Source organism: Orbicella faveolata, unplaced genomic scaffold (genome assembly GCF_042242905.1).
Source record: "Orbicella faveolata isolate gen_17 unplaced genomic scaffold, um_ofav_v1 contig_15, whole genome shotgun sequence".
NCBI lineage: Eukaryota > Metazoa > Cnidaria > Anthozoa > Scleractinia > Merulinidae > Orbicella > Orbicella faveolata.
Window position 1 is genome coordinate 2999995 of NW_028301542.1, and position 143679 is coordinate 3143673.

A 143679-nucleotide genomic window follows, 5' to 3' on the forward strand; every position below is an offset into this window, starting at 1 on the left:
CCACAAGGAGGGGGGGGGGGGGGGGAGGGGGTGAATAGGGGTACATAAATCCTCCGATCCGCCAACATTTTCGTTCAAACCCGAGATCGCATTTTTTGAAAACTTTCTGTGGCGTAACTTCACTGCAACAGTAGTATGTAAGACTATTTTTCCCTCCCGCTTTTGGGGTATGTGCGTCTCTTGTTCTGAACTAGACCGGAGGACATTGCAATATTTTGGAAATTATGGGACGATAACTCAAGTCCTAATCTTAAGACAATGGACAACTGATCTAACAGATTTGTCACTTGGTTTTGTGTGAGAAAGAAACAGGAGTGTAACAGTTCATCGGTACATAAACTGTTAAATGTGAATGCCATTGTCAAGTTCGCAAAAATTGTAAAGAATTCCACATACTGGATAAGGATCACACAATTCCAATAACAACGTCAAATCCGAGTTTAAATAATGAGTTTCGTTCGAAAAAAGAAATAAAGTCAATGAAACTTGAACGTACCGACCAAAGATCTATGATCAAAACTTCGTCGAGGATCCATGATCTGAACTTCAAGAGATGTATAGTCCGGAATCCGCGCTGAAATTCACAGCTGATCCACGATCCGCCGTATTTTAGAAATCCGCGAATCCGCTCAATTTATCGTGTAAGTGCGCAATCCGTGCGCTTTTAAAGGCCAAATCTGTCGATCGGCCAACCTATTCACCCCCTCCACAAGATAGTCATACGTTACAAAATTTCAATTGGTAGTTTGCGAAATGTTGTTAGTCACTTTAACACATGGTACTAAAGAAAGTTTGCGAAATGTTAATTTGCACGTTGAGAAATATAGCTTGGTACTTTTCCAAATGGCCCTCTGAGGTGCTTCGCGAAATGGTACTTCATGTTACTTTGCGACGTGTCACTTTATACTCCATGAAATATTCCTTGATAAAGTGGCGGATCTTCGTGTGGTGTTCATTGTTTCCGCTATGGGCTGACTTTGGTCGGCATATTTCCTAAAAAACAAGACTTGTTTTGTCTGGAAAAGACACCGCAAGCCTTGTTTTGGAAACAACAACGGCTGAGAAACGTACAGAATGCCAACTTGTCATCATATCCAAAACACTTACATGCAAATCAGCATGTAAGTTACAAAGTAGTACTTTCCATTTGCGTTTCTTTGTCACTGTCAGCGTCATAAAGGGGTGTGTAACTATAGAGTGCGTCAGCCATATCCAAATAAGGACAATGCTGTAACATCATCCGTTCAAGTTGTTCCTGGACGACAGTAAATGAAGGCCTTTCAGCGGGATTTTCTTTCCAACACTGTTGCATCAGGTCATACCTGAGAAAAATAGTGGCAGGTGTCAGTTATCATTTCATGAGAAGAACGGTGCGAGATAAAAAGAACGCTTACATTTCATCCGAGCACATTTGTGGTTTTTCCATTCTGTATCCAGATTTCAGAGCCTCAAAAAGTGCATAATTACTAATGGTAGGATATGGCGTCCCACCTAGATACAAAGAAAGAAAAGATCAGTTTATGGGGCAGCGAGATATCGATAGCATGTTGTTGAGGGCGTTGATAGCGTTGTAATTCGGAGATTCCGAACTCAAGTCCGCTCCCCTTCCACTAGCTACATTTGTGATTGGTAGCCCCGATTTCAATTCTCGGTCATGTTTGTAGATATCCAGTGAGTGGCAGTCCTGGAAACTAGCTTGCTTATTGTAGATCAAAGGTAAGTTCATTGATCATTATAATCACACATTAATATGTCTAATGGCTGGTTTTCACATGACGTCACTAAAATTCGAACTACAAAACTGTTGATCTTCCTGAGATTTTACTTTAATGATGTATAAGAGCAGCTGAAAACTAATATTCATACAAATTTTCGCTCCGAATGGGTTCTTGGTTTTGTGATACACTACGTTTGAATTTCCAGGCTTTTGCGTGACGCGGCATTTACATGACGGCCTAGAGAGCTGTCATGATGGTTAAAAAGGTGACTCATTTCGGGGAACTTGGCTATCTGAACAGTTCATGTCTTAGAAAAAGTATTATTTTAATGTTTTAGAGTTCCTCGAGGGATAAATTCACGCTTTTGTAGCAAAATTCAGTGAAGATGTTTCTCTTGGTTTCCGGCCGCCATCTTGGTGCCCACACGGATGGGCACCAGCATGGCGTCTCCATACAAATCTCTATAAATTTGGGAAAAAAATTTCTCCGCATATCTCGCATAAGAAAAATTGCTGTGACCAGAATTTTGCTGAGAGTCTTTGCATATTTACCTTCTTTCATTTCCCAGATTCTGGACTTTATCTATTAACTGGTTTTGATTTTTATTTTGATCTATTTTGAATTGCAGCAATATGTTATTTTAAAGCAGTTCTACATCCATAGCGATACATGTATAGCGGGTCTTGGAGGAGGGGTGAGTAATATGCCCGACAAGTGATGCAGAAGTGAGATCATTCATAGCCTCTCTAAACTACAGCCAGGTGGAACATGAAGTGATGAACTGATCCAAGCAGTTGTGTTTATTTAAGAAATAGAAAACATGTACCGCGTTTCTATCGAGTTATAGAAATACTCGTGGAAGTTTGGGAGAACAAGAAAAGCTTTGGGAACACAAGCTAATTGGCGAGTGTTTCCACAGATTTTTGAGTTCTCCCAAACTTCCACGAGTGTTCTATTAAACAATTACATTATGAGATCGAGATTTCTATCGCGTGATTGTTGCGGGGGCCGCCCGAGCCAACTACAAAGTAAACAAATTGTGTTTCTTTTTACGTCGAGGAATTTTCTAAAAGAAATAAAAAAAACATACTCTTTGTGTTTCCATCAAGTTTGAGTATAAATCCACTAGCGTTCTATGACGAATGCTGTTCTCTGATTGGCTACGCTACTCAGAATCTATTCTGTTGTAGATAGTGAGTAGCGTAGCAGTTTGCGCTGGTTAACAAAATGACGGCCACTTACTTGCGTTTTGGAAGTGTTTGTGAGGAGGATTTAGATAAAGTTTTGAATGACTAGTAGATTTATACTAAAACAAGTAGATTACTTGCTCTCGATTTCTATCACGTGCTAGAAATCTCGATCTCATAATCTTATTGTTAAATAGAAACACGATTTTAAACCAATCAGCGCGCCTATTTTCTTTGGGCTATTTTCTAAAAGTAGTATAGTTTTGCATGCGCAAGTGCAAAGAAACCTAAACAACTTGTGAATTCTGAAACTCATGATTTTAGGCCAACTTAACAAGGAATTCAATGTATGTCTGTATGTCTGTATGTATGTCAAAAGTACATAGATTCTAAAAAGACGATTCGAAAGAAAGAGATGCTACGCACCAATTGTTAAAATCTCCCAAAGTAGAATACCATACGCCCACCTGTTGAGATAAATGAGATAAACCTTATCAGATGCCCAGTTATTGGTTATTCCCTGAAGGGAATTTTCCATCCCGAGCCAAATATTCATTGTCACGTGATGCAATAGAAAAGAACGGAAGCTCAGACTTTATATGACGCTATATCAGTGACAAATTAACTATTTAATTGACATGTTGGTCAACACTTTGCAACGTCACTTTTGAACTGCGAGCGAATTTTTTTACGTTCCCACTACGTTTGTCGCCAAAAAATTTCAAAACAGTGATAGTAGCGGCTAAAAACGCTAGAATATCTTTGATTAGGGCTGCTCCAAATCAGCAAACTCCGAATGTAGCGACTCAGACTTGGATTTGAGTAAAACCGTTGATAAGAAACCTCACCGACTCCCCTCACCTGATACTTTTAAACTTACACGTCACTCTCTGCCGTGAACACTTGATCATGAATGGCCTCTGGTGACATCCATTTGATTGGCAGTTTTCTGGTCTTTGTAGCATGGTACACTTTCTCGGCGTACACGTTACGCGACAATCCAAAGTCGGCTATCTTGACTAGCTTGCCTTCACAAACGAGAACATTTCTCGCCGCCAGGTCACGATGAACGAATCCTTTACGTGACAAAAACTCCTATGTAAAATAGGAAAGGGAAGTTTTGATCACTGCAACAGAAGTTGTTAATGAAAAGGAAAGCAATAATCTGTGAAAAATGCCATCAAAGCATTAATCTTAATATTACAAATTGCAAACATATTGGCCAGTCTCACAGTATGCACGTAACACAGCTCGTACCATTCCCTTCGCTATCTGCCATGCGAACGTCATTAGGTCAGCGGGTGTGAGAGTATCATCGTCATGTAAGTCGTCAGTATCATTGTTGTTACTCTGATGAGAAATATCTGTACATCTGTTATTGTCGCTGGTGCACTGAAAAGTAAATAGGACTTATTTAAAATGATATGACAGGAAGTAATTTTATTTGCTTCATGAAATCTTCACGAAATCCTAATTTAGAAATCGAAAAATAAAATTGGATATCGTTGCTTTTTCACAGCATTTTAGCCGTCTGAAAACGGAAAATTTCACTTCCTGTTGGTCAGGAACCGCGTTAGATGGAGGCTTACGGCTGTCAAAAAGGGTAAAGTTTGACTAGCGGTTACTATGGTAAAGTCAAATGACGTGAAGGTAGTTGAAAGTTCGGCGAGGGTGAGAAAAAAAAAAAAAAAAAAGCTTTTCAAAATTCTGAAAGAATCTCTGGGCGGCTTATATTTTCGGGGGTTAAACTGCAGCCTACCAGCGAATTTTGAGCGTCAACCTGAAAGTTCTGAAAGGAGACAAATTCAAACCACCTCCTTCTAATCAAATGCATGAGATCAAAACTAATCTACCAGCAGAATGGTACTCTTATTAAGAGTAAGTTCTGAGAATCTAGTGCTATTCACAAAGCGAGAAGGAGTTGAATTCGGCACTATCGAACACGAATCCAAGTAGTAGGAGGGACTGAAGGATTTGCACTCCAGTCCACTACTGGTTACCTCAGTCTCTCTTCTTACATGGAACAAAGAGTGCAACTAATAATTACTTCATGTAAGGTCCCTTCGTTTATGACTCCTTCGGTTTGATGTCGAGGCGCTGCATCTTCCGTCTCTTCAAAAGCTTGTTTGATCTAAAATGTAAAACAAAGCAGCAGAGAGACTTTTATGTTTTTCAGGCGCTCTGTTCTGCACGAGTCTTTAGTCTCACAATGCCTCTCTCCATTTAAAAGTATTGTGGCTACTGACAAGTTATATGGGCTTGGGCAACGTTATACAAAGAGCTATGACCGGAATGTAGGGGTACCTTGCTGCTGGCGCAAATCTGGGCGGGGGGCTGGTAATGCTTCTACTTAGCTTGCTTATGCTGCCGAAGATTAGGTAAGCAGGAGAAGCTTCAGTATGGTGGAGTAAGGTCCTTAACTTTTGTTTTACAGTCAACGTTATTTCATGGTTTTCTACGTTATACGGTCGAGGCGTTTTCTTGAAATTCACAGCTATAATACTTTGGCTTATAACGAGCGCAGAAAAACGAATTGTTTATGACATCTTGACACTTTTTTCGTAAAAAACTGTAAGTAAATAACTAGCTGGGAACGACAGCACAAAGCAATTCGAAGAAGCAAAAAATAGTCTGAGGGACCGGAATTATTTTTCTGCACCCGTTCAACTGCGCCTGAACATTCGAATTTGCTCGTGTTTCCAAATTTTATAGAGAATAAAGTCAAACCTCTCTTGGACACAGAACAAAGTGGCTGTTGTAGAGAGATGGCCTTTAGTGGAGGTTGGACTGTATTGAATTAAATCAATAAACAGTACAGTTTGTGTAAGTAGACCGGTTTTCTAAAACTTACTGACCAAGCTAAAAGGGAGGTAAGATTTTTAATTATCTCACATCACCTGCTCTCTTCTTCTTCGGAGGTAGTGAAGTAAGTCCCCATTCTTTGCAAACTCCACTACAAGGAACATGGGACTTGTCATAGTACAGCAGGCCAATAAGTTCAATATGTTCAGGTGATACCCGATTTGTTTCATGAGCTGTATTTCCTCTAGGAATTCTTGCATTTGTTCTTCTGTGGCACCATCTAGTACGGCAAAAATAAAAAAGAATTTTTCACTTCAAGTTTTAAACATAATAGTCACAAATACATGGGCGAGCATCAGTTAAAACTGAAACATTAAACAGGATCCCAATTTTGCGCCTATTTCCTGAGATTGCCAAAATGGTTAACTCAAAATATATCACTCATTGCCACTTTATATTTTGCCTATGCCAAGACTTTGAAAGGTCGTTTTGAGAACCTTATCTATATTTATAGGTTATAGAACGCTGGCGTAACCAAATCATACTTTGTAACATTTTCACAGCAACGGTCAGGCCCATCTTCATTTGCTGCTGCTCCTTATCCGTCTTGCTCTGCGAAGGTTTCCTTCCAACCTCCATAGTTTCTTTTAAAAGCCTGCCACTGTATACTTTCCCAAAAGCTCCTTCTCCGATAATCTTATCCAGGGAAATGTCATCAAAAAGCACTTCAAACGGATCAGAGAGTTCTGAATTGGATCTGAAAACATGTATATAAGAATCAAGAGCTCGAGCTTTCAACATAGGAAGTACTTAAGATGGCTACTTAGAGTAATCATTCATCGGCTAACGCACCCTAGTTTGTATGGTTTTATTCATTCTGCGAAATTTCTCCGAAATTTCCTGCTGTGGAAATACCGGTCTGACAGATTTCCCTGAAAAACGAGCTCCAACTAAGGCAAAATATCTATTACCAGTTTGCTAATTTTTTAACAAAATTCCACGGAATAAAACGCCCGAAAATTCACGATAAGCGTTTTTAATTTTGTTGTCACGTTGACGTCATCGATATCGACTTCCCTTGAGCGTGCGCAAAATCATAAAGCAGTTCTATTTAAGATAGTATTAATTTTTCTGTACAGTACTTTCTTGATGTTTCTTTGGTTATTTGGCACGAGAATAGGGAACGTAAAATATTTATTTTGCAATTTTTTGTTAATTAATATCTATTGGTATTACTTTTTGTGGTCTAGACCGCAGCATTAAACTTTTTATTGTGTTGCAACAAGTTTATACGTCACACAAGTGACCTAAACGTTGCTTACCCTCCTAGTTTTTTCTTGAATGAAACACACGTATTATTAGCTAGAGCCGACCGAGAGTATTCTTTCTAAGTTATACTCACCGACTCTTTCTACAATATCTAAAAGCAAACCATAGTACTGCACTTAAAGATAGCAGAACCAAAAGCGAGCTGCCCGCAATCTTCGCTACCAGTGGCAAAGATGATTCCCCAGCCTTCTGACCATAATAAGTCTGATTGTTGTGAGGAAGATTACTTCCTGAAGAGTCTGAATTCAATAAAGAGCGAAATATGACAATACCATGCATTACTGGAAAAGTTATAAATTTACAAAGTATGTAAATAACATGTAATTAACATGTAAATTATCAAAAAGAGACTGTGAAGAATAATTTACATGATTTTTTCCCTTTTACATGTTTTGGAGTTTCCATGTAAAAAAACATGTAAATATTTCAGGTGAAACATGAAAATGATGGAGAAAACACTGTAAATTTTTCAAAGCAAAGGGCTAAGATCATGTAAATCACATGTAAACTGTCCCTGCAAATACTGTTAATGGCCTGTATATTTCTTGTGATTTAACCTGGAAAGCCGTAAATAACATGTAAATTTAATAGAGAGAGGTTGCCAAATTACTGTAAATAACATATAAATAAAAAAGGGAGGTTGTAAACAACGTGTAAATAAAAAAGGGAGGCTGTAAATAACATGAAAATTGAAAAAAGGAGCCTGTAAATAACGTGTAAATCGAAAAAGGGAGCCTGTAAATTACATTTAAATCGAAAAGGGAGATAACTAATTTATTTATTTGACAAAGATATTTTATGCCATTTTTTTTTCTTTTAAACTTGAATCAATCTATTTCAAACTTGCTGTTATCATTATTGTTATTATTATTTCAGCGCCGCTTGTGAATTACATTAGAAGCAGTTAACTCATAGCAATATTTCATAAATTATGAATATTCCTTAATGGTAAAGAACACTAATGGTACAAAGTCTGATATAACGATTTCGATGATTAACAGAAACAATTTCGACAAACGCTATAGCTTATATCAATTCTTGATAGTCTACAGAAAAGGCTACATAGAAGGCTACAGAAAAGGATACAGAAAAGGGCATTTAGATTGGGATACATTCAACAAGTAACGCCGATCTAACAGATCGTTAAAGAAAGGGATTTGAGGCTGTGGAATAGTCTGGTGGGTACTCCCTCGTATCCCTTGCAGGTTGTTCTCCGACCACGTAAGAACAGCACCCTACGCGGTAGGTCCCATCCTTACCAAGTCGACCCATGCACTGTAAATAGATGTCTCTTTGATTTCAAATAGATTGTATTGTTAGTTTTTAGTATATTGGGACAGTTCTTTACTCTATATGTACTTTGTAAGTTTTAATGTCTGTCTAAAACTATGTTACATTTATATATTGATCTCTTGCCTTTACATCTTAACAACATTCTGACAACCACTTTAAATAACACTTTACGGTGGAACCTCTTCCCTCACGGACACATTTATAGTAAAGGCATTCAGTTCTGCCTCTTTGTTGCCCATATAAAAGAGGTTTGAGTGTATTCTTAAGGCACAAAGCCACCTTAGAAATCGAAAACTAACTCACTTCCATAATGAAAAGCAAGGAACATACTAGAGCATCAAGATAAGCCGGAATCATTTTAAGGAAAACTATTTAAAAAAAAAGGCGTATACCTTTACATTTGTGAAAATTACAGCTCTCTGTAGAGATATTTGTCCCAGGACAATACTTTCCGTTCCATTTAGGCGCTGGATTAGAGCATGTGCGAGCACGTGTTCTGTGTCCCCCTCCACACGTCACGCTGCATGGTTGCCATGACGACCACTGGCTCCAACTGCCATTCACTGATGATTAGACAAAATAATCCATAACATGAAACCCTTAGAAAGTGTATAAACTGTTGACTTTGTTAATTGGTTAAATATGCTCGGCCTATGCTCTGTAAACGGCGTTTTAAGACGTCGTTTCTGTATAAAAGAAAAGCTTTATAGTTTTTATTTAGTATTCCAATCCAATGAACTGGAGAAAACAAGAGCCCCATCAAGGCTGGTGCTTAATACCAGTTCACAGATTTTTAGAACTGACTGAAAGAAATATATTTAGATCAGTTAGTTTGGGACCCAAATGCTAATCATTTTACATAATTTAACAATAGTTAGTGTGAAGTGTGAAGTGATCAACTGGTAACTAACCCTCAACAAAGCGGTAAACAAATATGGTCCATCTATCTCCCACGCTATAATTCCATAAACAGTCGTCGGATTTTCCGTGTCTGTGGTAAGTCATGTCGCCATTCGCCCCACTCCAGCACTGGTGGCGATGTTCCACGCCAAAATACCAGAATCCAATCTCAAAGACTTCAGTAGCACACGCGTGAATTATGCTGGCGAATGAATTGGCCAAATCTGTCTCGTTGACAGAGTACTCTTGGACTAATATTGGTAGAGCGCGTGGATGATTATCTTTGAAACAACCGACTGGTTCATACGGATGAAGCCCCGACGTATCTGTGTAAAAAGACCAGAACATCAATAATTAGAGAAGTCAGGCTAACCTGCATGGCTGGTGGTTCTTGCTGCGCATTTCACGAGAGGTTCGCAAGTCTCGACCGTTAAAAACAAGGTCTATTTCCCTTGGACTAACAAGAATATTTAACAAGGTTGTGTATTAATAGAGTCCCATTTATATTGCGAAGTTAAATGCCGCTCGTATACCTCCTTGCCGCTGTATTTCATTTTGCCATCTTGCAGGAATGGGGGCCTAGGGTTCATGGTCACATCGGTACAAACAATAAAACATCCTAAAAATCAAAAACTAACTCAGTTCTGAAATAAAAAGATTAAGCAAGGAACACACCGAGCTCCAAAACAAGCTGGAATCATTTTTGGAAAAATCTTTCAAAAAAGGCATCTACCTATACATTTAAGCAAACTGCATCTCTCTGTGGAGACATTTTTTTTCCCAGGGCAATCATTTCCGTTCCATTTTCGCGCTGGATTAGAGCATGTGCGAGTACGTGTCCACTGTCCTCCTCCACACGTCACGCTGCATGGTCCCCATGACGACCACTGGCTCCAACTGCCATTCACTGATGATCAGATCGAGGGAACATTATTCATGGCATGAAAGAGTTGGAAAAACTTTTGAAGTTTTGAGTTTCTGTGACCTACCTTTACATTTGTGCAAATTGCAGCCCTCTGTGGAGATATTTGTCCCTGGGCAATCATTTCCGTTCCATTTTGGCGCTGGATTAGAGCATGTGCGAGTACGTGCCCTGTGTCCCCCTCCACACGTCACACTGCATGATTGCCATGACGACCACTGGCTCCAACTGCCATTCACTGATTATTAGGAGAAAGAATCCATGACATGAAATTAAGATTGAAAGGTCAATAAACTTTTGACGTTTAAAGTTTTTGTGATCTACCTTTACATTTGTGAAAATTGCAGCTCTCTGTGGAGATATTTGTCCCTGGGCAATCATTTCCGTTCCATTTTGGCGCTGGATTGGAGCATGTGCGAAAGCGTGTCCTGTTTCCCGCTCCACACGTCACGCTGCATGATTGCCATGACGACCAGTGGCTCCAACTGCCGTTCACTGCTGATTAGAAAAAAACATGACATGAAAGCTTTAGAAAAAGTATGAACTGCTGAAGTTTTGAATTGTTTAAATTGATTGGCTTATGCTCTAATAGTTCGTTTTAAGATGGCCATGGATGGCGTTTCTGTACAAAAAGACTTCACAGTTCACGACAAAAAGATTTATGGTTTCTATTCAGTATTTCAACCCAGTGGACTGGAGCAGCCGGAGACTAATCTAGGCAGGTACTTAATACCAGTTTACGTACAAATTTTTAGAACTTGAAACTCTTTACCTGAAATAGGTTAAACACAGAAAGTTTAATTTTTGGCCATACCGGTAAAAGAAATGGAGAACCTAATCTCAGGTGCCAAGGAAAGAAAATATCTTGTCAAAATTCAGCAATAATTTGAAAGCATGAAAATTCTATATCATTTAACAAACCAGCAACATTTCTTCGCCTATGATGTTAACTAGTGTTTTAAACCTTGATGTACAGAAGCATGAGAACCATTATAAAGCATTTTCTTACGTTCTCGACTCTCAGACTTGTCAGGAAACTAAATTTCCAGCGAAGTGATGAACTGGTAACTAACCTTTAACAAAGCGGTAAACAAATATGGTCCATACAGATCCCACGCCATGATCCCATAAACAACTGTTTGATCGCCCATGTATGTTGTAAGTTAAGCTACCGTTCACTCCACTCCAGCATTCGTGGCGAAATTCCACGCCAAAATACCAGAAGCCTTTCTCATACACCTTAGTAGCACACTTCTGAGTTATGGCTGCGAGGGAATTGGCCAAATCTGTCTCGTTGACACGGTACCATTCGAGTAATTCTGGTAGAGCGCGTGGATCTCTTTCATCCTTGAAACAACCGACTGGTTCATACGAATGCAGCACCGTCGGGTCTGTGTAGAAAAGACCAAATAATCATCTACAACAGAAGAGAAGCTGTAAGTAAGCAACCTGCATGGCTTGCGGTTCTTGCTGCACATTGCATGAGAATTTCTTAAGTCTTCAGCTCTCCATTTATCATTCAATTGCAGCATTCATTAGCGCTCGTTTACCGCTTGGCAGCTATGTTGTATTTTGAAAACACGCGAGAAAGAACCCGGGCAAACAGGATATCATGGCCAAAAACTGTACAAACAGTAGCGGAGTGCCGGAAGCCGGATCTTGGTTTAGATCAGGATCAGCAGTGTAAAATAAAGCATAAAACCAATTGAAAGCCTGACTGGCCGGACGGCTGAAAAGGTTAAATATAAATTTAATGCCCAATATTTCGGTTAGACAGGAGTAACCTTCAGGGGCTATACTGAAGCTAAGTAGATATGTATAGAACGGTTGCAAAATCTGAAACGATACTTAAGCAAATATGTGACAAGATTGGTTGACAAAAATAGAGAGAAAAAGATAGAATAAATTTCGTCACGCCTGTTTAACCCAGAGGGTTCAGGGCTCTTGCCCTTGGGGATCAAAAATGCTTCTCTTGCTTTTCGAATAGCGTCCCTATTTGAGTTGATTAGTTCGAGAGGAACGAGCTCTATGTTGACCAAAGAATGGGAAGGAAGGGTAAATTGACCCGAAGTGCGGTGGGTTGATCAATGTGACGTTGTGTGATGGCTTTTTTGTTCCTCTCGATCTCCAAGGGTAAGACCCCTGAACCTTCTGGGTTAAACAGGAGTGACGAAATTTAATCCATTTATTTTTTTATGTATCCGCTTTAGTACACGTTTCCTTTTTCTCTACTTTTGTCAACCAATCATGTCACATATTTCCTTTAGTATCATTTCAAATTTGTAACCGTTTTATCCATATCTACTTAGCTTCAGGGTAGCCCCTGAATAAGGTTAGTCCTGTGTAACCGAAATATTGGGCATTAAATTTAAGAGTGATTTTCTGAGAGTGTCGAGAATCGGAAGACAGTCACGAAAAATCGATTTTCTTTTATTTCGCCAAAACATACCTTTGGGTGAACTTATTCATGGAAAAATAGTTTAAAGTTCCAACGATTTATTTTACGGCCAAAATTTAAGAAAGTTCGAAATTTGCATATAATGGCGGTTTTCGCGGCTTAAAAAGTTCAGAATTTCACGCTTCTTTACGAAAACAGCGGGAGCGTAAAAACAATCCTATGAAAACAAAACTTGGCACAAATATTATTTCATTCTTATACTTTAAAATCGTGTAACAAGTTTCTTGAAGTTTTGTTTGTAGCTTTGTAACGAAGGGTATTTTTTACAGCCGCCATTTGTGTCTCTTGGCAAGGAACAAATAAAGCCTTACTTTGACTAGTATAAATGGCCTCTGGTATATATCATTTGGTCAAAATATCTACATTTTAGGAAACCTTGGTTATTGTTTTTTTCACCCGAAAAGCTATAGCTCTGGGAATTAAAATGTTCTCCGTCAGTAAAATAAAATGTTACGGCATGTAAGCGAGTTCAATTTTATGCAAATCACAAGGTTATTCTTTGGAAGTCAACGGTTTAAAACAGAAACAACGACTCTCCGTTACTTACGTTCCTTCTGCTGCTATAGAAAAGATTTCAACTTCCCAGTGTCTGTGTGAGCTGTTCTGTAAAATATTTCCAGTAAAACAGCGAGCATAAACGGCCGGCCATAAAATTCGACAAGGTCGACAATGTTTATATTTGAGATGAGACACTGAGTGGCACACACAGTCCTTGGCTGTTTTCATCGTCTTGCTTAGTCGAGAGTCCTTTAAAAATATGATAGAATATACGCTTCAAACCGTAGCAAATTAATTTCTCACATATCCATATACCTGATGTCGACTCACGAGTAAATAAATCAGTCCCCGTACATTGAATTAACAACTCGACTGACCTCTGAAGTCAGGAGGTCACCTGATATGTCATTATGTTACTTTTCCCCGATTTCACATTACACGCATAACGCCGTATTTAAGGACGCTAGAAAAATCGATGTGTCAGAAATGCGACAAAAAAAATGGGGGTCACCGACTTCGTTTCAGAGATAAAGCGTGAAGAAAACTACCTGATTTTGAAAATTCAGCATGGTCTACAGGGGTTTATAGTTAAAAATATCGAATGTGAGTCAAAGGAGGCAAACGATCTTACTGGATAGCACCACCGCCTGTGGTTTTTAAAGCAGCGACTAACCGGGTCAGATCTCCAGACATCGTCAGTTACACGGACTAACAAGTGGTGATAAATAATGCCCTTGGCAGTGAATGCGTTATTTAGAGGCACGAAAGGAACGAGCTGAGTACGCGGATCTCACGCGAAAAAAAAAAAAGCTTTGCTCTTGCTGCTCGTATATCACCAGCCTTTGCTAACGGCACAGCCTGTGTTTCTGTGTTTTAGTCATTTCAGTCACTTATGACGCTCAATTTTGCTGTTATAATTAGGTTTTAGAAGTAGCGCTAATCCACCCCCACCTCACCCACAGGAAAAGTAATTTCAAAAGTCGATCGTGACGGCTAATACTCCCGAAAGAAGAATGCAATCTGAATTTGTATTGAGAAGCACTAGCCTGCGAGCGGGCATATATTGCAGAAGAGAAAGTAGGAACGCTAAAAGGGAATTTGAAGTGCCACCCAAGTCTGTTCGCCTTAAAAGAAATAAGAATCTACCTGGACATACTTAAAAAAGCCATATTACCATTAAAACGGTTAACTCTGTGCTGCTGTAACTGAGGATCATTTAATTTTTCACACAAAATGTCATGCTGCTCCTGACAGACTTCGTAATAACTTTATAAGGAAGTGAACATGTTTGATTTGTATTAACAAGCGCAACTTAAAACCATTAAGAGTACAACTTCAACAAGTAAATAATAAATGTCTTACACTTTTTTGACGCCTTCAACGACACAGGCAAATATTGAACCTCCTCAAGATATGTTTTACAAGTTTTACAGTGATCAAATGAGAAGGAATGTCTTCAAATATGGCCGGGATAGGAAATTGAACGGTAAATTTGGAAAGAAAATGTTAAACCTATATAACAGAAATTTCAGATTAGAAAAATAAAAGAATGAAACAAATGTAAATAAGCCTTTATTTTCATGGAGTAAGTTTGTCACTTTTGCTAAGCGACACGAAGCGTTACTGAAAGCAGGTAGCCTGCGGCTCGAATAAATAATATGCAGAATTTAAAACATTATTATCTGCGGCGGTCCAGCTTTTCCTGCAGATAAACGGTTTCTTATTTTTGAGTATTTATCTTTGCGCACATTTAGATGTGTGCCAAATGTTATTAAGTGCAAAACTATAAATCACGTCGACATCAAAGAGATCAATCTAGTGTTGAAATTATGTCAGGGTATCATGCATCTAGGAACGATATCTGAGAAGCTAACAATTATGTCAAAAAGCTGCTTTTTCAATTTTCTTTTTAAATCGAAATGTCTTTAAAGAGATTTTGAATAACGTAATTCAACTAAATACCGTGATGTTCAATACGGCGTTACGCGTGTAATGTGAAACCGGGGAAAAGTAACATAATGACATATCAGGTGACCTCCTGACCTCAGAGGTCAGTCGAGTTGTTAATTCAATGTACGGGGACTGAGGTATTTACTCGTGAGTCGACATGAGGCATATGGATGTGAAAAACTAATTTGCTACGGTTTGAAGCGAATATTCCATCATATATTTAAAGGACTTTCGACTAAGCAAGACGATGAAAACAGCCAACACTGTGTGTGCCACTCAGTGTCTCATCTTAAATATAAACATTGTCGACCTTGTCGAATTTTATGGCCGGCCGTTTATGCTCGCTGTTTTACTGGAAATATTTTACAGAACAGCTCACAAGGACACTGGGAAGTTGAAATCTTTTCTATAGCAGCAGAAGGAACGTAAGTAACGGTGAGTCGTTGTTTCTGTTTTAAACCGTTGACTTCCAAAGAATAACCTTGTGATTTGCATAAAATTGAACTCGCTTACATGCCGTAACATTTTATTTTACTGACGGAGAACATTTTAATTCCCAGAACTTTAACTTTTCGGGTGAAAAAAACAATAACCAAGGTTTCCTAAAATGTAGATATTTTGACCAAATGATATATACCAGAGGCCATTTATACTAGTCAAAGTTGGCCTTTATTTGTTCCTTGCCAAGAGACACAAATGGCGGCTATACAAATACTGTTCGTTACAAAGCTAAAAACAAAACTTCAAGAAACTTGTTGCACAGTTTTAAAGTATAAGAATGAAATAATATTTGTGCCAAGTTTTGTTTTCATAGGATTGTTTTTACGCTCCCGCTGTTTTCGTAAAGAAGCGTGAAATTCTGAACATTTTAAGCCGCGAAAACCGCCATTATATGCAAATTTCAAACTTTCTTAAATTTTGGCCGTAACATAAATCGTTGGAACTTTAAACTATTTTTCCATGAATAAGTTCACCCAAAGGTATGTTTTGGCGCGATAAAAGAAAATCGATTTTTCTTGACTCTCTTCCGATTCTCGACACTCTCAGAAAATCACTCTTAAAGTACCTATGAAGTAAAAAATAATTGCTGCTTATTTGAAAGGCTTTTCAAACTAAAGAAAAATGGAGTTTTCCTTTTTGAAATATCTTTTTTCGTTTTAGAGATATTTACGTTTTTGTAAGGGAAGTGATGACGTCATAGGTGGTTCCACTAAAACAGCACAACACTCAATCGAGAATAATTCTAGAAATATTAAAGCAGTGTTCTTTAAACTTGGCACAAGAAATGTACATCACAAAAGAAACATAATGACACCCGTCGCGCCATTGCCATGACAACAGTTATGCTGCTGGTTCTGTTTTAATTAAGACTTAAATTCCCAGATTTTATCTTAAACAAGGATCATCCACTCCCACCAATCTAATGGGAAGAGTCAAGACAATATGGGAACCATGTGTGTTCCGAGCAAGACCCTCTGTCCCACTTTAAAAGGTTGCAAATGGATATATTTGATTTTTCACAGAAAGAGACTGGAGCTAAGAGTGTTGCCATGGCAACAACATAGTAGGTGTCATTCTGTTTCTTTTGTGGTGCACATTGCTGCTGCCAAGTTTGAAGAACACTACTTTAATATTTCTAGAGTTATTCTCGATTGAGTGTTGTGCTGTTTTAGAGGAACCACCTATGACGTCATCACTTTCCTCATTTGCATAAAACAAAAACGTGAATATCTCTAAAACGAACAAGATATTCCAAAGAGGAAAACGCCATTCTTCTTTACTTTGAAAAGCCTTTCACATAAGCAGGAATTATTTTTTACTTCATGGGCACTTTAATTACCCTTTTCAGCCGTCCGGTCAGCCTATCAATTGCTTTTTATGTCATGGTCATATCGGTACACTCATAAAACACAACTCATGCAGCCAATTCTTGGAGATACATCCAACTGCATTCAAGAAGCTGTTTCTTGACATTATAAAAGGTCCATAGTCCTGGCCTGTGCAAAATTAATTTCAGGAATAGCTGTCAAACTAAGCCGAGAAGGGTTGCCAAATCACTGATTTATGAACTCTGTGAGAGATCCTCTAGAACAATAAACACGACAACTGACGGTAAGTAGCTTAGGACTATAGAATTTTTAATATTTTGGCCCTGGCATTGTTGAATTTATTAGTATAAACATATACGAAAGGCCGTAAAATATTGGCTCTAAATTTTGAAGATAGTACTTGAAACCATGGTCTTTGAAACCATGGTAACGCTGCAGTATATTAACAGCATTAGCTTTGCTTTGCAACCAACATTACCTCGTAAAAAATTTGTCAATTTAATTTCGGTTGGGTACTTCTTGATATTAAGCCTGTAAAAAAGGGCGAGTTTCCGTTGTAAAAAAGAAACATATCCTAATCAGGGATGTATTTTTCGATGCTTAAATTTAAAACATGCACAAATATTATCATCTTTAATGTTAAAGGTTTCCTGAAAAGGGTGTACCTGGAATATGTTTCTGAGTGAGCGATTGAGAAAAGATACAGAACTGACCAAAAAAAAGTGTTTGATATAAACTTTCGTTATATTTAGTTGTATTTTGAGTGGTAGCAGATCAATAAAACCGACATCTTACATGTTAGGATATTATTTTTATCCACACGCGTGATCTCATTTTTTTCCCTTAGCACTTAAATGTGCTGGTGTATGATCGAAACATCTTCGGATGTTCTTCGGAAGTACTTGGCGATCCATCCCCGGCAATCTTCGGAACTTTTGGTAAAATTTCCGGAAACGTGCGTCTTGCCTTCGGACTACTTTTGGAGAATCTTCGGAAATTTTCGCAAAGTGGTGGGAAATCTTCGGAAAATTGCTAAAAACGCCATTATGTATTATGATAGTTTTATATTATAAAAAGAAAATTACATGGACGCTTGGAGATAGGAAATTTCTCTTCCCATGTTGAAAACACTCGAAAAGAACTTTTGTATATCTCCGAGCGGCTATATAATATCCTTTAATTATAAGGCCAAAATTTCAATAGCGTTGTTGCTTTCAAAACGATACTTTTGAAAATACGTACTTGACTGTGAGGTTTTGCTCTGCGAGATGCCTTCGTTCGGCCAAGCTTGTAGTATTACGATTCCGATGAACATCAATTCGCAATGAAAGATTGCGTTGGAAACGATTCCTTGCTTGGAAAGTTCTCGGGAAAGAATCCTCATTGCGATGACTCTGAGGAGAAAAACAGTCGTTGCAGTAATTGTTACAGCAAACCTGAACAAACTTTCTCCAATTCTCTGTTAAACAGCTGATGTTGGGATAACATTTCATTCAATCAACAATAATGAAATATGCTAGTCAGTTGTTTATTTAACCGACTACAAGATGTTGTATCGAGGACTTTAAGAAGACTAAGTCAGTCATTTTTCAAGAGCGGAAACATAAGATAAGAAAATGCAATAATCTAATCGGATGAAATTTTTAATGTGGCGTCCTGCAGACTCTTACAAAGTTGAAACAGTTTGAAGAACCAGACAAATTCAGCTGTGCTACCCACGGATACCTAGTTTCTCATATCTTTGAGGGGAAATTGCAATGTGATTTTTCAGTTGGTCTTTTGCTCAGATCCTATGAGACTTGGTCCCAAGTGGAAAATAATGCAGTTTTGGCCTTGGTTGTGGACGAAAAAGATCTAATTAATCTTCATGCGATCACGATTTATTTTGGTTGGAGATCAATATTTAGGTATGTCACTGGACAACCACTCTATCACTAAGAGAAACAATCAGAAAGATAGTAGATGCTTTAATTTTAAAGAGGGTCGTACAGGAGGTTTCTAGCACGGTCCACGAGCGGAAAAAAAGCAAGCAATAGCGAATCACGGATCACGGATACCAAAATTTAATTTCCCGAATCACGAAAAGAAGCAAGAAAGGTACCTTTTTTAATAACCTGCTCTTACGCTAGAAAGATCGTTTGAAGACAGCAAAATGGTGAAAGGCAATGTAAAGACTCCTTACTGCAAATTGCATACCTAAATAACTTTCTAACCATTCGGAGGACTTTCGTCTTAAAATCACGAAGAATAGAGTGGTTAAATCACGAATATAGGTCAGTAATTCAAGTTCTTCACGGGTCTCGCAAAAACCTACAGGTCACGGATCGCGAAAAATGATATAATTTCTTAATTTCACGTTTCACGGAAAATAAAATTAGCTTACCACTCTTCATAGGAATACCCCTGTAAGACCCTTTTTGAACGAATTACATGTGTAATCTTCTATAATATTCAACGTTACGTGAGAAAATTTTCATTTTCAATGTTCTTGAGTGAGCGACAGTGGAATAAGAAAACAGAACTAACACACACAAAAAACCAAAAGGTTTGATATGAACTTTGCTATGGCCAAAATTTCAGCATCATTGTTGCTTTCAAAATGGTATCTTATGATTATTCGTACTTAACTGTGAGATGCCTTCATTCGGCCAAGCTTGTAGTATTACAATTCCAATGAACTGACATTATAATACACAATGAAAACTTGCATTGAAAATGATTCCTCGCTTGAAATGCCCTCGGGAAAGAATCCTCATCGGATGACTCTATGTATAGCAAAAATAAAACATGTAGTCGCAATAATAATTACAGCGAACCTAAAACAAAGTTTCTGCAATTCGCTGTTTAATCAATAAGTGATATTGGGTTATTTTTCTGTTGACGCCATCCAACAAGATCGGAAATACAAGAAACCGAATTCAATAATCCGTCAATAAGGCTATTTAATGTTGTTAATTAAGGGCAGACTCAAACAAAGTTGAAACTGGTTGCAAGCGGTAACCCGGTTCACATATCTTTAATGGGAATTGAAATGTGATTTTTGTAGTGAAATTTTCGCTCCGGTCTTGTGAGACGTGGTCTCAAGTGGAAAGTAAAACTGTATATCGGCCTTGGTTATGGAGGAAAATAGCTAATTACTGTTCATGTGGTCACGGTTTATAATGGCAAAAACTACTTAACTAAAATACATCTAGCACATACACTTATTATCGCCCACGTATTATATTGTGCCCACAGTTATCATCGGACTGCTCAGTTATTAACGAATTCAACACATGAACACAACCAAAATGTATACTAAGTAGGCATCAATTCCCAACGACGATGACTATAAATACAGCTTATTACATGTCAGAGAGCCTGATATCGTTTTTATTCACGAGTTTTAAATGCCATATCGGACATATCGCGTATGAACAAGTCTTCGAGCTAGTGTGCCACATGGCATTGAACTGAACGAGTGAATAAAACGATGCAAATCTCTTAACATGTTATAATTTGTTTATCACATATCCGAAAAAGTAGGACAGCAGAACTTAGTTTGATGAATCCGTTCCTCGTGTGCAAACTTCCTCTGGAAAGAGCAAAAGTATACGCAACTTTATTATAAGTGTCAACAAAGAGGAAACTTGGATAAAAAGCTAACTGGATAAATAAGGGAGAAAAAAGCACATAATGGTTGACGATGCTAAAACTGAAAACTCAAAACTGAAGGACAAACAAGATAAACAGTAAACCTCACCGCTAATTCTGGGTTAGCTTTAATCAAGTCCACTTAACCCTTACCCTAAACCCTAAGTATTTTAAGCAAAATGCCACTAATCAAGTCACTAACAGCATCTAAATTCATTCATCTAATAACCCCACTTCCTACTCCAAATGACTTTTTGATCAAATTAAAGAATTGGAAACACTCCTCTGCTCCTTTATTTGGGTGGAAAAGTTGATAAAATAGCAAAGAAACATTTATTAATGATATAGAAGATGGGGAAACAAGGATTACCGATATTGGATCGTTCGCTAAGGCTCTAAAAGTTTCCTAGATTAAAAAAAGTATTGGACGTAAATTATCAGTGAGACAGGAAAACGCTCTTGTTTTCCGATGGCCTGACTGGAAAGAAGTTTATCAGTCTTGGCTAGCTATTTTGTGGAAAATACTTTCTGCAGGAATGTTTTTGATTCATTGGCAGAGTATGTTCGTGAACTTGTAGAAGCCAGCGACTTCTTGTCACAGCGATGGTGGAATAAATCTGTGTTTTATGGGTCGTGGTAGATAAGATAATCTGTTCTACGTCAATGACTTCTTAGATGAATCGAGGTTTTTCATGTTACCAACCAAATTGATTAATAAGTTTAATTTAAAGTGTACCTCCTTACAAGCCTATTGTATTACGTGAACCCAAAGTCATGGAAATCAGAGACGAGAGAGTTTGGTAAACTACCACCTGTGGTCAAATATCAAAACGTAGAGGGACCATTTAAAACAAAAATGGTGCGCAGATTAACTTTTCATACCTTGTGAAAATCGGTTGCCGTACAGCCAACTAAGGTGGAGCCTAAATGGAATAAACATCTTCCGGTCCGCCCCCGGTCGGAGATTGTACTACCTATTTCAGTATCGCTTTCTTATGCCTAAGTGCAAGTAAGCTAAGGAGCTTTCAATATAAGATATTCCATAGACTATTGGCTGAAATCTGTTGTTAATGAAAATGGGCATTAAGGATCACGATAAGCGCTTTTTTTTTGTGATAACAAACCTGAAACCATAGAGCACCTGTTTTGGTATTTTGACCAGATATTCGCTTTCTGGAGCGCCTCACTAATTGGATTTGGAAGGTGACAGTAATTGAAATAGAGTTTTCTCTCGGGCTATTCAAACTGTGTGCCTTGTAAAAATGCGATTTATTCTATTATTTTCTTAGTTACGTTTTTCATATGAAAATGTAAAATGCTTTTGGGGTTTGGGTTAGGTTAGATTACGCAATATTGCTGGCGTGCCTTAAGTTTCCCTATAATATTGAAAAAATTGCATGTAACTTTTCTTATCAGGATAAAATCATAAGCAAGTTGAAACTGACGCATAAATTAATTTGTCAATGGATGGTGTAATGTACGTAATGTGGAGATGCAAGTTTAGTACTATTATGTCTAAATGTACACTGTAAGTATTATTTTTGTAAAGTTGCTTTTAAAGCAATACCGTAGGCAAAACATAAATAAACACGATCGCTCCGCGACCGTATTAGGAAAAACTATTTATAAGTGAAGACAGTCGAACACACTGACATAATTTATGATCCTTTTTTGCATTTCTTATAATTGATTGCAATACAATTCTTGTAATCTTTGATTTGAGAAGTTATTGGTGCATATCGGGACGTGACTAGCTATATGTTGATACCTTAAGAAAAATTTATATAATGGATTTCGTTTAGCAGTAACATTTTAGTCGGTGGCAGTTTTAGGAAGGGGAATGAGGTCCGCTAGGTCTACCAGGAAGTTTTTAAAATAATGTTTTAGCGTGTCACCCTTGGCTTGAAATCGCCAGTCCCATAAACATTTTATGGAAATAGTTTTGTCCAAATTTCGCGAACCTTGTTTGGAGGGAAGATTTGAATACGACGGGAGTTCACATACTTAACAAACTTTATTTCTTCACAATTTACATTTAAAAATAAAATTTCAGCTTTTTAAGAGTGAATGCCTATAAAAATGGACCTAAATCGCCTATCAATGGCACAGGTCGAAAGATGGATTTCGCTTGTATTTTGCCCATAGCTAGGTCCTAGTAAGAATAGAAATGGACCATAGTTAGTTTCTGCTAATACAGCTTTCTTTGATAGAAATATGCCAAAAACGATTTCCACCCGATTGGGCTCAAAATCTACTTCCGGTTTTGCTGAATTTTACGAATATTTGATTGCTTCGGGCTCCGCAGAACAGCTACTTGAGAATTTTTCAATGGATTTTATATTCAGTTCAGGTCTTCGTGGTATGACTGAGGGAAAAATACAATAAATCAAAGTTAGTTTTGAGCCCAAAAAGAGATGAAACTGACACGCAAAATTTTACAATGTGTCGCAAGGGAATTATTGCATAAAAACATCGCCATATTTTTCTATGGGCTATAACTTTAAATATCATAAAGACACTTTCTACGGGTTAAATATACAGTCACCTGTTAGGATATCAAAAAATATCTCTGGGCAAATGGTTTCAAGTCGCCCGCCTTGGCCTGTGTTTCTCATAGATTTTGCCCAAAATCCGCCGTTGGAATGTAAACAATTGCGTGACGCGGATAGCCACTCTCGAGTAAATATTCATTTCCAGCAATCCGATGAAAGCAATTTTTGAAACGTGTGAATAAAATAATGGAATTTTTTGTTGTTGTTGTTTAAGTTAGCATAAATATATATTTTTTTTCATTTGCATTGCAACACCCACGATATCCCCGATAAAGAACGTTACTACAGTACTCCGTGAAATGATTTTAACACTTGTTTATTTTATTGATTTCACTGATAACTTACAATACAGTGGCAGTTTTAAAGATACACTTAACCAATCCTCTATGGTTTATGGCAATTTAATCATTGACTGACAAATAAAGTCAAGTGGAAATACCATAAATTCTATAAACTACTAACTGCGTGACGGCATCTCAGCTCTTCTAGCTGTGTAGAAAATTTGTACCTACACAATATGCTCAAACTCAGCTAGAAAACCCGGAATTTCTTGAATTTAATTAGCCGAGGAAGAAATTGCGTTCAAGTTTCAATCATACTGGGAAAAAATCCATCTTTTCTACTTTGGTTGTTTGATCAATTAACTGAAATTTGCAGATCATAACACCGGTAGACAAATAAACATTACAGTGGTCGATCCAGGACAAGGTTTACACTAAAGGAGGTTTTTAGATTCGTAAATGTTCCCGGATTCATCAATTTTAGAGTATTCGGATTAGTAGGGGTTTACAGTGAAAGGATATTCAGATTCTTAGCCTCCGAAAATAAGGCTAGGGGTAGGTTGAGACAGTCTGAAGTTTTCTTTCAACTCGCTGACCACGGTACTGTTGCCCATTATCTCAGGTCCCTCCAGGTATTTATTCTGGTTTTTACTTAATATCTAGAACCGTCGAGGTTTTCGATCGTGCCATCGTCGTCATCTGCGCAGTAAAGTATAAATTGGGTTTCTGAGGAATATGGCATTACCCATTATAAAAGTGATTACCTACACCTGAAACAGCACGAGGTAATCACCCAGCGACCGTCATCAAATGGCCATCAATGTGCCTACGACTCGACTACGACTGGATCATGTAATCCGCCATTTTCGTTCCACCGCAAACTCAACAGATCACAGGCGGAAAAATATCCGGATTCGAGAGAAAATCTTTTACACGACAAAACTCTCCGGACTCAAAAGTTTTCGGATTCAAAGTTCCCACATTAAATTCCGAATTCAAAATCTCCGGAGACACGACCAAACCGGGGAGTTTTTATTTCGGATTCGTCCACTTTTGTGTAAACTGCAAAATCAATCCGGCACTAAAACGTTCCGGATTCATCACGAATCCAGAACAATTTCCTCTAGTGTAAACCTACAATCCTGGCCATAAATTGTTGGAACACCTGCCCTTTTTGCGCGCTAAAATCCACGATTTCAACTACGTCCTTAACGTTTTAGAACAAAAGATAAATAGAAATGAATAGAAGCAAGTTCAATTGACCTCCCTCCCCCTAGCAATGTTGCAAGAAAATGAAGCTATTCTGAAGACTAGATCGGATGTGGGAAAAAAGGAAAAAGGGACAATAGAAAGTGGTTAGACAGTTGTGTTAGAACCGAACGCGATTGCTGAAAAATCGTTATTATTGGAATAAGACGCGAATATCTATCTTATCGTCTCTTTAGTTCGAGAATACTGTTCTAGGAGGCGAACAATTCTTGAAACGTGGCTATTCTGAAGCTATTGTCAAGGATTTTTTTTCTTCAAGATTTTTATCAACGTTGACAGGGGGAGGGGGGTAGGCGGGCTTGCGCGGTTTTGGTCTTAAGAGAGGCTGCCTGTGAAGTCATCTGCCGTAACTGTCCCAACACTTTTGACCAGGATTGTGATCTTAAATGAACAGCGAACATCCATCTTGTTTTGTTCGCGGAAGTCGGTCACGGAAGAGCGAATTTCAATGAAATATATATATAATTTGATTAAGCAATTAGCCAAAAATAGGTTGGCCGCCTAAACAGTTTAGGGTTTAGCCTAACTCTAACCTTAAGTTTTAAGACTGAAGGAAAAAAGAAAAAAAAAGCATTGAGCATTTCAGTTGTTTGAAACAGAAGCATTCGCGCACAATGAACTATATGTATAGTACGTGCGTAACCTGGAAAGCAATCCGTCCAGCACAGTAATTGTTCAAATTAACAGCTTACCGAGACACTCGCACTGTTGATGCCTCTTATCTATGATTTAAACTTTTAGGATTTGTTTACTTTACTTTTTCCGACTTTTTAGCAGGAGAAAAGGCACTAAATGTGCTGGTACAAATAACAATGTTTAACCGAAAATCGATCCGTCGAAATCAACAAATACAAATTTAATCACTGTAGCGTTCCTTCAGATCACGTAAGGCTACAAACCAACAATATCAACTTGTCATTACGCTTAACAAATGAACTTAGAACGATTTTCTTTCAAGAACTCATTCTTGTAATTAAAATGATCAAAGAAAGAACGACAGCTTAAAACGACATAGCAGTAACACCCGAACTCCAAGTAAATTGCTTTCAATTGGCGTTTTTAATTAACGAAATTTCCAAAGCGATGACTTTCAAAATACTTAAGTTAAAAGCGGTCCATTATGTTTTTCTTTTTTCACCCAAATGTTCTAAGATAGCCATCTGCGGTTTGTTGGAAACGAATTATGTATTCAGGGTGACCGCCCGCGTCACGCAATTGTTCACCTTCTCACGGCGGTTCAGGGAAAAATTTATGAGAAACACAGGCCAAGGCGGGCGACTTAAAACCATTTGCCCAGAGATGTTTTTTGATTTTCAAACAGGTGGATGTACAGTTAACCCGTAGAAAGTGTTTTTATGGTATTTAAAGTTATAGCCCATAGAAAAATATGGCGATATTTTAGTGCTATAATTCGTTTGCAACACATCGTAACATTTTGCGTTTCTGTTCGATCTCGTTTCGGGCTCAAACGAAACCTCGATTTATTTTACTTTTCACTCAGTCATACCATGAAGACCTGAGCTGAATGTAAAGACCATTGAAAGATTCTCAAGTAGCTGCTGTGCGACGCGCAAAGCAATCAAATTTTCAGAAAATTTAGCATAACAGGAAGTAGATTTTGAGCTCAATCGGGGCCAAATCGTTTTTCGGAAATTTCTCCCTAAAAACGCTACATTAGCAGAAAATAACTTTGGTGCGTTTGTTTACTAGCTAGGGCCAATCTATGGGCAAAAAATGAGCAAAATCGAGTTTTCGACTTGTGCCGTTGTTTGGTCCATAGTTATGGGCACTGGCTCTTAATGTTTACAATGTACCTTTTCGGTTGAAAAATATTAAAGTCAGAGTATCGCGGCCAAGTAAACCATACAGCTTTCGAGTTGGCCCCAATATTTACAAAATTGGTTAACTTTGGGAATAGGCGAGGAACCACAAAAGAGCGGGGAAAATAATAAATTAATAGACATAGTAAATCCCTCCACAGAGAACCAATCTGACAGGTTTTCATCTACAGTGACACTGGACTGAAACTGTTGGTAATACAACCCCATGAGTGTGACTATCGTTGGGGAATCTTCCACAGGATGTCGCTATGCACGCGGTTAAAAACTTTCAGGAAGTCGATGAAATTGGATGTACAAATGGGTGTTCCACTTGATGCATTGCTCGATGATGTTCCTAAGAGCGAATATACTAATCTATCTACATGGCTAAGAAGTTTTGTTTCAGATTCTATAAATTCTCATTCTACCCACGAGGGTACAATATTAGCTTGGTAAACTTGATAGCGATATTTTGATGAATCATGTGAAAACCAATCTGATTCTCAGTTTGTTCAAGTAGTAGTGTGATTAGTTAAAAAGTCCAGATGATCTAATGAGGAGGCACGCTCTCCAAGGGTGATCTCGTGAGCTAGTAAGTTCACGGTGGATTACACAGAGATTCATATCAGCTACCTCAACATCCATAAAGATAAGAAGATCATTTCTTATACTAGTCCATCTAGATTAAGAAAGCTCATACTAAGCTGCGTTTATTGAGACTTGAGGCAACTAATTTTCGCCTTGGCTTCATCTAGCTCTTTTGAGCCACTTGAGCTCCATTCCGTAGAAGGCCAGTGATCGAGCTCGAGCAATGACCATTGATGACTTATATTAATGGTGCGATTCTTTTGGAGGAATCGCTCGTCAAGTAATCAGCCTAATTTCAACAAACATCGATCGCTCAAGCTTATGTCGATTTGCATGTCGATTTTGTATTTTGTAGATCGGATGTGTTTGTTAGCGGACTCAAATTTATCGGACAAAGTACAAAACAAAGATGGCGTCTAGTTCCCAGTGCTCCTCGGTTTGAAGGGATACATCTTGCTTGCTTGCCACTTCAGTCAGGTATGATAGAGTGATAGGTGATATCGATGATAATTTATCATAAGGGATATCATTTCACTGCATCAAAATGATATCGTTACTCTTCACGGTTTGCATTTTCCAATCAAATATATCTTTATAAATGGCTTACAACAATCGGGTTGTACTGCACGGTTATATTTAAGATTTTATACTAATTTTAAGGCAAACGAAAATTCACAGGAGTTTGAAGGAAAAAGGGGGCACAAGAGCCGGAAGCGTGTTTAAAGAAGTTTATTCTGTTTTTGCGAAATAAGGTTGAACTTGTTGTGAACGATCATCTCCATTTGGCGGTCATCAAAAAAAATCTGAAGAAAACTACACATATTCTACTACCAGGTCAGTCGGTAATATTTTGCTTACAATTTTGCTCGTTATTTTTTTATTTACTGATTTATCTTTTTTGCCTTTAGTGGCAACTTTATTGCTAAAACCTAGGTAACATCAGATACACAGTATACTGAGAACAAAAAGTAAGTTACAATAATAACACTTACAGTGTACATTTAAAACATAATTCTATTATACTTACATCTCTGAATTACTTACATTACATCATCTATTGACAATTTTTTTTTTTTCATCAGTTTCCACTTGGTTATGATGCTATTCTGATGAAAAAAGTTACATGCAAATTTTTCGATATTATAGTGAAACTTAAGGTAGCTCTGTACGCCAGCAAAATCGGTTTAACCAAATTAAACCTAACCCTAAACCCTAACCCTAATACCATTTTACATTTATATCTGAAAAACTTGACTAATAAAAGAATAGAATCAATCGCATTCTTACAAGGGCGTACAGTTTGTAAAGCCCAAGAGAAGGGGTTCAAGGGAAAACTCTGCTTCAATTACTGTCACCTCCCAAATCCAATTTGTAGAGCGCTCCGGGAGGGGAATATCCGGTCACAATGCCAAAACAGGTGCTCTGTGGTTTCAGGTTTGTTATCACAAAAAGCACTCATTACGATCCTTAATATCCATTTTCATTAACAATAGATTTGTTCCAATAGTCTATGGAATATCCTATATTGAAAGCTTTTTAGCATACTGATTTCTATGAACTTTGAATTGCGCACATAATACCATAAGCTTGTAAGAAGGCACACTATAAATTAAACTTATTAATTAATTTGGTTAGTGACATGAAAAAACCGGATTCATCTACGAGGCCATTGCATTTTGTTTTTCTTACATTTCCGCCCTCGAGTTAGATGCAAAGCGCATCAACAGAAAATAACCCAATATCACCTATTAATTAAATAGCGTATTGCAGGAACTTTGTCTTTGGTTTGCTGTAACTATTTTTGTGACGACTTCATGTTTTATTGTTCTCCATAGTGCCATCGCGATGAAAATCCTTTCCCGAGAACATTTCAAGGGGGGAACCGTTTCAAACTCAATTTTTCATTGTGGATTAATGTTCATCGGAATCATAATACTACAAGCTTGGCCGAATGAAGGCATCTCACAGTCAGGTACGTATAATCATAAGATACTATTTTGCAAGCAACAATAATGTTGAAATTGTGGCCGTTGAAAGGTTCATTTCAAACGTTTTTGTTTCAGTTCTGTCTCTTTCAGTTCAGGCGCTGCTTACTTAGAAACTTTGTCCGTGAAAGCATTTTCACGAAAACTCTAACTTTAAAGATGAGAAATTCGTTTAAAATTAAATCGTCAAAAAACATATCCCGTTCTGTGATCTGTATTTTTTCTACGGCAGAAAGTCGCCTTTTTCACAGGCTTCGAAAGCATCAAAAGAAATTTAATCGATAAATCTTTCACGAAGCGATGTTGGCCTGAACGCAAAGCTAGTGCTGTCAACATTACCATAGTTTTAAAGAGAGCACAGATCGGTTTCAAGTACTGTCTCTTATTGTTCTGAAGGATCTTTCATAGAGTTCATAAATCAGTGATGCGGCAACCCTTCTTGCATTAGTGTGACAAATATTCGTCGAATTAAGCGCATTGCGGAGGGCTCTGGACTGTTTGGTAAGTCAATAAACAGCTTGTTGCATGTAGGTGGGTGTATCTCTCCAAGAATTGGCTGCAAAAACTGTGGTGATTGTACGAATATGGCCATAACAGTTGATTTGCCAGGGCGCCCCTTTTTGCGCCTTGGCAAAATACGAAATAACGGCCAAGCGGTAAACGAGCGATAATTAATGCCGCAAGATAAATGGCGATCTGGAAACTTAAGAACTTCTCATGCAATATAAAGCAAGAACCACAAGCCATGCAGGTTGCCTTTTTACAGCTTCTCTTCTCTACTAAATTATTATCTGGTCTTTTCTACACAGATACAATGGTGTATGAACCAGTCGGCTGTTTCAATGATAAAAAGGATCCACGCGCTCTACCAAGATTTGTCAAACGGTACTCTGTCAACGAGACAGATTTGGCCAATTCACTCGCATCCATAATTCAGAAGTGTGCTACTGAAGCCCATAAGAAAGGCTTCTGGTACTTTGGCGTGGAATATCGCCACGAGTGCTGGAGTGGAGTGAACGGTAACATGACCTACAACATACATGGGCCAACCGGCAAATGTTTGCTGAATTATGGCGTGGGAGGTGCCTGGACCATATTTGTTTACCGCTTTGTTGAAGGTTAGTTACCAGTTGATCACTTTACAGGCAATTTAGCTCTCTGAAAAGAAGTCTGAGAGTTTCGGAACTTGTGTCATGGATGCGTAAGAGCATACCGTATTTATGATGGTTCCCGTGCTTCTGCACATGAATATTTAAAACATTAGTTCATAAGTAAAGAAATGTTGCTGTTTTGTCAAACTATCAAAGATATTTCGCGCACATCGCCAAAATGGAACGGAGAGAATTGCCCTGGGTCAAATATCTCCACAGAGAGCCGTAATTTGCACAAATGTAAAGGTAGATCACAAAACCCCAAAAGTCAACAGTTTATACACTTCATAAAGCTGTCATGTCATGGATTGTTTCTTTTAATCATCAGTGAATGGCTGTTGGAGCCAGTGGTCCTCATGGAATCCATGCAGTGTGACATGTGGAAGGGGACACAGGATACGTACTCGCACATGCTCTAATCCAGCGCCAAAATGGAACGGAAAGGACTGCCCCGGGACAAACATCTACACAGAGAGCTGCAATTTGCACCAATGTAAAGGTAGCTAGATGTCCTTATTTGAAAGGTTTCTCCTCAAAATGATTCCACCTTTTTTTGATGCTCCCCTTGCTTTTCATTCTGGAGCTGAGTTACTCTTTGATTTTTAGGATGTTTTATAATTGCATTAATATGGCCATGGCCGCATCTTATTTGCCTGGGCGCCCCTCCGCTTCTAGCGTGATGACAAAATAAAACACAGCAGCGAAGAGGTACACGAACAACAATTTATGCCGCAAGATAAATGGGATGATGGAGAACTTCTCGTGGAATACTCAGCAAGAACGGCCAGCTATGTAGGTTGTTAATTTATAGCTTGACTAATTCTCTACTAAATGATTAACTGGTCTTTGCTATACAGATACAAAAGTACTGCCTCCGTATGAACCAGTCGGTTGTTTCAAAGATAAAAGTTATCCGCGCGCTCTTCCAAGATTAATCAAAATCTACCATGTTAACCAGACAGGCTTGGCCAAGTCACTCGCAGCCATAATTCAGAAGTGTGCTACTAAAGTCTACAAGAAAGGCTTGCGGTATTTTGGCGTGGAATATCGCGACGAGTGTTGGAGTGGACTGAACGGTAGTATGACTTACAACAGACATGGGCGATCCGACAATTGTTTATGGAATTATTACGTGGGAGATGTATGGACCATATTTGTTTACCGCTTTGTTGAAGGTAAGTTACCAGTTGATCACTTCACAGGGAATTTGGCTCTCTGGCAAGAAGTCTGAGAGTCTGGGAACTTGTCATGGATGCGTAAGAGCATACCGTATAATGGTTCCCATGCTTCTGCACATGAAGATTAAAACGCTGTTTCATAGGTTAAGTTAGCTTGTATTGTTGATCGATCAGAAAAATTCTAATAAGAATTTTCTTGAGATCTGATTTAAAACAAATTTAAACCCTTACATTTAGCTAACTAATAATTATGTAGGATGATTAGCGTTTGGTTCCTCATCCAACTGTTCTAAATGTTAGTTTCCATTAGGTCTGAACATTTGTTATCTGGTATTGAGCACCTGCCTCGACAAAGCCCTTGGCTTCTCCAGTCCATTGGATTTTATTACCATACACCTTTTTTGTCGTGAACCGTGAAGTTTTTTTTTTGTAGAAAGACACCGTTTTCCAACGCCGTTTCAGAGCATAAGCCGCTCAAGTTTTATCAGTTCAAAACTTCAGTAGTTTATACACTTTTTAAAGCTTTCACATCATGGACGGTTTCTCCTAATCATCAGTGAATGGTAGCTGGAACCAGTGGTCGTCATGGCAACCATGCAGTGTGACGTGTGTGTTAAAATAAACCAACCGAGCCACAACTATCTAGGACTTTTTAATCTAAACTGAACACACTACTCGTGTACATCGTCATATAGGATCAAAAACCTAGTCGAACAACAACAACATGGCGGGAACTTGAAGCGTGCATTAAAGAGAATCAACCAATCAGCTTCTGTTGTAACGCATACATTATCATAAATATTTCAACACTCCCACTTGATAATATGCTGTTACAATAACAAAATAAAAATAAAAAACTTGATGTCACATTCACAAGTCACGCACGCCTAACAAGTTTCTGAGTTTTTCGAAGGTACATTTCGGGAGTCCCTTCGTCATGATGTCCGCTGTCATGTCCTCTGAAGGACAATAAATCACTCTGATCTCATTAGAAAGAACTCTTTCACGAACAAAATGATGACAAATGTCAATGTGCTTTGTTCTGTTATGGAATTTGGCATTCTTTGCCAGTTCAATGGCACCCTGATTGTCTTCATAGATAGTAGTTGGAGCATCCATCTGTCTCCCAAGATCTTTCATTAGACAGCGTAGCCATACAGCTTCTTGTGTAGCTGAACTTAAAGCAACATATTCAGCTTCAGTTGAGGACTTGGCAACTGTCTGTTGTTTCCTGCTTGACCAGCTGACAGTTCCACTTCCTATTTGAAACACATAGCCTGATGCTGACCTGCGAGTGTCAACATCTCCTGCCCAGTCTGCATCACTGTAACCAAATAATTCTGGTTTCTCTTCTTGAGCAGTAAATTTTAGACCATACTTCAAAGTTCCTTTGAGGTATCTTAGAACACGTTTCACACCCATCCAGTGATCCTTACTTGGCTTTGACATATACTGGGATAGGACACTAACTGCAGCAGCAATATCTGGTCTTGTCGCTGTTGATATGTAAGTCAGACATCCAATTGCCTGTTGGTAGGTCTGAACATCAAAAGGCTCATCACTTGGTGATAACTGCTGAAACTTTCTACCAGGCTCAAGTGGAGTAGAAACAGGTTTGCAGTTTTCCATTCCAAATTTCTTGAGGACTTTGTCCAGGTAGTTGGGTTGACTTACTGTCAATGTTCTGGACTCTCTGTCACGGTTGATTGACATACCAAGGAGATAGTGGATCTCACCCAGATCAGTCATCTCAAACCTTTCACACAGTGCAGCTTTCTCCGCTTTCAGCAATGCAGGGTTATTTGAGATTGGAATGATGTCATCAACATACACACCCATGATCACAAAACTGATGTGACCATCAGCCTCTTTCACTGATTTCACATAAATGCATCCATCAGCATTGCTCTTGCGATAGCCAACAGATTTCATATACTCATCAAGAGTAGTGTTCCAACAACGAGCTGACTGTTTAAGTCCATAAATGCTCTTTTTCAGCTTGCAAACATGGTTTGGTCTGTCAGGATCAACAAATCCTTCCGGTTGAGACATGTAAATGTCACAGTCCAATGAGCCATTCAGAAAGGCAGTTTTTACATCCATTTGATGTATTTCCAAATCATGTGCATTAGCTAACGCAAGCAACGATCTCACTGAAGTGTATCTGGCCACTGGTGAGAACACTTCGTCATAGTCGACGCCTTTCACTTGAGAATATCCTTGTGCAACAAGTCTAGCTTTGAAACGGTCTACACCACCATCTTCGTCACGCTTGACTTTCAGGATCCAGCGAGATCCCACAATGTTCTTTCCTTCAGGTGGAGGTACTAGATCCCATGTATCATTCTTTAATAAAGAAGAGTACTCTGATTCCATAGCTTCTCTCCATTGGACACACTGTTCACCATTCAATGCTTCTTGAACTGTCTTCGGCTCATCAATCTCTGAATCAACTAGTAGGCAATCTTCATCACAGAATTTGCTTGGCATTCTTCGCTCTCTTACTGGTGGGAGGTTTCGAACTTCTTCCATGAAAACATCTTCATATGTTCTTCGCACTGGTGCTTCTTCATTTGGTACTCCCACTGGTTTAACTATCTGTGGAACTGCAGGCTCAACATTTTCTGGAACTGCAGGCTCAACATTTTCTGGAACTGCAGGTTCTTCAGGTACGGAATGCTGGGTAACTCTTTCACTTTCTTGGTCTGTGTCCGGGAATATGCTTCTCATGTCTGCTTGGACTGCATCCTTCGGTTTGATCTCATCAAAATGATCAAAGTTCTGTTCAAAGAATTGAACATCTCGGCTCACAACAAACTTCTTCTTCTCTAAATCATAAAGTTTGTACCCTTTGACACCAGGAGGATATCCAACGAAAATTGATTTACGAGCTTTAGCATCTAGCTTTCTCCGCTGACCATCTGGAACATGCACGTAACTCACACAGCCAAAGACTCTCAGATGAGAAATGTCTGGTCTCCTACCAAACAAACGCTCAAATGGGGTTTCATTCTTCAATGCTGTTGTGGGGCTTCGGTTGTGAAGGTAAACTGCTGTACTGCAGGCTTCAGCCCAGAAGTCCAATGGTAACTTAGCTTGGTAGAGCATCGATCTTGCTCTCTCCATAATTGTGCGATTCATACGCTCAGCAACTCCATTTTGCTGCGGACAGTATGGAACAGTGAACTCGCGTGAAATTCCTTTCTCACCACAGAATTTCGCAAAATTGTTCGAGGTGTACTCTCCTCCATTGTCACTTCTCAGGACCTTAACATCATCCTCTGCCAAAATGTTCAGTTTCATAATCTGCTGACCAGTATGTTTCTCAACGGAATTGACATATTCCTTGAACTTTGAAAGTACTTCACTCTTGGATTTGATGAAGTAAGCAGTCGTGTACCGTGAATAATCATCTGTGAATGTTAGCATGTATCTACTGCCACCCTTTGATTCCACTTGCATTGGGCCACATACATCACTGTGTACAATCTCATATGGTCTGGTTGCCCTGTGTTGGCTCTGTTTAGGAAAGGGCTTCTTCTGCATTTTGCCAAGTACACATGCTTCACATTCTTTCTGGGGCTGGGTTTCTATCTCACATTTCAGGCCATCAACCATTTCTTTCTTCACTAACTGATTCACATAGGTGTAGTTTAGATGACCCAATCTACAGTGCCAAACTTCAAGTGATTGTGCACTGTCAGTTTTTGAAACTTGAGCGTACTCGATGGTATTGACTGTGTACAGCTTGTCAGACAATAAATGACCAATGACAAATTCCTTACTGTCTTTCAATATCAAACATTTGTCCTTATCAAAGCGAATTTCTGCTCCCATCAATGCCATTGCGGGTACTGAAAGTAGGTTCTTGGTCAATTTTGGTACAAACAACACTTTGTGCAAGTCTAGAACGACATCATGAGAACTGTTTACTGTTGGAAGTCTTACCTTCCCTTCACCGAGAGTATGAATCATTGTGCTGTCTCCAAGATAAATATTCTTTGGTTGTTGGTACTCAACAAAGTTCTCCAAAATGCTTCTGTCGTTTGTCATATGCTTTGTCGCTGCCGAGTCAATGAACCATTCATCTGACCGATTCATCGTACTTGAAATCAGTGCAACTCCTTCGAGTTCGGCCATATTTGAACTTTCTCTTCTGCTGTCATACTGTTTGTTATTGTACGGACAGTTCTTCACAATATGTCCATCCTGGTTACATTTAAAGCATGTGATTCCTTTGTGTTTTTCTCGTTCATCGCGGTGAGGCTGAGAACCTTTAATGGGATTGGAAATCGGAAAACGTGCACCACGACCGCCACTGGCACCACGGCTTCCACCACGTGCTTGATGTCTTCCTCGGTTGAAATTTCTTCCTCTATTGACAAAAAGCGCATTGTCGGCCGCTTCTTTGTTCTCATTCTTTTCCGCCCTCTTCATATATTCTTCGATCAGTAATCCTTTGACGTTCTCCCAGTCGAGATCATCTGCATTTCTTGCGTTTAAACTCGTCAGGAAATTATCGTACGACTCGGGTAAACTTCCTAACACCACGGTGGCGAATTTCTTCGAAGAGATTTCCTCATTCATTTCGCGCAACTGCTCAGCGAGGGAAGTCATGTGGGTTAAATGTTGCATCAAATCTGCATCTTCTTTCATGCTAGCCGCGTAAAATTTACGATTTATACGGACAATCTGTGTGACCGATACAAACTCGAACTGCTTCTGCAATATTTTCCATGCTTCGAGTGGGTTAGTCACCGAAGAAATGTGAATTTGCAGACCTTTTTCCACGTTTAATGCAATCAGAGAATAGGCTTTGTCGGATCGTAACCGAAAGGCATTCTTCACAGCCGCTGTTGCAGTTTCTGCTGGGGGAGTTTCTTGACCTTCTTGTGTAAATCCCCATAGACCACGCTCCATTAAAACGAGCTTTATGTTGTACTTCCATGATTGGTAATTCTTCCCGTTCAGCTTTTCAATCTTTATAGTTTCCGACATCGATGTCATGTTCTACGGCAAAACAGCGTTAAATAACAACAACTCCACGTCCTGGGCCCATAACCTGTTAAAATAAACCAACCGAGCCACAACTATCCAGGACTTTTTAATCTAAACTGAACACACTACTCGTGTACATCGTCATATAGGATCAAAAACCTAGTCGAACAACAACAACATGGCGGGAACTTGAAGCGTGCATTAAAGAGAATCAACCAATCAGCTTCTATTGTAACGCATACATTATCATAAATATTTCAACAGTGTGGAGGGGGAAACAGGACACGTATTCGCACATGCTCTAATCCATGGCCAAAATGGAACGAAAAGGATTGCCCTGGGACAAATAACTCTACAGAAAGCTGCAATTTGCAAAAATGTAAAGGTAGTTGCCTTTTTGAAAGATTTTTCCTTAAAATGATTTCGGCTTATTTTGGTGCTCTAGTATTTTCCTTGCTTTTCATTTCGGAGCTGAGTTAGTTTTTGATTGTTAAGGTTCCTTGATACGGACATTCAGTAGTGAAGGTTCAGAGCTGAGTGTCTGCATTATGGAGGTGTCCGGGAGGAGAGGTTCCTTAGTAAAGTATTATCTAAAATCCTTGTCAGAACGTTTTTAAGACGTAAAGGAAAGAAATGAAGAATTGATACAAACTATAGCGTTTGTCGAAGGTTTCGTATAATCATTGTTATCATTATGTTAGATTTCGTATCATTCTTGTTGTATATCGTATATATATTGTGTATATATTAATATTGTATATATCGACAAATTACAAATTAAGATAGAGACTACATGAATTTGTATCGAACACTCACACGATTGTGTGAAACCACTTCTATTTTTCTTTGTTCATCGACAGTATTAAATATTGTTTTGAGCATCCAAAGTAGTTTACTAGGGGCGTTGAAATGATAATAATGATAACAATTTTTGAAGACTGGGTCATGTTTAAAAAGTAAAAAAAGTACACAAATTGAGGTAAATTATTCGTGGCCAAAAAAAAAAAACATTTTTTGTATGGTGTCGTCGTATTTCGTTCTTTATTGTATTCAGCTTCTACAGGAGGTAATATTCTTCACAACAATGGGACTTATCATGGTCATAGCACTGGGGAATCTTCTTTGCTTCTGGTAGCGAAGATCGTGGGCAGCTCACTTTTGGCTTTGCTTTGCCTAAGTGGAGTATTATGGTTTGCTTTAAGATATCTTAGAAAGAGAAGGTAAGCATGAAGAACACTCTTTGTCTGCCTTGGATTATAATGCGCGTGGTTATAAACTAAGAAAAAGTTGAAAAAGCTAATAAATTAGGACGGGGCTATTGAATCTAATGAATGATTTTTTCAAGGATAGGACTGAAAACAGTCGCGAAGGACACTTGAGCCGAGGTATAAATTTGTTTCACCACAATAAATAGAATAAGGTTGTGGTCTAGACCACAAAAAGTAATAATGATAAGAATTAATTAACAATAAGCAAATAAATAAATAAATAAATAAATATTGTCCCACCTCATGCCACATAACCAAAATAACTGCAAGAAAGAATTCTGCAGAAAATGTCCTATAATTCCTTGATTATGCATTGTGAGTAGTTTCTTTGTTAAATTAAGGTCAAGCATTTAATCTTATAGACATGTTTTCAGATCCAATTCAAAATTCTTTGATCCGTGGGAAGTCCGTTTTGATGACATTTCCTTGGATAATATCATTGGGGAAGGAGCGTTTGGAGCAGTGTACAGGGCTGCGCTTTTAAAACAACCTTTGGAGGTCGGAAATGGAAGGAAATCTTCGCAGCTGACCGTTGCTGTGAAAATGTTGCAGAGTACGATTTGCTTATGTCAACGTTTTATAACCTATAAATATAGCTGTTTATAGTTTTCTGTTCTTGTCTAAAAAGAGGTCAGTTTGTTATATTCGCGTACAATTAAAGACGGATTCACACTGTATGATTATTTGTGCAAAACTAAACATCTTGCAGTCTATACATGTACTATGTTATCTAAACTTTATGAGCTCAGCTACTGGTTTAATAATCGTCTGAGAGATGTGTTTCCAGAGGCCCTTATAAGCTTGAAAAAGGGCTGGAAAATCTGGCGGGAAACGCATTGGTGTTTGTTTTTTCCTTCATTCCTATTGGCTCAAACGATCTACAGTCTCTGTGGTTACAGCATGGTGGATGAAGGTCTTCAAAAAGCCACTTAAAGTCTTAACATAGCAAAATGAAATCTAAGTCAGAAGTAGAGACACTTAGAGTTAATCATTTTGGTAATTTCATGAAACAAGCGCAAATTTATGTGCTTGTTGACAAGTACTTTTTGTTTTTGCTCTACTAGATGGTGCCACAAAAGAACAAATGAAAAAATTCATAGAGAAAATGCAGCTCATGAAACAAGTCGGTTATCATCCGAACATAGTGAATTTATTGGCCTCCTGTACTATGACAAATCCCATGTTCCTTGTAGTAGAGTTTGCAAAGAACGGAGATTTACTTCAACACCTCAGAAAAAGAAGAGAGCAGGTACAATATCATAATTGGTTTTAAAAAACCTACTCACCAAAACTTTGTATTGTTCTAATTCAATATTCTCTAAGTTCAAAAAATTTGAAAAAGCAAGCCAATTAATAGAACCATATATATGGCTCCTTGAACGGGTACTTGCTTCTGCAAGTTGTTTTTTGCTTTGCTTGTATAAACTTATATCTGGCTGTTTGATCATAGATTTTTAAGGAAAACGTGAGAAGATTTGATAAACAATTTCTTTCCCCAAGCTCGTTAAATACCAAAATGTCATAATTAATAATATTAAGAAGACTTCTTGCCTGTATGATATTGAAAGGTTGCCCTAGCTTGTACAATTTGTTAGTACCCATTAATACTTTTAGGTGGACAGAGACATTCCGAAACTACGGGCTCTTGCCTAAGAGATCCCCTCACACACCAAAGAGTTTACTACTGCTTTGTTTTGCTTTTTAGATGAAACAAACTTTTGAATCGACGGGAGAAGCAGCACCCCAGCACTTAAGATATCAAAACATGGGAGTCATAAACGAAGGAGGCTTATATGACGTAATGTACACGTTTTTCTTTGCTCTATTTTCATTCGTTTTGCGCCCTTTGTTCCATGCAAAAAATAGAGACTGAGATAACCAGTAGTGGTCTGAAGTACAAATCTTCCGCTCCCTTCGACTAGATAAATTTATTTTCTGTAATGATAACTCTTTCATCAAGTTATTCTAAATGAAAGGCATCACGGATCAGGGATAACCTCTTACTAACCGAGCGCGAGCGCCCTACCGGGGAATACTGGTCAGAGGTCGTGGTAGTATGGACTGAGCGCACCGAGTTCTGTACAAAAATGACCGAGGACCAATATTACCCAATAGGGCTCGAGCAAGCTAGTATGTTATTAGTAGGTGGTTTATTATATGGCACTGAATCTGCCGGCTTTCGAAGGCAAAAATTAAAGGTTTTTATGACCGTTTCCATGGAAACAGTCTGCATGAAAAAAGCCTGACCAAGAAAGAACCAATCAGAAAGCTCGGATTTTACCTATAGATTTTGTTGCCATAAATAACGTTTGTTAATGTTTGAGATCGATTTCTAACCGTGTGCTGAGACTCCACTACATTGATTCCTGGATTCAAAATCCTTTCCAATTATTTTCACTGAAACTCACCTGACTGAAATTTTCCGGTTGTGCAATAACTGGAAGTTTTCTTCAGTTGAACTTTTTTTGCCAGTGTTTATTTAGAAGCAGTTGTTGAAATTTATCTCCCCTAAGGATTTTCAGAATGCCGCTCAATGTTTACAGCCGGAAGGATTACTGCTGAAAGCTGTGGAGGCTAATTAATCGTTAAATAAGTGTTATTACGTTTCAGTGCAAAAGCGACGAAAACAGATACGCAGCAATAGCTCATGGGAGTATCAAGAGTGATCCTGACAACTTGCATGACGATGATACCCTCACACCCGCTGACCTACCGACGTTCGCATTGCAGATAGCGAAGGGAATGGTACGAGCTGGATTACGTTTATAATGTAGAGATTGCCCAATATGTTTGCAATTTGCAATATTAAGATTGATACTTTGACGACCTTTTTAACATCTTGCTGTTTTTGCCAGATAAAAATGCTGCTTTTCATCGACAACCTCAGTGGCAGTGATCAAAATTTCCTTTTCTCCTTTTACATAGGAGTTCCTGCCGCGGAAAGGATTCGTCCATCGTGACCTAGCGGCGAGAAATGTTCTCGTTTGTGAAGGCAAGCTAGTGAAAATAGCCGACTTTGGTTTGCCGCGTAAAGTCTATGTTGCCAGAAAACTGCCAATGAAATGGTTGTCACCGGAAGTCATTCACGATCAAGTGTTCACGACAGAGAGCGACGTGTAAGTTTAAAATATCACGTGAGAGAGTCTTCGAGATTCCTAATCAGCGGCTGCAATCAAACCCAATGGATCATTTCCGAGTTACCTTGTGTTTCCCTTTCGAAAACAAATCCTCGTTTAAAGTCTTTTATGCGAAAATAAGTTGATTTAAAATGAAAACGAATCTGTAGCAGAACACAACTTCATATGAATGGTTTCGCATGATCACTCGTTTTGACACAGAGGCAAAAGGCAAATCTGAAATGGCCTATTAAGTCAAAGGTTGAATGAGGATTCCATGATTTAGGTTCCCAGATAAGATTAATTAAAGGTGTTTTACCTACTCCTCGCGGTTGCATTTAATTATGTTTGTGGTAATTTGGTAACAGAATTAATTCGAGATGTTTTAGGCTTCACAGTCTTGAGGAAGATGTGGAACTAATTCCATTTTATTATCATTCGCTTGTTTTTATTTGCTATTGTTCAGAATGACAATGATATTGCGGTTCAGAAGGAGCCCAGGAGCTCCTGGGTTGGTCAGGATAGAAAATATATGCAGGAAAATTTTCGAAGTTAGGCAAGCTACTAAGCTTGATCGATGGCTCAGTCTTTTCCTACCTCCTTTTAGGTATTTACAAATGTCTATGTTAATTATCTCAACAGATGGGCGTATGGTATTCTACTTTGGGAGATTTTCACAATCGGTGCGTGCATCATGTCCACTTAATTTGACTAGCCATTGTGTTATATACGCAATCTCCTTTGGCTTCATAGCTAAGTTAGTAGAGTAACACACCTGCGATCGTGGCAAGAATCAGTTCATCACTCCATGTTCCTCTCGACTCCAGTTCAGAGGGACTCTAAGTAATTATATCACTTCATTTATGCTCACGTGTCAAGCATATTCAGTAAACTAACCTGCATGACCTGATATATAAAGAGTAAATTAACGCACGATTAGACTATAGCAACCAGTGCAATAAGCTTCATCTTACATTGGGATAGTTTCCAATTTTCCAAGCCTGCCACTCAAACTGCCGGGAACAGTTGTAATCCAAGCTTGCTAGAGGCTAACCAGTTGCATATGTACAAGCATGACGGAGGAATTGAAATCGGTGATACCGATCACAAATGTAGCTAGTGGAAAGGAGAGTGGAATTGGGGTCGGGACCTCTGGGCTATAACACTACCACTGCTCTAAACGACGTGCTCTCGCTGCCCCATAAACTGATCTTCTTCTTTGATCTCCTTCTTTCTTTGTATCTAGGCGAGGTGCCATATCCTAACATTACTGACGAAAACCTCTCGGGGGTTCTTAAAGCGGGATACAGAATGGATCAACCACAGATGTGCTCGGATGAGATGTAAGCTTCCTTTCTATGTAACACCGTTTTTTTCATGAAATGATAACTGACACCTGCTACTCTTTTTCCAGGTATGAACTGATGCGACAGTGTTGGAAACAAAAATCCGCTGAAAGGCCTTCATTCACTGTCATCCGGGAACAACTTCAACGGATGATGTTACACCATTGTCCTGATTTGGATATGGCTGACGCAAGGTATAGTTACGCACCCTGCTATGACGCTGACAGTGACAAAGAAATGGAGCTGGAAAGCACTTTGTAACTTACATGTTGATTTGCATGCACGATTTTGTGGCATGTTGACAAGTCGGCATTTGTACGTTTCTCAGCTGTAAAAGTAAATTCATAACTTGCTCTGTAAGATGATATGATTTTTGCTGGCTATGATGTCAAAACATACGCCATATTGGATTTGCCATCTTAGATTTCACCACTTTCCAATGTAGTCAAGAAAATGATTGAATAGAATGTAAAAAGAGACATCTATAGCCTTATTTTATTTCATAATTTTCATCCGTTACAAATAAATATTCATCCACTTTGAATTGATCAAAGACCTTTACTCTTATAAAGTAACAGCAACGATTGGTATATGTTCTTCTTATTGTTATTGTCTCCAGAAATTATCGTAGGCTCTAGCGTTTCTCCCTGGAGTTGCTGCCTTTATAACAATTAAAAACCAGCTAATAAATCAGGCTTTATCATATTAAACTTGAACTGAACTGAGCTAAACTGTAATTTCATTGTTTTTTCTATACAGTTACGATTGCTCTCCCCCGAACTTAGTTCCAGAACTAAGTTTATGTTAAAGGGAAAGAATGACAAAAAGTAATGATAATTTACAACAAAGTAACAAAAGGTACAAATTAACAATAGAAAAACTTAAGGTAATCGAAAAGAAAGTAACAGTGTAATGCGCACATACATAAGTAATGAAAATACAATTATTAATAAACTTTGTTAATTTGGAAACTTTATGTGTCAGTTGGGAGATTTCAGTATAAGCTAATATAGTTATCTTCACATTGAGTAACACATCAAGGTGTAGTTCCTTTATTTTATTTCGGAATTTAGATCTGATGAGTAATTTCACGGAAAGTGGGATGGAATTCCAGACTGAGACGCCAATAGGCCCCTTGCACGATCCGATCACATGGTACAAAATCACACATGCTGGGACGCATCTTGCATAGTGGGACTCCCAAAACAAAGCAACTCGTACCAGTTCACCTTGACCTGCCTTTGGTTTGGAAGTCCCACTGTGCAACTTGCGTCCCAGCATGTCTGATTTTGTACCATGTGACCAGATCGTGACGGGCCAATATCCTAGCAAGGCACTTGTGACTGCTGGGACTGTCTTTGAGCTCTTTGCGGCCATGTTTTGGCGAACACGGTCAGATAAACTTGTACACAGTATTATTATATGGCTGTGTCTCACAAGGACTGGGAAGTACTGAGTTCACGAATTTGATTGCCTGAAATCGGTATTGAAAGCGGTCTAGATTTTCCCATCCAGACCGACATCTAAAGTTGCCAACTAAAATATAAAAATATTGACTATTTTCTTGTAACAACATTTATTTATGGAAGTGCCAAAAAAGCTGATGGGAAAAAAAAGAAAAGAGGACGAGCAAACTTTCGCAGAATTTCAATCTCTTTTTAGTTTCTTTAGAGAGAAACCAACTAGCCTGCGAACGCAGACGTATTTCCGGCTGTCACTTGGTTCCGCCGAAAAAAAACGTCTGCGGACCCGAGCTAGGAAACGATTTCTGTGACGTAGGAATTTTAAGCCAATCACAGTTTAGCTCAAGTAGCCCCAGGACTACTGCGCGAGGTATTCGCGGTGAGGAGCACTCGAGTTTCATTCTATCATGGAATCTAATTGGCCAAGGAGAAAGAAAAGTCATTACGTCATAGAAATCGTTTTCTGGTTCGGGTTCGCAGACGTTATTTTCGGCGGAACCAAGTGACAGCCGGGAAAACGCCTGCGTTCGCAGGCTAGAAACCAACCAGCCAAACATCAAAGTCGAAATACCCCGTCACGAAGGCATAAGGCAACAGACAAAATCTCAGAAACCCAGAGATATTTCTGTGGCCTTTAACACTGTTCACAATTCCAGTTTCTTTCTCAGTGTCGCTTGGATTAAGTAGTTTCACTCAGTTCTCGGCTTCTCGAAAACAACACTGTACTGAACATTCGTTAAATTGAAATATGTCAAATAAACAGACTCAAACTTCTCGCTTCCAAGCTTGTGTTTAATATGTACCAAGTTCCATGAGAATGCTTAAAACGATAAAAGGCGTCTCCGCTTTTACAAGCCCAATCGCTCGTTTAACAAATCTAATCCAGTCCAATCCCTGTTTTGTAATATGGCGCCGCGCCTGAAAAGCTCGAGGAAGTCTCGACATGGTTACATCAGCCACTCCAATCACGAAAAATAAGACTTTTTTCCTTCTTGGCTAACGTCGAAGGTCTCGCTGCTTTCCGTAATAGACAGAACTGATCGACGAAAAGACACAGAATTCACGAAACGTTTCCAAACGTTGCGAAAGACCGCGAAGCGACAGTCGAAGAGAGCACGATTTCCCAGACTGCTTACTTCAGCTGGGAAGGGAGAGGAACTGTGGGAAGGGAGCTGGGGGCAAAAAATTTACCGTGCGAATGGACCCCTCCCCCTCCCTCCAGGGTAGTTATGTCAACGATTTGGAATATTTTGGCCGAAAAACAAAAATTGAAAATTGATCGCAATTTTCAATTTTTAGACCCCTCCAAAACAAAAAAAAAAACACAAGCTATGTCACAGACTGCAACATTGTCGGAGAAACAAAATTGCTCTTCAGTTCCATATTTCTCTTCATTGTTGACAGGGTCAATGTAAAAATATAAGTTCTGTTCCAAAAGGAAAAAAAAGTGAAATATTTTCGATTTGGCGCTTTCTTATTTTGTATGATAACAAATCATGAAAATCAAAAATTGACATCAATTTTCAATTTTTGATTTTAAACGAAAATTGAATGGACGAGCGACACACGGACCGCTTACAAAGGCTCGCAAAATCAAAAATACACAAACCAGGGCAAGAAGCACACAAGAAAAGGCACTACAATTATCCAGGACGTTTTTTTAAAAATTTCTTCTCATGTGCAATTCCATCAATGGCTTGTGGCGAAACTTGCCCACGTTTGATTTAGTTCTCGTGATGGCGGGTTAAAAAATAACCCGATAAATGGTAGAAAGTATCAACGAAAGGTTGTAAAATAGAAACATGGAACCAGCATGCGCATTCCTGATATAACGTTGTAAACCATGAAAGTTTCAGAAAGGCTTGACAGAAAAGCTGGTAAACATACAATGACCCAAGAACTATACCAACGGATATTTTTGAACGAAGCCCCGTAACAATTGCCACATAGCGAAAACAGTAATTGATGGCTACAAAGCGTTCGATACTTTAAGAGAGGTGCAAGAATAGGAACTGTAAAGATGAGGTGGCTTTCGTTATGGTATCGGCAGAATTCAGTTGAAGATAAACTTTTTACGAAATAAATCTGTCCCTCGAACATACTAACATGTCTGTTCGCCAAACAGGCCAGCAAAATTTAATGTTGTATTTGTTTAGCAATCTGGGTCTTGCCTTCACCAGAATTAATAGGCCTACTGTAGGACCTTAAGTCGCGGTGAATTTGGGCGACTTTGGAGGATTTAACCCAATTTAGACAAATTTGGCAGGAAAAAGCATTAATAAGAAATACGGCGACTTCGATTCCACTTGAGTGATATAAACCTAAACTTAGCAACAGTCTGTCCACATTCTTTAAATTATCTAAAAAATATCTTCCGACAAACCAATATTGTAATAATCATTTTGTTTACTTTTGTATTCACATTAAGTCACCCTAACCTCAAGTATAAAGATTTGAAACAATTTTTGATAAAAAAAATTATTCGATAGAATTACCATAACAGTTGTTTTTATGTTATAACAAATATAATAAATTATAACAATAACTTCTATCAAGGTAGCATGAATGTTAGTGAAGATATCCCAATAAAACCAACATCAAACAAAAATTCAAAGAATAAAAGAAGTACAGTATATTATATTCACCGCGAAAAAAACTTTAATTTTAGGAAAAGAGACATGAATCAGCTTGATTTTAATTCAAAAAAGACGGAAACAATTAAAGATTAGGAAGTGCGGGATTATTGCTGTCATGGCGAGGGCAATCCTCTCCACTTGGTTCTTTTGATTCCAACCCGTCTCGTTCATGGGACATATTATAACCAAGGATTTCGCTTTAGAATCAGTTACGTTCATGGCGAGTTTTTTTCAAAATACCTTCTTCAATACCTTTTCAATTTCAGACGCAAGGCAACGTTCTTTAGGAAATATGCCTGAAAATGTCACAGCCTGAGAAACCAACAGGTGCGACAACAACGTGCACGAGATGTTATTGAAGTACCGACTTCAATAAGCAATATTTCACAGAGTATAAAGTGGCATTTTGCAAAGTAACGTGAAGTACCATTTCGCATTCGCATTCGTATCTTAAAGTATTAATATTTCCCAAAGCCAACATACAAGGTAAGATTTCGAAAAGAATACTGAAGTAATATCTTTTGAAACTGGATTGTCCAATCAAACATCTCTTTATAAATGCCGTAGACCAATCGGGTTGCACGTCATATTTAAGCTGATATCAGCTTTAACCTGAGCACTTGCTTTCCACTTTTGGCGGTTTCAGCGGGATTTTTTTCCAGTTTCTGAGATAAAATTGCTCGTTTTACTAAAGAAAATAGGAGGCACAAGAACTGGATGCGTGTTTACTGAACTTTATTCTGTCTGTGAGAAATAAACTTGAACTTGTTGTGAGCTATCATCTCCACTTGCAACTATCGAAAAAAATCTGAAGAAAAACCACAGATATTCTACTATCAGGTAAGCCAGTAACATTTTTCTTGCAATTTTGCTGTTTATTTTTTATTAATTAATTTACTTTTTTGCCTTTAGAGGCAGCTTTATTGCTAACACCTAGGATACATCAGATTCAGAGTATACTACAAAATCTTAATTACAAAAATAGTTCTTACAGGGTAGTACATTTGAGACATAATTCTACTATATCACGGCTATAAACAAATCACTTTTTTCATCGGCCGGTACTTTCATACTGAATTATTTTCCATATGAGTCCGCATCCAACAAGACCGGAGCGATAATGTCACTTCAAAACTCACATTGCAATTCCCCCTTTGGATATTTCAAGTCATGGACAAATTTACACTTTTTGCTTTTTCGCACACGCCAGACGCGAATGCAACTTCACCTGCCTAACCTCGCCCCCCACCCGCCATACAGTGTTGAAAACTACTACTTGCAATTTGTTCTGATTTTCAACATTGTATTGGGTGAGGAGGGGGAAGAACAACGCGTTTTTGAAAGGAAAGCGGCGCTTTTTTCAAACTTCAGTAGTAAAACACAGATAATTCGTTAAATTACTTAAGTGTCCCGAGGACTTTTGTCCACGATTGTAGGTTGCCACAGCAATACCGCTGAATTTGTCTGGAACCCAGTTTCATCTTTGTGTGGCATGAAATTTTCGTGGGATCTAATTTTCGCGAATTTCTCGGATTTTTCACCGATCCGAGAAAATTAAACTCAGTGAAAACAGACTCCCGCCCAAAAAATTTCTGCGAAAATTTACTCCTTCCATTTACATCGCTGAATTACAATAAAATTGGTTGCAAACAGTGTAACGACCATATGGCTTCCGTTTTTGTTATTTTCAAGAACCCTACATGAAATCCGCGAAAGATCATCACCAGGAGTAAAGTCTAAAATTCAAATTTGCGAAAATTTGTTCCGCGAGACTCGAAAAATACAAAATCCACAAAATTAAACTCCCACGAAAATTTCATGCCACATGGTAGATGAAAAGCGCGTCGAAAAAAAAATTAACACAAAATCGCCTGTAAATTAATCAGCAAATTGCAGCAACTTTGTTTTAGGTTTGCTGTAACTATTTTGTGACGACTGCATGTTTTGTTTTTCTCCATAGAGCCATCTCAATGAGGATTCTTTCCCGAGAAAATTTCAAGCAAGGAATCGTTTTAAACACAATTTTTCGTTGCGGATTAATGCTCATCGGAATCGTAATACTACAAGCTTGGGTGAATGAAGGCATCTCACAGTCAGGTACGTATAATCATCAAAAGATATCATTTTGCAGGCAACAGTCATGTTCAAATTTCGGCCATATGAAATGTCTTCTAAAACATATTTTGTGTCAGTTTTGTATCGTTATTCCATCGCTCACCCAGAAACATTATTCATGACAACATTTTCACGAAATATCGTTTAAAACTAAAGCATGGAGAAATAGATCCCTGACTAGGATATGTAACTTTTCTACAAGAGAAGGTTCTCATTTTTACAGGCTTAATAATATACATGAAAAATACTCATTGCTGATTGGCTAAGACTGAAAAGTTCAGTTTTCGTGTAACATAAGTGCAAATTTAAAACAGGACTGCAAATTTGTACGTAACACCGGTGCAAATTTGTAACACGAGTGTAAATTTGAAACAAGAGTGCAAAAATGTGAGACACGAGTGCAAATTTGTAACATAGGTGCAATTTTTGAACATGTGTGCAAATTTGTTACACGGGTTTAAATTTAAAACACGGGTGGAAATTTGAGACAGGAGTACAAATTTGTAACAAGAGTGCAAATTTGAAACACGAGTGAAAATTTGCAACACGGATGCCAATTTGTAACACGGGTGCAAATTTGAAACACGAGGGCAAATTTTTACCACGGGTGCAAATCTGAAACACGAGCACAAGTTTGTAACACGGTTGCAAAACTACATATGGGTTCTGATTGGCTTAAAAACAATAGAAACTAACGAGAGCCAATCAGATTAGAGCTGGTTCTATAGGAACGTATTGGCGGAACTTTTGAGATTAGATGAGGAACATGAACAATGGCGGGAGTTTTAACTGAAGAAGAAGAAGAAGAAGAAGAGGTGCTATGGAAGGCAGAAAAATTATTCCAAAACTCCAGACACTCTAATCTCTTCTATGTGGCCTTTAACGCAGTTCTTTGGTCTTGGATTTCTTGGATTTCCAACCACATATGTTCGCAGTTGGCGGTGAAAGGTGTCCGGTTGCTCTCTTCAAGCAGTTCGTCGAGCGAAGATGACTAAATTTGCGATGATGTGGTCCCTTCTACCTCAGTGTCAAACGGAATGAATGACAACTTATCTGTTGAAAAGTCAACTAATTGGCGAAACACCATAAGTGATATGGTTAAGACTATTGTGGAGGGTACTAGCCTTGAAGAAAATAAGAAAAAGTTCAGGAATCATAGCACAAGAAAAACAACAATCAGCAAGCTGAAGAAAGAAACGCTGAACGCGCAGACATCGTCAGAGTCACAGGACACAGAAGCGTTAAGTCCCCCGACGACTGCGATGAAGCCACGAAGCAGAGCAACGACAAACGCTGTAATCTGTTTCAGCAAATCACTCGAATGAACTTCAGATAAAAGCGCGCTGTCAAAATTTCACTTAATTGGCTTGATTTTCTGTCTTCCTTTTTTTTAATTGCTACAAAAAGTCAGTCTTTGAAAAATTTTCTTGTGCTTCTTTACACCAAATTACACTCGAAATCATGTCGATAAATCTTTCACGAAGGAATGTTGGCGTCAATGCAGAGCTAGTGCTGTTGACGTTACGACGGTTTCAACTATTGTCTTCCAAGTTTAGAGCTAATATGATTATTATTAAGCTAATATAGAGCTAATATTATTATCAAGTCCTTCCTTTACTAAATGATTCAACAACCATGCCAAGAATTTTAACAGTTCTACTCCTAAGCTGTTGAAGTCATTAATCGTGTTTATTGTTCTAGAGGATGTCTCAGAGAATTTATAAATCAGTGATGCCGCAACCCTTCAGATCTTGCCTAATGTGACTGATATTCATCAAATAAATTTTGTGCAGGGCGCTGGACTGTTCGTTAAGTAAGCTGAACAGTTTGTTGCATGCAGGTGGTTGTATCTCTCCAAGAATTGACTGCATTAGCTGCGTTTTATAATTGTACCGATATGGCCGATATTGCCTGGGCGCCCCTTCTCGCACAAAAATAAAAAAAAAATAGCGGTCAAGCGCGGTAAATGAGTGACAAATAATGCCGCAAGATAAATATGGAATTTAGCAAAGTGTAAGTCAGTTTTGGTATTGTGTTGTAAATTGTACGTTTTGTAACGTAAGTATTCTGTAATGTAATATATACAGAGTAAGTAAATTTAAAAAAAATGAGATAAATAGGGAACAAGAGACTTGAGAACATCTCACTGCATACATGTATACAGCAAGAACCACAAGCTATAAAGATTGTTTATTTACAGCTTGACATCTCTTCTCATTGCTTATATGGTCTTTTCTACAAACAGGTAAAACGGCATTACCTCCGTATGAACCAGTCGGTTGTTTCAAAGATAGAGAACGCCGACGTGCATTTCCAAAATTAGTCGTTAAGTACCCTGGCATGATCAAGGGCAATGATGATTTGGCCAATTCACTCGCAGACATAATTCACATGTGTGCTACTGAAGTGTATAAGAATGGCTTCTGGTATTTTGGTGTTGAATATCAACATGAGTGCTGGAGTGGGGCGAACGGTAGTACGACTTACAGTAGAAATGGACCATCCGAGAAATGTTTGTTTAATCATAGTGTGGGAACTGCATGGACCGTATTTGTTTACCGCTTTGTTGAAGGTTAGTTACTAGTTGATCGCTTCACAGGGTATTCAGCTTCTTAACACCTGACAGTTCTTAGAGTCTAGGAACTGCTTGTAGTGTCGTGATGCAATGTAATGGTTCCCAGGCTTGTGTACATGAGAAGTGAACTAAAAATTTTTACTAGTTTTAGGTAGTGAAGAAAAACTGCCGTTTCATTCATTATTGTAAACTTTTAACCAGACACTTACTTTTTTCGCCACCTGAGATTAGCTTTTGCATACTTTTTACCAGTTTAGCATGACCAGGAACCTTCTGGGTTCCGGGCATTTCAGTTTTGCTGTGATCATGACTCTTTGGGATGTTGTTGATCGATCTTGCAAAATGAATTATCAGATGACAGCTTTCTTGTGATCTGTTTTTAAACAAATTTAAGCCCTTAAATTTTATCCACTAATGTCCATGTCCAGCGTCTCCATTATCAGTGAAGTGACCTAATGTCAACTGATCTAAGATTCTTGTGATCTGTGTTTAAATTATATTTTTAAACTTAAGGGCTTAATACCCTTAAATTTTGCACACTAATATTATGTACGATGACCAGCATTCGGCCATCCTAAGTCGACTGATATGAATATTAATTTCCGTTAGTTCTAAAAATTTGTATTGATCCTTAATCAGACTGTTGGTTTCTCCTTCTCCCTGATTGGAATACTAAAGAAAACCACGGACCTTTTTGTCGTGATCCGTGAACACTCTATGCACAAAAGCCTTAATTACATCTTGATATGCCATTTTAGAACATGAGGCAATCATTTTTCTTTTTTTTTTTTTTTGCAATTCCGGCAGAACTTTCATTTCATGGATTGATTTTTCTAATCATCAGTGAATGGCAGCTGGAGCCAGTGGTCGTCATGGCAGCCATGCAGTGTGACGTGTGGAGGGGGAAACAAGACACGTGTTCGCACGTGCTCTAATCCAGCGCCAAAATGGAACGGAATGGATTGCCCTGGGACAAATATCTCCAAAGAGAGTTGCAATTTGCACAAATGTAAAGGTAGATGTGTTTATTTGAAATTTTTATTTTCCTTAAAGTGTATTTGACAAATATTTTTTATTTGCTTGATGGAATCTACTTGAAAATGAAATGGAAATCGAAAAAAAAGGGTTGGTTTTACGACCTAACTAGTTTCAGGCTTCCACCTCGCGCGGTTTCTGACCAACTGAAAGTTACGTTTTATGATTGTACATGGCTGAAACGTCATGAAGAATCAACGGCAGCAAATTTTTGTTGCTATTTCCATATAACAATCTCCTGTAGATTCCATCTCGCAAACAAAAAATACATCTTTCATATACCCTCAAAAGTAATGCTCGCTTACTTTGACGCTCCGGGCTAGTATGTTCCTTGCTCTTCATTTTGGAACTGAGTTAGTTTTTGGTGAGTTAGGTGGCTCTGAGTCTTAAGCATACACTCGAACCTGAAACTGAGAAAAAAAACTGAGAGGCTGTATTATGAAGGTGTGCGTGACGAGACTTTCCACCGTATATTATCTAAATGCTTGTCAAAGTCATGTTAATTAAGACGTGCACCCATGAAATGTGGTAGCTACAGCATTTGCCCTGCAATGTTTCTGTATAATTGTTGTCATGGTAACCAGTTCAGACCTTGTATGATTTATATGCGTTGGTTTTTGATCACAAAGGTATATTAATACGAAAATCAAATATTGTGGGCTTGCAAAATTATTTACGAGCGACAGTAAATTATCAATAATGATCGACAGCAATGAGTATGAAATAGAGTGGCTATCGTTCAGAAACACAACAAAATTATAGAAAATATTGTCGAAAATATTGTTGAAAATATTGTTCTTTATTGTATCCAGACTCTTTAGGAGGTAATCTTCTTCACAACAATGAGGCTTATTATGGTCAGAGCACTGGGGAATCTTCTTTGCTACTGGTAGCGAAGATTTTGGGCAGCTCCATTTTGGGTTCGCTTTGCTTAAGTGGAGTATTATGGTTTGCTTCAAAATATCTTAGAAAGCGGAGTCGGTGAGTATGAATAACAATCTTGGTCTGCTTTAGATGAGAATACACGTGGTTCAACTAAGAAGAAGTTAATAAGTTAGGTCACGGCTGTTTAATCTGACGAATGATTTATTCAAGGATAGCACTAGAAACAATCACTTACGAAGGTCTCTTGAGCCGAGGTATAATGTTGTTTCAACACAATAAACAGTATAAGGCTGTCATTTAGACCACAAAAGGTAACAACGATAAATATTATTAACAAAAAAGCTAGAAAATATATATATTTTCCCATTTCATGCCACATAGCCAAAGAAACTGCAAGAAAGAATTCTACAGAAAATGTGCTATTATTTCTTGATTATGCATGCCTTGTGAGTAGTTTCTTTGTTGAAAGCTCAAGCTCTTGATTCTTCTATACATGTTGTCAGGACCACTTTAGAACTCTTGGATCCCTGGGAAGTCCTTTTTGATGACATTTCCTTGCATAGAATCATTGGAGAAGGAGCTTTTGGGAAGGTGTACAGTGGCGAGCTTCTAAAACAAACTATGGAGGTTGGAAAAGGAAGGAAGCCTTCGCAGCGTAGGAAGGACAAGGAACAGCAGCAAATGAAGAAGGGTCTGATTGTTGCTGTGAAAATGTTGCAAAGTACGATTTGCTTATGTCAAAACTCAACTTCTTTAACAACTTTGACATTTAACAAATCTTCACTCTCTATAATGATGCTCGATGCGTCGAAACATCGAATAACGTTAGTTTAAATACTTCTTGTTAAATGCTACAATAAGCGATTGACCATCCGATCAGCTTTTTATTCTCTTCTAAATAGGGAACAGTGCAGGTGCAAGTCCACCCTGTCTGACAATTAGAGCAAAAATAACAGTATCGAAACATCATGCAGTATAAACATGTACCGTGTTCTGTAAACTTTGTGAGTTCAATTACCGATTTAATAATTGTCCGAGAGATAGGTTTCCAGAAGCCCTTATAAGCTTGGAAAAGGGGCGGGAAAGTCTGGCGGAAAACACATTGATATTTGGTTTTCCTCATTCTTATTGGCTCAAATGATCTTCGTTCTGAGTGGTTAAAGCATAGTGAATAAGGCTCTTAAAACGAACATTTAAAGTCTTTATATGGGCAAAATGAAAAGTCGCAGAAAGTGATATATTTCGAGTTAACCATTGTGGTAATTTCATAAACTGGCGTAAAAATGTGATCGTGTTTATATTTTTCGTTTTAACTGCAGCTCGCACGGGTATATGTGAGGTATTATGTCTAAAATTGTAATGACAAATGCTTTTAATTTTGCTATCCTAGATGGCGCCACAGAAGAACAAATGCAAGATTTCCTTGAGGAAATACAGCTTATGAAACAAATTGGGTATCACCGGAACATATTGAATTTATTGGCCTGCTGTACTATGACAAGTCCTATGTTCCTTGTAGTGGAGTATGCAAAGAACGGGGATTTACTTCACTACCTCAGGAAAAGAAGAGAGCAGGTGATGTGAGATAATTGACAATCTTACCTATAACTTTTAATTTGGTCAGTAAGTTTTAGAAAACCGGCCTACTATCAAAAACTGTGTATTGACTTAATTCAATACAGTCCAACCTCCACTATCGGCCATCTCTCTATAACGGCCACTTTCTCTGTCTTCAAGGTGGCGTTGTAGAGAGGTTTGACTGTATTCTCTAAGTTAAGGCATTAGAAGCTCTGACGCCGTTGAACGGGAAGTTCCGATTCCTCAGACTATTTGTTTTGCTTCGAATTGTTTTGTTTTGGGCTGTCGTTTCCAGCCGGTTATCTACTCATAGCTTTCTATGAAAAACAGTTCGTTTTCCTGCACTCGTACGTTATAAACCAAACTACTTTAAATGTATAATATTACAATATAGTACATATATTATGTATAATTATATTATACATATATAAATATAATACTTTTACGTGGAGGGGGACATAATGAGAGTGACGACTCTTGCCGAGCATAATGTCTCACACACCATAGAGCTTTCTTCTACTTTGGGGTTTTTCATTTTTTTAGATAAAGCAAGCTTTTGAGGCGACGGGAGAGGCAGCGCCCCAACATTCAAGATATCAAAACATAGGAGTCATAAATGAAGGGAGCTTACATGAAGTAGTTATTGTTGTTTTATTCGCTTTGCACTCTTTGTGCCATGCAAGAGGAGAGACGGACCCGCCAGTAGTGGTCTGGGGTACAAATGCTCCAGCCCCTCCCCATTAGCTGGTTTTGTGTTCGGTAGTGCCGAATTCAACTCCTTCTTGCTTTGTAAATAGCCCTTAATTCTCAGAACCATACTCTGAATGCAAACATTGCGGATATTAACATGAGAATTAATGTTTGGCGACTAAAATTTCTAACTTCCCTTCTGCTGGAAAATTATTTTGATTTCATACATTTATTTAGAAGGAGTGGTTTGAAGATTCAGAACTTTCAGGCTGGCACTCAAAGTATGCAGGCAGTTGCAGTCAGTTTATGCTCGTTCTCACGAGATAAACGTGGTATGTACGAGTTCGAGCTACGAAAGCACTGACAAAGCACAATGACTACTGATTTAAAACAAACTATAAAGATCTCGTGTAGATTCCATCAAGCAAATAATAAAATTTCCGTCATATACTCTTTAATTTTCTTTTCAGTGCGCTAGCAATAAAAACAGATGCGCAACAATTGCTCACGGGAGCATCAAGAATGAAACTGACAACTTACAAGACGATGATACTCTCACACCCGCTGACCTAATGACGTTCGCATGGCAGATAGCGAAGGGAATGGTACGAGCTTCGAGACTGGCTTGATGTGTTTGGAATTTGTAATATTACGATTATACTTTGATGGCCTTTTCATATATCGATTGTTGTTTTCCTTTTCATTAACAACTACTGTTGCAGTGACTGAACATTCCCTTTCTTATTTTACATAGGAGTTTTTGTCACGTAAAGGATTCGTCCATCGTGACCTAGCGGCGAGAAATGTTCTCGTATGTGAAGGCAAGCTAGTGAAGGTAGCCGACTTTGGATTGTCGCGAATTGTGTACGCCGGGAGAGTGTACCATTCAACAAAGCCCAGAAAACTACCAGTCAAATGGATGTCACCGGAAGCAATTCATGATCAAGTGTTCACGGCAGAGAGCGACGTGTAAGTTTAAAAATATCAAAAAATGATAATAACTTTAAAAAAATACACAGGAGTTAGCGAGGTTCCTAATGGGCGGTTTTAATCAAATCGAAGTTAACCCCTACATACGGAGTTTGCTTATTTGGGTGTCTTAATTCAAATAGCGTAATATAGTTTAGCGTTTTTAGGTTACAGTTACCGTTTTGAAATAATTTGGCGAGAAAACTAGTACAAAAATAAATAAGTTTGCAGTGCTCACCACTTTTTAACGTGTTAACTAAGATTTTAATTAAATAAATAATTTGTCACTGATATAGCGTTTGATTAATAATGGTAATTGAACTGAGTGGAGTGCAATTTGGTCTGTAATCATACGCGTGATTTCAAAATCGAACGAGCGCGCAGCGCGAGTTCGATTTGAAATCACAAGTATGATTTCAGACCAAAATTGTACAACACGAAGTACAATTGCCACTTCATTAAATCCATTTTGAAATCTCACAATTTTATCGCCTTGAGTTTTAGATTTTTGGTGTATTGTTCCAGTAACCGGTTTGTTAAAAAAAAAAGCGGAACCGGAAACGCCTTTACGTCTCATTTAGTATGCAAAACGATGTCATGTGACGAAAACTCATCCGAGCTCCATCCGAACATGACAAAGAAACAAGCAGTTTTGAAGTCAGAACGAAAATAATCTACTTCAGGTATAAAAGTTCAATTCTCGTCGCCTGAATCAATGATGGTAGGCCTTTCTTTTTTCCGTGGTTGAGGCTGAGACTTTTCATTGTCTTTAGAGAAGAAATTTGAAGGTGCGTCCTGCATAATTCTGCGATAGATTTCTTTTGAGTTGTGGAACTCCCTCGAGTGCACGATGCCCAGTGGATGGTACGTTTTTTTTCTTTCATACCGTTTAATGGCATGTTTTTGAGGGAATCCAGCTCGTTATCATCTCCGTTTCTTTTTGTGACCTCGGCAAAGGGCTCAATATTCAGGACCTTGTCAAGTTCTTGCGGCGCCATTTGTTTCAAGATATTTCCAAGATGGCGGGACTAGCACCAGCTTCATAAGACGTTCATTCATTCACAGTTTTGTGGAGCGGGGCGTATTTTGACTATGTTTATTCACAGCGACAGAGTTTAACTCATTTGTTGCTTCGTTTGAAACTACCGGAAACCTGGAAACATCTACCTTGTTGAGATGGCTCTGAATTTGTTGTTGTGTGATATACGGATCTTGAGCAAATGTTGAAGAAAAATCGCCAAAATATTCGTCAAAATGGACACTGAAAGTTGGAAACTTCCATTAAAGTAGGTCTCCAGCCTGAAGGAGCTCATAATCGTCATTCAGAAACTGTAATTAATTAAATTCGTCAATTTTGGGGGGAAAAAGCAACAATAACAACAAAGTTTTGGCAATAGTAGTTGCAAAATTCTCCACAAAATGGCTTTTTGCCTCTCACTTTCCTGAAATTTTATTGATTACTTTGAACCAATCTTGAAATCTGATTGGTTGTTTTGTTTCACTCTCCCATTCTCACTGGTTGAGAAAAAGATGCGATTTAGAGCAAAAACTAGTGCGATTTGTGAATAAATCGCACCACTGAGAGCCAATCAGATTGCAAGGATAACCAGTGATTTCAAAATGGATTTAATAAAGGCAATAACCAATAACTGGGAATGTGATAAAGTTTATAGCGGAGCTCGGGTGGCCCAAAGTGCCGCCAAGCGAAGCACCATACTCATACCAGGTAGGAACCCATGAATGACGTTGCGCAACATGGCGGTCATCACGGCTCCAGCTAGTAGGTCAACCGAGCCATGCAGCCTTGGTTTACAGTGTGTTTCATATGTTTAAAGAAATTACAAAACGGTTAACACAACGAAAAGAGTGGTTGATTTCTTGACCTATCGAAAAGACTAGTTCAGTTCAGTTCAGTTCAGTTCAGTCTTCACAACTTTTGCTAGACGTTTCTGACCGGACGATTCACTCTGAAGTGAATTACCAAAATGCGATAAGGGACTGGGAGCTTGCCGTCGCGTTTTCTGCTTCCGCGGCGAGATATTTTTATTAGGGGTTGTAAAGTCTTCCTGATTTGAAACAATGCTGTGAGACATTTTATAAATTTCTTTGTTCGAATTTCGCTTATCCGTCACTAACACTGGAAAAGTTGAAAATTTACAGAGTATGTAAATAACATGTAATTAACATGTAAATAACCAAAAAAAGACTGTAAAGAATAATTTACATGATTTATCCCCTTTTACATGTTTTGGAGGTTTCATGTAAATAACATGTAAATATTTTAAATGAAACATGTAAATGATGAAGAAAACACTGTAAATGTTTCAAAGCAAAGGGCTAAGATCATGTAAATAACATGTAAACTGTTCCTGCAAATACTGTAAATAGCCTGTAAATTTCTTGTGATTCAACCTGGAAACCCGTAAATAACATGTAAATTTAATACAGGGAGGGTGCCATAATACTGTAAAAAACATGTAAATAAAAATGGGGAGGCTGTAAACAACATGTAAATAAAAAAAGGAAGGCTGTAAACAACATGGAAAATGAAAACAGGAGCCTGTAAATAACATGTAAATCGAAGAAGGGAGCCTGTAAATAACATGTAAATCGAAAAAGGGAACCTGTAAATAACGTGTAAATCGAAAAAGGGAGTCTGTAAATAACATGGAAATCAAAAAAGGAGCCCATAAAGAACATGTAAATCAAAAAAGGGAGCCTGTAAATAACATGTAAATGGAAAAAGGGAGCCTGTAAATAACATGTAAATCGAAGATGGGAGCCTGTAAATAACATGGAAATGGAAAAAGGGAGCCTGTAAATAACATGTAAATGGAAAAAGGGAGCCTGTAAATAACATGTAAATGGAAAAAGGGAGCCTGTAAATAACACGGAAATGGAAAAAGGGAGCCTGTAAATAACATGGAAATCGAAAAAGGGAGCCTGTAAATAGCATGTAAATGGAAAAAGGGAGCCTGTAAATAACATGTAAATGGAAAAAGGGAACCTGTAAATAACATGTAAATCGAAGATGGGAGCCTGTAAATAACATGTAAATCGAAAAAGGGAACCTGTAAATAACATGTAAATGGAAAAAGGGAGCCTGTAAATAACATGTAAATGGAAAAAGAGAGCCTGTAAATAACATGTAAATGGAAAAAGGGAGCCTGTAAATAACATGGAAATCGAAAAAGGGAGCCTGTAAATAGCATGTAAATGGAAAAAGGAAGCCTGTAAATAACATGTAAATGGAAAAAGGGAGCCTGTAAATAACATGTAAATGGAAAAAGGCAGCCTGTAAATAACATGTAAATGGAAAAAGGGAGCCTGTAAATAGCATGTAAATGGAAAAAGGGAGCCTGTAAATAACATGGAAATCAAAAAAGGGAACCTGTAAATAACATGTAAATTGGAAAGGGGAGCCTGTAAATAACCTGTAAATTGAAAAAGGGAGCCTGTAAATAACCTGTAAATTGAAAAAAGGGAGCCTGTAAATAACATGTAAATCGAAGAAGGGAGCCTGTAAATAACATGTAAATCGAAAAAGGGAACCTGTAAATAACGTGTAAATCGAAAAAGGGAGTCTGTAAATAACATGGAAATCAAAAAAGGAGCCCATAAAGAACATGTAAATCAAAAAAGGGAGCCTGTAAATAACATGTAAATGGAAAAAGGGAGCCTGTAAATAACATGTAAATCGAAGATGGGAGCCTGTAAATAACATGGAAATGGAAAAAGGGAGCCTGTAAATAACATGTAAATGGAAAAAGGGAGCCTGTAAATAACATGTAAATGGAAAAAGGGAGCCTGTAAATAACACGGAAATGGAAAAAGGGAGCCTGTAAATAACATGGAAATCGAAAAAGGGAGCCTGTAAATAGCATGTAAATGGAAAAAGGGAGCCTGTAAATAACATGTAAATGGAAAAAGGGAACCTGTAAATAACATGTAAATCGAAGATGGGAGCCTGTAAATAACATGTAAATCGAAAAAGGGAACCTGTAAATAACATGTAAATGGAAAAAGGGAGCCTGTAAATAACATGTAAATGGAAAAAGAGAGCCTGTAAATAACATGTAAATGGAAAAAGGGAGCCTGTAAATAACATGGAAATCGAAAAAGGGAGCCTGTAAATAGCATGTAAATGGAAAAAGGAAGCCTGTAAATAACATGTAAATGGAAAAAGGGAGCCTGTAAATAACATGTAAATGGAAAAAGGCAGCCTGTAAATAACATGTAAATGGAAAAAGGGAGCCTGTAAATAGCATGTAAATGGAAAAAGGGAGCCTGTAAATAACATGGAAATCAAAAAAGGGAACCTGTAAATAACATGTAAATTGGAAAGGGGAGCCTGTAAATAACCTGTAAATTGAAAAAGGGAGCCTGTAAATAACCTGTAAATTGAAAAAAGGGAGCCTGTAAATAACATGTAAATCGAAGAAGGGAGCCTGTAAATAACATGTAAATCGAAAAAGGGAACCTGTAAATAACGTGTAAATCGAAAAAGGGAGTCTGTAAATAACATGGAAATCAAAAAAGGAGCCCATAAAGAACATGTAAATCAAAAAAGGGAGCCTGTAAATAACATGTAAATGGAAAAAGGGAGCCTGTAAATAACATGTAAATCGAAGATGGGAGCCTGTAAATAACATGGAAATGGAAAAAGGGAGCCTGTAAATAACATGTAAATGGAAAAAGGGAGCCTGTAAATAACATGTAAATGGAAAAAGGGAGCCTGTAAATAACACGGAAATGGAAAAAGGGAGCCTGTAAATAACATGGAAATCGAAAAAGGGAGCCTGTAAATAGCATGTAAATGGAAAAAGGGAGCCTGTAAATAACATGTAAATGGAAAAAGGGAACCTGTAAATAACATGTAAATCGAAGATGGGAGCCTGTAAATAACATGTAAATCGAAAAAGGGAACCTGTAAATAACATGTAAATGGAAAAAGGGAGCCTGTAAATAACATGTAAATGGAAAAAGAGAGCCTGTAAATAACATGTAAATGGAAAAAGGGAGCCTGTAAATAACATGGAAATCGAAAAAGGGAGCCTGTAAATAGCATGTAAATGGAAAAAGGAAGCCTGTAAATAACATGTAAATGGAAAAAGGCAGCCTGTAAATAACATGTAAATGGAAAAAGGCAGCCTGTAAATAACATGTAAATGGAAAAAGGGAGCCTGTAAATAGCATGTAAATGGAAAAAGGGAGCCTGTAAATAACATGGAAATCAAAAAAGGGAACCTGTAAATAACATGTAAATTGGAAAGGGGAGCCTGTAAATAACCTGTAAATTGAAAAAGGGAGCCTGTAAATAACCTGTAAATTGAAAAAAGGGAGCCTGTAAATAACATGGAAATCGAAAAAGGGAGGCAGAAACCCTGTACGATAAATGACTTGCAAATAATAACTTGAAGAAAAATGCATGGAATGTACTGTTTTATTGTAATCAAATCTGTTGACCTTAATTATAATAGTAGAAAATATGCAAATTTATACAGAATCAGAAATTTATTGCAATCAGAACAAACTCAGTAAAATTCAAATAGTTTTTATATGCCATGAATAAGGTTTACAATGTATACACTGCAACAAATAAAGCATGTTTTCTTTTCTATCTATCCATAACAAGACGACTTAAATGTAATTTTGTGCATGGCCAAAATATTTTAAAATACCATGACTGAGCTCCTTTAACCGAATTCAAGCACTTTTCGAGAAGACTACTAAAATTCAAGACCTTTTCAAGATTGTGTGAAACCATGTCATATTGAGCCCTATTTAATTCATAAATAATAAAATGATTAAGAACTATACTGTTGTCAGCTACAACTAGTGAAAATTTTGCAATTTAGGTGTATTACTAAATTAAAATTGTTTGCGAATGGATACCTGTCTTAAATATATACTAAATCCACAAAGTCAAATGCAACACAATGATAATACCCTTGTCATAAAATGAATGAATAAACTGTTTTTTCTTACTAAGTAATTAATGTAGGATTAAATTGGCCTTAATAATGAGAAATGGGGGAGGCATCATGGCCTCGTAGTTACATGTAGTGGCTCAACTCCTGATCGAGCGATCCGGGTTCAAGCTCTAGGCAGGTATGTTCTGTTGTGTTGTTGAGCCACACACTTTACTCTCAGTGCCTCTCCACCCAGGTGTATAAGTGGGTAGCAGCGAATTTAATGGTGGGGTAACCCTGCAATGGACTGGCATCTCATCTAGGGGGAGCAGAAATAGTCCTAGTCGCTTCCTGCTACAGAAAGCAGGATAAGCTCCAGCCTGTTGGGCCACATGGCTCGTATGCAGACTTTACCTTTACCTTATTATGAAAATTACTGCAATGTAAGTGTGAAGTATTGATCAACTTTTTTCATAGAGTGAATTGTTCCTTTGAAATAGCAGAAAATAGGGAGAAAAACCATTTACCACAAGATAGAGGTTGACATTTTAAATTCATCATAAAAACATTCATGCCAAAGGAATACTACATTGCATAACATAAAACAAGGCTTCTGACATCTTTTAGGCGATGTTTACAAAGTCACAGTTTCCTTCTTTTTCCAAAACTGTACGGAATCCAAATGGTACAAACATTTTGGACCCCTGACAAAACATTCACTGTAAACAATATTCAAAATTTTACTTTTTCTTTTTGTGATAAAAAAAACTGTACTGTAAAAAAAAAATTCATAGGGGCCTGTTAAAATTGAAAGGCCTATCTAGTACCATAGTTCCCATAACACATCATAAGTTAATAAATTATTGTTCTGGTACTACATGTATGTAAACATAGCCTTTTCTTTTTATGATGAAATCTTATAGCTGCTGTATTGAACAATAAGTATCAACCTAGCAATCTGAGATATTTAAATTTGATGCTAATTCACTAACACAGGTACAGTGTAGGTGATACTTCAAAGCATTAAAAAATAATGTTTAAAGTGGTTGAATTTAAACCAGAAAGCTGCCAGAGCATATCAAAGTGTTGAAGGTCACCATGTTAGACTGTAATGCACCAGGGGCCCATTTCTCAAAGGTTCCAAAAAGTTTTTGCACCCAGAAAGCCATACCAAAATCTGAAATCTTATGCTTACAGAGCTGTTTTAATCGCTTATTCTCAATATGAACAGAGATTTCCTTCACACAAGAAGTTTCAGGCATATACAGCTCTTAGTTTTTAGACACAGGTCAATTAAAGATGGCTTTGTGGGCCCAAAAAGTTTCCAGGGCCTTCAAGAAATGGGCCTTGGACCCCTTATAGAGTCATAAGTACTGTAGACTTCTCAGTGGCTGATTTTTTCCTGATCAAGCATCAATGCCAAGGAGTATGCATGTATTGACCACTCTCAATTTTACTTCATCCTACAAGTAACATAAAACATTTCGTTAAATAAGATAAGTTATGTCTGAGTATGAATCAGCAAATTCTGTGTATGATATCAATCAGTGAATTTTACATTGGAGTTATTATTTTGTTTGTTATCATTCCAATTTATACTGTGACCTTTGAAATCGGACTGTAGCCGGTCATGTTGACTGGCCAAAGTAATTTTAGCTCTGTCATGTCTCGTTTCTGACCGGTCAGGATATTTATGCAAAAATCAAGTACATGTAATGTGAGCCAAATTAAACCCACAAATAGAGTTTGTTTGTTCCAGTCACTGCTAGACCATTTAAAAATTGGCTTAATATTTTTCTGAACGGATTTAACCCCAGTCACTTGAATGGCATTCCTATTGATCTTGAACGCATGACAAACAGCAAGCGAATGGTCTTTAGCAGTTCGAACAGATACATGTATGCATTGGTGTATGTTTTCATTAGAGGTCATAATAAAAAAGAGATTTAAAACTCTCAGATTTACAGTTGGGGATTTGATTGTTTATTCAAGAATGAACAACGTGACCGTCTCAACATGACATGACTGGTCAACATGACCGGTGAGTGAAGTTTTTGGCCAGTCAAGTCACCATTCTGGCCAGACATTGCCCGTTGACCGGCCATTATTTTGAGCCCTGAATATTCATCAATCAAACAGATCTTACATCTACATCTGTAGCTACTGTGTGACAAAAACTTTGCATCTCTGATTGGAAGGCACTGAATGTCAGAGGATGTAGAAGAACTAAACTCAAAATGTGTGGCAGTAAATATTCAATGTTCACTATCTTCTACATGGTAATATTCATGCACAATAAATCAAACTCCTATCAAACAATGTTTAAATAATAAGTCAAGTTATTTGCAGGCACAATTTGATTGTTTCTTACACACACTTATGCTCTATTGGTGGACAAAGGTACAGCTGATGTCATAAATGTTTGTTTTTGTTTCTTTGTTATGTATTACGAAGCAGATAGATTCTACGTTGTCGCGCATCTGTTCAGTAATAGATCACAGAAGACATCAAAATGTGGTAAGAACATCAGTAACACACGCCTGAAAAATTCACAGATTCTGTGACACACTCTGGTAATGGGTTATGTGAATATTTTTTGTTTTTACCATATTTTGGTGTTATCTGTGATCTACTCAGGGCAGGAAAAAACCAGGTCTGATTTCCTCAGCCAAGTAAATTTTGCTCTTGGGCAAGTGAAAATAGAAGTTCAGTGGCCCGGTGGGCAAGTGAAATTACCATGTAGCCTCAGTAGTCTTGTGAGTCTGACTAAAAATGCCAGCTTGATAAATGATAATTTCCAGTCATTCCATTTCAAAACTTAAGACCTAAAGATTACTTAATTATTAGGTTGAAAGCAAGAATTAGTTAGGAATCCGAGCGTACTTCATTCGCATTTGTCCTCTGATTTCCTTACTGGCCATCACACTGGCAACCAATATTTAAATGGGGGCAAGTGAAAACTGAAATTCACTGGCCCAGTGGGCAAGTGACTTACAATTTTTTTTCCTGCCCTGCTACAGATGAATGAACAGATGCATGACACATGAAACCTGCATGTATTTGGTAAGAGCACAATTTCATACAAGTAAAATGTACAGCTGTAACAGGTCTCTAAAATGCTGTCTGGTCATCCCAGGGTAAGGCAATCGATTGAAATTGATCCATAAATTGATGTAAATCAATAAATTGAAATTAATGTAAGTGTTATCAGTGCTATCAATCAATGGAAAGAAATTCATACTCACATGCTAGAGAAGTTTCAAGTTATCAATTTGATTTTACCAAATTTATCAGTCATTAGAGAATCAATTGAAAGTTGGCCTCTCTTTGTTAGTTCACATAAACTGTAGAAAAATTGTGTCCCTCAACAAAATGTTTGATTGTAACTTTTTTATGTAGATTTCAAAGGCACTACCAAAGACCCCCAAAACATAGTCCCCGATACATGTATGCCAGCAAAATATTCTGTTTACAAGATACAATGTTATGTTTTTATGCAATTGTATTCATGATTTCATATTTCACTTTATATCTTTTGTTCATTTCTTCCTTATTAAATGTTGCTTAAAAGATAAGCTAGTATCAGCAAAATTGGTAATGCTTATTGAAAATTTGATCACAATCGATTACTCATGACTAATTCTTTTATTGATTTCTGATATCATTGACTAATTCCTATTGATTGTTATGAAATAATCGATTGACTATACTGTGTCGTCCAAGACAAGTAGATTTTCCTGCCTGGGCAAGTTACTCTTCCTTTTTTTTTTTCAAGTCCTGTGTAGTTTTCATGACAGTTTGAGGTACATGTATACCTCTTTATAAAGTATCGTGGTGTTTTTTTTTGTGAAAGAAAAATTCACAACATTTAGCTTACTATCAGCACCAGTGGGTGCAATGTCCATGTACAGTTGTGTAGCATATTGTAACTTGCATGTAGGTACAACTGTAGATACTTGAGTAACTTCAGAATACTTACACTAGCATAAGAAAAATTTCTCTGCTGAAGATGGCACATTACATTTTAGCTTACTAGCATTCACATCAGAGGGCAACATAACCTTACAAGAGAATGCATCAGCCAATAAGCCAATAACAAATGTCGCATGCTCATACTCGGTTATCGAGAACAGATAATAACAGATAATAAAGCCCTTTATGCACAGCAGGTAAACATCAACAAAGTCGATTCCACAAGCAATGTAACTTCTCCTTGATAATGACACATTCACAACCAAAGGCAAAACGAAATGTATACGTATCTTGACGTTACTTTACTATACTCGTTCAATTTATGCAAAACTTGCTTACCTGTTGTTGTTGCCTGTGATCGCTATCTTCAACTTCTGGGTAAGGGAAAACTTTGCCTTGAAACCGTGCACGATGACGAAGCGAAGGTAGAGTGGATTTTGGCCCCTACAGAGCTCGAGTTCGATGCAGGTTCCAACGAACTGCCAAACATGGCGGGAGAACCGAGAGGACCTGGTACCTAACATGAAGACCGCTGATTCCTGTTTGTTGGAGATCGGGCACTCACAAGGCTGGTATGCTCTTACAAAGGGACTGGGATAACAGTGACGGCAATGAAAGCACAGAACGGTAGAAATCACCAAAAAAAAAAAAAAAAAACACAAAACAAAACAAAAAAACAAAATGTCATTTTGGGTACCGAAAAAAAGTCAGCTATCATTTTCGGAAAGGCGATAAGTCCTAACGTTTTCGGGAAATGGACAAAAAAGCCCTAATAAGTACGAGATACACAAGCTCCTCTAGAATAACCGAACAGATAAATTTTTTTTTTGCGCAACCTAAAATTAACCTACAGAGCCTAACCTAACTCGCGTCAGTTCAAACTCGGTCACCGGGGCTCTTTCCGTCTTGAGCTCACACAACACGTGACGCTTTCATGGTCCTTCATGAATGAATACGTACGTGTCCGAGAATTAATTTTTCTCTTTTCTAGAGACGTAAGCTTGGGACGCCTGCATGTGCAGTAACAATTCTAGTTTTATTTTGTCGTTGTGGATGCGCGGAAAGTTCACAAGAAGACAGCTTAGTGCGGTGTCGATCAATGCAGCGATTTAGTTTGGTGCATACCTTCTAACCCAACTTCAATTTAAAGCAAACTATAGCACACACTTGGATTTTAGAGAAGTTCAAATGCTTCAACGTAAAAGGCACCTTAATGGAGGCTTCACGGTAGGTTTACGGAGCTTTAGGGCGGTGTTACATTTTAACTTTACGCGCCTTTAAAAGGTCCCATTTATATGTTCTCGGTTACCCGAGACAACTCTTCCTCTCTCCCCCCCCCCCCCCCCCCCGTCCCCCCAAGTTTAACCTGGCCGGGGTAACTTTTCATTTATTTCTTTGCAAAATCCAACCAACCGTTTACAAGAGGATAGCGAACCTGTCGGTAACTTGGAATTTACATCATTTCAACGGTCTCCGTTGGTTGAACCGTTACACCAGAGTTATATTAAATAAGCCCACTTTTCCGTTACATGGTTTTTGCAGGGTTTAGGCAGGCCTTCTCTTAAATTTAGATCTTTTTGTTCTAAGAGTCTCCATTTTACATTAACGTGGTCTTAACAGTTTTTCGAAAAGCCCCCTTTATCTCATTTAGATTGTTTTCACAGCCTTTGTAAGGTCCCCCTTTTTAATTTACATGTTTGTAGCAGGCTATTTACAGCCCCCCACTGCACCCGTGCAACTTCTAGGTTTTCCATTTACATGGTTTTTACATGTTTCTTACAGGCCCCCTTTTTTTCATTGACATGGTTTTTATATGTTTCTTACAGGCCCCCTTTTTTCATTGACATGGTTTTTACATGTTTCTTACAGGCCTCCTTTTTTCATTGACATGGTTTTTACATGTTTCTTACAGGCCCCCTTTTTTCATTGACATGGTTTTTAAATGTTTCTTACAGGCCTCCTTTTTTCATTGACATGGTTTTTACATGTTTCTTACAGGCCCCTTTTTTTCATTTACATGGTTTTTACATGTTTCTTACAGGCCCCCTTTTTTCATTTACATGGTTTTTACAGGGTTACAAACATAACATTTCCAGACTTTTTACAGCATTCGCTTGAATTATTTACACGTTTCTTACATGGTTTAGCAAAGCAATTTACATGTTTTTTACAAAGGCAGATACTGTAAAAGTGCGTAAAATATTTTACAGGTTTTTACATGTTCTTCAAATGATCATTGTCGACAAAAACAACGTAAATCACTATTTACAGAACATTTACATGCTGTACTAAAAGCTGTAAATTTCCTGTAAATTTATTTTACAAAACCCTAACATGTAAATTGTAATTTACAAAGAATGTAAATCAATATTTACGTGCTGTAAATTAAAATTGACATGTCCATGTAAATTTTCAACTTTTCCAGTGTAAACAGTTCAACTTGAGTTACATTGCCGCAGTTGTTGTAAACTGTAATTGTAAACAACTAGTTTTTTGTTAGCTTTCGCCGATAATCTCGCGTCTAAAAATAGCAAATCATATTTGTAAATAAGCTCACTGCCAATGCGAGGTTTGAAGTTTTCTTTCTGTTAGTAGGGAGAGCCGCTTCTTGGACTGCTAAAATTTCTTCTACTATTTCGATTCTCGGAAAAGCAAGAAAGGATTCGCTTTTTGATCTTCGCACGTGGTGATTTGCAAAGTGTTTACAGCGTATAGATATTTCCACGTTTTGTTTGTCCAATTTATTCGTTTTGGTGAAATGTTGATAAGTGAATTTCTATAAAGGTTATTAGTAAAAGACCAGTAAAGCTACGGGCGATAAAATGATTGCAAAGCCTTCGGCAAAAATTATATTCAAATTATGCTTTAGAGTGAATCGTATTAAACTTATTTGAACACCACACGTCTTTCAGAAAATTTGGACTTCGGCTTTTAAATGCATTTCTTCCATTTACCTTGAATGATAATCAATCTTAAACGAATTTCCTTAAGTATTTCTTTCTTTGGGTTAGCCTTCGTTGAGACATTATTTGCTATTTGATACTCGGATATAATCATATGGATACTGATATAAATCTCCTCATTTTGTTCAGTTTATTCGACTTGGTGAAATACTTAGCTTATTGATGAACTTCTTTAAAGGTTGTTGTGTCGAGAAGATGATTTGTATTTACATTATAAATCTGTATATTATGATAATATCTTAACAGGTGGGCGTATGGTATTCTACTTTGGGAGATTTTAACAATCGGTGAGTTACTTTCTTTTGACGAGCCATTTCGGAATCTATGCACTTTTAGCTTTCTTGTTAAGTTGGTAAAGCCGAGGGTTTCAGAAATCTACTAATCTTTTAGCTAGGCTCCTTCGAAATTGCGCATGCCAAATTATACTAATTTATAAACCGTGCTTGGATCAGTTCACCACTCCATGTTCCTCCTGGTTGTAGTTCAGAGTGGCTATGAATGATCTCACTTATGCATCATTTGTCAGGCATAACATTAATCTCACCTGCGAGACCCGCTGTATCGCTATGGATGTAAAACTTTACAATAACATATTAGATATATGAGTATAATAATCATTGAACTTACTTTTGATCAACAATGAGCAAGCTAGTTACCAGGACTGCCACTCAAACTGACGAAACAACAATTTCAAATACACACATTGAGGTTAAAACTCCCAGCTTGCAGGAGGCTAGCCAGTTGAATATCTACAAGCATGACCGAGGAAGTGAAATCAGTGCTAACGATCACAAATGTAGCTCGGGAAGAGGAGTAGACTTGAGTTCGTGATCTCCGGATTACAACGCAACCAGCGCCCTAAACAGCATGCTCTCGCTGCCCCATAAACTGATCTTTTTCTCTGATCTTCTTCTTCCTTTGTTTCTAGGTGGGACGCCTTATCCTACCATAAGTAATCATAAACTTTTTGGAGCTCTTAAAGCTGGATACAGAATGGATAAACCACAGATGTGCTCGGATGAAATGTAAACTTCCTTTTTAGCTAACCCCGTTCTTTTCATGAAATGATAACTAACACCTGACACTCTTTTTCTCAGATATGAACTGATGCGACAGTGTTGGATGGTGAATCCCGCTGAAAGACCATCGTTCCCTGTCATACGAGAACAACTTGAACGGATGATGTTACACCATTGTCCTTATTTGGATATGGCTGACGCAGAGTATAATTACGCACCCTGTTATGACGTTGACAGTGATAAAGAAACGGAACTGGAAAGTACTTTTTAATTTACATGCTGATTTGCATGTAAGACTTTTCGACATGGTGATAAGGCAGCACTCTGTACGTTTCTCAGCCGTTGTTGTTTCCAAAGTACGGCTTACGATATCTTTTCCAGACAAAACAAATCGTGTTCTTTACGAACTATGCCTAACAAGGTCAGCACGTATTGTAAGTAGAGTAAATATTGTATCGTAATGTAAGTAGAGAGTATTATATCCTCTTGTAACCAAAGTTGTAATAAAAAACAAACAAACAAACAAAAAAACAAGGGCAGCACGACAAATTAATAATAGCGAAAACAATAAATGACCACCCAAAGTTTCTTGAAGCACTCGCCTCTTCATCAAGGAACATCTCAGCGAGTATAAAATGACATGTCGCAAAGTAACGTGAAGAAAAATTTTGCAAAGCACCTTAAAACACCTTTTTGCAAAGTAGCAAGCTATATTTTTCAACGTAAAAAGTAACATTTCGCCAATTTTTTTAGCACCATATGTTAAAGTGACAAACAACTTTTCGCAAACTTCCGATTAAATTTTTTTAAATAATCTTGTAATAGAATTTCCTAAGAGGTAAACACTGAAACACAATCAAAACACCGAACAAATGTTAATAATTATTTGTCCTGATCGAAACTTCTGTTAAAATATAGTTTTTGTCTTGCCTTTGTTCATTAAAAATGACAGCTGCCGCCGACTAATTTACTGTCTGAGTGACTTAGAATAAATAAAATTCGATAAGAACGCAAGATAAAAAATATCGTACTTTAAAATCCAATACTGTTTTTTAAGAAATTTTAAAGCGGCATTTTTTTTTTATGACGGAACGTTGACGAAGTTCAGATATTATGCCTCAAAATGTTTGACAATGATCTTCAAGTGACAGTTGCTTCTATTTTCCTGTCCATGCATTCCTAGATGTACACCCCATCTTGTATTATTCTATTAAATTCCGTTTTTCATTGTGCAGGATTTGCAATTAACATTTGCGCCGTCTGGAAGAAAAACGAAACAAAACAAAACTCGCTATGTTTTCCAATGTAATTCTCTCTTTCAATGAATCACACAACACTCTAAATCAATTACCAAGGAAAATTATTTCAACACATGCAATTTTACCGTGTTGTAACAACATAAACTCCTGGATTATTGATATCGCATCCCATAGTGTTTTTTTTTTAGTTTTTATTCCTCTTTAAAGTTTGTTTCATTTTAAGCATCTCCTTGCATGGCTCCCGAAACGTCTTACTTCTATAGAAGTATATGACCGGACTGCACTGAGAATTGAGCGAGTACAACGATATGGAAATCGTATGGGACAAACCTCGTTTACAAAGGCTCGCAAAATAAAATTAAAAGATACACAAACAAGATAGACAGGCAAGGGGAAGAAGCACCCAAGAAAAGGTATTACATTTAACCTGGTTGTGTTCAATGCTTTCTTTTCCTTTGCAAACTCAGCAGCAGCTTGTACTGAAACTTGTTCACGTTTTATTTGTTTCTCGTGACGGTGGATTACAAAAAATAACAATAAATGGCAGAAAGTGCCAACGAAAGGTTGTAAATAGAAACAAAGAACCTGTACGCGCATTTTGATGGTAATTTTCAGAAAGTCTTTGCAGAAAGGGTGGTAAACAGATAATTACCCAGGAACTAACAACGGCTATTTCTATATAAACGAAGTCCCGTAACAATTGTCTCATAGCGAAAACAGTAATTCATGGCTACAAACTGTTCGATACTTAAAGAGAGACGAAAAGATGGGGATTATGGTATCGGTAGTATTCAGTTAGAAATAAACTTGTTACGACATAAATTTGTTCCTCGATGAAACTCAGCAGTGAAGCCGCTCCTACTTACAGGTCTGTTCCCGCCAAACAGGCTAGCAAAATGTTATAATCGCTTTGCAATGTAGGCGTTGCCTTTACTACCATCATCATGCCTAAATCTTTAGATGACTTAAGAAAAACTGGCAGAAAAAAAAAAAGTCTAAAGGCGAGTTAAGGCGATTTAAGGCGACTTTGGATGACTTAAATTAAGGCGACTTTATTCCACTTGAGTTATAAACCTAAACTTAACAACAGTCTGTCCATACACTTTGAAAATATCTAAAAATATCTTCCAGCAAACCATTATTGTCATGATCATTTTGTTTACTTTTGTATTCATATATTAAGTCACCATAGCCTCAAGTATAAAGATTTCAAACCATTTTTGATAAAAAAAACACTTAGATAGACTTACCATAATAGTTATTTCTATATTATAACAAATACAATAACTTCTATCAAGGTAGCATGAATGATAGTGAAGACATCCCAATAAAAACCAACATTAAACAAAAATTCAAAGAAAAAAGGAATGACAGACTTTCACAGTGAGAAAAACTTTCATTTTAAGAAAAAAGAAATGATTCAGCTTGATTTAATTTAAATTAAAAAAAAATAAAGGAAATAATTAAAATTTGGAATGTTCAGGATTATTGCTGTCATGGTGTTAGCGATCTTTTCCACCTGGTACTCCTGCTTTCAAACGGCATCCCGTTCATGGAACATATTACAACCAAGGATCCAGCTTTAGATTCAGTTACGTTGATGACGAGTTTGTTCAAAATACAGCTTTTGGTACCTTTTCAACTTCAGACGTAAGTCAACGTTCTTTTGCCTTAAAATGTCACAGCCTGAGAAACCAACAGCTGCGACAACAATGAGCAAGATATGTTATTGAGGTACAGGCGTCAATAAGCAATATTTCACAGAGTATAAAGTGGCATTTTGCAAAGTAACGTGAAGTATCATTTCGAAAAACTGAACTTCGCATTCGCAAAGTCTTCGCAAAGTAGTATTTGCCAGAGCCGACATGAAAGGTAAGATTTCGAAAAGGATAATGAAGTAATATTTTGAAACTCGATTTGGCAAGTTGCCATGCAATTTTAAGGTCACTTGAAGTTCCATTTCTAAAGTGACAAACAATTTCGCAAATTCAAAGTAGGATTTCCCAGATTACAAAGACTCTTTTGGCATAGTATCTTTAAACCATTTTCAAGACGTTTTGGCAAAATTGAGTCATCCCCCGTATTTCAGAGCAAAATTTCACAAAATAGAAGTATAGTATAGATGTATCGTGTTTTGTAAAGTAGGGCGTTTCATATGCGTGACGGAAAATATTAAACACCACTTCGATAAATGTGATTAGCCTGTATTGAAAATATTTCACTTGATCTTTATTCATCAGCATTTTAATATATAAATATATATATGTTATTTGCCGGCTGGAAGGTCCGTATGGTGAAAAACTGTGACCGAGCTCATTTATTTCACCAGTTAAGTTCTCCAAAATTGTTTTTGCGGTGTGAAATTTCGTGCGAGGTTTGAAGTTTTACTACGAAAACAATTTCTGTCAGTCGTTGCTTTTAAAATCATTTCGTCACTTATCTACCCTAAATTGAATAGCAGAAAGCAAGGAAATTCGTTAAATGTATTCCACAGAAATTCTCCTAAATACAGCCACGATCAGAGAGGTAAACTCGACTGAAATTAACTCAAATTTTACGGCGAGAGAAACAGGATTACGCGCCATTACAGGGCCAAGCTGCAAGCAATTAACTAAACTCTCAAAACTTAAAAACACTCAATTGAATTTACTTACAGTGACTTTCCTTGCCATTTTAAAGTTAACAGAGATAAACTTGCGTTGACTAATCGTCGATGGATGTGTAAAAAAGGCAAAAGATTGACGATTCCGCTAACTTTTAGGAGCGAAATTCAGGCAGCGGGAAAAAAAATCCGGCCCGTGGACCGTATCGTAAAAAGCTGGACCGGTCACGTGCGTATGATTAGCCAATCAAGTTCGAGGATTTAGGATTCCGGCCCGCTCAGATGCTCGAGAAAAAAAAATAATATGATTTATTATTTTCTTCTCCAGCATCTTAGCGGTCCCGAATCCTAAATTCTTGAACCTGATAGGCCGCGGATTGCTCCTAAATTTCCAACTTTGACAGCTTTTTAGGCTTTTTGTTACACCGTACAACAATGCAAAATGTAAACGTTCAACACAGAGTCACATATTCTGCAAACAGTATCGCTTTTTGTGACCGAAATCTCAAACGCACGCGTACTCAACGCACTCAACGGCTTTAATCAAAATTACAAAAGTTGCTTTTAAAACAACGAAATTTTTTCAAACTTTGCCAAAAGTTGCGTCTTATCATGCTTATCAAAAGTTGATAATGTAAAAAAAAATCGTGGTGCCGTTTTTGAATTATAGGCTCCTAAAGCTGTAGTTAAGGTTGTTTTTTGGAGGTCATACTGTTGCTATGGTAACCTGTTGGGTCACGAAAATGTTAACAACGTGTTCACCAATGATTGGGCAGTTTTTTGATACCATGATTGTAGCATCAAGTGATAAAGAGTGGTTATAACGACCCATCACAATCTAAGTGCTGGAAACTGTTTTGAGCCACCTTAATGTAGATGAAATAAAGGGTAGAACATTTGTAATGTGGATTCCTCCGCTTGCAAGACTAAAATGGCGTATAATTCCCAGTGCCGCTCGCTGCAGTGGAATGATATCATATCCCTTCACGGTTTGATTGTCCCATGAAATATCTCCTTTTAGTATAATTCCAGAGCTGAGAAAGAGTTTCCAGCAATCTGATTGGTTGAGCGATTCCCTATATGACGCTATCGCGCGGTGAATATATCATTTTCGAGGCCTGGTAACTAAGCGTGCCATCTTTGCGATTTCGCGCCTGAGTAAACATGGCGGACAGTTGCTGAATGAATTTTTCATTTATTCGGAAGACATCACTCCAAGTCTAGGATATTTGAAAGGATGGAGAGTTTTCAAAATGACTGCTGTCGCCCTTGGACCAAAAAGCCTTTCAAGTAATCGTATTCAAGGAATTTAAGCATCGTAAACGCAGTTGTTACGTTGATCGCCAGCAGGTCAGATCAATTGACCCAAATTTATTTTTCTTCAGACTAAAGCTACTCATTTTTTAGAAGATGATGAAAACTGTGAATGAAGTCAACAACGATAACACAAAGGTACCGGATGAATTTATTTTTCGTAGTGTTTCGCTTGTTTTTCTTGCTGCCGAACTCGATGAGTAAATTGATTCACAATCGATGTACATGTAAGCTTATTATTAAAACTACGGCTGCATACGAGTATGCAATTACGTCGGTGTTTTTATGTTTTAGTCCGTTATTCTGTAGTCCTCTTTGTTCAGCTCTGAAAATTATGCTAAAACAATTATTCGCCGAAGGCGAAGTGATCATTGGTGAATATTCACCTTGACTCCGTCTTGGTGAATATTCACAATGTTAACTTCGCCTTCGGCGAATAATGGTTAAATAAATGGCCTAAACCAATCGGGCTCCACGTTATATTTATGCTGACGCCAACTGATACGGGTGCACTCGCTTTCCAGTTTTCTGAGTAAAATTGTGGCTTCGGCGAGATTTTTGCGGTTCCTGAAGAAGCACAAGAACTGAATGCGTGTTAACAGAAATAAGGTCTGTGAGAAATAAGGTTGAACTTGTTGTGAACGATCATCTCCACTTGCTGCAACCATGGAAAAAAATCTGAAGAAAAACTACAGATATTTTACTACCAGGTCAGCCGGTAATGTTTTGCTTGCGATGATCATTTCTCATTTATTTTTACCTTCATTACAACTTTATTACTAACACTTACGATACATCAGTTACACGGCATACTACAAAAAGTAAATTACAAAAACAATACTTACAGTGTACATTGGAACCATAAAGTTACCACACTTGCATCTCTACATTACGTACATCACATCATCTATCGACAAATTATTGTTTCCATCAGTTTCCATTTGCTTATGATTATATCCTGATGAGAAAAGTTACATGCAGTTTTTTTTTTAATATTATAGTTAAACTTAAGGTAGATTTGAACGCCAGCAAAATTCGGTGTTACGCAATCTAACACTGAACACTAACCTAGCCTAACATTACACCCTGACCCTAAAACCATATAACATTTTGATGTAAAAAACGTCACTGATAAAATCGTAGAATTTAACTCATTTTTACAGGCATACAGTTTATATAGCCCAAGAGAACAGATTCAAGGGAAAACTCTACATCAATTACTGTTGCTTCCCAAATCCAATTTGTGGAGCGTTTCAGATGGGAATATCCGGTCACAATACCAAAACAGGTGGTTTCTGCTTTCAGGTCTGTTATGACAAAAAAGCAGTCATTACGATCCCTATAGTCCATTTTTACTAACAATAGATTTTTGCCAACAGTAAATTGAAAGCCTCTTAGCTTACTAGCATTTTTGCATACGAAAGAGATTCTGAAATAGGTAGACCAATCTCAAACCGGAGGCGGACCGGAAGATGTTTATTCCTTTCACGCTGCACCTTAGTTGGCTCTTCGCAAGGTGCCGTAAGTTAAACCGGTCACCCTAGTTGCTTTAAATCAGGTCTATCTATATTTTGAGATTTGAGCACAGGTAACAGTTTACCAAGCTTTCTCCTTTCTAATTTCCATAAACAAAATACCATAAGCTTCTAGGAAAGTACACTGTTAATTAAACTTCTTAATCAATTCGGATGGTAACATGAAAAAACCGGGTTCATCCAGGTTTTGGGGTGTGTGATATGATGGTTGGAAGGACCTTAATACGATTTGCGGTGACAGCAGAAGCAATTTTGTAATCAACTCCAATTTAAGAAATTGGAGTCCAATATTTACAGAAAATGTTGTCCTGTTCGGTTTAGGTACAGGGACGTTATAAGCGCGCTTTTCTGAGTGATCGACATTTTTTTTACAGTAAATGTTGTCCTGTTTGGCTTAGGTATAGGGAAGTTATAAGCGCGCTTTTCTGAGTGATCGACAATGTTATATAAGAAATTGCCAGCACTAAATAGTGGCTGGGTCCTAACAGAAAAAATATTATACAACTCCACAGTTAAACCATCCATCTCAGGAATTTTACCATCACCCATAACATTGAGGGCGTGTAAACATTCCTTGGCAGAAATATTACCCTTGCAAGAGTCCTTTTCTTTATGAGTCAACTTCAGCCTTAAATAACCTTGATTGAAAAACGTGAAAAATTGTCTGCCCTACTAATCGCTAAATTGAGTTTCTCAGGGGTGTGTAAAGCCTGTTAAAACACACTTCTGTACTCTAATTATATCCTTTTGGTCTGTGATTTCGATATCATCCTGTAAAACCCAATTCAGTTGTCTTACTTTTTCGGATATGCGCGCAATAAACAAATCATATGTTATAATGTGTTAAGAGCACGATATCGTTTTGTTCACCAGTCTTTAATACCATGTCGCACACTAGCTCGAAGACTCGCTCGTACGTGATGTGGTATTTGAAACTCGTCAATAAAAACCATATCAGACACTTAACATGTAATAATCTGCATTTAAAGTCGCCGTCGTTGGCAATCCTTCGATACGGAGGAAGATTTCTGCTTGTAATTTGGTAGTACTCAGTTTATAAATTCGTTGATGACTAAGCAGTCCGATAATAAAAAAGGTGCGCAATATAATAAGTGGGTGATAATGAGAGGATGCGAGAGATGTGTTTTAATTTAGCAGTTATTATCATTATAAACCGTGACCGTATAAATAGTAATTAGCTCTTTTTCTTTCATAACCAAAGCCAATACTGTATATAGTAGACACCGCTTCTCACAGGACCGGACCGAAAATTTCACTGCAAAAATCACCTTCCAATCCCCCATGAAGATACGAAGACTTGTGAAGCTAGGTTACCGCGGATAACAAAACTGAATTTGTCTGACAACCAGTTTCAACTCTGTAAGTGTCTGCATTTAACAACATTAAACACCTTATATTGACGGCTTAGTGCATTTTGTTTTCTTACATTTCCGCTCTTAAGTTAGATGAATAGCGTGTCCACAGAGAATAACTCAATATCACCTATTAATTAAACAGCGAATTGCGGGTGCTTTTTAATTAATAGCTTTTTAATTATATAATTTTGGTTTTTAATTCTTAGTCAACAGAGCCCCGTTGCTAAGAATACTTTGTACTGAAGGGTTATCCTGGGTAAATATTCGATTATCATTATTTGTCTTAAGTTTGCGGTAGCTATTTTTGTGATGACTGCATGTTTTATTTTACTCCCTAGCTATAGAGCCATCACAATGAGGTTCCTTTCCCGAGAAAATTTCAAGCCAGGAATCGTTTCCAACACAATGTTTCATTGCGGATTGATGTTCATCGGAACCGTAATACTACAAGCTTGGCCAAATGAAGGCATCTCGCAGAGCAACACATCACAATCAAGTACGTATAATCATAAGACACGGTTTCGCAAGCACCAGTGAAGATGAAATTTTGGCCATAGAAAAGTTCCTATCAAACGTCTTTTTTGTGTCAATTCCTTCGCTCACTCAGAAACATTGTCCATATAAGCATTTTTTACGAAAAGTTTAATATTATAGATGAGTAATTTGTTTTAAATTAAAGGATCGAAAAATACATCTCTGACTAGGATTTGTACCTTTTCTACAAACGAAAATAGGCTAAATAACAAGAAGAACCCAACCGAAAAGAAATTGAAAAAAAAAAAAAAAAAAATTCACGAAGTATTGTTCATTGGTTTAAACGTAAAGCTATTGCTGTTAACATACTCTTACGTTACCCCGATTTCAAAGACTGCACACGACGTATTCAAGTACTGTCCTTAAAGTTTACAGCCAATGTAGTACGGCCTTCCCTTTACTAAGTACTTCAACAGGCCAGAACTTTTATTGTTGTAGTCCTATGCTACTCACATCATTGAACGTGTTTGTTCTTCTATAGGATCTCGCACAGAGTTCATAAATCAGTGATGTAGCAACCCTTCTTGCCTTAAGTGAAAAATATTTATCAAGTTTATTTTGCCAGGGTTCTGGACTTTTTGTGACGTCGCTAAACAGCTTTTTGCATACAGGAGGGAGTATCTCTTAAGGAATCGGCTGCATGAGTTGTATTTTAGGATTAATGATAATAATATAATATACTTGTGAAATGTTCGTGGCTAGTCTGACGTGGCGCTTCGTCTCGGCCAAGAGACTCTTCAGAGACCTTTAGAATATATAGGCAAACTCGTTGAGCAGCACGCCCAAAGTCCCGTTCGCCCAAACTCCCGTTCTCTTGGCCGAGACGAAACGTCGCGTCAGACTAACCACGAACATTTCACAAGTATTTGACAGTTGTTTGCTTTTGTACAAATTTAACTCGTGAATGTACGGTTGGGAATCCCTCCGTGATAGAGGGCCAGACTGTCAACATCAAGAATTTGCGAACGGGACTTTAGGCGTGATGTTCAACGAGTTTGCCTATGAATTCTAAAGGTCTCTGAAGAGTCTCTTGGCCGAGACGAAACGTCGTGTCAGACTAGCCACGAACATTTCACAAGTATTTGACAATTGTTTGCTTTTGAATAATAATATAATAATAATAACATGATAATAGTAATAAAAATGATAATAATAATAATAATAATAATTAGTAGTAGTAGTAGTAGCAGCAGCAGCAGCAGCAGCAGCAGCAGTAGTATACACCACACAAGTGAATAGTGTTTTTCGCGCTCTCTGATTGGAGGTGATTAGCAAGTACTATTCACCTCCGAGCAGCCTGCGCGAGAGATGTTGAAATTTCCGACCGCTTGTCACACATAAAATAACGTTTTCGTTTTGGTCCGCTAATTATTCAGCTTGTGTGGTATATACTGAAACAATTATTCACCTCAGTGTCGGTGAAAGTGATGGATATTTACCTCCACTTCGGTAAATAATTGTTAATTATATAATTTTATACGACGTATGCTTCTGAACATCCAGCAGAACTGTACAGTTTCCTAATAAAATAATAAATAAATTAAACCGATATAGCCATGGCAGTTTATTTGTCTGGGCGCCCCTTTTAGCGAAGCGGCGAAGGGATAAACGAGCGACTATTAATGCAGCAAGATAAATTGGATGGCACAGACTTGAGAACCTCCCGTGAAATGAGCAGCAAGAACCACCAGCTATGCAGGCTGCTAATTTATAGCTTGAGGTCTCCACTAAATGACTCTCTGTTCTTTTTTTGCACAGATACAACGGCAGTGTATCCGTATGAACCAGTCGGTTGCTTCAAAGATAAAAGAAATCGACGTGTTCTACCAGTAGAAGTCAAAACGTTCTCTGACATGATCAACGAATCAGATTTGGCCAGTTCATACGCAGCCATAATTCACGCGTGTGCTACCGAAGTGTACAAGAATGATTTCTGGTATTTTGGCGTGGAATATCGCCACCAGTGCTGGAGTGGGGTGAACGGTAGCATGACGTACAACAGACATGGGCGATCCGACTATTGTTTATCGAATTATAGCGTGGGAGCTACATGGACCATATTTGTTTACCGCTTTGTTGAAGGTAATTAAGTTACCAGTTGATCACTTCACTGGGAATTTAGCACTCTGACGAAATGTTGCTGCTTTTTCGAATGCTCAAAGATTTTTCACAGTTCCAAATTAGTGTTGAATTTTAACCAGATATTTAGTTTTTCTGCCATCTGAGATTAGCTTTCTCATTTATTTTACCGGTATGCCCGAGAACTTTCTGTGTTCAAGCTATTTCAGGTTTATTATTTTGGTTTTCGAATAAGTGTTAGCTGGTGTTGAACGATCTGAAAAATTCTAGTAAGATAAACATTTTCTTGCGATATGGTCAACAACAAACTTAAAAACCCTTTTATTTTGATAACTAATATTATGCAGGATGATCAGCGTTTGGGTCCCCTGCCAATTTATCTACTGATTAATTTCCGTTAGTTCCAAAAAAATGGTATGTAAACTGGTATTAAGCGCCTGCCATGTTGAGGCTCTTGGGCTCTCCAGTCCATTGGATTGGAACACTGAATAAAAAGCTTAAACAATTTTATCGGAACCGTGAATTGTTTTTATACAAATTTAGAGCATAAGGCGATCAATTTTCCCACAATTCAAATCTTTAACAGTTTATACACTTTTAGAGCTTTCATGTTTTGGATTGCTTCCTCTAATCATCAGTGAACGGCAGCTGGAGCCAGTGGTCGTCATGGCAACCATGCAGTGTGACGTGTGGAGGGGGAAACAGGACACGTTCTCGCACATGCGCTAATCCAGCGCCAAAATGGAACGGAATGGATTGCCTTGGGACAAATATCTCCACAGAGAGCTGCAATTTGCACAGTTGTAAAGGTAGGTCACTGAAACTCAAAACGTCAACAGTCTATATACTTTTAGAGCTTTCTTTGTCATGAGTTATTTCTTCTAATCATCAGTAGATGGCAGTTGGAGCCAGTGGTCGCATTGGCAGCCATGCAGCGTGACGTGCGGAGGGGGAAATAGGAGACGCACTCGCACATGTTCTAATCCAGCGCCAAAATGGAACGGAATGGATTGCCCCGGGACAAATATTTCAACAGAGACCTGCAATTTGCACAATTGTAGAGGTAGGTCACAAAAAATCAAAACATCAACAGTTTATACTCTTTATAAAGCTCCTGTGTCATGGATTGTTTCTTCTAATCATCAGTGAATGGCAGCTGGAGCCAGTGGTCGCCATGGCAACCATGCAGCGTGACGTGTGGAGGGGGAAACCGGAGACGTACTCGCAGATGTTCTAATCCAGCGCCAAAGTGGAACGGAAAGGATTGCCTTGGGACAAATATCTCCACAGAGAGCTGCAATTTGCACAGTTGTAAAGGTAGGTCACTGAAACTCAAAACGTCAACAGTCTATATACTTTTAGAGCTTTCTTTGTCATGAGTTATTTCTTCTAATCATCAGTAGATGGCAGTTGGAGCCAGTGGTCGCAATGGCAGCCATGCAGCGTGACGTGCGGAGGGGGAAACAGGAGACGCACTCGCACATGTTCTAATCCAGCGCCAAAATGGAACGGAATGGATTGCCCCGGGACAAATATCTCCACAGAGAGCTGCAATTTACAAAAATGTAGAGGTAATAGATGCCTTTATTTGGAAGTATTTCCTTTAAAATGTAATTTGCCTTTCTGATGCTTTAGAATGTTCCTTGCTTTTCATTCCCGAGCTGAGTTAGTTTGTGGTTTTTAGGATATTTTATGATTGTACCGATCTGTCAATGACATCTTATTTGCCTGGCCGCCCATTTTCGCACGATGGCAATAAGATATACGAAGTAGTAAACGAGCGACAATTCCGCAAGATAAATGGTATGGTGGAGACTTCTTCGCGCGAAATGCGCGGCAAAAAATCCTCAGCTATGCAAGTTGCTAACTTGTGTCTTGATTTCTCTACTAAATGATTTTGTGGTTTTTCTACACAGATACATCGGTACTGCATCCGTACGAACCAGTCGGTTGTTTCAAAGATAAAAGAAATCGACGCGTTCTACCAATACAAGTCAAATCGTTCTCTGACATGATCAACGAGAAAGATTTGGCCAATTCATTCGCCGACATAATTCACGCGTGTGCTACTGAAGTCTTTGAGATTGGCTACTGGTATTTTGGCGTGGAATATCGCCACCAGTGCTGGAGTGGGGTGAACGGTAGTAGGACTTACAACAGATACGGGAGATCCGACAATTGTTCATCAAATTATAGCGTGGGAGCTACATGGACCATATTTGTTTACCGCTTTGTTGAAGGTTAGTTACCAGTTGGTCACTTCACGGGAAATTTAGCTCTCTGACAAAAAACGTAAGAGCCTGGGAGATTCGTAAGAGCATGCCGTATAATGATCAAAGATTCTTCATGGTTCAAGATTATTGTTGGAGTTTAACCAGATATTTACCGGTATGGCCAAAAAATTTGTGTGTTTAAGCTACTTTAGGTTTCCTTAGTCTTTGGAATAACTTTTAGCTACTGTTGTTGATCTATCTGGCGAAAATCTTCTAAGAAAACAATTCCCTTAAACCCTTATATTTTGACTAATATTATGTAGGATGATTAGCATTTGGGTCCGCCCAACCAACTGATCTAAATGTTAATTTCTCTCAGTTGTAAACATTTCTAAACTCGTATTAAGCACCTGCCTCGAGGCCCCTGGCTTCTCCAGTCCATTGGATTTTATTACTGAATAAAAACGTAACCAAACACCTTTTATTTGTCGTGCCGACCGTGAAGTCGTTTTATAGAAAAACGCCTTCTCTAAAAAGCTGATCAAGTTTTATCAATTCCAAACTTCAGCAGTTTATACACCTTTTAGAGCTTTCATGTCATGGATTGTTTCTTCTAATCATCAGTGAATGGGAGCTGGAGCCAGTGGTCGTCATGGCAACCATGCAGTGTGACGTGTGGAGGGGGAAACAGGACGCGGGCTCGCGCATGCTCTAATCCAGCGCCAAAATGGAATGGAAAAGATTGCCCTGGGACAAATCTATCCACAGAGAGCTGCAATTTACACAAATGTAAAGGTAGATGCCTCTATTTGAAGATTTTCCCTTATATTTATCCTGGCTTATTTTGACGCTCTGGGGGCTTTGAGTCTTAAGCATACACTTGAACTTCCTTGCTAGTGCCCCCCTTGTTACAGACACCAAAGAGGCATGATGGTCTGTATTATGGAATTGTCCGCGTGGAGGGATTCCACCTCAAAGTACTATTTAAAATGCTTGCGGGAATGTTTTTAAGAAGGAAAGGGTGAGAAACGAAGAACTGATATAAGCTAGACCGTTTGTCAAAGTTTTTGTTAATCATTGTGATCATTTTGCTTACCACTAAGGTATATAAATATATATAGTATTACTAAAGATTGTTTTGAGCATTCAAAGTAATATTTATGCGGCATTGAAATAATGATGATAACATCAATTTTGACTGATTCAAGTTTCAAAAGTTAACAAATTGAGGTGTCAATGAAATAAATTTATTTTTAGCAAGGTGTGGTATTTCTTTCTTTATTGCATTCAGACTCTACAGGAGCTAATATCCTTCACAACAATGGTCAGAGCACTGGGAAATCCATTTTGTTACTGGTAGCGAAGATTTTGGGCAGCTCCATTTTGGCTTTGCTATGTTTAAGTGGAGCTTTATGGTTTGGTTTTAGATATCGTAGGAAGAATCGGTGAGTATGAAGGACACTCTTGATCGGCTTCAGTCAATTGCGGAGCTCCGGCGGTCCAAAGGGCTGCCAAGCGGAGCCCCATACTCATATAGGAAAGAAAAGGAAACCCATGAGTTGATTTTCTCGTGGTTATCTTGGCTAGCGGTATTGCTCGTGGGTGCGTACGCACGACGACGGCGGAGTCGCCCAACATGGCGGCCATACTCCAAATAATACGTTGACAGAGACATGCAGCCTTGGTTTACCGTGTACTTCCTTGATATTGGACATCCATGTTATGATCAATTGACAACTGTCAAAACAAGGTATCCGCTGACCAGTATCACGTGACCATATCGCGGGCTCAAATTTACAGCTCTTCTGACCAAGTACTGGTTATCGATTGGATTGCGGGTTCATACAAGGTTAACTTGTTGGAAACAGGGCAGGATTGTTCGGAAGCCGGTTAACGCTAACCCAGGATTAAAAGTTAACCAAAATATAACTTTTTCTTCTATACAAACGTTTCTTGCTGTTTTGTTTTGTGTATATGGTAATTATTAAAACTCAAAACAGAAGGCCAAACAATATACAGAAAACCTCACCGCAAAGTTACAAAAGTCAAATCAAAATTCTAGCTTTTTCTGGGTTAGCTTAATCGGGCTTTGAACAACCCGGGCCAGGAGCTACGCTTTTAGGCTGGCCTAAATCTATATATTAATGGGTGTGCTTCATTTAAGAAAAATAGGAACGTAGGTAACTTACTTCTGTGACGTACAAACTTGTTGCAACACAATAAACAATATATGTTAATTAACCAAAAGGGCAAAAAACACATTTTACATTCAGTATGAAGAATACTCTTGATCGGCTTCAGTAAATTCTGCGCCGTTTTTGTTTAAGAAAAAAGAAAGAAACGTTAGTAACTTATAGGTGGCTAGTGTGACGCATAAACTTGTTGCAACACAATCAATTTAAGGCTGTAGTCTACACCACAATCCATGAAAGTAATACCAGTAGATATTAATAAACTAAGAAAATATATATATAATTTTCCTATTCCCATGCCAAATAGCTAAAGAAATTTTGAGATAGTATTCTACAGAAAAATTCATGTTATCTTAAATCGATTGTTTCATTATTTTAAGGTAGCTGCCTACACATATAGTTGTGCGACCGTGCGCTCGCTTTGGGTGACGTGAAAGCTCAACGCGAGCTCAAAGGAAAACATACGGTGGTTTTCCATGTTATATGACATGAACGAAACAAGCTTACCGTGAATGTTCACTTGTTGCAATCAGTAAGAATTTTGCACACAGGTAATAAATATTTTGCCTTAGTTGAAACTCGTTGTTCAGGGAAATATGTCAGACCGGTTTTTCCACAGTAGGAAAATAAATAAATTTGCAAAACTCGAAAAAAAAAAAAAAAAAAAAAACGCCCGCCAGTACAAAATTTACTGTTATCCCTTTCAAAATTCGTATCCAGCGGATCCGGTATGCTGTTAAAATTTGCATGGAAGATTTCACAGAGGGAAATTCAAGACAATCAAAAACAAAACCACATAAACTAGCTCGCTTAATTTTATCGATAAATGATTATCCTAAGGAGCTATCTTTAATTACTTACTATGTTGAAGGCTCGAGCTGTTGATTCTGATACATGTATACATGTTTTCAGATCCAATTCAGAACTCTTCCAGGATCCGTGGGAAGTCCGTTTTGATGACATTTTGTTGCATCGGATTATTGGAGAAGGAGCGTTTGGGAAAGTATATAATGGCAGGCTTTTGAAACAAACTATGGAGGTTGGAAAAGGGAGGAAATCTTTGCAACGTAAGACGGACAAGGAGCAGCAGGAAATGAAGATTGGCCTTGCCGTTGCTGTGAAAATGTTGCAAAGTACGATTTGGTTATGACAGCGTCTTAAAAGCGTTAAATGTGGATAAGGTTCTTAAAACGACCATTCAGATCTTGATATGGGCAAAATGAAAAGTCGCAAAGAGTTATATATTTTAAATTAACCATTTTGGTTATTTCATGAAATAGGCGTAGAATTGTGATCGTGTTTTAGTAGTATAAATATTCATTTTATTTACATTTAACCCTGGGGAGGAGGGAAGCCTGGGACTAGTTTGCCCAAGTCTGCACTGCAGAACTGTTAGAACGCTGCAAGGACTCTGAAGATGTGCTCGATTTAACTGGCTTTCCCTCCCCCCCCCCCCCTCCCCCCACCCACGCCCTCATGGTTAGTCATGATTGTTAGATTGCAGTGTACTGGTCCTGCTAAGTCAATTTATGTTCAATAAATGGAACGGACTGTCTGTCTGGCCCTTTCCTCTACTGCTTACCTGTTGTTGTTGTGATCTCCCACTGAAGTTAATTGTTCAGTTTTAAATGAAGCTCGCCCATGTATGTTTAAAACTTGTAGCGAAAAACGCTTTTTATTTTTTTCCCTACCAGATGGTGCCACAGAAGAACAAATGCAGGAATTCCTAGAGGAAATAATGCTTATGAAACAAATTGGGTATCACCAGAACATATTAAACTTATTGGCTTGCTGTACCATGACAAATCCCATGTTCCTTGTGGTCGAGTTTGCAAAGAATGGGGATTTACTTCACTACCTCAGGGAAAGAAGAGAGCAGGTAATGTGACATAATTGAAAATCTTACCTATAGCTTTTAATTTGGTCAATAAGTTTTAGAAAACCGGCCTACTTACTAAAACTTTGTATTGATTTAATTCAATAAAGTCCAACCTCCACTAACGGCCATCTCTCTACAACGCCACTTTCTTCTGCCTCCAAGCTGGCGTTGTGGAGACGTTTGACCGTATTCTCTAAGTTGAGAAAATTTGGAAACACGAGGAAATAAGAATGTTCTGGCGCGGTTGAACGGGTACAGAACAGTAATTCAGACATCCTTCGAATTGTTTTGGGCTGTTATCTCATGCTGGTTGCTTACAGTGGAACCCCGCTCGGTCACTATGGGGTCACAAAAGTATGGCCGTATTAACGGGGTGGCCGCGTACTAAAGTACTTCTTTTAGTAGGAAAATGACTCGCTTAGCTCTTCTTCGGGTCAGAGTAAAGTGGCGGTAATTGAGAGGTGGCCGTATTAAGGGTGTGGCCGTGATGCGGGGTTCCACTGTAATTCTAGTTTTCAATGAAAATCCTGTGAAGATTTAATAAACAATTCGTTTTCCTAATCGCCCGTAACAAACAAAAATTTTATAAATGTGAATTTCAAGAAAACGTCACGCTCGTATAACATAGAAAACCATGAAATGACGTTGACTGTAAACCAAAAGTTAATACTGAAGCCTCTCCTGCTTATCTAGTCTTCTGCAGCACGAGGCCACTTGAACTGTTACCACCCCTCCCTTAAGCTGTCGGCCACCGCAAGTTACACCCTCTGTCTCGCTCATAGCTATTTGTCAGGTTGAGCTTAGCTTATATAATTTCCAAGTAACCATAATACCTTTTGGTGGAGAGAGGCATTGTGACATTAGACTTTTACCAAACAAAACGCCTCAAAAGCTATAAAACTTTGTATTACTTTGTTTTTGTTTAAAAGTTTTCATCTGGCACTTACTAGTGACTTATTAATTACTAACTTACTTTATTTCTTGGTAATTAGTGATTTAGTGATTTTATTTATTTTGTCTCCAACTGCTCCCTCTTTTAAGTTTTATTGCTAACCAACATCTTTATATAGATACTATTTAATTTCGCTCGATTAGCTTTTAAATTTTTGATGGTAAATTTACCTAGTTTTCTTTTATCTTTTTTGTAACTAAGAGTTTTGCTATTTTGCTAACAAAAGCGTATGTTATTGTATTACATGTTAGATCGAGCAAGCTTTTGAAGCGACGGGGGAAGCAGCGCCCCACCACTCAATATATCAAACCAAAGGAGCCATCAATAAAGGGAGCTTACATGAAGTAATTATTATTTGCACTCTTTGTTGCATGCAAAAAGAGTGACTGACGTAACCAGTGGTGCTTTGGACAGCAAATCCTCCAGTCCCTCCCACTAGATCGTCTGTGTTCGGTAGTGCCGAATTCAACTCAACTCCGGTAGTGCTGAATTCAATTCAACTTGCTCTGAATATAAACAAGACGAATATTAACCCTCGAACGTACAATTGGGGGGGGGGGGGGGGGGGAGGGCGGGTGGGTTATGCGTGACCTGGCGCTAGGACCAATTTGTATGTGTACAAGGGGGGTGGATGCCACCCGCATAAGGTTTTTTCAAAGTTTTGAAAAGGCAGTTTACTTTAAGAGGCTGAAACTTTCACTAGCTGTTCATTTATCCTTCCGCAAAAATTTTGATATGTCAATTGTGCCTCAATTATTATTTACATTGCCATGACAACCACAAATTTCAGGAAGGTTTGGCCAAATAAAGACTTTTTTAAAGATAATTCTTCAATTTTCCAGCCGTTAGCATTCTGGCTTGATTTTGTTTTAATTTCCGTTGTTTCGTCACTTTTTAAGAAAATAATGAAATCCAGGATGACGGATCCAAGGTGGCGGATCACATGACGTTATATGACGTCATACCCAACAAAAATGATGTCATCTTGTAGAGCAAGCTCTGGGTTGTCTATTCAATGTAAATTTATATAACTTGCTGTGACTTAACAGAATGAAAACCTATGGCAGGGTTCCATCAACGCCCTCCCCCCCCCCAGCCCCTTGTACCATGTTTTGGGTATGAGTTAGCCTGTAGGTCCGAGGGTTAAAATGAGCATTAATGTTTGATGAAAGAAATTTCTAATACCTTCTGCTGGAAAACGATTTTGATTTCATGCATTTATTTAGGAGGAGTTGTTTGAATTTATCTTGTTTCAGAACTTTCAGGCTTCCACTCAAAAATGTTCAGCTACATGTTGGCTGCAATGTAACCTTCGAACGTATAAGACCACAGACAGTTTTTTTTCAGAATTCTGAAAAAAACATAGCCGAGATTTTGATATATTAACTGCCTCCACGTAATATGACATTGCCATAGTAAACCCTTGTTAAACTTCGCCTTTTTTGACAGAAGTTTTCATTTTCTCAAGTCTATTTGGATAAAATTGCAAACCTAGTTTCATTTTAGATTCTAGTATTAGTTTTGGATAATCTCCCATAAATTCACGTTATTTTTCGACTTTCTGAGAAAATAATAAAGTCCAAGATGGCGGCCTTAGTGCCGTCTTATGACATCATATTGTATGGCGTCATGTAAAAATTTGTCATCTTGCAAAGCAAGCCGAGGGCTATCTTTTAAAAGCAGAATAACCAACATCATATTACAACGAAAACCCAGGGGAAATTAAGGTTTCATCTACCACCTCCTTTTAGCCCAGTAGGGGTGTGAGCCGAGGGTTGAGCTGTGGCAGGTAATTAATCATTAAATAAGTGTTGTTGATGTTCTCTTTTCAGTGCACCAGTGACAAGAACGGATGTGCAGCGATTGCTCATGAGAGTATCAAGAATGATACTGACAACGTTCGTGACGATGATACTCTCTCACCTGCTGACCTAATGACGTTCGCATGGCAGATAGCGAAAGGAATGGTACGAACTGGATTACGTATATACTGTAGAGATTGGCCAATATCTTTGCAATTTGTAATATTGATATAAATGCTTTGATGGCCCTTTTAACAGATTGTTATTTTCCTTTTCATGACCTTTCATTAACAACGTCCGCTGCAGTGACAAAATTTCCCTCTCTTATTTTACGCAGGAGTTTCTGTCAAGGCAAGGATTCGTCCATCGTGACCTGGCGGCGAGAAATGTTCTCGTTTGTGAAGGCAAGCTAGTGAAGGTAGCCGACTTTGGATTGTCGCGTAACGTGTACGCTGGGAAAGTGTACCATTCTAAGAAAAGCAGAAAACTACCAATCAAATGGATGTCTCCGGAAGCCATTCATGATCAGTTGTTCAACGCAGAGAGTGACGTGTAAGTTTAAAACTATCACGTGAAGGGCGGAGTCGGCTAGGTTCTTAATCAGCGGTTAAATCAAATCCAAGTTAACAGCTACATACCGGGTTTGGTGATTTAGGTCTCTAAATTAAGATTGCTTAAGATATTCTTGCGTTTTTTGGCTACATAATTTGGCGAGAAAAGTAGTGAGAGAAGGAATAAATTTGCAGTGTTCACTGTTCAAAAGCGACGTTGTAACGTGTTACCTGTATAAGATGTGAATTAAATAATTAATTTGTCACTGATAAAAAGGGTGATTAAAGGAGCTTAGTCACAGTAGTTTGAGTTATTTTGGCCACATGCAAAATTTCCTTTAAATTGAAGGAAACCTGAAATAGTGAATTTATTGACCAAACAGATGATAGTAGACCATAAAGGAATAAGGATGGCTAAGGATTGAGAAGATTAACGCGAATTACAAACGACGAACTTGAAATTTTATTTGTGTTTATTTATTTTATTTAGCATTTCTTTATACACGGTTAAAAATCATCAGGTAATACTAATATTTAAAGATATATATATATATATATATATATATATATATATATATATATATATATATATATATTCATTAAATGTAGTTCAGGACTTCAGGAGTGATTCATCGTTTTATTGCTACAGACCTGTTTCGTATGGTCAACAAGTGACCACACTCATCAGGCAACATCATTCAACATCATTCAACATCATTCGTTGATGTTGCCTGATGAGTGTGGTCACTTGTTGACCATACGAAACAGGTCTGTAGCAATAAAGCGATGAATCACTCCTGAAGTCCTGAACTACATTTAATGAATATACTATGCTCCTCTAAGAGTTGAGCGCTTTTTGAAATCCATTCACCACAAGGAAATAGAATTTATATATATATATATATATATGTCTGGATTTATGAAAACGGTGTTAAAGACTGAATCAGGTGTTTTTTGATTTTTTTTTTTTTTTTTTTTTTTCATTTCTTTGTTGTTTTTTTTCTGCTTTTGCTATGACAGCAGCTTGTAAATCTTACCTAGCATGAAATGTAGGAACTCCTTGCCGCATGTTTCATTTATTTAGGTATTTTTTTCATTATTTATCGACCCCCCCCCCCCCCCCCCTCTTTTTTCAATTTGCGTTAAGTTTAGCCCAGGCTACACTCGTCTGAATTCAGTTCGCGCGGTGACTCTGACAAGGAGCGACCGATTAGCGTTCTGTATTTGCTGTCTAAAGGAAGTCTGCCCGAGGACATCATTAAGTCCAATGAAGGCCCAAGTCTAACGATTTGCTAGTAAGCGTCGTCCATTATCGTACCTGAGGCGGGCCTGAGGACATGTGTAAACTGTACGGGTCACATTTAGTCCCGTAACAGAAGGCCGTTTGCCCTGTGGCGATAATGTTGTGCTTGCTTTAGACAGCAAAAATCTTCCGCCACATCAATTTAGGGCTTAGACGTGCAATGGACTAGACATTTCTAGCTGCTGTTGGCGTCATTTGCTTTGAACTTTGATGTAGCTAAAGACTTAGAAAAAAATCTGTTGAAATCTGGATGTGCCATTCCGCGCTCGACAAAATTGAAGTACATCCGGGACATTGCTATTTGCGAGCAAAACATGGCCACGAGGAGAGAGAAGAACATGAGTTCAAGCGCTGATCGTGAGTAGAATTTCCTTGTTTTATCAATTTTAGGCGTTCTCGGCTTAGCTAAGTATCAGAACTGTCTGTGATTCGCTAGCGCGGAAGAAATTTATTTGCGTGGCTTCCGGGCGATAATTGACGTAACGACAACATGTTGAGTGTTCGCTTACTGCTAACTATGGCCTAGTTTGTCTGAAGTTCAATCGATTCTCGATGTAGGAAGCTCTTGTTCAGTCCATTTAGGACGATGCAGGCCTTTAGAAAGCGATAGATTAGCTCTCCGCCGCGGTTTTGATATCTGTACGTTCGTGTTGATTTAGAGTCCAATTTCATGTTAAAAGCACTCTTAATTAAATTGTACAATTCATGATTCAACGAAAAGACGGTGAATTTAGTCTTCCTGGCCTCAAAAGGCATACAGGAGAGTTATTTGCTGCTATTTGAGCTACGATAAGCCTCGTGGAAAGCTAGCTCTAGGACAGAATTGTAGCAAGTTAGATTATCAGTGACAAGTCAAATTCTATGGCTATGTTTTTGCGAATCCGGTCAGATATTGAAATGAAATGTCACGTAACGGCTACTTTTTGGCTGAAATATAGAGGTAAATAACCGATTCCACTGCTTACCATGCTCTTGTTAGCGTGACTGGCTAATTTAACCCACAGTAAAGACCTAGTGAGGTCATTTAGGTGAAATCGCAGAGGTTAAGCCTGTCTAAATTAGTGCCGCGGCGAACCAAATGATCAATTTAAGCTCTAATTTAGTTTTGTTTGGCTCGTTCGACTCATTTGCAACGACTTTAAAGGCTTGTATAGGCATGGTATGGACTCTATTAAGAGTACACGAGGTAGATAGCACTCTCGGTGCGACATGGCCATATTTATGTACATTTTCTAACCGTTTTTTCAAAAACATGCCCGCTATTTTGGTGCAAAGTCTTTAACACGGTTTTCATAAATTCAGACATATATATATATATATATATATATATATATATATATATATATATATATATATATATATATATACATATAGCCAACAAAGAATGCCACTGCGTCAGGAGGATCAATGAAGATTCACAGTCCAAGCCTCACCGCAAAAATGAATTTAAAAACGTTTGATAAAGCAAGGGCGGACAACTTCTGACGGTAAAAAAAGTTAAAAAGTTAAAATTTTAATAGAAAAACGTTTCGGTCTTAGACCTTCATCAGTTACAAGAGAAAAAGGACGAAAACTAAGTTTAAATACGGTTACAGTGTGGGAGATTACGTAACGAAATGAAAAATACAATATTGTGCTATTAATACATCGTGATTAATACAATACAGGAAGAAAATGCAAAACGAGAAATACAATGCTGTACTATAAATTGCGTCATACAGGGTGATAATTAATAGACCAAACGAAAAGAATACAATACTGTGCATAAATTACATTATAGAGCGTGATAATTGCAGAACTAGGTTAAAAAAGAAGAAACCTACGTTTACGCTGGACAAGGTTAATAACAAAATCCCAAATCGAGGCCTTTGGAGCATTAAAGGGTTGACAAACAACAAAATCCCTGGAGGGGCCCCTAAACAATAAGCTGTAATAAGATCCCAGGCAGGGCCTTTGAGCATACCTAACACCCAAAAAGCTGACAAAATCCAAGGAAGGGCCTTTGAACTGCCTTATGGCGCGAACGCATATTTACACAAGAGAAAGTTAATTATAACAAATTCTGTTTTTGGAGTGAAATTCTTTTCTTTTATTTAAGCCATGGGGAGCCAAAGAGAACAGTTGAGCACTCCAATAAGCCTCTTTCGTAATTAAAAACCTATCGATCTCGTCTGAGTCATTAGGGGCCTGCACCTGATCAATGCATTGGAATTCAAAATCATCCAAGGAGTGTGGAATTTTATTGAAATGTACTGCTACCTCACAAGTGGTTTTGTTTGTGAGCATAGCAGACTTGTGGTTACGAAACCTAACCCGAAAATCGGTGGTAGTTGATCCTATGTACTGTAAACGACATTTCTTGCAGGAAACCAAATAGATCACGTTTTTAGAATCACAAGAAAGCCTTGAATGAATGGTGTATTTTCTGCCCGTTTTAAAACTTAGAAATGATTTAGATTCAACAAAGAAATTTCGACAGAGATCGCATCTATTTCTTTCACATTTAAAGCAGCCATTGTTTGGCTGAATTGTTTGTCCCTCATCGGCGGTTTTAAAACGAGATGGTGCTAATAATTCTTTCAGGTTTTTTGTTCTACGAAAAGATGGTATGATAGAGCCTTGAGGGAAAAGTTCTTTCAATTTAGGGTTGGATTGCAAAATCAACAAATGCTTTCTAATTATGCTACTCACATTAGGCAAATTAGGATTAAATGTGAGAACAAATGGAAATAATTTCTTCGATTGTATTCCGCGTTGCCGTAGTAAATCATTCCTAGAAATGGTGGAGGCTTTGGAGAATTGATCGTCAACTAATTTGGAGGGATAACCCTGATTAACAAGATAACCCTTGTACTCAACTGTTCTCTCGGCAAGGAAAGTTTCTTCAGAGCAATTTCTCTTCAATCTAGTTGGAGTAGCGACTCCAACTTGAAGAGAAATTGCTCTGAAGAAACTTTCCTTGCCGAGAGAACAGTTGAGTACAAGGGTTATCTTGTTAATCAGGGTTATCCCTCCAAATTAGTTGACGATCAATTCTCCAAAGCCTCCACCATTTCTAGGAATGATTTACTACGGCAACGCGGAATACAATCGAAGAAATTATTTCCATTTGTTCTCACATTTAATCCTAATTTGCCTAATGTGAGTAGCATAATTAGAAAGCATTTGTTGATTTTGCAATCCAACCCTAAATTGAAAGAACTTTTCCCTCAAGGCTCTATCATACCATCTTTTCGTAGAACAAAAAACCTGAAAGAATTATTAGCACCATCTCGTTTTAAAACCGCCGATGAGGGACAAACAATTCAGCCAAACAATGGCTGCTTTAAATGTGAAAGAAATAGATGCGATCTCTGTCGAAATTTCTTTGTTGAATCTAAATCATTTCTAAGTTTTAAAACGGGCAGAAAATACACCATTCATTCAAGGCTTTCTTGTGATTCTAAAAACGTGATCTATTTAGTTTCCTGCAAGAAATGTCGTTTACAGTACATAGGATCAACTACCACCGATTTTCGGGTTAGGTTTCGTAACCACAAGTCTGCTATGCTCACAAACAAAACCACTTGTGAGGTAGCAGTACATTTCAATAAAATTCCACACTCCTTGGATGATTTTGAATTCCAATGCATTGATCAGGTGCAGGCCCCTAATGACTCAGACGAGATCGATAGGTTTTTAATTACGAAAGAGGCTTATTGGAGTGCTCAACTGTTCTCTTTGGCTCCCCATGGCTTAAATAAAAGAAAAGAATTTCACTCCAAAAACAGAATTTGTTATAATTAACTTTCTCTTGTGTAAATATGCGTTCGCGCCATAAGGCAGTTCAAAGGCCCTTCCTTGGATTTTGTCAGCTTTTTGGGTGTTAGGTATGCTCAAAGGCCCTGCCTGGGATCTTATTACAGCTTATTGTTTAAGGGCCCCTCCAGGGATTTTGTTGTTTGTCAACCCTTTAATGCTCCAAAGGCCTCGATTTGGGATTTTATTAACCTTGTCCAGCGTAAACGTAGGTTTCTTCTTTTTTAACCTAGTTCTGCAATTATCACGCTCTATAATGTAATTTATGCACAGTATTGTATTCTTTTCGTTTGGTCTATTAATTATCACCCTGTATGACGCAATTTATAGTACAGCATTGTATTTCTCGTTTTGCATTTTCTTCCTGTATTGTATTAATCACGATGTATTAATAGCACAATATTGTATTTTTCATTTCGTTACGTAATCTCCCACACTGTAACCGTATTTAAACTTAGTTTTCGTCCTTTTTCTCTTGTAACTGATGAAGGTCTAAGACCGAAACGTTTTTCTATTAAATTTTTAACTTTTTAACTTTTTTTACCGTCAGAAGTTGTCCGCCCTTGCTTTATCAAACGTTTATATATATATATATATATATATATATATATATATATATATAAATTAATACTAATAAACTACTAATAAACAGTCCATGCTAAATACTAATTAATAAAAATTGAAGTAGTAAATCCTAATTTAAATATTAAACTAATCCTGTTTTCCATGAATGCCGTGTCTAACTTTTCTTTTAAATTGATTTATTTCGAAAGATCTGTACCAACATTTAGGCTAGACTTTTCAAGATGCACACACCATGACTTAGCTCCTTTCAGTCTGAACTTCTATTGCTGTTTTCTATTGTGCAGCATTACAATCAATATTAGATAGATAGATAGATAGATAGATAGATAGATAGATAGATAGATAGATAGTTGGTGCCAATTTCCTCCCTTGCAGCCAGAGGCTGTATTGCGGAGGAACCAGAGAGGTGAGATCGGACGTCAGCATATGAAGGCGCACTATTGTGGCTTAGGATGTAAATTTGCTTCAGGAAGTAACCAATAACTGGGAATGTAATCTAGTTTATGTGATTATATCTCAACAGATGGGCGTATGGTATTCTACTTTGGGAGATTTTAACAATCGGTGCGTAGCATTTCTTGTTTTCTACCAGCCATTTTGGAATCTATGTACTTTTAGCTTCCTTGCACTATTTTGTTAGGTTTCTTTACAATTGCGCATGCATGCCAAATTATACTAACTTTTAAACAAAACTGCTTGAATCAGTTCATTACTCCATGTTCCACCTGACCGGAGTTCAGAGAGGCTATGAGTGATCTCACTTATGCATCACTTGTCAGGCATATTATAGTGTCACCTGCACGACCTGCTGTATCGCTTTGGATGTGAAACTTTAAAATAACATATATTAGATGTATAATTATAATGATCACTGCAAGCTAATGTACTTACCTTTGATCTCCATTGAGCAAGCTAGTTTCCAGGACTGCCATTCGAACTGAAGAAACCATGGTGAAAATTCCCAGCTTGTAGGAAGCTAACCAGTTGGATATCTACAAGCATGACCGAGGAAATAAAATCAGGGCTACCGATCACTAGCTAGAGGAAGGGGAGCTAGTGGTCTTGATATCGGGATCTACGGATTAAAACTCTACCAGCTCCCTAAAAAACATGCTCTTGCTGCCCCATAAACTGATCTCCGTCTTTCTTTGTATCTAGGTGGGACGCCATATCCTACAATAAGTAATCATAAACTTTTTCGGGCTCTTAAAGCTGGATACAGAATGGAGAAACCACAGATGTGCAGAGATGAGATGTAAGCCTCCTTTATTCCTTCGCCCCGTTTCTGTCATGAATTGATGACTGATTCCTGTCTTTCATTTTCTCAGGTATGAATTGATGCGACAGTGTTGGAAAGAAAAACCCACTGAAAGGCCTTCATTCAGTGTCATCCGGGAACAAGTTGAACGGATGATGCTACACGACTGTCCTTATTTGGATATGGCTGACGCAAACTATAGTTACGCGCCCCTTTATGAAACTCTCCGTGACGAAAAGATGGGACTGGAAACCACAGCTTTGTAACTTAGATTTAAAGTTGTATGTAAGATTTTTCGACGTCATTATACGTCTTATAAATGTTAACCCTCAGATTCAAAGGTCAATTCATACCTCATCGTGATGTGAGGGAGGTCCTCCCCATGATTCTTTCTGGACAAATCAAATTAGTAGGTACTCTGTTCTTTAATAACCCTCAACTTGCTTTGATATGTTTTATCATTTGGCTATGATTCATACGTCATCTTGGATCTGCCATCTTGGATCCGCCATTTTAGAATTCATCACCCTCGCAGGAGGTCAATAAAATGATAATAAAAGATAAAAAAACTACACGCCTATAGCTCTATACAAACTGTATGCCTTGTAAAGATGCGATTAATTCTATGATTTTATCAGTTATGTTTTTCATATATAAATATTGGGTTAGGGTTAGGGTTTGGGTAATCCTGATTTTGCTTGCGTACAAAGCGACCTTAAATTTCACCATAATGTTAAAAAATTTGAGTGTAGCATTTCTAATCTTGATAAAATCATTAGCAACTAGAAACTGATGAAAAATTAATTTATCAATAAGTGATGTAATACACGTAATGTTGAGATGTAACAATAGTAGATCATAATAGAATAACGTCTTAAATGCACAGTGTATTATTATTAGTATTATTTTTGCAACTTTCCTTTTGTAGTACACTGTATTTTTTTTTTTAAACTCTACACTGTATGTGGCCTAGGTTTAAGTAATAAAGTTGCCACTAAAGGCAAAAAAATAAATTAATAATTAAAAAAACTTAGCAAAATATTACGGCTGACCTGGTAGTAGAATATGTGTTGCTTTTCTTCAGATTTTTTTTATGACCGCGACAAATGGAGATGGTCGTTCACAACAAGTTCACAACGTTATTTAGCACAGACAGAATAGAATTCTCTAAACACGCATCCAGTTCTTGTGCCTCCTATTTTTTCGAGCTCATATGAATTTTCGTTTGCTTTTAAAAAAATCTTATATATAACGTGTAATTCGATTGGTCTAAGCAATTTATTTTATAATATTCAGAGGTGAATATCAAGGACTACAAAATAACGGACTAAGACAATTGTTCGTTTGCATACATGTATGCAGCCGTAGTTTTAATAATCAGCTTACATGTAGATCGATTGTGAATCAATTTACTCATCGAGTTCAGCAGTAAAACGGACAAGGGAAACTCTACGAAAAACAAATTCATCCTCTACCTTTATTTTATCGTTGTTGCCTTCATTCAAAGATGTCATCATCGTCTAAAAATGTGACAAAACGAGTAGCTTTAGTTTGAAGAAAACTAAATTTCAGTCAATCGATCTGACCTGCTGGCTAACAACGTAACCACCGCGTTTACGATTCTTAATTGCCTTGAATACGAGTTTTTGCAAAGATTCTTGGTCCAAAGGCGACAGCAGTCATTTTGAAAATTCTCCATCCTTTCAAATATCCTGGACTAGCATTTGGAGTGATGTCTTCCGAATAAAGGAAAATTTCGTTTAGCAACTGTTCTGTTTACTTGCCGAGATTGCACAGGTGGCAAGTTTAGTTACCATGCCTTGAAAATGTTCAATTCACCGCCTAGCCGGTGAATATAGCGTCATAAGCCGAGCTTTTCGACCAATCAGAATGTCCAATTCTTGTATACACCTCCGGAAGTTATACTGAAAAGAAATATTTGATTGGAAAATTCAAACTGTGAAGTGTTACGATATCATTTGAATGCAGTGAAATGATATAATTTATTGTATCATTGATAGCACTTATGGTATTAGGGATATCACTTTAACATACCTGACTGAAATGGCACGAACGCAAGCACGATTTATCCCTTCAAACCGAGAAACACTGAGAACTATACGTCATCTTTCTTTTGTACTTTGTCCGATAAATTTGAGCCCGCTAAAAAGCACATCCGATCTACAGAAAACAGAATCGACACGCAAATTGACATAAGCTCGAACGATCGATGTTTGTTGAAGTTAAGCACAGGTCATTAATAGTCATTGCTCGATCATTGGCCTTTTACGGAATGGAGCTCAAGTTTGTCGAAAGAGCCGCGATGAAGCCAAAGAGAAAATTAGTTCCCTAAAGTCTCGGAACTATAAACGCAGCATTGGTTAAGATCCTGGCACCTAAAACGCGAGTGTGGCGCATCTCTAAACGCGCCAGAGCTTACAAGAGTAAAGAAATTTGAAATGAGCGAGAATCTCTCACCCAAGCACTGTCCAAATCAAAAGACTTCCACAAGTGAAATGCACGTGTGTAGATTTGGTGGAGGGCTAACAGTAGCATCTTTAAAAAGTTAGGTAAGCATTGGTTGTGATCCCTGCATCTAAAACGCAAATGTGGCGTATCTCTAAACGTGCCAGAACTTACGAAAGAAAAGAAAGTTAATATGGGCGAGAATCTCTCGCCCAAGCACTGTCGAAATCGAAAGACTTCCACAAATGAAATACACGTGTGTAGATTTGAGGGGAAGGCTAAAAGTAGCATCTTCAAAAAGTTAGGTAACCATTGGTTAAGATCCCAACACCCAAAACGCTATTCTGGGGCATCTCTAAACGCGCGAGAAATTACACGAGAAAAAAAAATTGATGTGGGCGAGAATATCTCACCCAAGAACTCTCTAAATCACAAAGACTTCCACAAGTGAAATACACGTGTGTAGATTTTAAGAACGGTTAAAAGTAGCATGTTTAAAAAGGTAGGTAAGCAATGGTTGGGATCCCTGCACCTAAAACACGAGTGTGGCGCATCTTTAACCGCGCGAAAACTTACTAGAGAAGAGAAAGTTGTTATGGGCGAGAATATCTCAGCCAAGCACTGTCCAAATCGAAAGACTTCCACAAGTAAAATACGCGTGTGTAAATTTGGGGGAGGGCTGAAAGTAGCATTTTTAAAAAGTTAGGTAAACATTGGTTGGGATGCCAGCTCCTAAACTACGAGTGTGGCGCTTCTCTAAGCGTGCGAGAACTTACAAGATAAAAGAAATACAACATTGCCGAGAATCTCACACCCAAGCACTGTCCAAATCGAAAGACCTCCACAAGTAAAATACACGTATGTAAATTTGGGAGAGGGCTAAAATTAGCATCCTTATAAAATTGGGTAAGCATTGGTTGGGATCCATGTACCTAAAATGCAAGTGTGGTGCATCTCTAAACGCGCGAGAACTTACCAGAGAAAAGAAAGTGGATATGGAAGAGAATCTCTCACCCAAGCACTGTCCAAATCGAAAGTGAAATACACATGTGTAGATTTGGGAAGGTCGTAAAGTAGCATTTTTAAAAAGTTAGAAAACCATTGGTTGGGATGCCTGTCCCTAAAACTCGACTGTGGCGCATCTCTAAACGCGCAAGAACTTGCGAGAGAAAAGAAAGTTAATATGAGCGAGAATCTCGCACCCAAGCACTATACAAATCGAAACTTTCACAAGTGAAATACAGGTGTGTAGATTTGGCAAAGGGCTGAGAGTAGCATTTTTAAAAAGTTATGTAAGCATTGGTTTGGAGCCCTGCACCCAAAACGCAACTGTGCCACATCTTTAACCGCGCGACAACTTACGAGAGAAAGGAATTTTGATATGGGCGAGAATCTCTCACCCGAGCACTGTCCAAATCGAAAGACTTCCACAAGAAAAATACACGTGTGTAGATATGAAGAAGGGCTTAAAGCAGCATCTTTAAAAAGTTAGGTAAGCATTGGTTGGGAGCTCTGCACCTAAAACAAGATTGTGCCGCATCTTTAACCACACGAAAACTTTTTAGTGAAAAGAAAGTTGATATGGGCGAGAATATGTCACCCAAGCACTGTCCAAATCGAAAGACTTCCACAAGAAAAATACACGTGTGTAGATATGAAGAAGGGCTTAAAACAGCATCTTTAAAAAGTTAGGTAAGCATTGGTCGGGAGCTCTGCACCTAAAACACGAGTGTGCCGCATCTTTAACCGCGCGAGAGCTTACTAAAGAAAAGAAAGTTGATATGGGCGAGAATATCTCACCATGCACTGTCCAAATCGAAAGACTTCCAGAAGTGAAATACACGTGTGTAGCTTTTTTGGGGGGAGGGATTAAAAGTAGCATCCTTAAAAAGATAGGTAAGCATTGGTTGGGGTCCCGGCACCTAAAACATGAGTGTGCCGCATCTTTAACCGGGCGAGAATTTTCTAGAAAAAAGAAAGTTGATATGGGCGAGAATATCTCACCCAAGCACTGTCCAAATCGAAAGACTTCCAGAAGTGAAATACACGTGTGTAGCTTTTTTGGGGGGAGGGGTTAAAAGTAGCATCCTTAAAAAGTTAGGTAAACATTGGTTGGGGTCCCGGCACCTAAAACATGAGTGTGCCGCATCTTTAACCGGGCGAGAACTTTCTAGAAAAAAGAAAGTTGATATGGGCGAGAATATCTCACCCAAGCACTGTCCAAATCGAAAGACTCCCAGAAGTAAAATACACGTGTGTAGATTTGCGGAAGGGCTAAAAGTAGCATCTTTAAAAAGTTAGGTAAACATTGGTTGGGAGCTCTGCACCCAAAACACGAGTGTGCCTCATCTTTAACCGCGCGATTACTTACGAGAGAAAGGAATTTTGATATGGGCGAGAATCTCTCACCCGAGCACTGTCCAAATCAAAGGACTTCCACAAGTGAGATATACGTGTGTAGAGTTGCGCAAGGGCTAAAAGTGGCATCTTCAAAAAGTTAGGGAAGCATTCGCTGGGAGCTCTGCACCTAAAACACGAGTGTGCCTCATCTTTAACCACGCAAAAACTTTCTAGAGAAAAGAAAGTTGATATGGGCGAGAATATCTCACCCAAGCACTGTCCAAATCGAAAGACTTCTAGAAGCGAAGTACACGTGTGTAGATTTGGGGCAGGGTTAAAAGTAGCATCCTTAAAAAGTTACGTAAGCATTAATTGGGAGCCCTGCAACTAAAACACGCGTGTGCCGCACCTTTAACCGCGCGATTACTTACGAGAGAAAGGAATTTTGATGTGGGCGAGAATCTCTCACCCGAGCACTGTCCAAATCAAACGACTTCCACAAGTGAGATATACGTGTGTAGCTTTGCGGAAGGGCTAAAAGTAGCATCTTTAAAAAGTTAGGCAAGCATTCCTTGGGAGCCCTGCACCTAAAACACGAGTGTGCCGCATCTTTAACCACGCGAAAACTCTCTAGAGAAAAGAAAGTTGATATGGGCGAGAATATCTCACCCAAGCACTGTCCAAATCGAAAGACTTCTAGAAGCGAAGTACACGTGTGTAGATTTGGGGCAGGGTTAAAAGTAGCATCCTTAAAAAGTTACGTAAGCATTGGTTGGGATCCCTGCAACTAAAACACGAGTGTGCCGCACCTTTAACCGCGCGATTACTTACGAGAGAAAGGAATTTTGATGTGGGCGAGAATCTCTCACCCGAGCACTGTCCAAATCAAACGACTTCCACAAGTGAGATATACGTGTGTAGCTTTGCGGAAGGGCTAAAAGTAGCGTCTTTAAAAAGTTAGGCAAGCATTCCTTGAGAGCCCTGCACCTAAAACACGAGTGTGCCTCATCTTTAACCACGCGAAAACTCTCTAGAGAAAACAAAGTTGATATGGGCGAGAATATCTCACCCAAGCACTGTCCAAATCGAAAGACTTCCACTAGTGAAATACACATGTGTAGATTTGGGGCAGGGTTAAAAGTAGCATCCTTAAAAAGTTAAGTAAGCATTGGTTGGGATCCCTGCACCTAAAACACGAGTGTGCCGCATCTTTAACCGGGCGAGAACTTTCTAGAAAAAAGGAAGTTGATATGGGCGAGAATATCTCACCCAAGCACTGTCCAAATCGAAAGACTCCCAGAAGTAAAATACACGTGTGTAGATTTGCGGAAGGGCTAAAAGTAGCATCTTTAAAAAGTTAGGTAAACATTGGTTGGGAGCTCTGCACCCAAAACACGAGTGTGCCGCATCTTTAACCGCGCGAGAGCTTACTAAAGAAAAGAAAGTTGATATGGGTGAGAATGTCTCACCCAAGCACTGTCCAAATCGAAAGACTTCCAGAAATGAAGTACACGTGTGTAGATTTGGGTAAGGGTTAAAAGTAGCATCCTTAAAAAGTTACGTCAGCATTGGTTGGGATCCCTGCACCTGAAACACGAGTGTGCCTCATCTTTAACCGCGCGATTACTTACGAGAGAAAGGAATTTTGATATGGGCGAGAATCTCTCACCCGAGCACTGTCCAAATCAAAGGACTTCCACAAGTGAGATATACGTGTGTAGAGTTGCGCAAGGGCTAAAAGTGGCATCTTTAAAAAGTTAGGGAAGCATTCGTTGGGAGCTCTGCACCTAAAACACGAGTGTGCCTCATCTTTAACCACGCAAAAACTTTCTAGAGAAAAGAAAGTTGATATGGGCGAGAATATCTCACCCAAGCACTGTCCAAATCGAAAGACTTCTAGAAGCGAAGTACACGTGTGTAGATTTGGGGCAGGGTTAAAAGTAGCATCCTTAAAAAGTTACGTAAGCATTAATTGGGAGCCCTGCAACTAAAACACGCGTGTGCCGCACCTTTAACCGCGCGATTACTTACGAGAGAAAGGAATTTTGATGTGGGCGAGAATCTCTCACCCGAGCACTGTCCAAATCAAACGACTTCCACAAGTGAGATATACGTGTGTAGCTTTGCGGAAGGGCTAAAAGTAGCGTCTTTAAAAAGTTAGGCAAGCATTCCTTGGGAGCCCTGCACCTAAAACACGAGTGTGCCTCATCTTTAACCACGCGAAAACTCTCTAGAGAAAACAAAGTTGATATGGGCGAGAATATCTCACCCAAGCACTGTCCAAATCGAAAGACTTCCACTAGTGAAATACACATGTGTAGATTTGGGGCAGGGTTAAAAGTAGCATCCTTAAAAAGTTAAGTAAGCATTGGTTGGGATCCCTGCACCTAAAACGCAAGTGTGGCGCATCTCTAAACGCGCGAAAAGTCAGAAGAGAAAGTAAAATTAACATAGGCAAGAATCTCTTACCCAAGCACTGTCCAAATCGAAAGACTTTCACAAGTAAAATACACGTGTGTAGATTAAGGGGAGAGCTAAAAGTAGCATCCTTAAAAAGTTAGGTAAGCATTGGTTATGATCCTTGCGCCTAAAACGCGAGTGTGGCGCATCTCTAAAGGCGCGTGAACTTAGGACAGAAAAGAAATTTGATATGGGCGAGAATCTCTACCCCAAGCACTGTCCAAATCGAAAGACTCCCACAACTGAAATACAGGTGTGTAGATTTGGGGGAGGGCTAAGAGTAGCATCATTAAAAAGTTAAGCAAGCATTTGTTAAGATCTCCGCAGCTAAAAAGGCGAGTGTGGCGCATCTCTAAACGCGCGAGAACTAACGAGAGAGAAGAAATATGATATCGGCCAGAATGTCTCATTCAAGCACTGTTCAAGACTTTCACAAGTGAAATACACGTGTGTAGATTTGGGGGAGGGCTAAATGTAGTATCTTTTAAAAGTTAAGTAAGCATTGGTTAAGATATCCGCAACTAAAAGGCGAGTGAGGCGCACCTCTAAACGCAGGAGAACTTACAAGAGAGAAGAAATTTGATATCGGCGAGAATCTCTCGCCTAAGCGCTGTCCAAATCGAAAGACTTTTACAAGTGAAATACACGTGTAAAAATTTGGGGGAGGGCTAAAAGTAGTATCTTTAAAAAGTTAATTAAGCACTGGTTAAGATCCCCGTAGCTAAAACGCGAATGTGGCGCATCAGTAAGCGCGCGAAGACTTCCGAGAGAAATGCAATTTAATATCGGCGAGAATCTCTTTCCCAAGCACTGTCCAAATCGAAAGACTTCCACAAGTAAAATACACGTGTTCAGATTTAGGGGAGGGCTAAAAGTAGCATGTTTAAAAAGTTAGGTAACTATTGGTTAAGATCCCTGCAGCTAAAACGCGAGTGTGGCGCATCTCTAAACGCGCGAGAACTTCGAGAACTTCGAGAACTTACGAGAGAAAAGAAATTTGATATGGGCGATAATCTCTCACCCGAGCACTGTCCAAATCGAAAGACCTTTACAAGTGAAATACAGGTGTGTAGATTTGGGCGACGGCTAAAAGTAGCATCCTTAGAAAGTTAGGTAGGCATTGGTTTCGATCCCTGCTCCTAAAACACGAGTGTGGCGCATCTTTGAAAGCGCCAGAACTTACGAGAAAAAAAAAGTTGATATATGCGAGAATCTCTCACTCAAGCGCTGTCCAAATCGAAAGACTTCCACAGGTAAAATACACGTGTGTAGATCTGGGGAAAGGGCTAAAAGTAGCATCTTTAAAAAGTTGGGTAAGCATTGGTTGGGATCCCTGCACCTAAAATGTGAGTGTGGAGAGGGCTAAAAGTAGGAGGAGGGCTAAAAGTAGGATCTTTAAAAAGTTAAGTAAGCATTGTTTAAGATCCCCGCACCTAAAACGCGAGTGTGACGCATCTCGAAACGCGCGAAATCTTCGGGAAGTAATTTGATATGGGCGAGAATCTCTCACCTGAGCGCTGTCCAAATCGAAAGACTTTCATAAGTGAAATACACGTGTGTAGATTTGGGCGAGGGCTAAAACTAGCATCCTTAAAAAGTTAAGTAAGCATTGGTTAAGATCTCCGCGCCTAAAACTCGAGGGTGGCGCATCGCTAAACGCGCGAGAACTTACGAAAGAAATTTGATATGGGCGGAAATCTCTTACCCAAGCACTGTCCAAATCGAAAGACTTTCTCAGGTAAAATACACGTGTGTAGATTTGGGGGAGGGCTAAAAGTAGCATCTTTAAAAAGTTGGGTAAGCATTGGTTGGTTTCCCTACACCTGAAAGGAGAGTGTGGCGCATCTCTAAACGCGCGAGAACTTACCAGAAAAATGAAATTTGATTTCGGCGAGAATCTCTTACCCTAGCACTGTCCAAATCGAAAGACTTTCACAAGTGAAATACACGTGTGTAGATTTGGAGGATGGCTAAAAGTAGCATCTTTAAAAAGTTAGGTAAGCATTGGTTGGAATCCCTGTTCCAAAAACGCGGGTGTGGTGCATTTCTAAATGCGCCAGATCTTACAAGAGAGAAGAAGTTTGATATGGGCGAGAATCTCGCACCCAAGGACTGTTCAAATCGAAAGACTTCCACAAGTGAAATACACGTTTATAGATTTGGGGGAGGGCTAAAAGTAGCAGCTTTAAAAAGTTAGGTAAGCATTTGTTAAGATTTCCGTACCCTAAAAGGCGAGTTTTGCGCGGCTATAGACGCGCGAGAACTTACGAGAGAAAAGAAATTTGATTTGGTCGAGAATCTCTCACCAAGCACTGTCCAAATCGAAAGACTTTCACAAGTGAAATACATGTGTATAGATTTGGGGGAGGGCTAAAAGTAGCATCTTTATAAAGTTAGGTAAGCATTTGTTGGGATCCTTGCACCTAAAACGCGAGTGTGGCGCATCTCTAAACGCGCGAGAACTTACGAGAGAAAAGAAAGTTGATATGGGCGAGAATCTCTCACCCCTCTTTACTCCAGCCTATATGGAAGTCGATGTATTAGAGCCTAAGGACGAAGCTTGGACTACATAACAGTATGGTGAGGCAAGTTTTGTTTTGTGGCTCCGAATGCTGGCAACGCGATATGAACAAGATCACTACCTTCCACAACGGATGTCTCAGGAGAATATGTCGCATCTTCTAGTTTAACAAGATCTCAAATGAAGAGTTGTACAAGAAAACGAAGAGCCAGAATGTGGTGCTGGAGATTTGACGCCGCCGGATCCGATGGCTTGAGCGTGTCCTTAGAATGGACCAGGACGCATCCCCAGAATTGCCCTCAGATGGACACCACCTTTAAAAAAGAAGAAAGGACTGCCCAGACCAACTGAAAGGCGTACTGCGATGGCCGAGCTAAAAGAGATGGGTTTGAGATACACAACATACTGTGTAGGACCGATCCCGTTGGAAAAAGATCGTTCACGCCTCATGTCCCACACGGGATGAAGAGGACTAAGTTACATTATATACATTAGTCTTGAAAATGCACTGGAACTATTCAACTTAGAAAAGAGGGTGGAGTCTGCCACGTTCTGGTCCGCAACGATCATATTTAACAATTAGGGGTAATGATTGATGACTATATCTCATGGAAATAACATTTTGTACATTTGCTCTCGAATCTCCAAGAATATCGGGATTATTTCAAACGTAAGACATCATTTCTCTGTTAAGCAGTTTAAGCAGCTGAAGTTTAACTTCAAATATCCTGCAGATATGTATCATATGCAATTTTGGCATGGGGTAGCCCTTATAATTTCCACCTTCAAAAACTCCAAATTAAAAAAATAATAATAATGTTCTTTGTCAACAAACATGGTAAAAGTACAGTGAGTGCTCTACCACTGCTGAATTTGCTGGACATTATTCCCTCCTATACGCTTTAAAGGATCATTACCTAATTTATTTCCTGACACATTCCATTATGCTAGTGACCTGCGTAGTTACAAGACTACAAATGCAAAGCAATAAAAGTTGCACAAGTCATACGTTAGAACGAATACTGGAAAGCAGATGGTCTCATTCAATTGATTTTTGGAAAACCATCTCACAACACCTAAAAGATATGAATGAGTGGGCTTTTTTCTTACAACATTAAATGCTATCTACTGTCTAAACAATGGCCAAAATAACTGACTTCTTGTAACAATTATCATTTGCTGTGTTTGAACTCGCTCTCTTCTAAAATTTGTTCGTTTTACCTTACTTTTTTTATCTTATGTCACTTAAATTGTAATTCGCTTTGTTCGTTTGTAGGTTTATTATGTCTATCATATTATTATTTTCCCCGCCCCTTTCTTGTTACTCACCTGTGCCGAAACCGGCGCCAGCCTAACCTAACCTAACCTAACCCTAAACATACATTTTAGAGCCTAAAACCATCTTACATTTATATAAAAGTTACTCACTCAAATTCAGACTCTTCTACCGTAAATTGAGAAGCAGATAGCGAGGAAATTCGTTAAGTGTATTCCACAGAAATTCTTTCAAATACAGCAACGATCAGAGCGGTAAACTCGACTGAAATTGACTCTGAAACTGTACGAAGAGACACACACAGGATTACGCGCCATTACAGCGCCGAGCTACAAACAGCCAAACAAACTCTCACAACTTCAAAAACCGGAATTAAATTTACCTACAGTGACTTTACTTGCCATTAAAAGGTGAATAGAGATAAACTTGCGTTGATTAATCGTCTATGGAAGGGTAAATAGGGCGAAAGATCGACGATTATCGCTAATACGTTCACGAAAATAGATCAACTCGACGGAATCCGCCCGCTGTGGCAGTTCGGATGAAAAAATTCCGCCCGCTCCAGGAACCAATCAGATTGCAGGATTTGTTGAATTCCGCCCCCTCACGAGCTGAGAAAAAGATAATAGAGCTTAATGCAATTTTATAGTTTGTATAGCCCAAGAAAACAGATTCAAGGGAAAACACTACTTCAATTAATGTCACCTCCCAAATCCAATCTGTGGAGTGCTTCGGAAGGGAATATCCGGTCACAATAACACTCATGATAAAATTGCTAAGACATTTGCTCTTTCCGAAGGTTTTCTGCGCACCAGGAAGTGATTCATTAAAGAACGTCCTGTCGTCCTACTTTTTCGGATATGCGGGTAATAAACAAATTATAACATGTTAAGAGCCTGATATCATTTTATTCACGATTTTTAAATACCATGTCGCACACTAGCTCGGAGACTCGCTCGTACGTGATATTGTATTTAAAATTCTTCAATAAAAACGATATCAGGCTCTTTACAAATAATAATCTGCATTTAAAGTTGTCGTCGTCGGTAATCCCTCTATATCGTGTAAGATGTCAACTTGAATTTTGGTAGTGTACCGTTTATGAATTCGTTAATGACTGAGTAGTCCGATAATAAGTAGGTGCGCAATATCATAGGTGGGTGTTAATAAGTTGTTGCGCAGATGTATTTTAATTTAGTACTTATTGTCATCAGAAACCGTTACCGTATGAAGTGCAATTAACTTCTTTTCCTCCGTAACCAAGGCCAATATATAGTATCATTTTCCACTTGAGCCCAAGTCTCACAAGACCGGAGCGAAAATTTCACTGCAAAAATCACATTCCAATTCCCCTTGAAGATATTTGAAACTAGGTTACCGTGGCTAACACAGCTGAATTTGTCTGACAGCCATTTTCGACTCTAAAACACCTTATTGGCGGTTAATGCATTTTGCTTTCTTATATTTCCGCTCTTCACTTAGATGAAAGCGTGTCGACAGAAAAATAAACCAATATCACCTATTAATTAAACAGCAGCAATTAAATTGTAGCAGCCTTGTAACTATTTTTATGACGACTGTGTGTGTTATTTTACTCCTTAGCTAGAGCCATCGTAATGAGGATCCTTTGCCGAGTAAATTTCAAGCGAGGAATCGATTTCAACACAGTTTTTCATTGCGGATTGGTGTTCATCGGAATCGTACTACTACAAGCTTGGCCGAATGAAGGCATCTCACAGACAAGTACGTATAATCATAAGATACCATTTTGCAAGCAACAAAAACGCTCAAATTTTTGCCGTAAAAAAATTTCCTGCCAAACGTTTTTTTTTATGTCAGTTCTTTATCTTTATTCCATCACCCACTCTGAAACATTGTCCATGAAAAAAATTTCTTGAAAAGTTTAACATTATAGGTGAGTAATTCGTTTAAAACTAAGGCACAGAAAAAATCTCTCTGATCAGGATCTGTGTCTTTTCTTTAACAGAAACTTGACCTTTAAAGCTATTGCTGTATTAACCCCGGGGGAACTCCCATATAAAAAAGGACGGGGGTACTCGTTGAAAATTTTGAAAAGAACCTTTAAGAGGTATCAAGAACCTGTTTTGTGGGCTTGGCTTATTTTTTTTTCTCCCCTAAGAGGTGCCGATTCTTACATAACACATTATGTACATTAACATGTACACGTGATGTACATTAACATGTACACGTGATGTACATCAAAATGATACCGCAAAGATCCCGCTGTGGACCTTTTGAGGCTTAACACCCTTAGAGGTACCACAACCGCGTTTTTAACCTACAAGGTATGACGAGTACCTCGGGTGTTAATTAGTTCAGCATGCCAGACCAGAATTTTAAAAGTTCCAGGCTAAGTTATTTAAGTCATTTATCGTGTTTATTGTTCTAAAGGATCTCTCACAGAGTTCATACATCAGTGATGTAGCAACCCTTCCTGGCTTAATCTGACCGATATTCATCAAATTAATTTTGCACAGGGCTCTGGACTTTTAGTAAAGTCAATGAGAAGCTTATCGCATACAGGTGGGCCTGTATCTCTCCAAAAATTGGCCGCATGAGATGTGTTTTACGATTGTAATGATATCGCCATGACAACATATTTGCCTGGGCACCCCTTCTTGCTCGAAAATAAAGAGAAATATGGTGGCCAAGTGGGACACGAGCGATAAATGGGAAGCTGGAGACTTGAGTTCTCATGCAATGCGCAGCAAGAACCACAAGTTCTGCTTGTTGCTACTTTACTGTTACTTACACGAGTGTTTTACTTATAATATAGATAGGACCCTGCGTGCGCTCTGATTGGTAAAAAAAAACAATGTTTTAACAGAGTATAAAGCATACAAAAAGCTTGTTTTATTGTTTTGCGCCATATTACCTCTTTATCATAAATGAATGAATGAATGAATGAATGAATGAATGAATAGCCTTTATTTAAATACGATAAGTTTTTAAAGCCAAAAGCTTGTGGGTCGTGTATAAAATAAAGAAAGACCTAATAACAATGTGATAATAAGTAAAAATTAAAAACTACTGACATTGATTATAAGAACCTGACCTATATTTACAATATTTACACGTCAGAAAACGTTCCAATACAAATAAAACTATCATCACGATGCCGCACAGTTGAGGCGGACAATACGTTGAATTTAAAATCTTTAAGATAATGTTTTGTTTTTAATCGTTGTTTCAGTTCCCTCTGCTTTAGCTGTGAAACTCCATAAAGCAAATGAAGAAGCCTAAGCCGTGTATTAATTACACTGTGATAAAACACTGTGGACATTTGAGAACACGAGGGAAATGTACAAAACACAAGCCGCAGGCGAGTGTTTTCTACATTTCTCGAGTCGTTTTTTATCACAGTGTAATACACGGCTTAGGTTTCTTTATTTGTTAATTATTGAAAATGCACCACTGAAAAAGTCATACGAAACCACATCAGGGACTTTCCAGATCCTCACTAGAAAAGATATAGATTATTTCACTTTTATCAAGTTTGTCTCTAAAATTTAGATTCGTTGGTGTATCATCGAAACAGTTTAGGGTCTTCCCGGAAGTCTTCGGCAATCTTCGGAAATTTTCGGAAATGTTCGGCAACGTTCTGGTGACCTTCGGAAAGTTTTGGAGAATCTTCGGAAAGTGGTCAGATATCTTCGGAGAATGGTCGAAAACGCCGTCATCAGTATGTCTAAATAATAAGAAGAATATTACACGTTAGCTCGAAGATATGAATTTTATGTTCTCGTGGCAAGAACAATTTATTTTCCTTGCCACTCGAACATAAAGTTCATATCTTCTCGCCACCGTGTATTATCCTCTAAATATATATTGACCATCTCGTCTTTTTTACACAGGTACAACGGCACTGCGTCCGTATGAACCGGTGGGCTGTTTTAAAGATAAAAAAGATCCACGCGCTCTACCAAAATGGATCAATTACTACCCTACCATGATCAACGAGACAGATTTGGCCAATTCACTCGCAGCCATAATTGAAGCGTGTGCTACTAAAGTGCATGAGAAAGGCTTCCGGTATTTTGGCGTGGAATACCGCCGCGAGTGCTGGAGTGGAGTGAACGGTAGTTTGACTTACAACATACATGGACGATCCGATCATTGTTTATCGAATTATGGCGTGGGATATATATGGACCATATTTGTTTACCGCTTTGTTGAAGGTTAGTTAACAGTTGATCATGATCACTTCACAGGAAATTAAATTTGACTCTGACAAGAAGTCTGAGAGTCTGGGAACTAGTGTCATGGATGCATAACAGCATGCCGTACAAGGGTTCCGATGTTTCACAAATAAAGGTGAAAACACTACCTTATAGGTATAGAAATGTTGCTGCTTTGTCGAATGATCAAAGATTTTTCATGGTTCCATACTACTATTTAATTTTGACCAGATATTTATTATTTTTGCCATCTGAGATTAGCTTTTTCGTTTTTCTTCTAACGGCACGGTCAGGTACTTCCTGTGTTTAAGCTATTTCAGGTTTCGAATCAGTCATCGATAGTGTTGATAATCCATTCAGCAAATTCTAATATGACAACAATTTTCTTGCGAGCTCTTTTAAAACGATATATTTAATTTAAGCCCTTCGTTTGCTAACTCGGTTATGTAGGATGATTGGCGTTTTGGCCAGCAGTCAACTGATCTAAATATTAATCTCAGTTAGTTCAAGAAATGTCTATGTAAACTGGTATTAAGCACCAGCCTTGGTGACGCTCTTGGCTTCTCAAGTTAATTGGATTGGAGTATTGAATAAAAACCATTAACCTTTTTGTCGTGAATCGTGAAGTCTTTCTGTACAGAAACGCCATCTTAAAACGCCGTTTTAGAGCATTAAGGCGATCAATTTTTAACAAATTGAATTTGAAAAGTCATAATACTAGGCACTTTCTGAAGCTTACATATCACGAATCGTACCCTCTAATCTTCAGTGAATGGTAGTAGTTGGAGTCAGTGGTCGTCATGGCAATCATGCAGCGTGACGTGTGGAGGGGGAAGCAGGACACGCACTCGCACATGCATTAATCCAGCGCCAAAATCGAACGAAAAGGATTGCCCTGGGACAAATATCTACACAGAAAGCTGCAATTTGCACAAGTGTGAAGGTAGATGCCTTTTTTCTTTTAAATATTTTTCCTGAAATGATTACGGCTTATTTTGACACTCTAGCATCTTCCTTTCTTTTTATTTTCTTGGGGGGTCCTTCTTGCAAGATGACAAAATGAAATACAGCGGCCAAAGGGTAAACGAGTGGCATTTAACGCCGCGAGATAAATGGAAAGCTGGAGACTGGAGAACTTCATGTGAAATACGCAGCTAAGCAGGTTGCTAAATCATAGTTTGACTTCTGTACTAAATGATTATGTGGCCTTTTCTACTTAGATAGGACGTCACTGCATCCGTATGAACCAGTCGGTTGTTTCCAAGATAAAAGATATCCACGCGCTCTACCAATATTAGTCCAAACGTACTCTGTCGACAAGAAAGATTTGGCCAATTCACTAGCAGCCATAATTCACGCGTGTGCTACTAAAGTGTATGCAAAAGGCTTCTGGTATTTTGGCGTGGAATATCGCGACGAGTGCTGGAGTTCAGTGAACGGTGACGTGAAATACAACAGACATGGGCCATCCGACAATTGTTTATTCAATTATAGCGTGGGAGATGAATGGTCCATATTTGTTTACCGCTTCGTTGAAGGTCAGTGAAAAGTTTATTTCTTCGCAGAGAATTTAGCCCTCTGACAAGAAGTCTAAGAGTCTGCTGGGAACTTTTGTCATGGATGCGTATGAACATACCGTATAACGGTTCCCATCCTTCTGCACATGAAGGCTAAATACACAGTACACACTAGTTCATAGGTGACGAAATGTTGCTGTTTTGTTGGATGATCAAAGATTTCTCACGGTTCCACATTATTGTTGAATTTTATCCAGATGTTTAGTTTTTTTTTTTCTTTTAACCTGAGATTAGCTCACTGACCCAGTTTCATTTCCTTTACTGGTATCCCATCATCACTTTTAAAGTTTACATACCATGAATTGTAACCTTTAATCATCAGTAAATGGTAGTTGGACTCAGTGGTCGTCATGGCAGCCATGCAGTGTGACGTGTGGAGGAGGCCACAGGACACGTGCTCGCACGTGCTCTGATCCAGCGCCAAAATGGAACGGAAAGGATTGCCCTGGGACAACTATTTTAACAGAGAGCTGCAATTTGCACAAATGCAAAGGTAGATCAGTGTCTTTTTTCCTTTTTTGCAATGTTTTTTTCGTAAAGAAATGATTCCGGCTTATTTTGACGCTCTAGTATGTTCCTTTTTTTTTCATTATTTTAGAGCTGAGTTAGTTTTTGATTTTTAAGGTGGCTCCAAGTCTTACTAATATATATATACACTCAAAGCTCTTTTGCACGGACATTAGGGGGTAGAACTGAGTGCTTATATTATACAGGTGTCCGTGAGGAGAGGTTCCTCCATAAATTACTATCTAAAATGTTTGTCGACAGAATGTTATTAAGACGTAAAGTCGACGTCCAGAAACGTCGAATTGATATAAGCTATAGCATTTGCCAAAGTTTTTGTATAATCATTGCTATCATTATATTAGACTTTGCACCATTTATGTTGTTTACCACTGGGGCAGATTCATAGCTTATTAAATATTGTTGTGAGCGAGCTGCTTCCAAAGTAATTCACAGGCGGTGCTGGAATAATAATAATGATAACAACATGGACTGGTTCAAGTTTAGAATGTTTAAATATTTGAATATTTTTGTCAAAGAAATAAATTCAATTTCCGTATATGTTGTCGTATCATCCTCTTTCAGTGTACTCGGACCATACAGAAGGTAATCTTGTTCTCAAGAATGCAACTTATCATGCTGAGAGCACTGGGGAATCCTCTTTGCTACTGGCAGCGAAGATTGTGGGCAGCTCGCTTATGGCTCTGCTATGTTTAAGTGGAATATTATGGTTTGCTTTTAGATATCGTCGAAAAAGTCGGTGAGTATGAAGAACATTCTCGATCGGCTTCAGTCAATAATGCGTGTGGTTTATTTATAAAAAAAAAAATAGGAACGTAGGTAACTTATAGGTGACATGTGTGACGCATAAAAACTTGTTCCAACACAGTAAAAAATCTAAGACAAAAAGTAATACCAATATATATTGGTTAACAAAAAAAAAGTAAAATAAATATTTTCGATTTTCTATTATCGCGCCAAATAGCCAAAGAAACTTCAAGAAAGTGTTCTAGCTATAGAAAAATTAACATTACTTTAAATCGATTGTTTTATATTTATGATTTAAAGGTGGCTCCCTCCCTCAACGAATTTTCACGTGTTTTATTGCGTGAGATTCTGTCAATTCTGTCAAAATTTGCACACTGGTAATAAATATTCTGCCTTAGTTGGAGCTCATTGTTCAGGGAAATCTGTTACACCGGTTTTGTCACAGCAGAAAGAAATAAAAAAAATAATAAAATAAGGCAAGATAAACTAGCACGCGTTACGAGATAAAATGGTTACCCCAAGGAGCCATCTTAAGTACTTCCTATGTTGAAGGCTCGAGCTCTTGATTATTATATACATGTTTTCAGATCCAATTCAAAACTCTTTGATCCATGGGAAGTCCTTTTTGACGACATTTCCTTGGATAGGATTATCGGAGAAGGAGCGTTTGGGAAAGTATACAGTGGCAGGCTTTTAAAACAAACTGTGGAGGATGGAAAAGGAAGAAAATCTTCGCAGAGCAAGACGGATAAGGAGCAGCAGCAAATGAAGATGGGCCTGACTGTTGCTGTGAAAATGTTACAAAGTATGATTTGGTGATTTCAGCGTTTTATAACCTATAAATATGCATAAGGTTCTAAATACTACCATTCAAACGGTCTTGATATGGGTAAAATGAAAAGTGTGAAAGAGTGATATATTTTGAGTTAACCAATTTGGCAGTTTCATGAAATAGGCGTCAAATTGTGATCATGTTTAGTTTTTTTAGCTTTAATCGAAGCTCGCCCTTGTATTTGCGAGGTATTATGTTTAAAACTTGTAATGACAAATGCTTTTAATTTTTGCTCTCCTAGATGGTGCCACAGAAGAACAAATGCACGAATTCCTAGAGGAAATACTGCTTATGAAACAAATTGGGTATCACCGGAACATATTGAATTTATTGGCCTGCTGTACTATGACAAGTCCCATGTTTCTTGTAGTGGAGTTTGCAAAGAATGGGGATTTACTTAATTACCTCAGGAAAAGAAGAGACAAGGTAAAGTGAGATAATTGAAAATCTTACCTCCTTTAATTAATTTGGTCACGGCAGTAAGTTTTAAAAATCCGACCAACTTACCAAACTGTTTATTGATTGAATTCAATACAGACCTCCCTCCACTAACGGTCATCTCTATGCAGCGGCCTCCAAAGTTTGTTCTGTCTCCAAGGTGGAGTTGTGGAGAGGTTTGACTGTATTCTGTATTCTTTTGGAAACACGAGCAAATAAGAATGCTCTGGGGCCGTTGAATTGGACGGGAACGGAACAGTTATTCAGACGTCCTTCGAGATTTTGCGGGCTCTCATCTCATGCCGGTTGTCTACTTAAAGTTTTCTATGAAAAACATGCAAAGATTTCATAAAAAATTCGTTTTCCTAGCTTGATATAAACCAGAATGTTGTAAATTTTAATTTCAAGAAGATTTCTCGCCCGTATAACATAAAGCGCCATGAATCAACATGGGCTGTAAAACGAAATTAGGGACCTAACTCCACAATTCTGAAGCCTCTCCTGCTTATCTAGTCCGTTGTAGTATGAGAGAGAAAATGTTACCTCCCTCCCCCTCTAGATTATCGCCCACCGCAGGTTACCACCCCCACCGCCAAACTCATAGCGTTTTGTCAGGTTTCGCTCGCTCATATAATTCGCGAGCACGTGGAGAGAAACATTGTGAGAGTAAAGACTCTTTCCTCTTCTTTTCCTTTTTCCTCTACTCTGGCACTTACTAGTGACTTACTTATTACTAATTTACTTTTTTGTTCTAAGTATTTTGAGATTTACTCATTTATTCCGCTCAGTTATTTATTGTTTGTTTTCTTTTTTCCCTCATTTTCTCTCTTCACTGACCCCCTCGTTTAAAGTTTTACGGCAAACCAACTTCTTGGTATAGATACTACTTAATTTCACTCAGCTCCATTAACTTCTAAGTTATTGTGGATTAATTTACTTAATTTTCTGTTTCAATTAGTAAGAATTAAAGTAAGTATAAGTGACAACTTTATTTTTCGAGGGTAGCACATGACAGTAAAAACTGATAAACCAGTGACTCTCAATCTAAATTACAAATATTAATAATACTAAGATAAATACAGCAAATTAAAAACTAAAAATAATAGAAAAAAGAAAAAGTATATACCTGATTAAAATTTTAGGATAAAAGAGACATTTATACACGTTGAAACTAGGCTAAAAAATATCATTTATCTTTTTTGGTACCTGAGAGTTTTCTAGTTTGGTAATAGAGTGCGTGTTGTTGTTTTATATTTGAGATCAAACAAGCTTTTGAAGCGACGGGAGAAGCAGCGCCCCACCTCTCAGGATATCAAGACAAAGGAGTCATAAATGAAGGGAGCTTATATGAAGTAATTAATCTCGTTTTATTCGCTTTGCACTCTATGTTCCATGCAAAATAAGAAGGCAACCAGTAGTGAACTGGAGTACAAATCTTCTGGTCCCTCTCACTAGATGAATTTGTGTACGGTAGTGCTGAATTCAGCTCCTCCTCGCTTTTAAGTAGCGCTGAAATATCAAAATTGCATTAACACGAGCATTAATGTTTGAGCTGGAATTAAGTTTCTAAAGTCCTGTCTGTTGGAAGAAGTATTTCATGCTTCGACTCAAAATTTACAGGTAGGCTGCAGTTTAACCATATAACACCCCTTCCCCCGCCCCCAGAGATTTTTTTGAAATGAAACGGGTTTTTTTTCCAACCTTCGCCGAGGTTTTGACATGTCAGCTGTCTCCCCGTCATTTGACATTGCCTTAGTAACCGTTAGTTAAACGTCTCCTTTTATGACAGAATTCTTCGTTTTTTTTTTTTTTCCGACGGGTAACATTACAAGGCCAGTACCATTTTAGATTCTAGTATCAGTTTTGGATAATCTCCCATGAATTCACGTTATTTTCCGACTTTTAGTTAAATCCAAGATGGCGGTCTTAATGCGGTCACATGAAGTCATATAAAAGTATGTCATCATGCAGAGAAAGCCAACGACTATCTTCTAAAGCAAAATAATTAAAATAATTATGTCTTATTACATTCCATCTGCCCCCTTCTTCTATCCCGGTAGGGGTGTAAGGCGAGGGTTGAGCTGTGGCAGCTAATTAATCAATAAATGAGTGATTTTCTCTTTTCAGTGCACCAGTGACAAAAACGAATGTGCAGCAATTGCCCAAGGGAGTATCAAGAGTGATACTGACAACTTACAAGACGATGGTACTCTCACACCCGCTGACCTAATGGCGTTCGCATGGCAGATAGCAAAGGGAATGGTACGAGCTGGATTACATCCATATTGTAGTGTTTGCAATTTGTAATGTTAAGATAAATGCTTTGATTGCCTTTTTCACAGATTGTTGTTTGAGTCTTATTTTCCTTTTCATTAACAATATCTGGTGCAGTGACTTAACTTTCCCTTTCTTTCTTTTCATAGGAGTTTCTGTCGCGGAAAGGATTCGTCCATCGTGACCTGGCGGCGAGAAATGTTCTCGTTTGTGAAGGCAAGCTAGTGAAGGTGGCCGACTTTGGATTATCGCGTGACGTGTACGCTGAGAAAGTGTACCATTCTAAAAAGAACAGAAAACTACCAATCAAATGGATGTCACCAGAAGCCATTCATGATCAGTTGTTCAACGCAGAGAGTGATGTGTAAGTTTAAAACTACCACGAAAAGGGAGTCGGCGAGGTTCCTAATCAACGGTTTTTATCAAATCCGAGTTGACCGCTACACATTTAGTTTGCTGATTCGAGTGTCTTAATAAAGAGAGTTAAAGATATTTTAACGTTTTTAGCCTACAATTACTGCTTTGGCGTAATTTGGTGAGGAAAGTAGTGCGAAAATACATAAATTTGAAGTGCTCACAGTTCAAATTCGACGTTGCAACAAGTTGACTAAGATGTGAATTAAATAATGAATTTGTCAGATATATAGCGTCCTTTTTTATTGTACATATATATTGCGGCTCAAGATGCAATAACCAATAACTGGTTATCTGATAAAGTTTATATGATTATATCTCAACAGGTGGGCGTATGGTATTCTACTTTGGGAGATTTTAACAATCGGTGCGTAGCATTTCTAAAACGAACCTTTAGATATTCGGGCTCAGCTTTTCTTAACCTCTTACCCCGTAGCATTCAATACGCCGAGTCACTTTCTTCTTTCAAAGTTTCACTTGACGCCTACAATTTTTAAATTATATAGGAACTAGATTTTTATAAATTATTGCGTGCTCGTTTATACTCTCTAATTTTAATTATTACTTGCATTTTTAAATTTATATCTTGTATTTTTTTAAATTTTATCTTGTATTTTTAAATTATCACGATGTCTTGTATATTTAGTCCAGGGCCTCTCTGGATATCAGCCTCGTCGCTGAATGGGCCACCCTGGCTAAATAAAGTTTACCTTTACCTTTACCTTACCTTTAATTAATTTCGCCATTTTGGAATCTATGTACTTTTAACTTCCTTGTTAAGTTACTAAACTCGTGGTTTTCAGAAATTCACTATTTTTTTTAGGTTTCTTTGCAATCACGCATGCCAAATTAAACTAGCTCAGTTATAAAGCCCGAAGGGCTGGGGTTCTCCCTTATATGGGCTCTATAGATATGTGCGGCTCCAAAGGATATGGTTTTTCAGCCGTTTTGGTCATAAATAGGGTATCAATTTTTGGCCATTTTGGTCATAAATAGGGTATGGTTTTTGCACTCTAGTCTTGATATGGGTATGTTTTCTTTGGAAGAAGCTACTTTTCCATCTTTATCGATAAGACCATCAACAAAAGCCCTTCATAAACTATGTTTAGAACAACTATGCCAGCCGCAACGGTGATATATAGGAAATCGATCCAATTTTCTTTGTTAGGTCATAAAAAGGGTTGGAAAAATCGCAAATTTTGGTCATAAATAGGATAAGAGTTTTGGAAACAGGCCGCAAACCCCCACCCAATTTTTCTGGGAGTATCCCCTCCCCAGGTTATAAACGCACCTGTAGTTCATCACTCCATATTGTACCTGGTTGTAGTTAAGAGAGCCTATGAATGATCTCAGTTATACATCATTACTAATTTCATCTGAAGTAAAACTTTAAAATAACACATTAGACATATTAATGTATAATTATCATGATCAATGCCCTTACCTTTGATCTTCAATGAGCAAGCTATGACACTCATACTGACGAAATCAAGGTTAAACCTCCCAGCTTGCAGGAGACTAACCAGTTGGATATCTCCAAAATTGACCGAGAAATTGAAATCAGTGCTACAGTTCAAAAATGTAACCAGAGAAGGGGAGCGGACTTGAGTTCGGGACCCCCGCATTACAACGCTATCAGCGCGATAAACCACATGTTCTCGCTGCCCCTTAAACTGACCTTTTTCTTAGATGCCCTTTTTGTTTGTTCCTAGGCGGAACGCCATATCCTACCATAAGTAATCATAAACTGTTTGAAGCTCTGAAATCTGGATACAGAATGGAAAAACCACAGATGTGCTCAGATGAAATGTAAGCCTTCTTTTTTCTGCCCCCGCTCCTTTTATGAGTTGATAACTGACACCTGCCACTCATTTTCTCAGGTATGAATTGATGCGACAGTGTTGGAAAGAAAAAGCCGCTGAAAGGCCTCCATTCACTGACATTCGGGAACAAGTTGAACGGATGATGTTACACGATTGTCCTTATGTGGACATGGCTGACGTAAACTATAGTTACGCGCCCTTCTATGAAACTCTCATTGACGAAAAAACGGAACTGGAAAGTAGTGCTTTCTAACTTAGATGTAAATTTGTATGTAAGATTTATCGACGTCATGACACGTCATATTAATGTTACCACTCAGATTCAAGGGTCAATTCATACCTCGCCGTGAGGAATCGTCATCTTTGAATTCACCACCCTTGCAGGAAGTCAAGAAAAATTAATGATAACAGAATGTAAAAAACAACCCAAATATAGCCAAAATTTTTACTTTTTCATTATATTCTTGTAAATCGTCTATTCTCTTAGGCTGTACAAACTGTATGCCTTGTAAAAATGCTATTAATGCTATTATTTTATTAATCAAGTTTTTCGTATATAAGTGCAAAATGGTTTTCGGGTTAGGCGTAAGGGTTAGGTTACATAATCCCGATTTTGCTGGCGTACAAAGCTACTTTAAGTTTCACTATAATTGAAAAATATACATATAACTTTTCTCATCAGGATAAAATCATCAGCAAGTGGAAACTGATGGAAAAATAGTTTGCATATAGATGATGTAATATACTTAATGTAAAGATGTTTGTATAGTAGAATTGTGTCTAAAATGTGCAATGAAAGTATTATTCTTGTAACCTACTTTTTGTAGTATACTGTGTAATTGATGTATCCTAGGAGTTAGCGATAAAGTTCTGCCAAAAATAAAAATAAAAAAATAAATAAATAAAAAATAGTAAAACTGCAAGCAAAATATTACGTGCTTACCCAGTAACATTTCGATATTGCGGCAAGTGGAGATGATCGTTCACACAAGTTCAATAACACTCGTGTGATGTTCATTGTTTTTGCACCTGTTGGTTTCTCAGACTCTCAAATTGTAAGGCATATTCCCAAAGAACATTTTGTTTCGTCTGGAATTGAAAAGGTACCGAAGGCCGTATTTTGAAAGAAAAAAAAAAAAAGAACCTCGCCATGAACGTAATTGAATCTAAAGCGGGACCCTTGCTTAAAATGTGTCCCTTGAACGAGATGGTCTGGAAGCAGGAGTACCATTTGGAAAAGATTGCCTTCGCCATCACAGCAATAATCCTGAACTTCCTAAGCTTTCCTGTGACGATCCTGATGAATGTGCTTTTGATAATGGGGGTAAAGATAAGACCTTGATTGCAAAGCAAATATAATATTTTGCTGTTCTGTTTGGCGGGAACAGACCTGTTTATCTTAATAGCAGCGGCTTCTCAGCTCATTAGTCTTAGATTAACCAGCTCACTCAAATGATTCACCTGAGAGAAATGATTCGCTCGAAGCGCGCTGATAACAAACCTGAATCAGAGGAACAACTTGACTAGCGACCTGAATCAGATGACTCACCTAATTGAGATAAAGTTCTCACATAGCCCTCCCTGAGACACTGACTCAGACTGCACAGCTGATTCAGAGTACCAAACTTACACAGGCTAACCAACAGACGCTGATGATCCACGAGAGTTAGATGGCTCAGAAATAGACCCACCCTCATAGAGATGAATCACCTGACTCAGATGACCTACCTAACCCAAATGAATCATTTCACTCTCATTACTCACTTAGCTCAAACAAATCATGCTGACTCACATGATTCACCTTACTTAGATGAATTAGCTGGATCAGATGACCTGACCTGAATCAGGTAAACCAACCGATTAAGACGACCCAGCCCATCAATGCAAACTGGAGATATCGATAGATAACTTTATTTAGACTCGGTAAAAACGTCAGGCCTTAATTACAAAACTCTATTATTGTATAAATTAATCACATCTATAGACTCTATTACATCCTAAAACCATTATAAATACAATGTATTAGGGCGGTTTTCAATTTAGTGGCCCAAAACCAAAACCGTGCCAATTAGCCTACTTACCAATTACACCACTCAGCCAATCTCAAACCGTAGAAAAATCGAAACCAAAACCAGAGTAATTGCTTAAATGACTTTCGAGACTCGATTGAAAACCGCTCTAAAAAGAAAACTGATAGTTCGATCATAATAAAAGCAATTAAAACTAAACAAAACGCCTGCTTTCCATCAATGCCATATGTTTATATAATTATTTACACGTTGTAGAAGAGACCGCCGCAGCCGGATTTGATAAACTGACAAACTGCTGAGAGTTTGTGCTTGCGAAGTTTGACAGATGAACCATTCCACAGCACCATCATAGCTAAAACTGTTCCTTAGGAAAGGGATGTCCGCTCCCCCCTGACTTAGCCAATGCATGATTACAACACTCAATCACGAGTTAATCTTTGCCTTTACATAACTAAGCTTCCATGTGGTTTTGTATTCAAACAATGTAGTTTCTACGATGCCTTATGCTACTTTCTCAAGAAACCTCAAGTGACCATGCAGCCTCTGTTGAGAGGCCAACCTTGTGTTCTCCCTAACGATGGTGGCTATATGGCCTCTATTTAAAATGTTCAAAAATGTTCAAATGTTGTTTATAATGGCCAATGCGCTTAGCTACACCTAGCTAGTTCACAAGCATGCCACTTAAACTGAAAAAAAGGAAAGCGAACTAAACATATTAGGCTATAAAATTCCAACTAGCGGAAGGCAGACCAGCTGGCTATTTACAAGCATGACCGAGGAGTTGAACTAGGGTCTACCGGAAAACAACTCCAGCTTATATAAGTGCCCAGAGCAGGACTTGAACCTGCGACCTCTGAGTTTCAAGCCCAGTGCCCTAACCACTCGGCCACGCTGCCTCCAAGTCTATTGGCTAGTTTTAAATGATAAGCCCCCTGGAGGAAAGGGCCCATACATTCGCCCGCGATCATTTCTGGGGACAATAACAATAAGAAGAAAATAGAAGAATCATGGCAGTTACTTTACATCAGAGTCATGTTCTTTGAACAATTCTAAGTTAAATGAAGATCAAGAGGAATAAAATAAAGAACTGAAAATACTAGCTATAGATGTGCCTTTTTGCTTTGTATTAATTCATTTTCTGGACTACCAGGGAAAGTGGTGAAATGTGAGATGGAGGATCCAATATGGCTATGCTTCGACGTCATTTGATATCATGACATCAGAGCCAGTGAAAACAAATATCATCTTGCAAGGCAAGCTGAGGGGTATCTATAAAATTCAAAATAATCTTGGTATGTTTAGAACGAAAACAAAATAAGCGAACCCCTATTTTATCCTGTTAAGGGCCTAAATTAATTTGTACTGCGGAGAAACGTACATACAAAATGCCGACTTCTCATCAAGTCGAAAAATCTTGCACGCAGATAAGCATGTAAGTTACACGGCAGTATTTTCCAGTTCCGTTTCTTCGTCACTGTCAACGTCATAACAGGGCGCGTAACTATACTTCGCGTCAGCCATATCCAAATAAGGACAATGGTGTAGCATAATCCGTTCCAGTTGTTCCCGGATGTCAGTGAATGATGGCCTTTGAGCGGGATTTTCTTTCCAACACTGTCGCATCAATTCATACCTTGGAAAATGAGTGGCATGTGTCAGTTATCATTTCATGAATCGAACGGGGTGAGGTAAAAAGGAAGCTTACATCTCATCCGAGCATATCTGTGGTTTTTCCATTCTGTATCCAGCTTTAAGAGCTCCAAAGAGTTTATGATTGCTTATCGAAGGATATGGCGTCCCACCTAGATACAGAGAAAGAAGGAGACCAGTTTATGGGGCAGCGAGAGCATGTCGTTTAGAGCGCTGGTAGTATTATAACCCAGAGGTCCCGAACTCAAGTCCGACCCTCTTCCCTAGCTACATTTGTGATCGGTGACACCGATTTCAATTGCTCCGTCATGCTCGCAATTATCTGATTGGTTAGCGTCTAGCAAACTGGGATAACAACATTTCCGTCAGTTTGAGTGGCAGGCATGGAAACTTCGAAACTATCCCATTGTAGGATGAAGCTTATTGCACTGATTGCTGTAATCGTCCATTAATATATTTATCAAATACTTCATTTTAAAGTTTTACATCCATTTTGATACAACGGGTCATGCAGGTTAGATTAGTAATATGCCTGACAAGTGAAGTACAAGCAAAGTCTTATTATATGGCTGTGTCTCACAAGGACTGAGAAATACCGAATTCACGAATTTGTTTGGCTGAAATCGATAGTGACCGCAGTCTAGATTTTCCCATCTAGACGGCTCACATTTTGCGATAAAAAGTTGCAAACTAAAATACAAACTGACATTGATTATTTTCATCTAAAAGCATTAGCGGAAGTGTCAAAACGCGTGATGAGAAAAAAAAAAAGTAAAGAGAACAAGCAAACGTTGTTAGTTTTAACTTCAGCTCATCGCCGTTCGCAGGCAAAATGTCATTTAGTACAAACCAGTTACATTAAACGAATTAAATTGTTCTTGTTTGCCATATAATAAACATTTTAGGAACTGAGCTTGGTCGGTCTGTATGGGAGAATCTTGACCTGTGTCGTGTGTACAGACCTGAGTGAGTTCGGTCTGTACTCACGACCTCGGTCAAGCTTTTCTCATACAGACCTCCTGCTAGATTAATAAGAGCTAAATATTATTACTTATAGCCCCTCTGAATTGCAGTCGAGTGGAACATGGAGTGATGAACTGATTCCTGCCACGATCTGATACTACACCAACTTAGCAAGGAAGCAAAACGTACAGTAGATATATTGCCAAAGTCAAGAGTGGAAATAATGTACACACCGATTGTGAAAATCTCCCAAAGCAGAATACCATACGCCCACCTGTTGATATAAGTAACATAGACATTGATAAATACCTCGAAGAGGGAAGGAAAAAAATGAACCATCGATCAAGCTAAACAACCTACCAAACTTGGAAAATTTGCTTGAACATGCAGGTTCATATTCAGGTAAATCAAACTCATTTTGCCAGAAAGGCTTTGAACGAAGACTTGTTTTGAAACAGAAGTACAAGGTAACTCGGAAATGGCCTTAAACTTACACGTCACTCTCTGCGTTGAACACTTGATCATGAATGGCTTCCGGTGACATCCATTTGATTGGTAGTTTTCTGGACTTTGTAGAATGGTACATTTTCCCAACGTACACGTTACGCGACAATCCAAAGTCAGCTACCTTCACTAGCTTGCCTTCACAAACGAGAACATTTCTCGCCGCCAGGTCACGATGGACGAATCCTTTCCGCGACAGAAACTCCTAGGTAAAATAAGAAAGACAAATTTTGGTCATTGCAACAGAGGTTCATAATTCATGTGAATCAAATCCATTTTCACATAAAAAGAAACATTTCAATATCAAGCAAAAACAGCAAGATGTTAAAACTAATCGTCAAAGTATCAATCTTAACATTGCAAATTGAAAACATATTGGGCAATCTAGACATTTTAAACGTAACCGTACCATTCCCTTTGCTATCTGCCATGCGAACGTCATTAGGTCAGCGGGTGCCAGAGTATTATCGTCATGGAAGTTGTCAGTATCAGTTTTGACAGCTAATGTTGCAGATCTGGTTTTGTTGCTGGTGCACTGAAAAGTAATAACACTTTTTAACGACTAATTAACCTTCACAGCTTTTAACTGTGGTCTTCCTGCAAACTTTGATTGGAATCCTGAATTTTTTTTTTTAGGAAGATAAATTCCAACAACTGTTTCTAAATAAAGTATGCAAGAAAATTCAACTGTAGAAGACTTCCATTTACAGCACAACCCAAGAAATTTCAGTCAGTCTGATGGTTATCAGAGTCTCAGCACATGATCCAAAATCTCAAATGCTAATTCTCATTATTTTATGGCAAGAAAATCTTAAGCTAAATCCGAGCGTTTTGATTGGTTCTGTCCTAGTTGGGATTTTGTCATACGGACCGTTTTCATGGAAACGGTCATAAGCCGTATAACTTTTGCTTTCGAATGTCGGAAAGTTCAGTGCCATATAATAAACTACTTACTAACCTAGCTTGCTCGAGTTGTACAGAACTCGCTGCGCTCGGTCCGTTCTGTCACGACCTCGGGCCAATATTCCCCAGTATGGCCCTCGCTCTCGGTTAGTAAGAGGATATTAGACCGTGATGCCTTTCATTCAGAAAAACTTGGAATTCGGTACTACTGAACACAAATCCATTTAGAGGGAGGGACTGGAGGATTTGTACGCCAGACCACTACTGGTTACCGCAGTCTCTCTTTTTGCATAGAACAAAGAGTGCAAAGCGAATAAAACGAGAGTAATTAATTACTTCATATAAGTTGCCTTCATTTATGACACCTCTGTTTTGATATACTGAGAGTTGGGGCGCTGCTTCTCCCGTCGCTTCAAAAGCTTGTTTGATCTGAAATGTAAAACAAAGTAATAAAAAGCTCAATGGTGGGAGAAGCGATCTCTTCGGCAAGGACCTGTACTTTTACAATCTCTCTCTCTCTCTCTCTCTCTCTCTCTCTCTCTCTCTCTCTCTCTCTCTCTACCTAAAAGTAGTATATGTAATGGATACTGGCAAATTGTGATAGCTAAGGCAACCTTTCAAAATTACACGGGCGATAATTTTTCGAATTTATAAAATTTTGGTATGTAACGTGCTTAGGGAAATAAATTGTTTGTGATGTCTTTTGCGTTTTCCGAAAAAACTATGATCAAACTACCAGGCAGAGAAGGAAACCCAAAACAACTTGAAGAAGCAAAACATGTACACAATCTGAGGGATCGGATCTATTTTTCTGTAACCGTTCAACGAAGCTATATGTTTCTAACTGGCTTATGTTTTCAAATTTTCCGAACTTAAAGAATATTGAGTGAGGGCAGTACGAAGCTGCTAGTAAGTAGATGTTTTAAATCTTATTGTACCTGCTCTCTTCTTTTCCTGAGGTATTGAAGTAAATCCCCATTCTTTGCAAACTCGACTACAAGGAACATGGGATTTGTCATAGTACAGCAGGCCAATAAATTCAATATGTTCTGGTGATATCCGATTTGTTTCATAAGCATTATTTCCTCTAGGAATTCTTGCATTTGTTCTTCCGTGGCACCATCTAATAGAGAAAAAACAAGCAAAAAAACAAACAAACAAACAAAAAGCACTTGTCGTGGCAATCTTTTAGAAAAGGATATTTAGCAAGGACACAAATGTACGCAAAAATTTGAAACAAAATTATCTTTCTTTTATTCCACGATTTTAATCTATTGTATTTTGTCGTATTTAATTCTGTTGTATTTTATCACACTATATATGTTTTAGAACTTTTAGCGCCATTTCGCCCGTTGAAGACTGCGTTTTTTTATATACTTTTGATCTTTTTTATATACATTATTCATCCTGAGTGAGGGCCCCTCTATAACTTTCATCTAAATATCTCTCTATTTGTGACTTTTCATTTTGCGTAGGTAAAGATTTGAGTGGCTTTTTGAAGACCCTCATCCGCTATGCTGTTACCACACAGGTCGCAGATCGTTTGAGCCAATAAGAATTAATCAGAACCCCAACACCAATGCCTTTCCCGCCAGATTTTCCCGCCCTTTTTTCAAGCTTTTGAGGGCTTCGAGAATAATTCATCTCTCAGAAAATATATCATTATATTTTAACCCTGTAATTGAGCGCGAGCTTATAAATTTTAGATAACATAGCACATGTGTAGACGGAAAGATGTTTAGATATTGCTAGTTTATATACAGTGTGTACGCACACTTAGATGCCAATATGTCTGTAACGTCTTCGTAGGAGAAGACCAAAGCTGTATACAGCTATTTTGTAGGTTAGAAAAAGCTGACATAAGCAATTCATACTTTGCAACATTTTCACAGCAACGGCCAGGCCCATCTTCATTTCCTGCTGTTCCTTATCCGTTTTACGCTGCGAAGAAATCCGTCCCTTTCCAACCTCCATAGTTTGCTTCATAAGCCTGCCACTGTATACTTTCCCGAAAGCCCCTTCTCCAATTATCCTATTCAAGGAAATTTCATCAAATAGGATTTCCCACGGATCCTGGAAGAGTTCTGAATTGGATCTGAAAACATGGATACATGTATAAGAATCTTTATATTTGTGGTTTTCTTGAATTTCCTTCTGTGAAGTCGTCCATGCGAAATTTCAACAGTAAATTGAGTCCGACCTGATAAGAATTTTAAACACGATTTACAGGATAATTCAAATGATTTTATTGTAGTCGATGGGCTCTCAATGGTGACTTACGGTAGAATTGGGCCGCTACCGCTCAATTAATATTCGAAAGATGTAAATAAACATTCAAAACAGTCTATTTATTTCTCACAGAATGTTTTCTTGACACTCCTAGCCTTAGTTTGATGTCAAATAAGTCCATCTTTCTTGACTAAAAGTCGAGTTCGACCGTAAAGAAGTCAGTTCTGCTTACATTTTTGACGTGGCATGTCGAGAGAAGGCATGTCGAAAGATAGTCGCTATGCACACTGAAAGCGGTGTAATATCTATAGGTACTACTTTCATGTGGTCTAGACCACAGCCTCAAATGGTCCTTTTCGGCGATAAGGTGACCATTTTGAATTCTATTGTTTTAAATAGCTATTATGGGATGCTCAGGGGACAAGCATAAGCATCCCAGCCGCCGTATCGCCGAAAAAGGACCATTGTTTATCGTGTTGCAACAAGTTTATGCGTCACACAATTCACCTACAAGTTACCTACAATTTACATACGTTCTTACATTTATCTTAAATAACACCTGGGTTCCTTTTTTTTATTATTAAATGAACTGGACGCACAATTAACTATAATCGATGAAGATTATTTTTCTTACTCACCGCTTCAAATTAAAAATATAAAAGTAACAATAAATAATCAGTGAAAAATAAAATACTCACAGACTCTTTCTACGATGTCTAAAAGCAAACCATAATATTCCACTTAAACATAGCAAAGCCAAGAGCGAGCCGCCCACAATCATCGCTACCAGCGGCAGAGAGGATTCCCCAGTGCCCTGACCATGATAAGTCTCATTGTTGTAGAGAATATCATCTCCTGTAGAATCTGAATTCAATAAAGAACGAAATACGACAACACCCTGCTTAAAATTAATTTATCTCTGCGACTCAATATCGAATATGAATTTCACTATATTTAATAGTACTATCAATATTCCTTAGTCGTAAACAACATGAAAGATACAAATATTAATATAATAAACACACTGATTGTACAAAAACTTACGCTATAGCTTATATCAACAACAAACGCTATAGCTTATATCAATTCATCATTTCTTGACATTACGTCTTAATAACATTCTGGTAAGCATTTTAAATAGCACTTTCGGGTGGAACCTCGCCTCACGGACACCTCCATGATGCAAACTCTCACTTCTGCCTCTTTGGTGTCCGTCGCAAGGAGGGTCGAGTGTATGCTTCAGCCTTAAAGTCGCCTTAATAATCAAGATTTAACTCAGCTCCAAGTGAAAAGCAAAGAACACACTAGAGCGTCAAAATAAGCCAGAATCAATTTAGAGAAAAATCATCAAATAAAGGAATCTATCTACCTTTACATTTGTGCAAATTGCAGCTCTCTGTGGAGATATCTGTCCCAGGACAATCCTTTCCGTTCCATTTTGGTGCTGGATTAGAGCATATGCGAGCACGTGTCCTGTGTCCTCTTCCACATGTCGCGTTGCATGGTTGCCATGATGACCACTGACTCCAACCGCCATTCACTGATTATTAGAAGAAACAATCCATGACATGCAAGCTTCAAAAGTGTATAAACTGCAAAATTTTTGAATTTTTAAAAAGTGATCCGCCTATGCTCTAAAACGGCGTTGTAAGATGGCGTTTTGTACAAAAAGACTTTTCGGTTCACGACAAAAAGGCTTAGAGTTTTTGTTAAATATCCCAATCCAATGAATTGGAGAAGACAAGAGCCCCATCAAGGCTGGTGCTTAATACCAGATTACAAATGTTCAAAACTAACGGAAATTAATATTTAGATCAGTTGGCTGGGGACCCAAACGCATAATCCTACATATTCAGTAGTAGTTAGCGAAGTACAAGCGTTTAAATTTGTGTTAAAACAGATCGCAAGAAAATTGCTTTCTTCTTAAAATTTGCCAGACAGATCAAGCTAACACTGATTTGAAAGATAAAACAAACCTGAAATAGGTTAAACACAGAAAGTTCTTGGCAAAATCGGTAAAAGAAATGAAAAGCTTATTTCAGATGGCAAAAAAATAAATATCTGATTAAAATGCAACAGTAATTTGAACCGTAGAAAAATCTTTGATCATTTAACAAAGCAGCAACATTCACCTATGAACTAGCGTTTTGAACCTTCATGTGAAGAAGCATGGGAACCATTATATGGCATGCTCTTAATTACGCATCCGTGATACTAGCTCGCAGACTCTCACCGCATACCCTGTTAAGTGATTAACTGGTAACTAACCTTCAACAAAGCGGTAAACAAATATGGTCCATTCAGATCCCACGCTATAATTCGATAAACATTTGCCGGATCGCCCATATCTGTTGTATGTTATGTTACCGTGCACTCCAGTCCAGCACTCGTGGCGATATTCCACACCAAAATACCAGAAGCCATTCTCATACACTTTAGTAGCACACGCGTGAATTATGTCGGCGAATGAATTGGCCAAATCTGTCTCGTTGACAGAGTACTTTCCGATTGATAATGGTAGAGCGCGTGGATATCTTTTATCTTTGAAACAACCGACTGGTTCATACGGATGCAGTGCCGTTGTATCTGTGTAGTAAAGACCACAAAATCATTTTGTAGAGAAGTCCAGCTATGCAGGTTGCTGATTTATATCCTGTGGCTTTTGCCGCGCCATTCGCGAGAAGAGGTCTCCACCATACCATTTATCTCGTGGCATTGTCGCTCGTTTACCTCTTCGTATAAACATTTCTCATGGTCGAAAAGGGGCGCCCAGGCAATAATTAGAAAAAAAAATCAGAAACTAACTCAGCTTGGGAATGAAAAGCAAGGAACATACCAGAGCATCAAAAAAAGCGGAATCATTTTAAGGAAAATACTTTCAAATAAAGACATCTAGTACCTCTACATTTTTGTAAACTGCAGCTCTCTGTGGAGATATTTGTCCCAGGGCAACCCTGTCCATTATATTTTGGCGCTGGATTAGAGCATGTGCGAGTACGTGTCCTATTTCCCCCTCCGCACGTCACGCTGCATGGCTGCCATTGCGACCACTGGCTCCAGCTGCCATTCACTGATGATTAGAAGAAACAATTCATCGCAAAAAAGCTTTAAAAGTGTATAAACTGTTGACGTTTAGAGTTTCAGTGACCTACCTTTACATTTGTGCAAATTGCAGCTCTCTGTGGAGATATTTGTACCTGGGCAATCCATACCGTTCCATTTTGGCGCTGGATTAGAGCAAGTGCGGGCACGTGTCCTGTTTCCCCCTCCACACGTCACGCTGCATGGTTGCCATGGCGACCACTGGCTCCAACTGCCATTCACTGATGATTAGAAGAAATAATCCATAACAAAAATGCTGTATAAACAGTTAGTGTTTTGGATTGTAGAGAAAATTGATCGGCCTATGCTCTAAAATAGAGTTTTTTGTACAAAAACAAATCACGGTTCCGATAAAAATGCTTACGGTTTTTATTGAGCGTTCCAATCCAATAGACTGGAGAAGCCAAGAGCCTCAACATGGCAGTTGCGTAATACCAGTTTTGATACAAATGTTTAGAACTAACGGAAGCTGATATTTAGATCAGTTGTTGCGGACCCAAACGCTAATAATCCTACATAATATTAGTTAGCAAAATGAAAAGGTTTAATTTTTTTTACAACAAATCGCAAGAAAATTGTTATCTTATTTGAATTTTCCAGATCAATCAACACTATAATATAACACTGATTCGAAAAACAAAATAACAAACCTGAAATAGGTTGAACGACAGTTTTCGGCCGCCGATAAAATAAATGAAACAACTAATCTCAGATGGCAAAAAATCTAAATATCTGGCTAACCGGCATCCATGACTTCTTGTCAGAGCGCTAAATTTCCGGTGAAGTGATGAACTGGTACTTTAATTACCTTCAACAAAGCGGTAAACAAATATGGTCCATGTAGCTCCCACGCCATAATTCGATAAACAATTGTCGGATCGGCCATGTCGGTTGTACGTCATGGCACCGTTCACCCCACTCCAGCACTGGTGGCGATATTCCACGCCAAAATACCAGAAATCGTTCTTGTACACTTCGGTAGCACACGCGTGAATTATGGCTGCGTATGAACTGGCCAAATCTGATTCGTTGATCATGTCAGAGAACGTTTTGACTTCTACTGGCAGAACGCGTCGATTTCTTTTATCTTTGAAACAACCTACTGGTTCATACTGATACAATGCCGTTGTATCTGTGCAAAAAAAAAAAGAACAGATAGTCATTTAGTGGAGACGTCAAGCAATAAATTAGCAGCCTACATAGCGGGTGGTTCCTGCTGCTCATTTCACGAGAAGTCCTTAAGTCTCTACCATCCTATTAATCTTGCGGCATTAACAGTCGCTAGTTTACTCCTTAACCACTATTTTTTATTTAGCCATCGCACTAGAAGGGGCGCTCAAGCAAGTAAACTGCTATGGCCATATCGGTTTAATCATAAAACACAGCTCATGCAGCCAGTTCCTTAAGAGACACTCCCGCCTATATGCAACAAGCTGTTTACCGACTTCACAAAAAGTCCAGAGCCCTGGCAAAATAAATTTGGTAACTATTTCTTCACTTAAGGCAATAAGGGTTGCTATATCACTGATTTATGAACTCTGTGTGAGATCCTCTAGAAGAACAAACACGTTGCATGACGTAAGTAGCACAGGACTACGACATTAAAAATTCTGCCATGTCGAAGTAGTGATTATAGGGAAGGCCGTAATACATTGGCTCAAAACTTTGAAGACAGTACTTGAAACCGTCGTTTGCAGTCCTTAAAACCATGGTGACGTTAGAGTATGTTAACAGCACTAGCTTTGCTTTGAAGTCAATTAACAATACTTTGTGAAAAATTTATTAGTTTCTTTTCGGTTGGATTCTCTTTGATATTTAGCCTGTTTTCTTTAGTTGAAAAGTTAAAAATCCTACTCAGAGATATATTTTGCGATGTTTTAATTTAAAACAAACTAATCATCTATAATATTAAACGTCTCGTGAAAAATGTTTCCATGGACAATGTTTCTGAGTGAGTGATGGAATAAAGATACAGAACTGACAAAAAACACGTTGACAGGAACTATTCTTTGGCCAAATGTTTTTATATCTTTGTTGCTTGCAAAACCGTGTCTTATGACTATACGTACTTGATTGTGATGTCTTGCTCTGCGAGGTGCCTTCATTCGGCCAAGCTTGTAGTATTACGATTCCGATGAACATCAATCCGCAATGAAAAATTTCGTTGGAAACGATCCCTCGCTTGAAATGTTCTAGTGAAAGAACCCGCATCGCGATAGCTCTGAGGAGAAAAACAGTCGTGGCAGAAGTTACAGCAAACCTGAATCAAATCTCCTTCAATTCGCTCTTTAACAGATGATGTTGAGGTAATATTTCATTTAAGAATCAACAATAATAAAAAAAACGCCAGGCAATTGTTTATTTAACAGACTACAAGATGTTGTATCGAGGACTTTAAGACGACTAGTCAGTCATTTTTCAAGAGCGAAAATATAAGAAAACAAAATTCAATAAGCTGATGATAAGATTTTTAATGTGGTTTCGTGCAGAAAGTTGAAACAGGTTGGAAAACCAGACAAATTCAGCTGTGTTACCTAGCTTCTAATATCTTTTTGGGAAAACTGCCATGTGATTTTTCAGTTAGACGTTTGCTGTGGTCCTATAAGATTTGGTCCCAGGTGGAATATAACGCACTTTTGGCCAAGGTTGTGCGCGAAAAAGATCTAATTAATCTTCTTATCATCACGATTATGACGCGCTCAGATCAATATTCAGATATGTCACTAGACAAACACGTTATCAGAGAAACAATCAGAAAGATATATGGTAGTACCGTGTCGTTGATCATTCTTATTATAATTTTCACCGTTGCATTTTGAACGCCTCATCCGGGCTGGCCAATATGCTACAGTAATTGTAAAAAGACTTGTTAATCCAACCTTACGCATAGTGCAATACAGATAATGGGCGAAAAGTGAAAGATGAAAACTTGATCCACTGTCAAATATCCGTGCATATTTTTTGAGACAAATGTAGACTATTGTTTCCATAATTATTTTCTGGTACCGGAAGAAACCGTTTAAACAAGTTAGTTAACCTTAACGCAAAACACAGTTCAATTTACCTTTCCCGAGAGAGAGAAAAGTTTGACAATTTACCTCTCCCAAGACAATTAAGTACTGTGCCTTAGGGCGGCCAAATTTTATTCCAAAATACAGGAAGACAATACTAAGTCTAAAATATGTTAATATCGCAGGTTTAAGCTGTTAAGTATGATTTACAAGGTGGTGTATTTTTTATTGGCACAGCGAATACAGCAGTTGGAGATCAGATGACTGGTATAATAAAGCACTGGGTTGAGGCATAGTCTTACCATGGAAACTCTTTGGCCATGCGAATTCTTCATGGTATGGCTTGATTTGTAAGTGCTGCAAAAGTTCCGTTTGCATTATCTTATAGGCAGCGCCCTAGGTCTTCCATGGAAAGGCATACCTTAAAAAGCTTACTAACTATCGGAACAGTCTCAAAACGTGGTGGATAGTTGGAAAATATTACGAGCCTGTATAGATGACGAACCTATATAAATGATCTTCGAAGGAATGGTATTAACTGAGTGAAACGACATTCTGACTCAGATAACTAACCTGAATCTAATCAACCACCTGAATCAGATCATGCTCAGCTGATTCAAATACCCACCTAAATTAGACGACCAACCTTCTCAGGTAAACCAATTCAACTAACTCAGAAGACCAAAACGACTCAAACTACCTGAATGACCACTCTCAGATTAACCAACTGAATTAAGTGATCCATCTAAGTGAACTGATCCACATGACTCCCAGGATCCATCTTATTCAGAGAGAAGCATCACTTATATTTGGACTAACCATCTTTCTGAGATGATCTACGTGATTCAGAGACTAACTGACTCAGATGACCCACGTGATTCAGAGACCAGCTGACTCAGATGACCCACGTGATTCAGAGACCAGCTGACTCAGATGACCCACTTGCATCAGATGACAGATCTGGCTCAGAAATCCCGCTTGATTCAGAGCACACACCTAACTCAGAAGAATCAAATAACCTACCTCAATCAGGTAAACCAACCACCAATAAAGATGGCGTTCAGATGACCCACCTCAATCAAATGAATCAGCTCACCCAAATGACCCTTGAGATGAAGATAAACTGACTCACATGATCCACTTAACTTAGATGAACAAACTGATTGAGAGGACTCAACTAACTCAGATGACTTGCCGGATGACCCCTCTTGACTTTGCAATTGCATGATCAAAAGTATAGAAAACAGGATTTGATCATTGTCCTTATAATACTCAGTTTCCATGTGGTTTTGTATTCAGACATTGTAGCTTCTATGATGCCAGCTTGCAAATTAGTCCGTCAGTCAGTCAGTCAGTCAGTCCGTTAGTCCGTTAGTCCGCCCGTCAGTCAGTCAGTCAGTCAGTCCGTTAGTCCGTCAGTCAGTCAGCCAGCAAAATAGTCCGCCACTTTTCGAAAGCTTTCGGAAGAATCTCACGAAGCGAGGCCGAAAATAACTCGAGATTTGCTCGGGTTCTTTTGATCGATTATCACCTTTAAAACGCGAGTTGTAATGAAAATAACTACTTTTACTGTTTAAAATCGGTTCCGTTTAATTTGATATCACTATTGGAGTGAAAAAAAATTACCAATTTACTAGCAGAAACACAGCGTTACGGAGCATTACGAAAGACAACGATCTCTAACCGCTGACCGCACGTAGGACATTGGAGACTCGTTTCCCGACGCTCTTCGAATTGACGCAAATTGATGATTAGAATACGTTTTCAATTTTTTTTCTCATATAACCAGACACAGCTATCACCGAATGTGCCAAATTATTGTTCTCGAAGAATCTTGCAGTATTTTGTGCAGGTTCCGAAAGGTTTTGATTGGAAATACGATTGTTACGTGCCTTGAAAGCAGCTATCGAGCAAGTAAAAGGCACATTTGCAAATTGAAGTTTATTTCACGTTCTTATATTACCAGAACTTAATGTAAGGTTTGTTTTACTATAAATATTTGTTTCAGTTACAAACAGGATCGATTCTAAAACGCTCTGCTGACAAAAAGGTATCTGAACCAGGTCGATATAAAGATCGTTCACCTAATTCCTTCATACGGAAATTCTGGATTCTCTCAATATCAACTACCTACTGATCAGGAACGTTTGCTTCACATATACACCTGATTGAAGAAACGTTGTCCGCGCAAAAGTACAAACCATAAACTATGCGACTTTACAGAATTATGGGAAGACTGAAAAAGTGTGCACATGACCACGAATATTCAATAATTTTAATTTTCCTCGTGGTATTTAATAATCATCGGTCAGCTGCCCAAAGTGGTGATTTAGAAAATCATAGAAAATTCCCATGCCTTCCTAAAGGTAGCTAACCTAGAAAACAAAAGAAAATTGAACTCTAAGAGCTTAGAGATATGCCTAAGTTTGCAACAGTTAGTGAATGCAAGATCCGTTTTGATGCCTTCACACAGTCCTTAAGAATGCTAATTAATTTTAGCTCGCAAGTTTCCCAGAAAACCACTTTGTTGTATCGTTTTTGGTTTATACCTTTTTCATGACAACGTTGTTAGTTTTGAAACGCCGATCGTTTATCAATTTCCTCTGCAACTTCCTACTGATTTATTATCAGTTATTATTCAAGCCTAGTACGTGATTTCAAAATCAAAGCTTTCATAAAATCGTGATTTTCACACTTATGAAATAGTTCTAGAAATCTTGCCGCTAGGAAGTTGTCTTTATTGTGGGCGCCACGTTTCTCACAACGCCCTAGTTTTTTCACCGGCAGCATAGGCAGTATAAGACGACGCGCAACTTCTTTTAGTCAGAGATTGTTAGTGAAGTTACACCGCTGCCGTGCTACGATCAGAGGATCCAAGTTACCGCTATTTCAAGTGTATTTCGCTGTCTCTCTGCTACCTTTTGGTGCGAGTCGTCAACCAAAGTACGTAAGTTCTTATTGTTGTAGATATTTGCTAAGTCGCGAACTGTTAGTCTTTTCTTTGTAACGAAAAGGTTTTATTTAGGTTATCTAGGTTTTGTTGAGATCACTTTCACAGTTCTACCATTGCAAAGGCTTATTGTCATGTGATTACCAAATTGTAATTCTTTCACGCTATATTTAGCTATTTTGCGCGATAGCTGTTGATATCGTCGTTTGCTACGACAAGAGTTATCGTCTCAGTTTTATTAGTTTCAAGTATCAATTGTCACGTCTATTTGTTTCACGCTGTGATCTTGTTAGTTCTATTACGATTTTTCTATCCTGTTAGATTTGTATTTTATGCCTTATCTAAGTAGGGCGTATTCTTAACTATCGCTTTTCAGTTGGAACCTACTACTACTACTACTACTACATCTACTTATACGACTACTACTCCTATTCGTATCTGCTACCACTAGCGATCTACTGGTTTTCGCTATTTCGTCAGTCGCTACCTATTGTGAACTAGATCTATGGACTTGATCTGTTATTAAATCAGTTTGAATCTACCAAGTGGAGTTCGAATATCTCGCACCGCGCTACCCCTGTAGTTGTTTAAGATTTGAGTAAAGGCAACCCCTAGAATCTTTACAATTACAAAGGTTTCTTCAATTAGGTGTACACAGAGGAGTAAGCTCAGTGTCGTCTGTTCACTATCGATTAAGCTTAACAGGATAATATTTGTATGCTATCTCTAAGGGAAGTCATTGGTTTTATGAAATTCTTTATGAAGTTAGAGCTATTAACGTCGCCGTCCTATATGAAAATTACACAACTTTAAGCATTTTGTCTCTGACAACACGCAAAAGCTTTTCGCGTCCCACTGCCGTTCCCGTCTTGGCCTTCCCGTCCTTGCATCGTATAAAGGTCCCTAATGTTGCTAACAATGATACAGAGGACATTAATGTCAAGCACTCAAATTTTAAAACAATACTTCGCAATAAGACCAAAACTCCGCAACTCTTTTTTTGCACTCTTGTGGTTATTCGCTATCCAATAACCACATGTCCTCTTAGAGGGCTCTTGTTTAATGTTACGTATGTAAGTAGTTTATCGATCTTCTCCCGTAACTGTTGTTATAAGCTTAATTGTTTTTTTCTTCTGTCAATGACCAACCGATATTTAGTGGCCGTGGCCAACTTCACTAATTCCCTGAGGATGGTGGCTTAATGGAAGTTTGCCTGTTATATGTTCAAACCTCATTATTTAAAATTTATTAGCTAGTTTTAAAAGTTATAAAAGTAGAAGCCCCCGCAAGAGAGGACACCGCAATCCTTTCTGGAGACAATAACAGCTAGAAGAAAATGGAAGCATCCCACTGTTACTTTGCATGAGAATTAACTTCTTTGATCAATACAAAGTGAAATAAAGATAGATTGAGAGGAATAAAATGAAGAACTAATACAAATACTGGTTATTCATGTTTTTTTTTTGTTTGTTTTTTGTTTTGTTTTGTTTTGTTTTGTTTTTTTTACATTCTACTATTATACCCTTTGAGGCCTTATGTGCCACGAGGCACAAAGAAGCTAAGTAGTAGTAGTAGTATTATACCTTTGGGAGGTGCAGTGCCTCATGGTTAGTGCTCGTCTCCGGATCGAGCGGTCTGGGTACGAGCCCTGGCCGGGGATATTGTGTTGTGTACTTGGGCAAGACACTTTACTCTCACAGTGCCTCTCTCTACCCAGGTGTATAAATGGGTACCGGCGAACTTAATGCTGGGGGCAACCCTGCGATGGATTAGCATCCCATCCAGGGGGGAGTAGAAATACTCCTAGTCGCTTCATGCTACGGAAACCGGGTAAGCTCCGGCCTGATGGGCCACTGGGCTCGTACACAGACTTTACCATTATACCTTTCCTGACATCCTAAAAAAGTGTTAAATTCCAGGATGGTGTCTTCAAGATGGCGTATGTATCACCTTGCAGAGCAGGTTGGGGGCCAGTAAAACCCGCAAATAAGAACCTAGTGATTTAAGAGCCTACAGGCTGAAATTTGGCATTTAAATACTCAGAAATATAAGAACCTGTTCAGCATGGCCAAGAAAAGTAGCTTCTTGTACAAAAAAGCAATCACTCCAATACTGATGGTCTAAATTCTGGATTTTCATTTAGTGTGAAACTTCTGACAAAAAGTTATTCTGCATCTGTTTTCTTTGATTTACATTCTTTTGGATTTTTACTAGAAATATTTTTTTTCATAAAGCTACAGTGCAATACAGACAATTTAAAATCTATATGTCTTATGAAATGAAATATAGAGATGTATTGGTGTTCCTCTGAAAAGTGAGAGCCTATTAAGAACCTAATCAGGCTTAATTGTGAAAAGCTGCCCTAAAAGATAACAACCTGTTCAGCGTGACCTGGAAAATTCTAGGTTCTTGGGTCGGGAATAACATATCAAGTAATCTTGATATGTCTAGAACGAAAACTCAAAACCCGAACGCCCTATTTTATTCTATTAAAAGTATAAATTTTCTTGTGCTGCTGAGAAACGTATATACAAAATGCCAACTTCTCATCATGTCGAAAAATCTTACACTCAAATCAGCATGTAAGTTACACGGCAGTAGTTTCGAGTTCCGTTCCTTTGTCAGTGGCAACGTCATAACAGGGTGCGTAACTATAGTTTGCGTCTGCCATATCCAAATAAGGACAATGCTTTAACATCATCCGTTCAAGTTGCTTCCGGATGACAGTAAATGAAGGCCGTTCAGTCGGGTTTTCTTTCCAACACTGTCGCATCAGTTCATACCTGGGAGAATGAGTGGTAAGTGTCAGTTATCACTTCATGAATATAACGGAGCGAGATAAAAAGAAAGCTTACATCTCATCGGAGCACATCTGTGGTTTGTCCATTCTGTATCCAGATTTAAGAGTCCCCAGAAGTTCATGATTATTTATGGTAGGATATGGAGTCCCGCCTAGAAACAAAGAAGAAGGGGAAAATAGATGTAATACTCTATTAACTTATCTATGGGAAGCCAAAAGGATATATCTTCCAAACTGGCAAGGCGAAAGTGGAAATGCTACTCACCGATTGTTAAAATCTCCCAAAGTAGAATACCATTCGACCACCTGTTGATATGAATGACATCATGACACTATAAGATTTATGGTTATTGGTAAACAACTTCAAGCAGAAAAGAAAATAAGTACCATCCATCAAGCTAAGCACCTTACCTCAATTGAAAAATTTGCCTCCAGCAAAGTTTTGTCACCAAATTATTCACAAAGATTAACTGAGAACCAAAACTAATTTTATTTGGGCGCCTATATAAATCACTAGATTTCCCAAACAGCGGTTGACTTGGATTTGATTAACCGCTTATTAAAAACCTCGCCGACTCCTCTCACGTGATATTTTTAACTTACACGTCGCTTTCTGTCGTGAATACTTGATCATGAATAGCTTCCGGTGACATCCATTTGATTGGCAATTTTCTGGTCTTTGTAGCATGGTACACTTTCGCAACGTACACGTTGCGCGACAATCCAAAGTCGGCTATCTTCACCAGCTTGCCTTCACAAACGAGAACATTTCTCGCCGCTAGGTCACGATGGACGAATCCTTTACATGACAAAAACTCCTGTGTAAAATAAGAAAGGGACGTTTTGGTCACTGCTACAGAAATTGTTAATGAAAGCTATTTCTTTCAGCAGGAACTTGAAGCAGGGATATGTTAATATGGAACATAAGTATCAATCTAAATATTGCAAATTGCAAACATATTGATCTTTTAATGATCTAAATCATACCATTCCCTTCGCTATCTGCCACGCGAACGTCATTAGGTCAGCGGGTGTGAGAATATCATCGTCATGTAAGTTGTCTCTGTTAGTCATGAAATCCCTTTCTGGTCCACTGTTATCCCGAATACTCCGATAAGCGATTGTTGCACATCTGTTTTTGTCGCTGGTACACTGAAAAGGGAACAACCCTTATTTAAAGGCTGCTTTTTCTTTATCAACTGTAGTCCCTTTGTAAACTCAGTGTGGCTGCCTACTTCGTCTAAATAAATGCGTCCAATCAAAATAGTTTCCAACTGGAACGAACTTCCAGTTATTAAACAGCCGAGGAACGTCCAGTCATGCGAGTCTCATTACAAAAATCGAGCCGAGAAGGGTCTCAAATCTAGCAGTTAGTATAGTCATCAAGCCCAAGCACATGGTCTAAAATCTCAGGCATTCAGTGGATTAAATAATTTGAGACCAGCACCCTAACCAGTAACTGCCTCCGTCTCCCTTCTCTGCAGAAGGTGCAAATTAAAGCGAATACAATGAATTAAAAGTAAATACTTAACGTCATATAAGCTCCCTTCATTTATGACCTCTATGTTTTGACATCTTGAGCCGTGGTGGGGCGCTGCTTCTCCCGTCGCTTCGAAAGCTTGTTTGATCTTAAAAGTAAAACAATGTAGAGGAATTAAGCTCTATGACGTGTAAGGAGATCTCTTCGACATGCAAGAGTCTGTACTTTCACAATGTCTGGCTCTCTCCATGCGCTTAAAAGTATTAATGGGTACAGGCAAATTATATAATATAGGGCAACCTTTCTATGTTATACTGGCGAGAAGTTTTCTTGAAAATTCACATTTGACCTTGTTGTATAACAAGCTCAGAGAATTAAACTGTTGCTAAAATGTTTGCACGTTCCCCTCCCCCCCCCCCCCCCCCACCTCCTAAAAAAAGAAAAAAAAACTATGGTTAATCAACCAGGTGGAAGGAAGGAAAGGAAGGAAGGAGGCTCAAAACAATGCAACTTGTTTGAGGGATGGTAATTATGTTTCTGTATCCGTTAAACGGCGCCTTATCTTTCTCATTTACGCATGTTTGAATAAGAACTATACAAAGAGTTGGTCAGTAGGTTTTTCAAAACTTACTTACCAACAAGGAGTGAGATTTTCAGTTATCTTATAGTACCTGCTCTCTTCTTTTCCTGAGGTAGTGAAGTAAATCGCCATTCTTTGCAAACTCCACTACAAGGAACATGGGACTTGTCATAGTACAGCAGGCCAATAAATTCAATATGTTCAGGTGATACCCGATTTGTTTCATGAGCTGTATTTCCTCGAGGAATTCTTGAATTTGTTCTTCTGTGGCACCATCTAGGAGAGCAAAAACAAAACTTGCAGCGATTACTCAACTGAAGATCGTTTAAACCAACAAGAATGAAGGAAAAACCGAAAACCAAGCTTATAGGAAGTGTCAGAAACGTATATCAGACGATTTTGACATGCGTCTATACTGCGAGTTGTCTAGCTAAATAGATAAAAGGTAGTTTTGCCGTAACTAATAGTTA

The 143679-nt window shown here is 38.3% G+C and overlaps 8 protein-coding genes and 2 long non-coding RNA genes across 13 annotated transcripts in view; 5 read left to right on the top strand and 5 right to left on the bottom strand.

Moving 5' to 3' along the window:
* Positions 1-720: 720 nt before the first annotated feature.
* Positions 721-18321, bottom strand: LOC110055073 (uncharacterized). Its single transcript, XM_089287948.1, has 15 exons — positions 18147-18321; positions 11225-11542; positions 10476-10649; positions 10219-10389; positions 9241-9555; positions 8722-8892; positions 7110-7275; positions 6253-6464; positions 5803-5987; positions 4953-5036; positions 4163-4297; positions 3786-4000; positions 3332-3372; positions 1395-1491; positions 721-1322 (listed from the first exon to the last, which is right to left on the bottom strand). The coding sequence occupies exons 1-15, from the start codon at positions 18268-18270 to the stop codon at positions 1127-1129; spliced, it is 2604 nt and encodes an 867-aa protein (XP_089144074.1). The 5' UTR covers positions 18271-18321; the 3' UTR covers positions 721-1126.
* Positions 18322-18834: 513 nt separating this feature from the next.
* Positions 18835-43107, top strand: LOC110055071 (uncharacterized). Its single transcript, XM_089287947.1, has 16 exons — positions 18835-18983; positions 27385-27506; positions 27938-27997; positions 28865-29001; positions 29824-30132; positions 30494-30664; positions 31023-31340; positions 37396-37561; positions 37984-38162; positions 38674-38858; positions 39315-39407; positions 40220-40354; positions 40535-40725; positions 41368-41408; positions 41972-42068; positions 42140-43107. Exons 4-16 carry the CDS (start codon positions 28875-28877, stop codon positions 42330-42332), a joined length of 2205 nt encoding a protein of 734 aa, XP_089144073.1. The 5' UTR covers positions 18835-18983; positions 27385-27506; positions 27938-27997; positions 28865-28874; the 3' UTR covers positions 42333-43107.
* Positions 43108-49058: 5951 nt separating this feature from the next.
* LOC149113129 (A disintegrin and metalloproteinase with thrombospondin motifs 18-like) lies at positions 49059-52102 on the top strand. Its single transcript, XM_089288491.1, has 3 exons — positions 49059-49233; positions 50531-50857; positions 51699-52102. Exons 1-3 carry the CDS (start codon positions 49059-49061, stop codon positions 51920-51922), a joined length of 726 nt encoding a protein of 241 aa, XP_089144617.1. The 3' UTR covers positions 51923-52102.
* A 117-nt stretch (positions 52103-52219) lies between these two features.
* On the top strand, positions 52220-70895 carry LOC149113130 (fibroblast growth factor receptor 1-like). The gene is made up of 9 exons (XM_089288492.1): positions 52220-52259; positions 52708-52876; positions 53284-53501; positions 54171-54355; positions 55519-55653; positions 55803-56017; positions 69111-69151; positions 69793-69889; positions 69962-70895. Exons 1-9 carry the CDS (start codon positions 52220-52222, stop codon positions 70152-70154), a joined length of 1293 nt encoding a protein of 430 aa, XP_089144618.1. The 3' UTR covers positions 70155-70895.
* Positions 61443-67242, bottom strand: LOC149113131 (uncharacterized). Its single transcript, XR_016206683.1, has 2 exons — positions 66241-67242; positions 61443-63392 (listed from the first exon to the last, which is right to left on the bottom strand). It is a non-coding gene; the product is annotated as an uncharacterized LOC149113131 (long non-coding RNA).
* A 4579-nt stretch (positions 70896-75474) lies between the features above and the next one.
* On the top strand, positions 75475-98157 carry LOC110048929 (uncharacterized). 3 transcript variants are annotated; one of them, XM_089287951.1, is made up of 18 exons: positions 75475-75768; positions 78308-78465; positions 80262-80585; positions 81221-81391; positions 81475-81645; positions 81729-81899; positions 81983-82153; positions 82499-82822; positions 83420-83590; positions 84087-84240; positions 85900-86120; positions 86682-86866; positions 88070-88162; positions 89651-89785; positions 89958-90172; positions 96381-96421; positions 97016-97112; positions 97186-98157. In XM_089287951.1, exons 1-18 carry the CDS (start codon positions 75725-75727, stop codon positions 97379-97381), a joined length of 3042 nt encoding a protein of 1013 aa, XP_089144077.1. In that variant the 5' UTR covers positions 75475-75724; the 3' UTR covers positions 97382-98157. The 3 variants fall into 3 exon arrangements, with proteins under 3 accessions (XP_089144077.1, XP_089144075.1, XP_089144076.1); XM_089287949.1 differs by lacking the exons at positions 75475-75768; positions 78308-78465 and having other exon boundaries at positions 79661-80585; positions 81986-82153; XM_089287950.1 differs by lacking the exons at positions 75475-75768; positions 78308-78465 and having other exon boundaries at positions 79661-80585; positions 81478-81645.
* An 11588-nt stretch (positions 98158-109745) lies between these two features.
* LOC110048932 (uncharacterized) lies at positions 109746-120997 on the top strand. The gene is made up of 13 exons (XM_020754690.2): positions 109746-109921; positions 112054-112377; positions 113147-113320; positions 113598-113915; positions 114277-114447; positions 115044-115218; positions 115814-116031; positions 116300-116484; positions 117756-117848; positions 118624-118758; positions 118920-119134; positions 119511-119551; positions 120897-120997. Exons 1-13 carry the CDS (start codon positions 109795-109797, stop codon positions 120995-120997), a joined length of 2277 nt encoding a protein of 758 aa, XP_020610349.2. The 5' UTR covers positions 109746-109794.
* On the bottom strand, positions 111031-114361 carry LOC149113132 (uncharacterized). The gene is made up of 2 exons (XR_016206684.1): positions 114251-114361; positions 111031-111887 (listed from the first exon to the last, which is right to left on the bottom strand). It is a non-coding gene; the product is annotated as an uncharacterized LOC149113132 (long non-coding RNA).
* Positions 120998-122902: 1905 nt separating the features above from the next.
* On the bottom strand, positions 122903-134716 carry LOC110048928 (uncharacterized). The gene is made up of 15 exons (XM_020754686.2): positions 134458-134716; positions 133197-133520; positions 132439-132609; positions 132186-132356; positions 131555-131872; positions 130656-130826; positions 129985-130150; positions 128932-129152; positions 127996-128180; positions 127394-127486; positions 126564-126689; positions 126145-126359; positions 125884-125924; positions 124743-124839; positions 122903-124670 (listed from the first exon to the last, which is right to left on the bottom strand). Exons 1-15 carry the CDS (start codon positions 134597-134599, stop codon positions 124475-124477), a joined length of 2637 nt encoding a protein of 878 aa, XP_020610345.1. The 5' UTR covers positions 134600-134716; the 3' UTR covers positions 122903-124474.
* A 5073-nt stretch (positions 134717-139789) lies between these two features.
* The window catches only part of LOC110048915 (fibroblast growth factor receptor 1-like), an 18506-nt gene continuing 14616 nt past the window's right edge, over positions 139790-143679 (bottom strand). For both annotated transcript variants that reach the window (XM_089287954.1, XM_089287955.1), the window contains 7 exons: positions 143301-143485; positions 142682-142777; positions 142137-142301; positions 141753-141967; positions 141415-141455; positions 141205-141301; positions 139790-141132 (listed from right to left, as the gene is read on the bottom strand). In XM_089287954.1, coding sequence (XP_089144080.1) covers positions 140937-141132; positions 141205-141301; positions 141415-141455; positions 141753-141967; positions 142137-142301; positions 142682-142777; positions 143301-143485 — 995 coding nt within the window. In that variant the 3' untranslated portion in view covers positions 139790-140936. The remainder of the gene's footprint in view (positions 141133-141204; positions 141302-141414; positions 141456-141752; positions 141968-142136; positions 142302-142681; positions 142778-143300; positions 143486-143679) is intronic.

Coding starts and splice junctions, on each gene's coding strand:
- LOC110055073 (XM_089287948.1), bottom strand. CDS start 18,270: ATGAGGATTCTTTCCCGAGAACTTTCCAAGCAAGGAATCGTTTCCAAC. Junction 10,390..10,475: donor CAATTTTCACAAATGTAAAG/GTAGATCACAAA, acceptor CCTAATAATCAG/TGAATGGCAGTTGGAGCCAG. Junction 7,276..8,721: donor TAATTTTCACAAATGTAAAG/GTATACGCCTTT, acceptor TATTGAATTCAG/ACTCTTCAGGAAGTAATCTT.
- LOC110055071 (XM_089287947.1), top strand. CDS start 28,875: ATGAAAATCCTTTCCCGAGAACATTTCAAGGGGGGAACCGTTTCAAAC. Junction 38,859..39,314: donor TCAGAAAAAGAAGAGAGCAG/GTACAATATCAT, acceptor TTTGCTTTTTAG/ATGAAACAAACTTTTGAATC. Junction 41,409..41,971: donor TTGGGAGATTTTCACAATCG/GTGCGTGCATCA, acceptor CTTTGTATCTAG/GCGAGGTGCCATATCCTAAC.
- LOC149113129 (XM_089288491.1), top strand. CDS start 49,059: ATGGCGGGAGTTTTAACTGAAGAAGAAGAAGAAGAAGAAGAGGTGCTA. Junction 49,234..50,530: donor TTCGCAGTTGGCGGTGAAAG/GTGTCCGGTTGC, acceptor TTCTACAAACAG/GTAAAACGGCATTACCTCCG. Junction 50,858..51,698: donor TGTTTACCGCTTTGTTGAAG/GTTAGTTACTAG, acceptor GATTTTTCTAAT/CATCAGTGAATGGCAGCTGG.
- LOC149113130 (XM_089288492.1), top strand. CDS start 52,220: ATGTTCCTTGCTCTTCATTTTGGAACTGAGTTAGTTTTTG. Junction 69,152..69,792: donor TTGGGAGATTTTAACAATCG/GTGAGTTACTTT, acceptor CTTTGTTTCTAG/GTGGGACGCCTTATCCTACC. Junction 69,890..69,961: donor CAGATGTGCTCGGATGAAAT/GTAAACTTCCTT, acceptor TCTTTTTCTCAG/ATATGAACTGATGCGACAGT.
- LOC110048929 (XM_089287951.1), top strand. CDS start 75,725: ATGGAAAAAAATCTGAAGAAAAACTACAGATATTTTACTACCAG. Junction 78,466..80,261: donor GAGCAACACATCACAATCAA/GTACGTATAATC, acceptor TTTTTTGCACAG/ATACAACGGCAGTGTATCCG. Junction 84,241..85,899: donor AGATATCGTAGGAAGAATCG/GTGAGTATGAAG, acceptor ACATGTTTTCAG/ATCCAATTCAGAACTCTTCC.
- LOC110048932 (XM_020754690.2), top strand. CDS start 109,795: ATGAGGATCCTTTGCCGAGTAAATTTCAAGCGAGGAATCGATTTCAAC. Junction 109,922..112,053: donor TGAAGGCATCTCACAGACAA/GTACGTATAATC, acceptor TTTTTTACACAG/GTACAACGGCACTGCGTCCG. Junction 119,135..119,510: donor TTCAACGCAGAGAGTGATGT/GTAAGTTTAAAA, acceptor ATATCTCAACAG/GTGGGCGTATGGTATTCTAC.
- LOC110048928 (XM_020754686.2), bottom strand. CDS start 134,599: ATGCGGGTTCTTTCACTAGAACATTTCAAGCGAGGGATCGTTTCCAAC. Junction 132,610..133,196: donor TGTTTACCGCTTTGTTGAAG/GTAATTAAAGTA, acceptor TCTAATCATCAG/TGAATGGCAGTTGGAGCCAG. Junction 132,357..132,438: donor CAATTTGCACAAATGTAAAG/GTAGGTCACTGA, acceptor TCTAATCATCAG/TGAATGGCAGCTGGAGCCAG.